Source organism: Salarias fasciatus, chromosome 3, assembly GCF_902148845.1.
Source record: "Salarias fasciatus chromosome 3, fSalaFa1.1, whole genome shotgun sequence".
Classification (NCBI taxonomy): Eukaryota; Metazoa; Chordata; class Actinopteri; order Blenniiformes; family Blenniidae; genus Salarias; species Salarias fasciatus.
The window spans coordinates 19,923,669-20,066,086 of NC_043747.1; the positions used below are offsets into that span (position 1 = coordinate 19,923,669).

At 43.2% G+C, this 142,418-nt stretch overlaps 7 protein-coding genes and 2 long non-coding RNA genes across 14 annotated transcripts; 7 read left to right on the plus strand and 2 right to left on the minus strand.

The window, feature by feature from the left end:
- Positions 1-1,833: 1,833 nt before the first annotated feature.
- Positions 1,834-9,263, plus strand: LOC115383057 (NACHT, LRR and PYD domains-containing protein 12-like). Of its 2 annotated transcripts, XM_030085085.1 has the most exons (12): positions 1,834-2,042; positions 2,432-2,489; positions 2,857-2,976; positions 3,253-3,372; positions 3,487-3,689; positions 3,767-5,582; positions 5,923-6,096; positions 6,419-6,601; positions 6,737-6,919; positions 7,379-7,561; positions 7,775-7,948; positions 8,226-9,263. In XM_030085085.1, the coding sequence occupies exons 2-12, from the start codon at positions 2,443-2,445 to the stop codon at positions 8,239-8,241; spliced, it is 3,219 nt and encodes a 1,072-aa protein (XP_029940945.1). In that variant the 5' UTR covers positions 1,834-2,042; positions 2,432-2,442; the 3' UTR covers positions 8,242-9,263. The 2 variants fall into 2 exon arrangements, with proteins under 2 accessions (XP_029940945.1, XP_029940952.1); XM_030085092.1 differs by lacking the exons at positions 6,737-6,919; positions 7,379-7,561.
- A 1,243-nt stretch (positions 9,264-10,506) lies between these two features.
- On the plus strand, positions 10,507-61,572 carry LOC115383071 (NACHT, LRR and PYD domains-containing protein 14-like). Its single transcript, XM_030085102.1, has 11 exons — positions 10,507-10,599; positions 12,668-12,725; positions 13,166-13,267; positions 13,388-13,590; positions 13,668-15,456; positions 18,365-18,538; positions 18,639-18,821; positions 20,108-20,290; positions 43,458-43,640; positions 43,853-44,019; positions 61,451-61,572. Exons 2-10 carry the CDS (start codon positions 12,718-12,720, stop codon positions 44,016-44,018), a joined length of 2,991 nt encoding a protein of 996 aa, XP_029940962.1. The 5' UTR covers positions 10,507-10,599; positions 12,668-12,717; the 3' UTR covers position 44,019; positions 61,451-61,572.
- On the plus strand, positions 20,686-39,532 carry LOC115383116 (uncharacterized). 2 transcript variants are annotated; one of them, XM_030085178.1, is made up of 2 exons: positions 20,686-22,125; positions 37,966-39,532. In XM_030085178.1, exons 1-2 carry the CDS (start codon positions 21,412-21,414, stop codon positions 38,224-38,226), a joined length of 975 nt encoding a protein of 324 aa, XP_029941038.1. In that variant the 5' UTR covers positions 20,686-21,411; the 3' UTR covers positions 38,227-39,532. The 2 variants fall into 2 exon arrangements, with proteins under 2 accessions (XP_029941038.1, XP_029941046.1); XM_030085186.1 differs by lacking the exon at positions 37,966-39,532 and adding an exon at positions 23,840-25,371.
- Positions 26,062-30,776, minus strand: LOC115383103 (uncharacterized). 2 transcript variants are annotated; one of them, XM_030085166.1, is made up of 3 exons: positions 30,110-30,776; positions 28,832-29,996; positions 26,062-27,277 (listed from the first exon to the last, which is right to left on the minus strand). In XM_030085166.1, the coding sequence occupies exons 2-3, from the start codon at positions 29,543-29,545 to the stop codon at positions 27,002-27,004; spliced, it is 990 nt and encodes a 329-aa protein (XP_029941026.1). In that variant the 5' UTR covers positions 29,546-29,996; positions 30,110-30,776; the 3' UTR covers positions 26,062-27,001. The 2 variants fall into 2 exon arrangements, with proteins under 2 accessions (XP_029941026.1, XP_029941019.1); XM_030085159.1 differs by having other exon boundaries at positions 28,832-30,776.
- On the plus strand, positions 29,387-32,550 carry LOC115383133 (uncharacterized). Its single transcript, XR_003930637.1, has 3 exons — positions 29,387-30,349; positions 30,735-30,785; positions 31,875-32,550. It is a non-coding gene; the product is annotated as an uncharacterized LOC115383133 (long non-coding RNA).
- On the plus strand, positions 44,036-48,271 carry LOC115383126 (uncharacterized). The gene is made up of 2 exons (XM_030085197.1): positions 44,036-45,476; positions 47,185-48,271. Exons 1-2 carry the CDS (start codon positions 45,036-45,038, stop codon positions 47,392-47,394), a joined length of 651 nt encoding a protein of 216 aa, XP_029941057.1. The 5' UTR covers positions 44,036-45,035; the 3' UTR covers positions 47,395-48,271.
- On the minus strand, positions 49,404-72,218 carry LOC115383092 (uncharacterized). Of its 2 annotated transcripts, none has more exons than XM_030085144.1 (3): positions 71,978-72,218; positions 52,172-52,708; positions 49,404-50,617 (listed from the first exon to the last, which is right to left on the minus strand). In XM_030085144.1, the coding sequence occupies exons 1-3, from the start codon at positions 72,152-72,154 to the stop codon at positions 50,342-50,344; spliced, it is 990 nt and encodes a 329-aa protein (XP_029941004.1). In that variant the 5' UTR covers positions 72,155-72,218; the 3' UTR covers positions 49,404-50,341. The 2 variants fall into 2 exon arrangements, with proteins under 2 accessions (XP_029941004.1, XP_029940996.1); XM_030085136.1 differs by lacking the exon at positions 71,978-72,218 and adding an exon at positions 53,491-54,159 and having other exon boundaries at positions 52,172-53,377.
- A 1,159-nt stretch (positions 72,219-73,377) lies between these two features.
- LOC115383078 (uncharacterized) lies at positions 73,378-80,707 on the plus strand. Of its 2 annotated transcripts, XM_030085122.1 has the most exons (3): positions 73,378-73,383; positions 77,441-77,958; positions 79,498-80,707. In XM_030085122.1, the coding sequence occupies exons 2-3, from the start codon at positions 77,518-77,520 to the stop codon at positions 79,771-79,773; spliced, it is 717 nt and encodes a 238-aa protein (XP_029940982.1). In that variant the 5' UTR covers positions 73,378-73,383; positions 77,441-77,517; the 3' UTR covers positions 79,774-80,707. The 2 variants fall into 2 exon arrangements, with proteins under 2 accessions (XP_029940982.1, XP_029940975.1); XM_030085115.1 differs by lacking the exon at positions 73,378-73,383 and having other exon boundaries at positions 76,409-77,958.
- A 52,615-nt stretch (positions 80,708-133,322) lies between these two features.
- Positions 133,323-134,787, plus strand: LOC115385930 (uncharacterized). Its single transcript, XR_003931213.1, has 3 exons — positions 133,323-133,446; positions 134,257-134,553; positions 134,646-134,787. It is a non-coding gene; the product is annotated as an uncharacterized LOC115385930 (long non-coding RNA).
- Positions 134,788-142,418: the final 7,631 nt, after the last annotated feature.

Consider the following 142,418-nt stretch of genomic DNA (forward strand, 5'->3'; position numbering starts at 1 on the left):
ATACATGAGATGAAGGCAGGAAACAAAACAAATGTAAATGAATTCTATTTTACAGCTGAAGCTCAGATAACATCAGCTTTCATGTGAAGTTCTCCAACCATCAGTAATATTTGTCTGATGAAGTGTATTTTTATCTCTGCTACGATGTACAAAAATTCAACTTACACACGTGTCATAAAAACACTTTCAGCTTAAACGTTTAGCCATGTCTTCATTAGCAGGTCAGATTAACCAAGATGATCATCCTCCCCAAGTTTCTTTATTTGTTTCAATGCATTCTGATTTTCATCCCTAAAAGAAACTTTTTTGACAATGGACCAAGTTACTGCTGTCTTTTGGGATGGCGAGATCCCTCAAATTCATAAATCATTTTTACAAAGACTGAAGGAATCAGGAGCGACGGCAAAGCCTCATCTTCTCTATTATTGCTCAGCTTGCAAGATACTAAAGGTTATAATGTGAAGGAAGAGTGGTGCAGCCGGAGAAGCTCCAGCAGGGGGGTACTGGAGTCTTCTAAAGTGCATCTCCGTTCACTGATCACAGTCCCTTCACTTCTTCATTCAGGCTCTTTTGAAAACCCCATAGTTGCCCAAACCATTAAGATATGGGTTCAATTTCAGAAACATTTTGGATTGCAAGGCGCTTCACTACAGACTCTTATTCTGAAAAACTACTGCTTCACTCCCTCCATGTCAGACTTGGCATTTTGTTCACAGAAGTTGTCATTCTTTTCCTGCTCAACCACGAAACCACTGATGCTCTTCTAAAACGTGATACTGAGCTCAAGGGCGCCATCTCTTGGGTTTATGGGGTAATTGATTCCAATGAGTCCACAATCTCTGATAAATTTAAAAACGATTCAGGCCTTTGTTTACAGATGATCAGTGTGCACGCCTCTTCTCCTTATGCCAGGCATAATCTAACTCCATTAAAGAGACTCCAAGCAGTAACCTAGACTGATAATCCCTCCATACATCTCTGATTTGATCAATTGTCCTTCTGAGCAGAAATAAATAAATAAAACTCTCAAGCACCGAGAATGAATCTCACACATTAATTTACAACAAACTCTGTTTAGTCTGTCTGTCTTGTTTTCTTTTCTTAGAACCAGGCATTTTGATTTCCTTGAAATCGATCAAATCTATTGACTTTTTAATGTACAGAGCAGTAATGCACTATATGTAATCCAAAGCTTGTCCTGATGTTATGATCAACTGTTTAACTTTTCACATGTGGAAATAAAGCAATTTCAACAACCGTTTAAATAAAAACAGGATGTGATCAGTATGTTGTTTTCCAGATGACACTTATGAAGACATATTTCAACTTTTCCTGTGTAAAGCTTCTTGATGGCATGACTAAAACTTCAAGCTGAAAGTGTTTTTACTGAACCATCTGCAATCTTCCTTTGTTTATTTCAGACCAGAGGTAAAAGTAAACTTTATAAGATGAATTTGTACTGATGTTTGGAGAACTTCATATAAAAACTGATGTTATCTGAGTTGTAGCTGCAAAATGTAATTAATTTCATTTTGTTACCCATATTCTTCTTTATCTTTTTCTTTTGAGTTGATTTGACATAGTTCAGAGGTCATGCTGTAGTTTAAAAAAGGTTAACAGAATAAGTTGAGTATGATATCTAAATATGGGTAAATTCATCTTCATTATTTCAAAAATACTTAAAAACTGCTAAATGTGTTGTGCAGTGAACAGAGTGTAAATTTGTTTTCATGTATTTTATTTTTGTTTTATTGTGAAGAGTAAAGGGAAGTGTGTCTGTTTACAGTCGCTCGAGTGAACCCGGAAGAGGAGGGGAGGCACGCGACAGCTGGACCGCGGAAGAGACGTGTGTTGGACTCTTGGAGTGTTTTTCTCTGGGTTCTGATGAACAACACTCGGTTTCTGCGGTTTCCGTGGCCGGTGCGCCTCTTCCCCGGAGCCTGTCCGGTAACAGGCTGTTGGGACTTTGAGGCCACTTTGCTCAGTGAGCGAGTCTGTGGACAGTTCAACCACCACCCTGTTTGTTTAGTCGGGTCTTTAATGTAAGAGTTTTAAACTGACATTTCTACTTTCTGCTTTCTTTAAAACGCCTCATTGATTGTTCCATTCTCGGGACTTTATTGATCCACTCATCACAGCAGTTACACGTTGCACAGATGTGGAAAAAAAAGAATTCCAATAAGGAAGGTATCTGATGTTTTGTTTTGTTTCAAACTTTCTTTCACCGGATTGTAATTGTAAACGATGCCTTCAGCTCTCGTTTGTCCATGTGTTCAAAAAGCCATCCTCTATGTAACACTGCTTTACACAAAATAAATGTTATATATTCCTTGAAATCTAGAGGTCTTCATCACCTCACATGAACCTTTGTGTGTGTGTGTGTGTGTGTGTGTGTGTGTGTGTGTGTGTGTGTGTGTGTGTTTTCTCTCAGCCTGACAGAAGATGCTTGACATGGATGAAGAGGAGCACGGAGCAGAGTGTGTCGGCAGGTGAGAGACTCAGATTGTGCTGCAGATCCTGAAGAATCCAGAAAAAAACACCAAATACAGCAAGAGATGCAGCATTCGGTGTTTTTGCTTGCTCAAAGTGAGCATTCACTCATGAATCCAAAGGAAAAAGCTCAGAGTCTTTCTGACCTCCTGCCTCCCCAGGCGCTGTTGATGGCTTTGTGTTTGTGTCGTCGTGCAGCCGCTGTTCTTTTAAACGCATCGTTCTTTAACTTAGGACACAAAAACTGAAAGTTCAAACGTGTGTTTTCATGTCTGGAAGCTCCTTGAACATCCCTGCAGGTTTGATGTGCACATCTGAGAGGTTTAGTGAATGTCTCTGATCTGACATTGGTGTGTGTTCGCACAGATTCCAGCAGCTCAGACACACGGCGGCGTCTTCGGTTTCCAGCGGGTTGTCGATGAAGACTGACTGGTCCAAAGAGCGTCCTCCACACTTCAGTGCTGAACCTGCTCATCCAGACACGCTGTAAGAAACTGTTTTATTCTCTCAAGCCCAGCTTTGGCCATATGCGGCTGCAGTGACAGTACCGAGAGCAGGAAAGCCCAGATAGCTGTGTCTCCTGCATGTTCACAAACAGAGGTGAGGGTGGGGATGTGGACGGACCGGTAAACAGAGAGCTTTTCTTTCCAGCCCAGAACCATGACAGTCCGGTACAGTGACTGAATTACAGCCCAGACCTGACCCCTCCACCCAGAAGATCCCGAGATTCTGAAACTCTTCCACCTCACTCTGTGTGTACAGATGTCAGCAGCTCAGACACACAGCAGAGTCTTCAGTATCCAGCGGGTTGTCGATGAAGACTGACTGGTCCAAAGAGCGTCCTCCACACTTCAGTGCTGAACCTGGAGCTTCACCCGCAAAGTGAGAAACTGTTGGTTTCCCTTTTACTTCTTGAAGTTTGTTTTAATTAAGTTGAGCTTTGTGTTTTTGCTGTCTGTTGTGTTGCTGAGAGTAAATGTAGCTTGGTGTCCACAGGAGGAGGAGGACTGATGTCTGTGAGGAGCAGCAGCTGTCCTGCTGTGCTTTGTGTCGGGACGTCCTGAAGGATCCAGTCTGGTGGAGCTGTGGACACCAGGTCTGCAGACAGTGCAGCAGCTCACACTGGGACCAGGGTTCTGCTTCAGGAGCCTCCTGCTGTCCTCAGTCTGCAGAAAGATCCAGAAGCAGAGCTGCACACAGTAAGAGTGGACATGTGTCTGCTGAGGGACTGCTTTGTCTTCACTGGAGTCTGACTGTTGTTGTTGTCTGTGAGCAGGTGTGGGTCTGCAGCAGCTTCTAGAAGAACACAAGAGGAGTGTGAGGAGGAGATGTGAACGTGTGACTGAAGGAAGTGATGAAGCAGGAGGAGGAAGCCTCCTCAACAGGATCTACACTGAGCTCCACATCACAGAGGGACTCAGTGAGGAGCTTCAGAGGGAACCTGAGCTGCAGCAGCTGGAGACAGCTTCCAGGAAGGAGAGCCTCCATCACACTGCCATCAGGGTTCAGGACATCTTCAAAGCCTCGGCCCAGCAGCTCAGACACATCCGAGTGGTTGTGACCAGCGGCGTGGCCGGCAGTGGAAAAACCTTCTCGGTGCACAAGTTCAGTCTGGACTGGGCCGAGGGCCTGGAGAACCAGGATGTCAGTGTGCTGGTGGTGCTCTCCTTCAGGGAGCTGAACCTGCTGGGAGAGCGGCCGTACAGTCTCCTCTCGCTGCTGGCTGTTTTCCATCCCACGCTCCAGAAGCTGACGGCAGAGGAGCTGGCCGTCTGCAAGCTGCTCTTCATCTTGGACGGCCTGGATGAAAGCAGACTTTCTCTGGACTTCAGCAGCAGCCGGCAGCTGCTTGACGTCTCCCAGCAGTCTTCGGTCAGCCTGCTGCTCACTAACCTCATCCGGGGGGATCTGCTGCCCTCGGCTCGGGTCTGGATCACTTCCCGACCAGCGGCAGTCCATCAGATTCCTCCAACATGTGTGGACAGACTGACAGAAGTGCGAGGCTTCACTGACGCCCAGAAGGAGGAGTACTTCAGGAGGAGGCTGAGTGACGAGGAGCTGAGCAGCAGGATCATCTCCCACATCCAGACCTCCAGGAGCCTCCACATCATGTGTGGAATCCCAGTCTTCTGCTGGATCACTGCTACAGTTCTGGAGCACATGTTGAGCAGCGAGCAGAGAGGAGAGCTGCCCCAGACCCTGACTGACATGTACTCCCACTTTGTGCTGGTTCAGACTCACAGGAAGAAGCTCAAGTACCATGAAGGACCTGAGACGGGTCCACAGGAGCTGACGGAGGCTGACAGGGAGCTTCTTCTGAAGCTGGGCGGGATGGCCTTGGAACATCTGGACAGAGGAAACATCCTGTTCTACCAAGAAGACCTGGAGCAGTGTGGTCTGGATGTGACTGAGGCCTCGCTGTTCTCTGGAATCTGTACTCAGATCTTCAAGAGAGAGTCTGTGATCTTCCAGAAAGCCGTCTACAGCTTCGTCCATCTGAGCGTTCAGGAGTTTCTGGCTGCAGCCTTCATGTTCCACTGTTTCACCAGCAGGAAGACAGACGTGCTGGAGAGCTTCTTCAGGGAGACCAGTGGTGAATATTATCAAATTTATGGTGATCAATCTGTCGGATGTCTTGAGGATTTTTTGGGGAACGTGTTACAGAAATCCCTCTCGAGTCAGAACGGCCACCTGGACCTGTTTGTCCGCTTCCTTCATGGCCTCTCTCTGAACTCCAACCAGAGACTCTTAGAAGGTCTGCTGGGTCAGACTGAGAAGAATCCAGAAAGCCTCCAGAGAGTCATCGACCGACTGAAGAAGATCAAGAGTGGAATAGTATCTCCTGACAGAAGCATCAACATCTTCCACTGTCTGATGGAGATGAAGGACCTCTCAGTCCATCAGGACATCCAAGAGTTCCTCAGGTCAGAGAAAAGGTCGTTGAGACTCTCTGAGATCCACTGCTCAGCTCTGGCCTACATGCTGCAGATGTCAGACCAGGTCCTGGAGGAGTTGGACCTGGGCAGGTACAACACATCACAGGAAGGAGAAAGGAGGCTGATCCCAGCTGTGAGGAACTGCAGGAGGTTTCGGTGAGTCCACATGGTCATGATCAATACCTCAGTGTTTGTAGGAAGTACTTCTTGTGTTTAGTTTTTTACTCAATGACCTGTCCTGAAGAAGCTTACTGTTTTCCTTGTTTGTGGATCTGTATGTGTTTTCATTACAACAACAAACAAACAGCACCTACGAGTGACGCAACATGAAGAAAACATCATTTTCAGGGTTTATGCTATTTCCTGGAGATACTTTTCTAAACGTTGCCATGTAGACGTGAAACTTCAGAAATGAAAATGTGAAAAATGACGTGTTTCCACTTGAAGTGTTGTCCTGTAAACAGGGCCTGAATGTCCTCTCTGTTTGTCGTTGCAGGATTGATGACTGTGACCTCTCTGACGCTCACTGGGAAGTGATCTCCTCAGCGCTGAAGGCTGACCCCTCCCTTCTGACTGAGCTGAACCTGAGTGGCAGCAGGCTGGAGGATTCGTCAGGGGAGATTCTCTGTGCCGGACTGGAGAGTCCAAACTGTAAACTGGAGACTCTGAGGTCAGTTCACTGTCTGAAGTCACCATCTGTTAAAGTGAAATCACTGAGGGGGGTGAACGGAAAAAAAAACAAAAAACAGTCCCATGTGTTGCCAAAAAGAAAAGCTCAAATTTAAGGTGAAATCAATTATTTTAATTTTCTGTCCTTGCAGCAAGTACATTTCAGTCAATATGAAAGAACAGATGTTGAAATGAGATTTCAAAATGTGAAGTCAGATAAAGTTTTCATTTCTTAACTCTTCCAATGGAAACCATCTTCAGCTCTCAATGATTTCAAGATGAACCTTCGTCCTCTAATCTCACCGCTGTCTCTCTTTCCTCAGGTTGTGTCGATGCAGTTTGACAGAGGTCAGCTGTTCTTCTCTGGCCTCAGCTCTGAAGTCCAACCCCTCCCTCCTGGAGCATCTGAAACATCTGGACCTGAGTGTGAACCAGCTGCAGGATTCAGGAGTCCAGCAGCTGTGTGGCTTCCTGGAGAGTCCACTCTGCCGTCTGCAGACTCTCAGGTCGGTTCACCGTCTGTTCCTGTTGTAGAAGGAGAAATGTTTTTCAGCAGCAGATGACGTGTGTGATGAAGATCCACAAGAGAACCTCTGATTGGTTCCTCATCATTTATTCTGCTGCTTTCTCTCTTTATTCAGGCTGGACAGCTGTACGCTGTCAGACATGAGCTGTTCTTCTGTGGCCTCAGCTCTGAAGTCGAGTTTCTCCCTCCTGGAACATCTGAAACATCTGGACCTGAGCTACAACGATCTGCTGGATTCAGGAGTTGAGCAGCTGTGTGGCTTCCTGGAGAGTCCACTCTGCAGTCTGCAGACTCTGAGGTCAGGCTCCATGTTTCAGTTTGTGTGCAGTGGGTGTTGTGTTGACAGTAAAGTGGCGACATCATTGATTTTCTCTGGTTCTGATCACTTTAAGCTCAGATTCAGGAAACAGAATTTGCTTCAGCATCAAAATCCTTTGAACCAGAATATTTCCGCTTGGTTGTAAACCATTAAAGCTCAGTTTGCTATGATAATATAGGTTCGATAGAGGGAGCTAAATGTCTGCGGATGATTCCTGCTGTTTCTGGGGATGAAGCTGCTGGTAGAGCTGCAGTGTTTCAGAGCTGAAGGCACTGTCAGTTCACTGAAGCTGCAGCATCAGAGCTCTTCTCCTCCTGTTGGTTTCAGCTGTTTGAGCTTCACATTTCTAAACTCTTCCAGTCTGAACCTTCTTCAGCTCTCAGTGATTTCAGGATGAAACTTTGTCCTCTGATCTCACTTCTTTCTCTCTGTCTTCAGGCTGTGTAGATGCAGTTTGTCAAAGATCAGCTGTTTCTCTGTGGCCTCGGCTCTGAAGTCCAACCCTTCAATCCTGAAACATCTGAAACATCTGGATCTGAGTGTGAACCATCTGCAGGATTCAGGAGTTGAGCAGCTGTGTGGTTTCCTGGAGAGTCCACTCTGTGGTCTGCAGACTCTCAGGTCAGTTCAGTTACAAGCCTTTCTCCTTCTACCACAGGAAGCAGCTGATCTGAGACTCTGAAGGTGAACATTAGGAAGTCTGTGAATGTTGTGCTGACATGTGGATGATGTTTGTGATGAAGATCAGGACTCAGTAATGTGGAGCTGCTCATTTCTCCATCAACACATCTGATTGGTTCCTCATTGATTCTGCTGCTCTCTCTCTTTGTTCAGGCTGGAGTACTGCAGTTTGTCAAAGATCAGCTGTTCTTCTCTGGTCTCAGCTCTGAAGTTCAACCCCTCCCACCTGAAGGAGCTCGACCTGAGTGACAACGAGCTGCAGAAAGCAGATGTGCAGCAGCTGGTTGATCTTCAGCAGAGTCCAGACTGCAGCCTGCAGACTCTGAGGTCAGTAGATGGTTGGAGTGAGTCCATGCTGCTCTCAGCAGGTTTGTACTGCACACAGTCAGTGTGAGAACAAAGATCCAGGGTTTGATGCTCAGTGAGGCTGTGAGAGGAGAACGCTGAGCAGCTTCAGGATTGGACAGCAGAGGACCCAGTCAGCCAATCAGAGGAGCCCCAGGCTTGCTGTGTTGGTCCTTCATGAGCTCTGAGCTGCTGCACCACTGCTCTGATTTGAATTCCTCACTGCTTCAGAGACTCATCGCCTGTCATCTCTCTGCAGCTGGAAGTCGAGTTAGAAGAGACGTTGTGAGAGCAGAGAGGATGCTGGAGATCCACTGAGGAGAGCAGAGCTTCGTCCAGCACCGAGTGACTCAGGAACCAACAGAGGAACTGCTGACTGAAGAGCTGTGAGAGTCCAGGCTGGCATCGAACCAGGGTTCCTCTGGATGTGACGCACAATCACTGTGTGTGTGTGGACTGTTCCTCCTCCTCCTCCTCCTCCTGACCCATTATGCTCACGCGTAGCTTTTCCTATAAATAAATTTTGTAGATTAAAGCCTCAATGTCAGACTGCTGTTGTGCACAGAGGAACTTTACTGATGTGTCAGAAGCAGTGTTGGGCAAGTTGCTTTTAAAAAGTAATTGGTTATATATGCTTCTTCAAAAAAAAGTAACTGAGTGAAGTGAGTGAAGACTTTAAAAAGAACTAATTAGGCAAAGTAACTATTGCGTTACTTTAAAAAAATGTGTTTATGTCAAACAGTTTCAACCACTTCTGAATGGAACATGTTCAACTATTTATTATAAAACTGAATACATGGTTCATAAAATAAATGCACACTTGGCAGAATATACTGTAAACAGGAAACACCACATTAATCTGAATTATTCAAATGTTGATGTGTGATAACATGAGACAAGACACTGTCAAATTTATTTTGTAACAGTAGATAGCATTTCTACATTTGTACAATAATAATAAAATACAATAGATATATGTCAGTAGATGTCTGTATTTTCATTTAAAGCTGCCTTTGAGTGAGCAGGGCTCTCTGTGGCTGTATCTCTGTCATGTCATGTGATGCACTTTGCGCCAATTTGTTCCTTCTTTCTGTGTGAAGATCTCATTTAGAACTTTCCTGACTGAAGAGTTTGCAACAATGTATCTTTTTAAATGACGTCATAATCTAATTTGACCTATATATGCAAATTGCCGGCATGTAAATTAGATGATGACATCACTTCAAAGTTTTCTGAGTGAGGAGTTTGCAACAATGTATCAGTGAAGAAGCAACATTGTTTTTTTTAACAAAGTCAAATAAAGTACATCTGATTTAATTATTAAGCATATAATGTAAATATTATCATTTTGCAATTTCACTTAAATTATTGCCATCGTAATATTTATAACACAACTCAAAATTGGCTGCCTGCTACTTCCATAGAATTGTCAGTACAGTTTTATCACATTTTTTTTAATTTTGATGTTCCCTGTTATCTTTAAATTATGCATCAAATTATTAAATTATGCCTCATATTGTCCCATTTAATTTAGATAACAGTTCTGTTGATATGTCTATTATAACAGATATGGGGGAGAAAAACTAAAATAACCGTAAGCAGCACCCTCTAGTGCAGGGGTCGGCAACCTTTTTGTCATGGAGTGCCAGTTTAAAATTTTCTCATCAGTGTGTGTGCCATTATCAACTAAAACGCAAGTTAACACAAAATACAAAAAGATTTCCAACATACCTGGAAATGTATTCCTTTCAGATAAAGCAGATACAAACATATCTTTAAAGATATTTTTCTGTTACTCCAAAAAGTGCTTTCATAAACTTTGTGTTTTGTTCTCTGCATGCTCATGTTTCGAATTAACTGGTGCCCGTGTTAACTTGTGACCAATAGATGAATGAGACTTGAAGTCGAGCGAACGTCGGTTTTCTACAGTTACAGTGAATGTATAAGTTTAAAGTCTTTTATGAGTCTTACTTGAACAGCTGCTGTTATCAGCATGTGTTTACACAGAAGTCCGCCGTCACTCGTTAACACGGGAACCAGTTAATCCATAACACCGGCGGGGCAATCGCTCGTTTTTTGCTATGGAGCTCTTTAAACAACTCGCTGTAGCGCGATTTGCTTCCATTTCTTCTCTCCAGTGTTTTTTCTCTCGGGGTTTTTATTAAAACAATGTTTTTCTGCTTGTTTTTGACAGTCCTGTTTCCCGTTTACTGCGCACGTCGTCACGTCACTACGTACGGGGGCGCGCACGCGGAACAAATAATCCCCCGCTTTTTTTCGCTCCGCTGTCAGGCAGCTTTTATATGAGACACGGAGCGGGTTATCGATCGGTCTACACCACCTCGTACAATCAGCTCCGAAATACAATCCGCTCAGAGTGAAGCAGATCCACTCGGACGTCTACATGACACATCCGCTCTGCCTTATAAGCCATTATATGGGTGGCATGTAAACGTGCCCAGTCTTGGTGCCACGCGTGCCACGGGTGGCACGCGTGCCAAGGGTTGCCGACCCCTGTGGAACCTTCTAAGCAGGACAACTTACGGTCTCAACCCCACCCGGAAGTTGCGCCTGAAGTGAGATATTTTTGGCATGTTGTCTCTTTCCTGCTGCATTTCATCTGTGATTTACAGGTCAGTAGCTGCTACGTTACTTATTTGCACTCTGCAAACGAGTACTTCAGACAGAAGATTAGTAGAAAGAGGTGTCATGTTGCTTCGTGCACATTTGTGGACTTAGTTTCAACGTGTTTAACGGTGTTTCGGATGAAGTGGTGGCCGACCACTTGTGGCGTCCCTTGTTGTTCGTTGGTTCTTGTAAGAGGAAATGTTTAAAAACTCAAGAACGCAAGAGATCGTAGCTGTCCGTGTGAACGCCGTTCAGCCGCATTCAGAGTTTCTACGTTTCGAAGTGTTGTACATTTGCCTGCTGTTTCTTGAAGTTACGAGGGACACTAGTGAAACTTGGGCCACCAGTTAACGGGGAAGTCATTTCATCCGAAACACCGGCCATCAGACTGTAGCAAATTTATTTCTTCCCTGTTTGACCTGTCAAACGTGATTTTAGCACACAAAGACAGATATAAGCACTCTGCAACTATACTCGTAAATAAAATAATTCGTGTGGTGTGGTGAGTGCATTGCATAACACAGAAATACCGTTATGTTGAATGTTCCTGTTTGATTTTTTTGTTGGCTGGGGTTAGATCAGGTTGTGGCAGTGTCATTTCTAACAATATATGATTACAGCACCCGTCATGCTGATCATCTCAAATGTGATGACCCTAAAAGTTGTGTGTCCCTTGTTGATGTTTTTAAAAGTCAATGTTTGAGACTCAGCAGAAATCAATACCTGTCCTGGCAAACACCATTGACCTGGATTCATATGAAAGTTTGGAAGTGTTGCACTTTTGTCTCCTTATTACCCGAAGTTGAACAAGTCTGGTCTCATTTTATTGATTTGTTTCTGTCTATCATTTAGGGCTGCACGATATTGGAAAAAACTGACATTGCGATTTTTTGGGGGCTTGCGATATATTGCAATATATATTGCGATATTAAAAATAGAAGAATTTTCATCAGATGACCTGAATAGCTCTATTTGGGGAGATGGCCACATGAGAGAAATACGTGGTGCTTCATACCGCTTGTCGAGCATGCGGATCATTTTTTAAAATCCCTCTTTAACGATCCACGGTGTTCAATGGCACCATGTCTTTTGCTAGGTAAAAAGTTATTGCATCCGTGATTTGTCGATGCTGTTTGGAGTTCCTATCATACGGTGTTATGCCGGCAAAGGCTTCTGTAATTGTTTTTTGAGAAGATGAAGTTTCACCTGGGGTCTTTGGTTTTGCACTGGAAATACAGGAGCTTGTGATGGCGTTTCAAATAGTCCAACAGGTTTGACGTATTACCTCGTGTTGAGGCAACCACGACGAGGCACTGACGGCAGAGGACGTTGTTTTGCTCCGTATCGTCTTTTTTTTATAGCCGAAATATATCCAAATTTCACATGTTGGCCTTCTCTTGGGGACTAAATCCTCTGTCGCTTCCTCCTGCATGTCGCCTGTGTTCAGAGTGTAGCCCGAACCCCCCCTCTCTCTCTGCTGTGGAGGAGGGAGGGAGGCGGTGAGTGCTGAGCAGGAGGGAGGGAGAGAGTGGCTGTGCGGAGCATGGAGCAGCTTGCTGCTTTTATGAAGCAAAACAAAAGTTAAAAATAATAATAATAAAAATATCGCACATCCTGCAATGTGACTATTGCACATGCGCACATTGCGATGGCAATGTTCAAACGATATATTGTGCAGGCCTACTATCATTATTAAACACCCTCCCTGGGTCACTCCAGATGTGTTCAGTTGCTGCTGGCTGGTTTTTGGAAGTACAGAGTGTCCCAAAATGTTCTAACTTCCTGACTGTCCAGAAGGGGGCGCCACAGGACCCTTCATGTCCCTTGCTCTTCATTATTTACATCAATAATATTGGGGTCCATAAGATGCACATTTTTGAGCCGATTATACAAAACCAGCAAAAGAAGAATCACAGTTTTTAAGTGGCTAAAGCAGCTAAATGAGGGCGTTGGAGTGAAACAGCATCAAGAGTAAATCACTATTTTATTGTTAAATGATGGAGTCACTTGGGACTGATCGGGGTGTGTGTGTGTGTCCCTGTCCTAATCCTTGTTTGCTGCTTTCTCTCTCAGCCTGACTGAACGTGTGTGATGTGGATGGATCGGAGCACAGAGCCGAATCTATGGACCGGTAAGAGACATCAGATTCTCCCGCAGAACCCACAAAAACACCAAACAGAAGAAAAGATGCAGCAGTTGTTGTTTGTGTTTTCCTCCTCAAACGTGTGATCGCAGCTGTTGATGGCTTCCTGTTTGGCCCCGTCTTGTTACGGTCACTGTTCTTTTAAACCAGTGTTTGTTCCTCGAGCCGCAAAGTAAAGTGACAGTTCAGATGTGTGCTGCCATGTCTGGAGCTTCTTTGAGCACCAGGTTGACGTGCATGTCTCAGAAGTTTCATTAATGTCTGTGAATGGCGAGATCCTCCGAGATCTGTCAATAATCCAACAGAACATTACAGAACAACGAAGTGAACTGTGCAAACTGTCTACGGTTTCTGAATGGTTTGCTCTTGAAGTGCATCACCTCGATGCATTAACATTAAAGCTAAGGTGTGTGTGCACATGCACTCAGACACACAGAGTCTTCAGTACCCAGCGGATTGTCGATGAAGAGTGACTGGTCCAAAGAACGTCCTCCAAACTTGAGTCCTGAACTTGGAGCTTCAGCCTCAAAGTAAGAAAACTGATGGTTTTCCTTTTATTTCTTCAAAACCAGTGTGAGAGTCGAAGCTGGATCTTTGTCTACTTTCTGTGTGTTGTGTTGCTGAGAGTAAATGTAGCTTGGTGTCCACAGGAGGAGGAGGACTGATGTCTGTGAGGAGCAGCAGCTGTCCTGCTGTGCTTTGTGTCGGGACGTCCTGAAGGATCCAGTCTGGTGGAGCTGTGGACACCAGGTCTGCAGACAGTGCAGCAGCTCACACTGGGACCAGGGTTCTGCTTCAGGAGCCTCCTGCTGTCCTCAGTCTGCAGAAAGATCCAGAAGCAGAGCTGCACACAGTAAGAGTGGACATGTGTCTGCTGAGGGACTGCTTTGTCTTCACTGGAGTCTGACTGTTGTTGTTGTCTGTGAGCAGGTGTGGGTCTGCAGCAGCTTCTAGAAGAACATAAGAAGAGTGTGAGGAGGAGATGTGAACGTGTGACTGAAGGAAGTGATGAAGCAGGAGGAGGAAGCCTCCTCAACAGGATCTACACTGAGCTCCACATCACAGAGGGACTCAGTGAGGAGCTTCAGAGGGAACCTGAGCTGCAGCAGCTGGAGACAGCTTCCAGGAAGGAGAGCCTCCATCACACTGCCATCAGGGTTCAGGACATCTTCAAAGCCTCGGCCCAGCAGCTCAGACACATCCGAGTGGTTGTGACCAGCGGCGTGGCCGGCAGCGGAAAAACCTTCTCGGTGCACAAGTTCAGTCTGGACTGGGCCGAGGGCCTGGAGAACCAGGATGTCAGTGTGCTGGTGGTGCTCTCCTTCAGGGAGCTGAACCTGCTGGGAGAGCGGCCGTACAGTCTCCTCTCGCTGCTGGCTGTTTTCCATTCCACGCTCCAGAAGCTGACGGCAGAGGAGCTGGCTGTCTGCAAGCTGCTCTTCATCTTTGACGGCCTGGATGAAAGCAGACTTTCTCTGGACTTCAGCAGCAGCCGGCGGCTGCTTGACGTCTCCCAGCAGTCTTCAGTCAGCCTGCTGCTCACTAACCTCATCCGGGGGGATCTGCTGCCCTCGGCTCGGGTCTGGATCACTTCCCGACCGGCGGCGGCCCATCAGATCCCTCCAACATGTGTGGACAGACTGACAGAAGTGCGAGGCTTCACTGACGCCCAGAAGGAGGAGTACTTCAGGAGGAGGCTGAGTGATGAGGAGCTGAGCAGCAGAATCATCTCCCACATCCAGACCTCCAGGAGCCTCCACATCATGTGTGGAATCCCAGTCTTCTGCTGGATCACTGCTACAGTTCTGGAGCACATGTTGAGCAGCGAGCAGAGAGGAGAGCTGCCCCAGACCCTGACTGACATGTACTCCCACTTTGTGCTGGTTCAGACACACAGGAAGAAGCTCAAGTACCATGAAGGACCTGAGACGGGTCCACAGGAGCTGACGGAGGCTGACAGGGAGCTTCTTCTGAAGCTGGGCAGGATGGCCTTGGAACATCTGGACAGAGGAAACATCCTGTTCTACCAAGAAGACCTGGAGCAGTGTGGTCTGGATGTGACTGAGGCCTCGCTGTTCTCTGGAATCTGTACTCAGATCTTCAAGAGAGAGTCTGTGATCTTCCAGAAAGTCGTCTACAGCTTCATCCATCTGACTGTTCAGGAGTTTCTGGCTGCAGTCTTCATGTTCCACTGTTTCACCAGCAGGAAGACAGACGTGCTGGAGAGCTTCATCGGAGAGGATCACCATTTCACATCTCTACATGATTTCCTGGAGAAAATCCTGCTGAAATCTCTCTCGAGTCAGAACGGCCACCTGGACCTGTTTGTCCGCTTCCTTCATGGCCTCTCTCTGAACTCCAACCAGAGACTCTTAGAAGGTCTGCTGGGTCAGACTGAGAAGAATCCAGAAAGCCTCCAGAGAGTCATCGACCGACTGAAGGAGATCAAAAGTGAGACCATGCTTCCTGACAGAAGCATCAACATCTTCCACTGTCTGACGGAGATGAAGGACCTCTCAGTCCATCAGGACATCCAAGAGTTCCTGAAGTCAGAGAACACGTCAAAGAAGGAACTCTCTGAGATCCACTGCTCAGCTCTGGCCTACATGCTGCAGATGTCAGACCAGGTCCTGGAGGAGTTGGACCTGGACAGGTTCAACACATCAGTGGAGGGACGACGGAGACTGATCCCAGCTGTGAGGAACTGCAGGAGGTTTCGGTGAGTCCACACACAGCTGTTCCAAACCTGTACATACACTCATAAGGAACATAATGTCATGGCTCTCTTGAGTTTCCAGTTATTTCTTTATCTCTGATTTTTCTCTGGTAGAGTGGTTAAGAAGGCAGAGTTTCCCCTACATACACTTTACTTGGGCGGGCCGCCCAAGTACATTGACACCCGCCAAAGAAGATGAATGATAAAAAACAAAAAAAAAAAAAACGCGTGGTGTGTCTCTCACACTGGGTGTCAGGCTCGCGCACCCCCGTGTACTCTGATCTCTGGACACATAGCATGGAAGCATGCTAGTTTAGCCGCTAGCGGCTACTGGCTAACAGCCTGCAGGCTGCAGATTAATGCTGGTCGACCGTCCCGGGCAGTAAAACTTATAATCAGCTCGATTGGCTGATTTTTCCTGCAGAAGCTCCTCTTGCTGTTTTATTGAGCAGGCTGTATGTTCTGGTGTTATGTCTGTTTATATCACGTTGCGTGTGCAGCTCCGAGTCCTGCTCCGTGTCTTCTTCTCTATTTTGGAGCTGCTGTGTCAGAGTGACAGCGCCATCTGAAGGCCTGGTGGGTGAACTACATCGTTTTGAGTCCTTGTTATGTTGCGTGGATGTAGATATTTCCTGAAGCGATGCTGTGTGGACAGGAAACTGAGAAGGAGATTGTAAACAAATAAGTTGGGCTCATTTGTAATTCAGGGACAGGTAGACGTCCAGTTGTGTTCCATTCTCAGCTGCTCAAAACACCACATCACACTGGAAACATCTGGAACCACGGAACATTAATAATTTTCTACAGTCTTCGAGTCATCGGATTTTCCCTAAAGCCCACAGAGAAGACATTTACATTAAAAGCAGAGTTCTGTCGGATTTGGACGTCTGTTGCTGTGAAAGTTAGGATACATAGATATGTTTTGTACCCTAATCTTGATAAATGTAATAGCATTTCAAGAAAATTGACCCCATTTAATGAGAAATAAAATAATAATAATGTTTGCACCACCTGAGCCCACAGTAAACTGTCATAAATTTAATCCAGTACAATAAAAAGATGTGATTAAATGCCCCCCCAAGTAGATAATTACCGTCCATTTATCGTTATCGAGGTGAACTGCTTAATATTATCGTGATATTGATGTGAGGCCAAATCGCCCAGCTCTAGCAAGTGATTTAAACCATAATGCATAAGAGCACAGTGTGAATAATTTCAGTTAATTTTCTTGTGCTCTTTTGCATTATGGTTATGCAAGTTTTTTTTCTCTTTTAGATCAAAACTGAACTGAGGAACAGGCTGCAAGGGGAGCATCTTGCTGCATGCATGCGCATCAGCATAAATGGACCTGACCCCCGATCCTTTCCGTACTGAAAGGCATTGGAGATCTTTTTTACTAAACCAAGAAAAATACACTGCTCTGACACAAACTGTCAGCTTTGCAACTAGCTTTGCAAGTGGCTTTAAATGGCTATTTTTCCTTCATTTTTTTTTTATTTCGCTTTTCTTTTTGGTTCTGTTTATGTTAAAGCAGGCTTAAGATGTATCTAGAATAAATAACACATGGTTCATAAACCAGTTTGACCAGGTTATTGTGAATGCACTTATCAAAGACCGCAACGTCCTCCTACACCGCCCGACCCACCACCACAAGTAAATTCTCAACCTAGGGGAAACACTGAGAAGGTATACTTCTTTGTCACAAAAAACATTCATGAAGTTAGTTTCTTTAATGACTTTATTATGAGTTAACAGAAAAAGTGACCAAATCTGCTGGATCAAAAATATACAGACAGTAATGTTCATATTTGTTTGTATATCCTTTGACCATTTTCACTTGAATTATGTGACAAACAAGCGAGACAGTCAATATAGATTAAGAGGCACTGAAGTTTTCAAACGACTGGAATCAAGAACCAAATTGAAAGAAAGATGCATCACAACAAAAGGAATCAATTTATGGAATAAACTTGACAGTGAAATTAAGAAGTCTCAGTCCATTCACATCTTCAAGAAATGTTTAAAAGCACAGGTATTGGGAGGGTACGACTCTGTTTTAAAGAATGGTCCAACTTAGAATTGATTGTTTCTTTTGCAAATATTTCATTAAGGTTTTTTTTTTTTTTGTATTTACATTTTGGGAAATGGTTGTATTTGATCTGTAATTATTTGTGAAATGGTCGTATTTGTATTTTGATTTAGTGAAATGGTTGTATTGAATTTTGCATTTTTTTTTTGTGATATGTTAACAAATCTTGACAAATTGTCATTTATTTTATGTTGATAGGGGCAGACATCATAAGTCTCACTTCTTTCTGTTCCTTTTCATTTCTTTCTTTTAAAAAAGAATGAAACAAATAAATTCAATTCAATTCAATGTGCTTTTGGTAGCCATGCACAACCTTCTGGCAAACTTCTGGTTGAATCTGTGACCAACTTGACAGAACTGATGCAGTTCAGTGAAATGTGTTGGCTCTCTGACATGGACTTGTTTCTTAAACATTGTCCACGTGTCCTCAATGGGGTTTAATTCAGGACTTTGGGACGGCCATTCTAAAACCTCAATTCTAGCCTGATTTAGCCATTCCGTTACCACTTTTGATGTTTGTTTACTTTCCATTGGCAACAAAACAGCCCCACAGCATAATACTACCTCCATCATGTTTAACAGTAGGCGTGGTGTTCTTCGGGTTAAAGGCTTCACTTTTTCTCCTCCAGACATATTTCCAGGCATTCCAAGAACTCAGAGTACTGATTCCAGATGCTCAAACGACCAGTATTTATTAAAAGTCCCTCAAGTTGGAACTGATGACTGCTTTGTGTATTCTGAACCTGCTGCTTTGATTTCATGACAGCTCAATAAGAGTGTCCTCTCTCACGGCCGCTTCCTGTCCTCCGTGTCTCGTTCCAGATTCTCTTTCTGTGACCTGACTGACTCTCACTGGGAAGTGATCTCCTCAGCGCTGAAGTCTGACCCCTCCCACCTGACCGAGCTGGTCCTGAGTAACGGTGACATGAAGGATGGATCAGTGAAGTTCCTGTGTGCCGGACTGGAGAGTCCAAACTGTAAACTGGAGACTCTGAGGTCAGTCCATGCCTGAAGAAGTCCTGGTGTGTAGCGACTGTGTTAACTCTCAGGATGAAACGTTGTCCTCTGATCTCACTTCTTCCTGTCTTTATTCCAGGTTGTTCAACTGCAGGTTGTCAGAGATCAGCTGTTCTTCTGTGGCCTCAGCTCTGAAGTCCAACCCCTCAGTCCTGGAACATCTGGAACATCTGGACCTGAGTAGAAACCATGTGCAGGATTCAGGAGTACAGCAGCTGTGTGGCTTCCTGGAGAGTCCACTCTGTGGTCTGCAGACTCTGAGGTCAGACTCCATGTTTGAGGTTGTGCAGTGAAAGTTGTGTTGACACTGAAGTGATCTGAGAGCGATCCACACTGAGGATCTCCATGAGATCACCCTTCTCAAGAAGAATTAATGAAAAACCATGATCAGCCTGATCAGTGTCATCTAATTATGATTAACTACTAATCTGATCTGTGATTCAGTGTTTACAACCAGATTTAGAATATAGGCAGGAATCAGAAGTTTAAGGATTTGGAGACTTTGAAATGAAATCTTTACTCTGATACAACTTTGAAAACTGTGCAGTTTTCATCATGTCAGTCATTCTCAAATGAAAGGCAGAAGATGCGTCTTGTCGCTGTGATGGAACCTGAAACCTGAAGTCATTGAGTGTTTCAGGTCTTTCAACATCAGACACCATCGCTCAGGCCACCTCAGCCAATACTCCAGCAGCATTCCTCCATGGATCTGTCCTCTCCATCCATTGACCTTCTTTGCAGCTTCAGTTGCAGACCCGATGGCCTTCCTCTTTGCCTCCCTGGTGAGGCCCAGCAGTGTGAGTACTTTGCGGAGTGACTGCCCTGCAAATCCTGGTCAGAGCTTCTCGAGGCGTTTTCCAGCCTTGCCTCCTGCACCCGCCTACCAGCTCCTGGTGCTCGGCTCGCTTTCTCTTGCTGTCCTCGCCCATAAACTCCTCTGGGAGCCGAGAGTTCCAGAATGATCAACCACCTGGTGGAATCTGACACAATGATCGCGTGTAGCTGAATTCAGCTGTTTGTTAAGGTCAACCTCCAGTTGATGGTGGAGCTGAGGAGGTCAGACGTTGGTCCAGATTGTGAGTTCGGCTCCTCTCTGGCTCTGTGGGAGACGCTGCTTGTGGATCTTGCTGGTGTTGATGGCAGTGGCTTTGCTGTCTGCAGCCGCCCTCAGCTCCTGGTCTCGGAGCTTTGGGACAGCAGCTAAAGGAGGAGCCTGAGGAATCAATAACCTGGACACTGAAGACAGGAGGCCGTCTCTGTCTTTAACCAGATGTGGAGGTTGGATGTCATGAACATTCTGAACTAAAAACCCAATGGGATGTGAATCTGCTTTCCAGATGTTGAGCCAGGTGACCTTCAGTTAGTGGACATTGTTCCATTTTGTCTTTGCTCCTTGATGCTCTGTTCCGACCATCCTGCTGGCTGGTTCTTCCTCAGCGACTGCCCACGCTTCCTCCTGACCAAGATGCTGTTGCTCTCAACTAATAAAACAGGTTGAATCAAAAGTTGTACAGTCAGAGTAAACGTTGCCTTTCTCTCTGTCTTCAGGTTGTTTAGATGCAAGTTGTCAGAGATCAGCTGTTCCTCTGTGGCCTCGGCTCTGAAGTCCAACGCCTCAGTCCTGAAACATCTGGAACATCTGGACCTGAGTGAGAACCAGCTGCAGGATTCAGGAGTTGAGCAGCTGTGTGGTTTCCTGGAGAGTCCACTCTGTGGTCTGCAGACTCTGAGGTCAGTTCAGCTACAAGCCTTTCTCCTTCTGCCACAGGAAGCAGCTGATCTGAGACTGAAGTGAACATGAGGAGGTGTGTGAATGTTGTGCTGACATGTGGATGATGTGTGTGTGAAGATCAGGACTCAGTAATGTGGAGCTGCTCGTGTCTCCATCAACACATCTGATTGGTTCCTCCTCATTGATTCTGCTGCTTTCTCTCTTTATTCAGGTTGATTAAATGCAGTTTGTCAAAGATCAGCTGTTCTTCTCTGGTCTCCGCTGTGAAGTCCAACCCCTCCCACCTGAAGGAGCTCGACTTGCGTTTGAACAACCTGCAGGATCCAGATGTGCAGCAGCTGGTTGATCTTCAGCAGAGTCCAGACTGCAGACTCTGAGGTCAGTGGATGGTTGGAGTGAGTCCATGCTGATTGCAGTAGGTTTGGACTAAACTCCATAAAAATAGTCACATAAATTAATAATAAATTAATATCATGCTGTACCAGTAAAAAAAAAAAGTTGACATATGGCTATCAATGCATCTATAAAACAAACCGACTCCTCCTCCTTATCTCAGCTATGGACCAATAAAAACTCTGAGATGTTTGTTACCTGTCACGAAATCTGTGAATCGTGACTCGGTTCACACACAGCTCAACAGCAAAATCTGAGTTAATAGTCTTGAAATAAGACTACTGGATAGACTTCAATAGTGCTGTTTTTCTTTTGTACTTGATGGAAAAAAACATTCTGCACCCTTTATAATAATACTAAGTAATTTGCATTTCAACAGTTGGCAAATTCTATAAAATTATAACAACGCATCCTCATGGCTAGGAATTTTATTTATCAAGATGTGTTTTCATGCAGAATGCTTCAGCCAGAGCTTCTACTGCTTTAACCCATTTTTGACAACAAAAGATTCAGTCAAAAACATTTTTTCAGCATTTAAAACCCATCATAATGCAGGAAATCGCATCGAGATTCTTAATTCTTGGAGGACCTCGAACCTCCCCATTAGCTTTCCATTCTTCTTTGACTTTTGTGGGAAAAAGAATCTTTTACTTGCTTTCTCTGTATTTCAAAGCTGTATTTCAAAGCTTCAGTCAGGGTTGGTCACACCAACCCTGACTGAACACAGATGATGGCGCTTCGTCTCCTCTCTACACTGATCCTGCTCTCTACCAGCGGCTCTGTCTGTGGACTGATGATCCTCGAGGTTTTGGGAAACGATGTTAAATTCCCTTTTAGCGCGTCATGTGGAGCAGAGAAGACTCAGCGTCTGTTCCTCCATGTGAGAGGTTCTCCCCCCCGGCTGGTAGCGTCTCGGACTGGAGCTCAGGTCTCTCCTGGACCACTTTACACTGACAGACTGAACCACAGCGACTCTCTTCTCCTCCTGAAACTCGTGAGGATGAACGACGCCGGACTCTACGAGCTGACATGTAACGACCGTGTAGAGACTCTGATGGAGCTGCAGCTCTTCTTCCCGGTGGAAACGGTCTCTGCTGAGGGGCAAACCGTGGATCTCCCGTGTCATTCCGTTACACTCGGTGGATCCGTGGAGAGTGTGAAGTGGGAGAAGAGCAGCGGACAGGTGGTGCTGGAGGTGGACGGACTCTCTGGAAGCTGGACTCCGGGGGAAGAGTTTCAAGGAAGCCGGCTGTCAGTGTCCAGGGACTGGAAGGAAACAGGGGACTTGTCGCTCCGGATGGAGGTGAAGGAGGAACACGGAGGACTTTTCTTCTGCTCGGTAACAGAAGGCAGAGTGAAGACCTTGAAGGCAGCAGTGAGGCTGACAGTCAGACCGAACATCACGGATCCAGAGAGCAGCGAGACCAGCGAGCAGCCTCAGGTAGGACCCTCCACTGCTGGACAGTTCAGCAGGTTTCTGTTCTTGTTTAAAGCTTTTTCTACACGGATACAATCTAGTTCGATGTTAGACACACGGGTTATTGCAGATAATTTCTAGAAATAGAAGCACTTATCTTATTAATATATTTTCATTTAGTATTCGAGTTTATTTGGCCTTTTTTCTGTTTCTGAATCGCGACTGCGGTCCAGCCAGACTGTCAGAGCGCCGGCTGGCTTGACTGCAGTGAATCTCGGGGGCGGATCGCACGCGCCGAGCGTCTGCTTATCTCCGTCCTCCAGTTTTTCGCAACCTGAATGTCTTTGTCGGCAGAGCTACAGCCTGATGGCCTGGCACAGGAAACTGCTCTGATTCTGAAACATGAACTCAGAAATAAACGCACAGCGCAGGAAACGATGTAAAGACGTATCAACCTTAACTTGAGAGGAGAAATGAGCAGAAGTGGGTTCACGCCTCAGCACTGCTGCGCTCATCACATGTGGATCAGAAAAGTTACAGTAAAATCCAGTCGTTGTGAGGAAGTCATTTTTGTGACTTTCCTCTAAATCAAGCTGATCTGGAGCCACAAAACACTTTTCAATATTTAGAACGCGACTCGTGAAGCTTGGGAAGTTTCTTATATCGTTTTGATGCACGAACAAAATATGTTATGATGCATTTATGAATTTTTAATGACAGTTCAGAATATAGAGCCTTTTATGACATTCAACCTATTTTTTACCTGATTTTAACAGCTCTGTTCCTCTTTTCAAGCAGTTTTTTGTTAACAAGTGTGAAATTGTAGCTCTTTTAACCATATAATCTTATTTTGCAAGATTTTTTTCAAATCACATTTAATGTAATTATTTTAGACATTCTAGAGATTTCAGGTATTTCAAGCATTTCTACCATTTTTTCTGCTCTTCTTGTGGTTTTTAGCTATTTTTCCCAATTTTACTTGTACCTTTGTTTGAGTCCCTTTTGAGCCAGGAGTGACGAATCATGTCGTATTGTACTGTGGTGTGAAACTGTAATAAAATAAGTTCCAAGTTTATTGACATTTCATGTTGTGAAAGCTTGATGGAGCCTCGACAGAGGGACTAAAGAGCCACATGTGGCTCCAGAGCCGCAGGTTGCAGACCCCTGGCCTGGAGGGGGCGCTGTGGAGCCACTGGCTGATTGAATGACTGTTGAACTCAGAGGTCATTTACACAATAGAATACAGTGGAAACGGAAACATTTTCTTTAATCCAGACCTTGGGATCATTACAACTGGGGGCCATGTGGCCCTTGAACTCTGCATGGTGGGCCCTCGAGGTGTCACAGTAAAATAGTTCAGTGTTATCCATTATCCTGTTCAGCATTAACATGTTCAGATTCAGCCTCCTGGAAGAGCTGTGTGTTGGTGGATGTCTCAGGCTGAAGCTGTGCTTCATGTCTGCTTCCATGTCGATTTGAAATAGAGGAACCTGTGCTGGGAGAAGACCACAACTTCTGTTTTTCATGATGCTGCATCATTTGTTCAACTACTTGAGGATCATTAAGATGGTTTTGGTCAAATTAGAGTAACAAAGAGGATGTTCTTTTAGTGGTGTAAAAGCAGGAGGACAGTGAAATCCATCAGTGCATGACCAAACAGGGACTGGTGACTACAGGATCTACTGAAACTGGTCCAGCTGGTTTAAATGTGTGATCTGTTGCTTGTCTCCCTCTGCAGGAGTCACACTGTGCTGAGGTTTATTGGCGCAGTTGCTTCATAGCAGCAGTTGTCTTGGGAGTGACTGCTGCTCTGTCTGCGGCTCTCGGATGTTTCCTGAAAAGAAGAAGCAGCAGAGCTTCACCACCGGCATCGTCACAGGAGAGCAACACAAATGGAATTCCTCTGAACCCAAGAGGGGCTGAAGAAGGTCTGTCCTCTTCAGGATGAGACACCAGTGAGAAAACCTGCTTGAGGACCAGAGAGAGTCTCTGATTTCTCCTCCTGATCTTTCCTCATGTGAAGAGACTCCCACAGTGCCTTGCTGGTCTGATTCAGAGCTACAGTCCAGCAGTGAGGCCTATCAGTCCACTTCTCACTCTCTGCTCTCACTCCCAGCATCCACTCCTCCTGGTTAGTGGTTAGCACTTTGACCTCACAGTCAGAATGTCCCCAGTTTGAATCCTCTCTCAGTCCAAACGCTAAACACTCAGGTCAGAGGTCAAACTGAGCACATTAAAGCAGCATTTAGCTCCAAATGTGAGTGTTTTCAAATCCACATTCAAGACTCTTCTTTTCTCATGTGGGTGTTTTAAATCAGGCATGTCAAACAGAAGGCTCGTGGCCCAAAAGTTGCCCCCTGGAGGCTTCAATTAGACCCTCCAAACCACCAAGAAAAATGTCAAAATTTCAAAGAAAACATCAACGTTTTAACTCATTTCAGAGCAGCGGACATAAAGCAACACTGAGACCTGAGCTGAGATGCTGCCATGAAAGCTAGCTGCCTCACTGCTAGCAAACTAGCATTAGCCTCAAAGCCCTGTTGTCAGGGAGAGTTAGTAAAAACACTGAGAGCAGCTTCAGGAGACGTTTTCTGGACATTTCACTGTATTTTGCACCAGAAACTATCTTTAAAATTGGCTTTATGTTGAGACTGTAGTCATTTTTAGCAGTACTTCAAATTTATTATTATTATTATTTTTTTTTTTTTTGTATTACTAGGTGGCGGTAGTGAGACAGGTTGTTTATGTAGAGTTCAGAGGTCACAGGTAGAGGGAGGACACACAGTTCTCACCAGACCAGCAAACAGAAGATTCAGACAAAGATTCAAAAACCCAGAATGTTTCTCTTTTTCTTGCATTAAATGAACCATGAAGTAAAGTTCAGTCAGACGGACTGGGAGTTCAGTTTGTGGGTCTGTTACCTGCTGTTCACCTGAGAACTGATGGCAGGAAATGGAGAAAGGAACCTTGATGGGTTAAATGCAGAGGATGAATTTTGTTGGACATTCAGTGTATAATGACAAATAAAGCACTTTTCCTTTTCCTTTCCTTTGAAGAATTGGCATCGTAAAGTTAAAAAAAGAGAATTGTTTAGTCAAAACACACACACTGTTATTTGTTGTAAGTTTAATTGAGACAAATGTTTTTTTTTGTTTGTTTTTGTTTTACTTTTTAACTTTGATGCAAAACCATCAGTTTATCAACAGTTACTGTGTTAAAATATTAAACAGACGTACAATTTCATGTCTTTTCAAATAAAAATTCTTACCTTGGTAATCTTTTTTCCTTATTCTGAAGGTTCTTTTTTAATTTTAAAATGCACTGTTGATATCTGTGAAGCACATTATCACAAGAAAAGCACAGCCAGACACAATAAAGAGAGAGGAGGACGAGACTCCTCCAGCTGCTCCTGGATCTGTCCTCCTTCACTTCATCCTCTTCTTCACTCAACTCCTCCATTCAGACTCTCTCCATCACTTCTGTCTGGAAGGATTTCCTTCATGTTTCTGTCAACTTTCCTCTGAACATGAGCAGATCTGCAGTCCTGGAGCTGCTCTGCACGGATAGTGTTGTTCTGAGGCCAGTAGGTGGCGCACTAACACTGTCAGATGAACTCATCTGTTGTTGCTGCTGTGCCTTCATTTCATTGGTCACACACTGCTCTGATTCACAGATGAGATTTTCTCCTGATATCTTCAGTCATGTTTAAAGGGCTGGGCATGTTGTACTGCTGCTGATCAACTGGCCAGGAAATGTCAATTCACAGAGAAACGCTGGAAATTAAAGGTGAAGATGGAAAGAAAGGAGCTCTGAGGCCCTGAAGGCCTCTGTGCAGCACCTGTATAATAAAGTGTGAGACAAAACCATTTCAGATCAATTTTGCTGTTTGAGCGTAATTCAAATACTTATATTCTGGGGAGAAAACTGAAAGACTTCAGATGTGTATTTTATCTTGTTTAATGTAAAATAATGTCAAAATTAAGAAAAAAGTAAACAGCTCAGTTTGTAACCTCAGTGGTGGGAAGGCCAGCGTCTGGACCGAATCAATTTCTTCTACATACTGTGAATAGTTTAGTTTGAGAAGCTTTATTTCAAACATGTAATAAAAAAGGTGAACAGCCAAAAAAGATAGAAAAAACATCAAATTGAGAAACATGAAAAGTCCACACCATACCGTGCTTTTCGCATGCCCAAAAAGGAAGAAGAAGTTCTTATTCAATCATACCGCTTCACATTATTGCCTGATCTTAATTTACAAAACAGTATAGCTTTATAATCATCATCACTTTCAGTACAAACAGAACCATGAATTAACGGCCCTCATCATATCATCACCAAACCTCCCAGAATCAGCTCTTTACATCTCTTTTTGAATTGAAACTCATTTGACAAATGTCTGGTCTCCACAAAGAATTTGTTCCATCTTTTTACACCACAATATGAGACACAAAAACCTTTCAGAGTGGTGTGGACTTCATGAGTTTTAAACTGTAACTCTCCTCTTATATCGTAACATTTTCCCAGTGACACAAGAGTTTATCAACAATACCAGGTCATAAGTTATTCTTTATGAATCATTTCAATAGTTTTGTGTATTTTGGATGTATTTCACTATTAGACAGTGTGATTCTCCATCTTATTTATCAGGAGAAATACAAACATTATTTAAAACATTTTTGTCAATTGATAAAAAAAACTTGCTACAAGTTCATAAAAATAGAAAATGTAGTTTACAGGTGTGTGAGTGTGTGTGTGTGTGTGTGTGTGTGTGTGTGTGTGTAATTGCCACCAGTCACTCTCTATTTCTCTGACAAAGTGTCTAGAAATGACTGTTGTGTTTGACACAGTATAAATGAAGCTGAATTGAAATTGAAACGAATTGAAAGATCAGGAGTAGAAATCAGAGACTCTCTCTGGTCCTCCAGCAGGTTTTCTCTTTGGTGTCTGATCCTGAAGAGGACAGACCTTCTTCAGCCTCTCTTGGGTTCAGAGGAATTCCATCTGTGTTGCTCTCGTCTTCTTTCTTTCTGTCTTGTGACGACGCCTTCAGAACAGCTCGCCTGATTCTTTTCAGAAAACATCCAGCAGCAGCCATGAACATAAGCAGAATGAGGCTCAGGACAACTGCTGCTGTGATGAAGAGTTTATGCCAATAAAGCTCAGCACAGTGTGACTCCTGCAGAGGGAGAGAAGCAACAGATCACACATTTAGTCAGAGCAGTTTCAGTAGATCCTGCAGTCATCAGTCCCTGGTTGATCATTCATCAATGGTCCATGGATTTTACTCTAAAAAAACACTTTTACACTGCTAGAAACACATCCTCTTGCATTCGGCCATGAGGGTGCCTTAATAAAATTTTCATTTGAACGATTTCCTCAAAACATCTGGGGCCACGACGGAGTGGGCGGTGGGTGCAGCGGGGCTGCACCGCGCGTATTAAAATCAGTTATTAAAATCAGTTGGATCTAACAGTAGTTTTATGAAAGAGAGACTCAAATCAATCATTTTTTGTAATTATTTATGAAAGACAGATCCACCCACAATTTTCTGACGTGGAAACTCGTTCAAAACTGGAAAAGGCTCAAAAGTGTTTTTTAAGTGGCTAATTCCCCCACAGGTGAAGAAACACATTTTAAAATTATTCACATACCAGTTGGAGAATTCTTAAAATACATTTAAGTTAATCCCTGTGCTGCATTCTGTGACGAATCAAATGAATCGTTCCAACATGTTTTTTCTCTGTCTTCTGTCAAAAACATTTAGGGTGATGCTACAGACTGGATTTCTCTCAAGACCAATGATGTTTAGAGTTTGTACCTCTCTGACATTTTATATTACAAAACGTATCCAGACACAACTTTATCCACTGTCATCAGTATAATTCTTCTGGGAAAATATAATTTACTTTGTAATAAATGGAAGAACAAAAAAAAACCCTCCATTAATTATGTCAAAAAACAGTTTAACCTTTATTTTCTGTCTCTAAAAAGGATGTCAGGCGCTGTTCCCAAAAATCATGCTGTGATATGTCCCGTTTTCCTTTGATTTGATTTGATTTCAACATTGCAGACCCAGACCAGTGACATTTAATTGGTGTTGACTTGTGTTGATTTGATTGTTTGGACCCCCGCCCCCTTTGTAATTCTTATGTTTTTGCTTATGTTCTTTTCTTGATTGATTCACTGTTTGCCTCCACGAAAGATTGTATATGTTTTTTTTCTTTTAATTAAAAAAATACACAGTTGACAGGTCCCAGGTTATTCGACCTATTGACTCCAAAGCTGCTGTTAATCCCATTACTACAGTGTCTGGTTCAGACACACCTCTTTGTTTCAGCTTTAAATATTGTCAAAATTTAAATCATTATTGGGAAGAAAAATAGCTTAATAGCTCTGAGTTCATTTGAACTATTGACTGAAAATCAGCATTATAAAAGCTTTCCTCATTTACATTGTTGTTCAGTTTTGTTTTTTGCGTCCCGCCTGAGGCTGCTCGCTCAAACGCTTTTCTCAGTTACATGATTTAAATTGGACATTAAGGAGGAGAACAATTCCACACTTGAAAATAATTCTAGTGTAATAATAACTTTTAAATACTTTTCAATTTCTGTTTTATGTTTTATGTGCACTAACTTGTGGCAAATACACTGTGTCACACAGTGATTAATGGTGATTAAAATGTCAAACCAAGCAGTTCCTAGAAAGCAGCATCAGCAGTGGAGGCTCCTACCTGAGGCTGCTCGCTGGTCTCGCTGCTCTCTGGATCCGTGATGTTCGGTCTGACTGTCAGCCTCACTGCTGCCTTCAAGGTCTTCACTCTGCCTTCTGTTACCGAGCAGAAGAAAAGTCCTCCGTGTTCCTGCTTCACCTCCATCCGGAGCGACAAGTCCCCTGTTTCCTTCCAGTCCCTGGACACTGACAGCCGGCTTCCTTGAAACTCTTCCCCCGGAGTCCAGCTTCCAGAGAGTCCGTCCACCTCCAGCACCACCTGTCCGCTGCTCTTCTCCCACTTCACACTCTCCACGGATCTACCGAGTGTAACGGAATGACACGGGAGATCCACGGTTTGCCCCTCAGCAGAGACCGTTTCCACCGGGAAGAAGAGCTGCAGCTCCATCAGAGTCTCTACACGGTCGTTACATGTCAGCTCGTAGAGTCCGGCGTCGTTCATCCTCACGTGTTTCAGGAGGAGAAGAGAGTCGCTGTGGTTCAGTCTGTCAGTGTAAAGTGGTCCAGGAGAGACCTGAGCTCCAGTCCGAGACGCTACCAGCCGGGGGGACGGATCTCTAGCAGAGATAAACAGAAGCTGAGTCTTCTCTGCTCCACATGACGCGCTCAAAGGGAATTTAACATCGTTTCCCAAAACCTCAGAGATCATCAGTCCACAGACAGAGCCGCTGGCAGAGAGCAGGATCAGTGTAGAGAGGAGACGAAGCGCCATCATCTGTGTTCAGTCAGGGTTGGTGTGACCAGAGAGGCTGAGCTCTATTTATATATGAACCGACGCTTCACAGTGACCTGCCTCCAATTGTTTAGTTTGCATGGAAACCACGCCTCCGTAGCTTCTGCAAAGCTCCGTAACTTCGCCCTGGAGCTCCGTAACTTCGGCACGAGCTCCGTAACTTCGGCACGAGCTCCGTAACTTTGCCCCGGAGCTCCGATACTTCGCTCCGGAGCTATGTAGCTTCGCCGAAGCTCCGGAGGCTCCGTCTCCCTCTCTCGCTGCAGTCATTGGCGGATATCTGGCTACAAGCCTTGCTTTGCTTTCAGGAGCTCGTGCGGTCTGAGGGCTTTAATAACAGCAGCGGTGTGGACTGGAGTCAAGGGCGGACTGGCCATCGGGAGCACCGGGATGTTTCCCGGTGGGCCGCTGCCTCAGTGGGCCGGTCGGACCACTAGAAGAAAAAAGAAAGAAGTCTGACGCGACACCGCCAACAGCGCTATGGTCCGCTCCACAAGGAGGCGGGGCTGTCAGCTGGACAGCTCCTGATGCCATAGGCTGGTTTACCTGGGATTGCTGCTAATAGCCAATCACATTTCATCCCTGCGGCGGTTAAGTCCCACCCACTCCCTCACTCCGCAGCTGCTGTCACCTGTCAATCACACACAGCCCAGACGGACATCTGACGGCAACTTTGGATGGATGCAGGAATGCGCAAAATATGGAGAAAAACAAAACAAAACAAAACGAAAAGGTGGCGCTGAGAAGCTCAGGGACAAAAAGAGAAAATCCCTTCATGACCGGCAAGTAAGTTATGTTTGGTACTTGTTGATGCTTTGATGAAAATGTCAATTTGGTTAAAGTGAGATAATTCAGCACAGCGACATTTCCTGTAGATGTGAACCTGGCTGTGCTGTTGCTAATTATGATGGGATGGGGTCTTTCACCTTTGTAGCCAGTTGTCATCTGGTTGAAATTAACCTGTTCTTTTCAATTAATTGACTCTAATACTTAATGACCATAAATTAATGAATTGTTTACTTGTCTGTACAAGTTCGCTATCAGAATAATTCCATGATACCATCCCAGAATTTATTAATTTTTTTCTTTTTTATGTAAAATACCTACCGAGGATGATGCGTGATGATGATTGGTAAACTAGCATAATTAATAATATTAATCTCTTATCTAGATTAAATGTAACCCACATGTGGACAGAGAAGTGAATCCCAGACTTGTTACGGTAAGGCTGATGACAATAATGCTTGTTTGCCCAACCATAACCCACATGCACTAATATCAAATGCTGCTGACAGTAAACCACTAAAACTGCTCTTACAATTCACATTGCCAATCATTTTTGTAGTCTGATGTCCCTGCTGCTGACACAGAAGGCCAAGGACAAGAAGTCAGGTTCCCCCCATCAGTTGATTATTTCACAAGGCCAAAGCCAGAAACTTAGACCTCTTCCTCCATTTTCATCGCAAGCAGAAGGCAGACAGCCCTGTAGTGCAGAGGCCATTTTGTTTGATGGAACAAACCGGAAATGGCGGACATATAATGAACAAGCCAAAACACTCTTCTGCTTTCTTTGCATGGCTTACGGTAATGTTGAGACAGCAGCTCCTTTATCACTGGCATGACCACCTTCACCCACATACACCTGAGAGTCGATGAGCATGAGAGAAGTGACAGTCACAGAAATTGTGCCGAGGCATATTTTCTCAGGTCCTCCTAAAAAGACCATTAAGGACCTTGTCATGGGACCTCAGATGTCACTTCACAGACAGCAAGTCCACACGAGGCGACAAGTTTTGGGGCGCATCATAGATGTGATCAAGCTCATCGGCAGAAGGGGTTTGAGTCACAGAGGAAAGCAGGCAGAAGCAGCACACACCTTAGATGATGAGACTATTGATCAAGGCTGTTTTTTAGAGATCATTCTTTTACTTGGACAATATGATGTCTGTATCAAGGAACAACTCACTCTCAGTATAGAAAAAACCAAACAAATCCATCAGTCTGACTCTGGATCAAGAGGAGGTAGAGGTTCCCTTGTCACTTTCCTATCAAACAACCATCAACTACATCATCACCACTATCCAATACTATATGAAGGTCACCACCGCCACCGACATCCGGGAATATTTCTATTCACATTGCTTTTAGCGTGTGACTTAGCTACTTACCAATCTTTAAATTAGTGAATGACTTATTGTTACAGACTCTTGAACTAACATTTACAATGTGACCTATTAGTTTTAACCCAGGTTTCAGGACGGGATGATGTGTTATTATAGCTAATGTCATGTTTTGTCTCTCACCCATATAGGCCGGCATGTGTTCCAGAGGGGACCCGGAGAGGACTGTAATCCACATTGTGGATGGTTGTGAACATTTTAACACAATTGACTGACAAAGGTTAAGGTTTATAACTAACTATAAGTTTTTATATTGTATTATTGTGTATAGTTGTTTGTATAATAGCTGCACAGTTTTTATTTTATATAAAGGATAAGTTATCACATGATTGTATATAGCTGTTTGTATAGTTGCTTGCTGTGTAGTTTATGTATCTATAATATATATAGAAATAATATTTACATCTATATTGTTCATCTATTTTTAAATAAAACAAACTTTGTGAAATGAACTTATTGCTGTAATTAAGTTGCCCTCTAGTGGTTGACTCATGGTATAGACAGGTGGTGTCACTAACAGACTGGCAAATAGGTAAGCTAAATTCTATTGTACCAACATGCTATAAAATCATAATATACCTGCAATTATTTTACAGTAAGCTACTTAAAGCTTAAGGTTAATTATTATTATACGATTGTGGTCCAAATTGGTTCTTTTTTCAGCGAGGAACTCAGGAACATGAAACTTGTGTTGCTGGCTGGTTGGTTGCCACACTACGCATGAAGTGGGCTGGTCTGTCCATGTCTCCCGGGCCACTTTTACCCCCCAGTCCGCCCCTGACCAGAACAGTGTCCCTGAAGGAGCAGGAAGAAGTAAAACCTATATGACCCTGCCCCTTACGTACTGTTATAATATTAAACAGTTTCTTAAATCAAATTAAAACCAAAAATATAAACATGCAAATGATCCCCAATTTATTTATAATCCAAATTACATATAAACACATTCCTTCATTTTCTTGAGCCACTTCAGCTCTTCAGGGTCGCAGGGTGCTGGAGCCAACAGACAGGATCCACCCTGGACTCTTCAGCAGTCTGTCACAGAGCAGCACAGACTGAACAATAACACTCTGAGAGAGAGAATCACCGCCCCTCTCTTCACCTGGGTGGAGGTTCAGAATCTCCACCTCTCCCAGCCTCTCAGAGAGAGAGGGAGGTGTGGAGAGGCAGACGGCTCGACAGGAGGAGAAAGAAGAGAGGTGGGGGGTGGAGATTACCATGTACTCTCTCCCTCTCTCTCTCGCTCTCTCTCTGAATGAGGAAGTGTTGAAGGCTGTGAGCTGGTGGTGTTTGTCACATTTCTTTTGGTTTTTGTTCTGTTTGTTTGAGTTGTTCATGTTCACTTTCATCACAGTTTATTAATCGGAGAATAAATGTATTTGTTTATTCCTCTTTGTTGGGTTTGCTGTGGGTCTTTGTGTCTCTTCAGGATTCTCTTTCCTCTGTAGTGTGGAGGAAACAGTCCTGCAATACAGAGAAACAGAAGAGCAGAACAGATTTTCTCACAGCAGACCAAATCCTCCACTGTCTTTGAAGTCCAGGTTTAATTCCTGGCTGTTGTTTTTCAACCTCATGAGCTGAAACAGACAATATGCTCCAGTTCCTCAGAGGTGAAACCACCTTCCCAGACCTGGACAGACGCGTCAATGATCGCTGGTATAAGGTGCAAAGTTCCTCAGTCTGAGGAATCTCCGCCTCTCTCCACCCCTTTCTCCCAGGAATGTGTGGAGAGAGGTAGACAGAGGGAGGACATTCTCTCTCTCTCTCTCTCTCTCTCTCTCTCTCTCTCTCTCTCTCTCTCTCCCCCCCTCTCTCTCTCAATTCAATTCAATTAAAAGAAGCTTTATTGGCATGACAAACACACATTCACATTGCCAAAGCGTCACACAAAAAAAGCACACAATAGAAACAGTTTAACACACTTCACTGAAGTGAAAACTGTGCAAGTCGGTGCAAATACCACATAACAAGAATAAGAATGAAAAGAATAAGAATATATTGTCTCTTTGTACTTTCTACATGCTGAAAGAACCAGTGTGCAATATGGCTGTAAAGTGTTCACAGTGTTATTTTTATATACAAATGCAGGACCACTTCCCTGTGCTGGGACACAGATGGTCTTGGTCCTGGTCCTGGTCCTGGTCCCGGTCTGTCCTCCTCCTCGGGTTCATGGAGGTTTCAGTTTTTCAGTCCGTTTCCTGTCGCAGCCGTGCACAAACCTGCTGCTGTGTTTGCTCACTGCTGTACTTCCCCAGCAGGTCTGGCAGTTTGAGCATGTCAGGAAATGCTCTGAAAGTCAGTGTGTGTGTGTGTGTGTGTGTGTGTTCTTGTATTTCTATCCTTGTCGGGGCCAAATGTCCCCACAAGGATAGCAAAACGTGGAACGACGTGCCTTGTGGGGACCTTTTTCCGGTCCTAAGTAGGAGAAACAGTGTTTTCTTGACCATATTGTTGTTACTGAAAAAAGTAAAAGTGCAAAAACATTTCTTTAGGGTTAGGCTTTGTTGTGGTGTGGGTCAGGGTTAGGGGCTAGACATGAATGGAAGTCAATGGACGGTCCCCACAAGGATAGAAATACAAGACTGAGCGTGTGTGTGTGTGTGTGTGTGTGTGTGTGTGTGTGTGTGTGTGTGTGTGTGTGTGAAGAGGGGGAAGCAGCTCTCCCTGAGGTCCTGGTACAGGGGGCAGGCGGTCAGGAAGTGCAGCTCGGTCTCCACCTGACCCTGCATTGGGGGCACAGTCTGTCCTCTCGGGGGGTCCAGGTCTGTCTGGTGACCAGGTTGTGCTCGCTGAGCCTGTTCCTGGTCCAGGATCACCTGAGCTGTGGGTCGGTCACAGAGCTCAGGTATTCTGCCACCGTGTATTTTCTGTTTAGGGCCGAATATGTTTCCAGTTTGCTCTGGTGTTGAATGGATTCTGTCCAGTGGTTCAGGTATTTCTCTCTCTGTTTCTTTATAATCGGTGCCTCTGCTTGTGTTTGTGGGCAGAGTCCTAGAAGCAGCTGGCTGAGGGGGCGAGTGTTTCCAGCCCGTCTGTGGGTGGGGGCTTTGTAGTGGAGAGTGCTGCTCACTCTGCTGAAGGTGCTCATAGAGTTTCAGAGCTCTCTTCTGGATTTTAATAATTAGAGGGTATTGTCCTAATTCTGCTCTGCATGCATTGTTTGGCGTTTTTCGTTGAACGCAAAGAATAGTTTTGAAAAGTTCTGCATGCAGAGTCTCAGTTTGGTGTTTGTCCCATTTTGTATAATCTTGGTTGGCGATTGGACCCCAGGTTTCACAGCCATAAAGAGAGAGTGGTTCTATCACCGAATTCAGAATTTTGAGCCAGATTGGAATTGGGATGTTTAATTGGATGTTCTTTTTGATGGCATAGAAAGCTCTTCTCGCCTTGTCCCTCAGATCGTTCACAGCTTTGTTTAAATTTCTGATGTGACTGATGTTTAGACCAAGATATGTGTAGTTTTTAGTGTGATCTGGGACCTTTTTGTCCAGGAGAAATGTGTTTGGAGGGCAGTGAGCTGGGTCCTTTTTGGAATATCATTATTTTTGTTTTGAACTGGTTTACTGTCAGGGCCCATGTCTGGGAGAACTTGTTCAGAGGATCAAGGTGTTTTTGTAACCCTTCTCTGGTTGGAGACAGCAGCACCAGGTCATCGGCAAACAGCAGGCATTTGACCTCCGTGTCTGCAGGGCGACGCCCGGTGCTGCAGACTGTTCCAGAGCTTCTGCCAGTTCATTGATGTAGATGTTGAAGAGGAATTGGGTTCACACTGCATCCCTGTCTGACCCCCCTTCTCTGAGGGAAGAAATGTGCCAATGGCACACTTGTTGTGTGTGTACATTGACTTTATAATGTCATAAGTTGTCCCTCCTATTCCACTTTGAAGTAATATGGCCAGAATCGAATGCTATGTTGATGTCTGTTTCTGAGTCGCTTGAGGGGCGCCCGAGCGATCACTAGATACTTTCATGTTTGTCGACAAGCCTTCTCATCAACAAGTCCTCCATAGTCACAAATTCCTTTAATAACCAATTCCATAATGACGCTACAAGACAGGCGGTTTGCATTTACCCTTATACAGAAGAAATGGTGAGCAGTTCTCGCTCAGATTTAATGGACCTCAGTGTGGAATGTGCATCTGGACTTATTAGAAGCATCGTCGTCCATGTTCAACTGCAAAAGAAACTGAAAGAACAATTTAATTCTACAATATGTGACCTAATCCAAACACGACGACGTATACATGTTTTATGGGGATTGCTTTAGATTGTTTTGTTTATTTGCTGTTTATTTTGTAGGATCTCCGTTTGTTTGTTTGTTTGTTTGTTTTTACCTTCCCCCCCCCCCCCCCCCCCCCACCGAATTTTTTTTGTGGTGGACTTCATGACATGTTTCCATGTGCATTTTTTTCACTTTGAGTTTGTGAGGGAGTGGCATTTGTACAAGCCTTTTGGCTTTTTCTGCTCCCTTGCACATGGTCAGATTGTTTTGACTGTATGTGCAAAAAAAAAAAAAAAAATGAAAGTCCTGTAGCGACTGCGGGGGTCGCTATGGGGGCGTTTAGACGGCCGCTGCCCTGTGGACTGTGTTGTGTTGCAAGGCACCCTGGGAAACGGGACTGAGTTTGGGGTCGTTCCGGGCCTGTTTATGTGTTCTGTGTCGGTTATTTGTGTTTCCTTTTATTGTGGTTGTGTTCAGTTTCTTGTTGTCGTGCTGTAGCCTTGTTTCCATTTACTTTTATTTTCACATCATGTCAGACCGTGGGCCAGAGGGGTTGCCGGGGGAGTGACTTGAGGCCGACGGGCTCTAAGTAGTCTGTTTCAATGAGGTGTGTGTAGTGTTCACAAGATGTGGTTGCTGTGATAGAGCAATAGAGAAACTTGGTCTTCTCCACTTGCATACATGCCTTCGCTGGATGCTTCAAAGTGAAAATTGCAGCTGGAAACTGTGAGGCAGCTGCTGTGAGATGTGTGAAGTTTCGCCTTGACCACAGACTGGGTTCAGTGACACTGTGGCAGAAACCGGCAGAAGTGCAGTTCACACCTCAAACCACACTACTTGTACAAATGGCGCAGAACAGAGATGTTTAAGTAACACCCAGTCATTTTGGGGAAGTCGTTTTTGTGACTTTCCTCCACATCAAGCTGGTCTGGAGCCACAAAACATATTTACAGATTTAAAACGAGACTAGTGAAGCTTCTGGAGTTTCATATGTACTTGTAATGCACAAACAAAATATCTTATGATGCATTAATGAAGTTTTGACTGCAGCATCGTGAGTGTTTTATTTCATTCAACATCTTTTTGTACCTACTTTAACAATTTTGCTCGTCTTCGCAAGCACTTTCTATTGACATGGTTGAAATTTTAGCTATTTTAACAATTTTACCTCTTACAATTTTTTTTTTGCAATCATGTTTAATGTAATTGTTTTAGAGATTCTAGACATTTCAGGGTTTTCAAACATTTCTACCATTTTTTCTCCTCTTCTTGTGGTTTTTAGTTATTTTTCCCAATTTTACTTCCGCCTTTGTTTGAATCCCTTTTTAATCAAGAATTATTTCGTATTGTACTGTGGTGTGAAACTGTGATAAGAATAAGTTCCATGTTTATTCACGTTTCATGCTGTGAAAGCTTGATGGAGCCTCTACAGAGGGACTAAAGAGCCACATGAGGCTCCAGAGCCGCAGGTTGCAGACCCCTGGCCTGGAGGGGGCGCTGTGGAGTCACTGGCTGATTGAATGACTGTTGAACTCAGAGGTCATTTACACAATAGAATAAAGTGGAAATGTAAAGAATTTTTTTAATCCAGACCTTGGGGTCATTATAACTGGGGCCACATGTGGCCCTTGAGCTCTGCATGGTGGCCCTCAAGGTGTCACAGTAAAATAGTTCAGTATCCATTATCAGCTTTAACATGTTGAAATTCAGCCAGCCTCCTGGAAGAGCTGTGTGTTGGTGGATGTTTCAGGCTGAAGCTGTGCTTCATGTCAGCTTATTAAAGTCGACTGATTAAAGCTGAATCTCTGCAGGGAGAAGATCACAACTTCTGTTTTTTTTTATTTCTTTAAGAGTAACAAAGAGGAAGTGTTTTTAGTGGTGTAAAAGTACGCCAACAGTGAATGAAGGATGGATGAATGATCAACCAGGGACTGATGACTACAGGATCTACTGAAACTGCTCTGACTCAGTGTGTGATCTGTTGCTTCTCTCCTTCTGCAGGAGTCACACTGTGCTGAGGTTTATTGGCGTAAACTCTTCATCACAGCAGCAGTTGTCCTGAGCCTAATTCTGCTTCTGTTCATGGCTGCTGCTGGATGTTTTCTGAAAATAATCAGGCGAGCTGTTCTGAAGGCATCATCACAAGACAGAAAGAAAGAAGACGAGAGCAACACAAATCCAAGAGGGGCTGAAGAAGGTCTGTCCTCTTCAGGATCAGACACCAGTGAGAAAACCTGCTTGAGGACCAGAGAGAGTCTCTGATTTCTCCTCCTGATCTTTCAATTTGTTTCAGTTTCAATTCAGCTTCATTTATATTGTGTCAAACACAACAGTCATTTCTGGAGACTTTGACAGAGAAATAGAAAGTTGGTGGTGGCAACTTCACACACACACACACCCACACACACACACACACACACACACACACACACACACACACACACACAGAGGGGGGGCAACAGAAAAACAGAATCCACAGATCAGAAGCGCTGTTCTGCCATGTTCAACAACGTGTGATCATTAACCACATTGCTAAAAAGCACAAAGAGCGACAAAACAAGTGATAAGTTAACCAGCTCTCACCTTTAGTAGAGCTGGAGTCTCCTCTTTTTTTTAATTTTGAACAGCACAACACTTCATATTGATTTGACCAAGCCAGTGGAGTTTACTGTTGTTTTTAAAGCACATAAACTTTTTTTCTTAATGAAATACTATATTTTGACTGAGGGGGCGAGGCAGTCTGCGCGAGGGGGCAATGCTCCCAGCAGATTGGAGTCTGAAAACCTGCTCTGAGTTCATCTGATAGTGTTAGTGCGCCACCTACTGGGGAAAATACTTTGTGTGTGAATAAAAATAATAATTTCCCCAGCAGTATTACTGCGATACATGAAGTGAAACCTTGGAGTATTTTACTTTTTACAGTAAAATCTCCCTTTTTCTCTTTTTGTATATAATTGTTTTCTGTTAGTTACACAACAAAATATCAAACACAGTCATTGTCACAGAAGGACTGAGAGATGGACATGAGGGACCTTTCAATGGTCCTCTGCTGTAATGACAACACATCTAAACAGTTTAACTTCCAGTGTTCACACAATGCCAAAGAGACAATGCATTCTGGGGACAATGATCGTTTGTATGAGAAATGTAGTTTTGAAACAAGAGCGAACAGTTTTTGGACAGATATGAGGTTTTGTAAGTGAACCATGGTGTTAAGCTGAACTGGAAGACTGTTCACAAAGATCTTAGAGTTTGGAGAATATAATTTCTGGTTCAAGAAATGAGTCAGTGAGTTTTTTCTTAATGTCTCTGCACTCCTGTTCACCTGTGTAGTGATGGCAAGAAACAGACAATGTGACACAGAAAATTTGGCCTTGCAAAATAAATAAATAAATAAATAAATAAATAAATAAAACACAATTATTTTATCACAACAAACATCTTTATTCCTTATAAGTGTATTTTAGGTATGAAAAGTTTAACTTTGATGCAAAAACATTCATAAACAGTTCCGATGTTAAAATGCTGAACAGATGTACTGTTTAATGTCTTTTTAAATAAAAATCTCTCTGGGTACTATTCTCTTATTCTGCAGCTCTTTTTTGATTGAAAATGCACTGCTGGCCCTGTGAAGTACATTGAGTTTCTTTGTGTGAAATTCACAGTAAATTGAAGCAGGCTGAAATCCAGGCTACACAACGACGCTTCATATGAAAACACATCTTTTCCACTCTGATAAGGCAGCGTCTTGAAAACTGTGTCCATTTAGAAACATTAAACTGTAGTTAGCACACTGGGCCACTATAGTTGATGATTTTGTTACACAAATGCACGGAGAGAACAATATTCTGTCACAGTGGGAGAACACGGTCATTCATGGGGACAGAAGATGAAGTTGAACTGAAAATCCAGCAACTCGACTAAAACTACCAAGTCTCAGGAGAATAAGGACTGAGAGCCATGACACTCTGGAGGTCAGCATTGTTGTTGTCTTCTACTTTCTCCCATTTTCAAAAAGTTGTGTTTTCAGTGTCTCCAAGTGCCGTTGTCTTGTAAACAGACACCAAAAACACAGAAATTGTCTTTGTGCTGGTTCAGACACACAGGAAGAAGCTCAAGTACCATGAAGGCCCTGAGACGGGTCCACAGGAGCTGACGGAGGCTGACAGGGAGCTTCTTCTGAAGCTGGGCAGGATGGCCTTGGAACATCTGGACAAAGGAAACATCCTGTTCTACCAAGAAGACCTGGAGCAGTGTGGTCTGGATGTGACTGAGGCCTCGCTGTTCTCTGGAATCTGTACTCAGATCTTCAAGAGAGAGTCTGTGATCTTCCAGAAAGCCGTCTACAGCTTCGTCCATCTGAGTGTTCAGGAGTTTCTGGCTGCAGTCTTCATGTTCCACTGCTTCACCAGCAGGAAGACAGACGTGCTGGAGAGCTTCATTGGAGAGGATCAGCATTTCACATCTCTACATGATTTCCTGGAGAAAATCCTGCTGAAATCTCTCTCGAGTCAGAACGGCCACCTGGACCTGTTTGTCCGCTTCCTTCATGGCCTCTCTCTGAACTCCAACCAGAGACTCTTAGAAGGTCTGCTGGGTCAGACTGAGAAGAATCCAGAAAGCCTCCAGAGAGTCATCGACCGACTGAAGGAGATCAAAAGTGAGACCATGCTTCCTGACAGAAGCATCAATATCTTCCACTGTCTGACGGAGATGAAGGACCTCTCAGTCCATCAGGACATCCAAGAGTTCCTGAAGTCAGAGAACACGTCAAAGAAGGAACTCTCTGAGATCCACTGCTCAGCTCTGGCCTACATGCTGCAGATGTCAGACCAGGTCCTGGAGGAGTTGGACCTGGACAGGTTCAACACATCAGTGGAGGGACGACGGAGACTGATCCCAGCTGTGAGGAACTGCAGGAGGTTTCGGTGAGTCCACACACAGCTGTGCTCCAAACCTGCACATACACTCATAAGGAACATAATGTCATGGCTCTCTTGAGTTTCCGGTTATTTCTGCAACTCTGATTTTCTCTGGTAGAGTAATTGGAAGATATACAGTACTTCTTTGTCACAAAAAACATTCATGAAGTTAGTTTCTTTAATGACTTTATTATGAGTTAACAGAAAAAGTGACCAAATCTGCTGGATCAAAAATATACAGACAGTAATGTTCATATTTGTTTGTATATCCTTTGACCATTTTCACTTGAATTATGTGCTTTTGGTAGCCATGCACAACCTTCTGGCAAACTTCTGGTTGAATCTGTGACCAACTTGACGGAACTGATGCAGTTCAGTGAAATGTGTTGGCTCTCTGACATGGACTTGTTTCTTAAACATTGTCCACGTGTCCTCAATGGGGTTTAATTCAGGACTTTGGGACGGCCATTCTAAAACCTCAATTCTAGCCTGATTTAGCCATTCCGTTACCACTTTTGATGTTTGTTTACTTTCCATTGGCAACAAAACAGCCCCACAGCATAATACTTCCTCCATCATGTTTAACAGTAGGCGTGGTGTTCTTCGGGTTAAAGGCTTCACTTTTTCTCCTCCAGACATATTTCCAGGCATTCCAAGAACTCAGAGTACTGATTCCAGATGCTCAAACGACCAGTATTTATTAAAAGTCACTAAAGTTGGAACTGACGACTGCTTTGTGTATTCTGAACCTGCTGCTTGGATTTCATGACGGCTCAATCAGAGTGTCCTCTCTCACGGCCGCTTCCTGTCCTCCGTGTCTCGTTCCAGATTCTCTTTCTGTGACCTGACTGACTCTCACTGGGAAGTGATCTCCTCAGCGCTGAAGTCTGACCCCTCCCACCTGACCGAACTGGTCCTGAGTAACGGTGACATGAAGGATGGATCAGTGAAGTTCCTGTGTGCCGGACTGGAGAGTCCAAACTGTAAACTGGAGACTCTGAGGTCAGTCCATGCCTGAAGAAGTCCTGGTGTGTAGCGACTGTGTTAACTCTCAGGATGAAACGTTGTCCTCTGATCTCACTTCTTCCTGTCTTTATTCCAGGTTGTTCAACTGCAGGTTGTCAGAGATCAGCTGTTCTTCTGTGGCCTCAACTCTGAAGTCCAACCCCTCAGTCCTGGAACATCTGGAACATCTGGACCTGAGTAGAAACCATGTGCAGGATTCAGGAGTACAGCAGCTGTGTGGCTTCCTGGAGAGTCCACTCTGTGGTCTGCAGACTCTGAGGTCAGGCTCCATGTTTGAGGTTGTGCAGTGAAAGTTGTGTTGACACTGAAGTGATCTGAGAGCGATCCACACTGAGGATCTCCATGAGATCACCCTTCTCAAGAAGAATTAATGAAAAACCATGATCAGCCTGATCAGTGTCATCTAATTATGATTAACTACTAATCTGATCTGTGATTCAGTGTTTACAACCAGATTTAGAATATAGGCAGGAATCAGAAGTTTAAGGATTTGGAGACTTTGAAATGAAATCTTTACTCTGATACAACTTTGAAAACTGTGCAGTTTTCATCATGTCAGTCATTCTCAAATGAAAGGCAGAAGATGCGTCTTGTCGCTGTGATGGAACCTGAAACCTGAAGTCATTGAGTGTTTCAGGTCTTTCAACATCAGACACCATCGCTCAGGCGACCTCAGCCAATACTCCAGCAGCATTCCTCCATGGATCTGTCCTCTCCATCCATTGACCTTCTTTGCAGCTTCAGTTGCAGACCCGATGGCCTTCCTCTTTGCCTCCCTGGTGAGGCCCAGCAGTGTGAGTACTTTGCGGAGTGACTGCCCTGCAAATCCTGGTCAGAGCTTCTCGAGGCGTTTTCCAGCCTTGCCTCCTGCACCCGCCTACCAGCTCCTGGTGCTCGGCTCGCTTTCTCTTGCTGTCCTCGCCCATAAACTCCTCTGGGAGCCGAGAGTTCCAGAATGATCAACCACCTGGTGGAATCTGACACAATGATCGCGTGTAGCTGAATTCAGCTGTTTGTTAAGGTCAACCTCCAGTTGATGGTGGAGCTGAGGAGGTCAGACGTTGGTCCAGATTGTGAGTTCGGCTCCTCTCTGGCTCTGTGGGAGACGCTGCTTGTGGATCTTGCTGGTGTTGATGGCAGTGGCTTTGCTGTCTGCAGCCGCCCTCAGCTCCTGGTCTCGGAGCTTTGGGACAGCAGCTAAAGGAGGAGCCTGAGGAATCAATAACCTGGACACTGAAGACAGGAGGCCGTCTCTGTCTTTAACCAGATGTGGAGGTTGGATGTCATGAACATTCTGAACTAAAAACCCAATGGGATGTGAATCTGCTTTCCAGATGTTGAGCCAGGTGACCTTCAGTTAGTGGACATTGTTCCATTTTGTCTTTGCTCCTTGATGCTCTGTTCCGACCATCCTGCTGGCTGGTTCTTCCTCAGCGACTGCCCACGCTTCCTCCTGACCAAGATGCTGTTGCTCTCAACTAATAAAACAGGTTGAATCAAAAGTTGTACAGTCAGAGTAAACGTTGCCTTTCTCTCTGTCTTCAGGTTGTTTAGATGCAAGTTGTCAGAGATCAGCTGTTCTTCTGTGGCCTCGGCTCTGAAGTCCAACGCCTCAGTCCTGAAACATCTGGAACATCTGGACCTGAGTGAGAACCGGCTGCAGGATTCAGGAGTTGAGCAGCTGTGTGGTTTCCTGGAGAGTCCACTCTGTGGTCTGCAGACTCTGAGGTCAGTTCAGCTACAAGCCTTTCTCCTTCTGCCACAGGAAGCAGCTGATCTGAGACTGAAGTGAACATGAGGAGGTGTGTGAATGTTGTGCTGACATGTGGATGATGTGTGTGTGAAGATCAGGACTCAGTAATGTGGAGCTGCTCGTGTCTCCATCAACACATCTGATTGGTTCCTCCTCATTGATTCTGCTGCTTTCTCTCTTTATTCAGGTTGATTAAATGCAGTTTGTCAAAGATCAGCTGTTCTTCTCTGGTCTCCGCTGTGAAGTCCAACCCCTCCCACCTGAAGGAGCTCGACTTGCGTTTGAACAACCTGCAGGATCCTGATGTGCAGCAGCTGGTTGATCTTCAGCAGAGTCCAGACTGCAGACTCTGAGGTCAGTGGATGGTTGGAGTGAGTCCATGCTGATTGCAGTAGGTTTGGACTAAACTCCATAAAAATAGTCACATAAATTAATAATAAATTAATATCATGCTGTACCAGTAAAAAAAAAAAGTTGACATATGGCTATCAATGCATCTATAAAACAAACCGACTCCTCCTCCTTATCTCAGCTATGGACCAATAAAAACTCTGAGATGTTTGTTACCTGTCACGAAATCTGTGAATCGTGACTCGGTTCACACACAGCTCAACAGCAAAATCTGAGTTAATAGTCTTGAAATAAGACTACTGGATAGACTTCAGTAGTGCTGTTTTTCTTTTGTACTTGATGGAAAAAAACATTCTGCACCCTTTATAATAATACTAAGTAATTTGCATTTCAACAGTTGGCAAATTCTATAAAATTATAACAACGCATCCTCATGGCTAGGAATTTTATTTATCAAGATGTGTTTTCATGCAGAATGCTTCAGCCAGAGCTTCTACTGCTTTAACCCATTTTTGACAACAAAAGATTCAGTCAAAAACATTTTTTCAGCATTTAAAACCCATCATAATGCAGGAAATCGCATCGAGATTCTTAATTCTTGGAGGACCTCGAACCTCCCCATTAGCTTTCCATTCTTCTTTGACTTTTGTGGGAAAAAGAATCTTTTACTTGCTTTCTCTGTATTTCAAAGCTGTATTTCAAAGCTTCAGTCAGGGTTGGTCACACCAACCCTGACTGAACACAGATGATGGCGCTTCGTCTCCTCTCTACACTGATCCTGCTCTCTACCAGCGGCTCTGTCTGTGGACTGATGATCCTCGAGGTTTTGGGAAACGATGTTAAATTCCCTTTTAGCGCGTCATGTGGAGCAGAGAAGACTCAGCGTCTGTTCCTCCATGTGAGAGGTTCTCCCCCCCCGGCTGGTAGCGTCTCGGACTGGAGCTCAGGTCTCTCCTGGACCACTTTACACTGACAGACTGAACCACAGCGACTCTCTTCTCCTCCTGAAACTCGTGAGGATGAACGACGCCGGACTCTACGAGCTGACATGTAACGACCGTGTAGAGACTCTGATGGAGCTGCAGCTCTTCTTCCCGGTGGAAACGGTCTCTGCTGAGGGGCAAACCGTGGATCTCCCGTGTCATTCCGTTACACTCGGTAGATCCGTGGAGAGTGTGAAGTGGGAGAAGAGCAGCGGACAGGTGGTGCTGGAGGTGGACGGACTCTCTGGAAGCTGGACTCCGGGGGAAGAGTTTCAAGGAAGCCGGCTGTCAGTGTCCAGGGACTGGAAGGAAACAGGGGACTTGTCGCTCCGGATGGAGGTGAAGGAGGAACACGGAGGACTTTTCTTCTGCTCGGTAACAGAAGGCAGAGTGAAGACCTTGAAGGCAGCAGTGAGGCTGACAGTCAGACCGAACATCACGGATCCAGAGAGCAGCGAGACCAGCGAGCAGCCTCAGGTAGGAGCCTCCACTGCTGGACAGTTCAGCAGGTTTCTGTTCAAAGCTTTTTCAACACGGATACAATCTAGTTCGATGTTAGACACACGGGTTATTGCAGATAATTTCTAGAAATAGAAGCACTTATCTTATTAATATATTTTCATTTAGTATTCGAGTTTATTTGGCCTTTTTTCTGTTTCTGAATCGCGACTGCGGTCCAGCCAGACTGTCAGAGCGCCGGCTGGCTTGACTGCAGTGAATCTCGGGGGCGGATCGCACGCGCCGAGCGTCTGCTTATCTCCGTCCTCCAGTTTTTCGCAACCTGAATGTCTTTGTCGGCAGAGCTACAGCCTGATGGCCTGGCACAGGAAACTGCTCTGATTCTGAAACATGAACTCAGAAATAAACGCACAGCGCAGGAAACGATGTAAAGACGTATCAACCTTAACTTGAGAGGAGAAATGAGCAGAAGTGGGTTCACGCCTCAGCACTGCTGCGCTCATCACATGTGGATCAGAAAAGTTACAGTAAAATCCAGTCGTTGTGAGGAAGTCATTTTTGTGACTTTCCTCTAAATCAAGCTGATCTGGAGCCACAAAACACTTTTCAATATTTAGAACGCGACTCGTGAAGCTTGGGAAGTTTCTTATATCGTTTTGATGCACGAACAAAATATGTTATGATGCATTTATGAATTTTTAATGACAGTTCAGAATATAGAGCCTTTTATGACATTCAACCTATTTTTTACCTGATTTTAACAGCTCTGTTCCTCTTTTCAAGCAGTTTTTTGTTAACAAGTGTGAAATTGTAGCTCTTTTAACCATATAATCTTATTTTGCAAGATTTTTTTCAAATCACATTTAATGTAATTATTTTAGACATTCTAGAGATTTCAGGTATTTCAAGCATTTCTACCATTTTTTCTGCTCTTCTTGTGGTTTTTAGCTATTTTTCCCAATTTTACTTGTACCTTTGTTTGAGTCCCTTTTGAGCCAGGAGTGACGAATCATGTCGTATTGTACTGTGGTGTGAAACTGTAATAAAATAAGTTCCAAGTTTATTGACATTTCATGTTGTGAAAGCTTGATGGAGCCTCGACAGAGGGACTAAAGAGCCACATGTGGCTCCAGAGCCGCAGGTTGCAGACCCCTGGCCTGGAGGGGGCGCTGTGGAGCCACTGGCTGATTGAATGACTGTTGAACTCAGAGGTCATTTACACAATAGAATACAGTGGAAACGGAAACATTTTCTTTAATCCAGACCTTGGGATCATTACAACTGGGGGCCATGTGGCCCTTGAACTCTGCATGGTGGGCCCTCGAGGTGTCACAGTAAAATAGTTCAGTGTTATCCATTATCCTGTTCAGCATTAACATGTTCAGATTCAGCCTCCTGGAAGAGCTGTGTGTTGGTGGATGTCTCAGGCTGAAGCTGTGCTTCATGTCTGCTTCCATGTCGATTTGAAATAGAGGAACCTGTGCTGGGAGAAGACCACAACTTCTGTTTTTCATGATGCTGCATCATTTGTTCAACTACTTGAGGATCATTAAGATGGTTTTGGTCAAATTAGAGTAACAAAGAGGATGTTCTTTTAGTGGTGTAAAAGCAGGAGGACAGTGAAATCCATCAGTGCATGACCAAACAGGGACTGGTGACTACAGGATCTACTGAAACTGGTCCAGCTGGTTTAAATGTGTGATCTGTTGCTTGTCTCCCTCTGCAGGAGTCACACTGTGCTGAGGTTTATTGGCGCAGTTGCTTCATAGCAGCAGTTGTCTTGGGAGTGACTGCTGCTCTGTCTGCGGCTCTCGGATGTTTCCTGAAAAGAAGAAGCAGCAGAGCTTCACCACCGGCATCGTCACAGGAGAGCAACACAAATGGAATTCCTCTGAACCCAAGAGGGGCTGAAGAAGGTCTGTCCTCTTCAGGATGAGACACCAGTGAGAAAACCTGCTTGAGGACCAGAGAGAGTCTCTGATTTCTCCTCCTGATCTTTCCTCATGTGAAGAGACTCCCACAGTGCCTTGCTGGTCTGATTCAGAGCTACAGTCCAGCAGTGAGGCCTATCAGTCCACTTCTCACTCTCTGCTCTCACTCCCAGCATCCACTCCTCCTGGTTAGTGGTTAGCACTTTGACCTCACAGTCAGAATGTCCCCAGTTTGAATCCTCTCTCAGTCCAAACGCTAAACACTCAGGTCAGAGGTCAAACTGAGCACATTAAAGCAGCATTTAGCTCCAAATGTGAGTGTTTTCAAATCCACATTCAAGACTCTTCTTTTCTCATGTGGGTGTTTTAAATCAGGCATGTCAAACAGAAGGCTCGTGGCCCAAAAGTTGCCCCCTGGAGGCTTCAATTAGACCCTCCAAACCACCAAGAAAAATGTCAAAATTTCAAAGAAAACATCAACGTTTTAACTCATTTCAGAGCAGCGGACATAAAGCAACACTGAGACCTGAGCTGAGATGCTGCCATGAAAGCTAGCTGCCTCACTGCTAGCAAACTAGCATTAGCCTCAAAGCCCTGTTGTCAGGGAGAGTTAGTAAAAACACTGAGAGCAGCTTCAGGAGACGTTTTCTGGACATTTCACTGTATTTTGCACCAGAAACTATCTTTAAAATTGGCTTTATGTTGAGACTGTAGTCATTTTTAGCAGTACTTCAAATTTATTATTATTATTATTTTTTTTTTTTTGTATTACTAGGTGGCGGTAGTGAGACAGGTTGTTTATGTAGAGTTCAGAGGTCACAGGTAGAGGGAGGACACACAGTTCTCACCAGACCAGCAAACAGAAGATTCAGACAAAGATTCAAAAACCCAGAATGTTTCTCTTTTCTTGCATTAAATGAACCATGAAGTAAAGTTCAGTCAGACGGACTGGGAGTTCAGTTTGTGGGTCTGTTACCTGCTGTTCACCTGAGAACTGATGGCAGGAAATGGAGAAAGGAACCTTGATGGGTTAAATGCAGAGGATGAATTTTGTTGGACATTCAGTGTATAATGACAAATAAAGCACTTTTCCTTTTCCTTTCCTTTGAAGAATTGGCATCGTAAAGTTAAAAAAAGAGAATTGTTTAGTCAAAACACACACACTGTTATTTGTTGTAAGTTTAATTGAGACAAATGTTTTTTTTGTTTGTTTTTGTTTTACTTTTTAACTTTGATGCAAAACCATCAGTTTATCAACAGTTACTGTGTTAAAATATTAAACAGACGTACAATTTCATGTCTTTTCAAATAAAAATTCTTACCTTGGTAATCTTTTTTCCTTATTCTGAAGGTTCTTTTTTAATTTTAAAATGCACTGTTGATATCTGTGAAGCACATTATCACAAGAAAAGCACAGCCAGACACAATAAAGAGAGAGGAGGACGAGACTCCTCCAGCTGCTCCTGGATCTGTCCTCCTTCACTTCATCCTCTTCTTCACTCAACTCCTCCATTCAGACTCTCTCCATCACTTCTGTCTGGAAGGATTTCCTTCATGTTTCTGTCAACTTTCCTCTGAACATGAGCAGATCTGCAGTCCTGGAGCTGCTCTGCACGGATAGTGTTGTTCTGAGGCCAGTAGGTGGCGCACTAACACTGTCAGATGAACTCATCTGTTGTTGCTGCTGTGCCTTCATTTCATTGGTCACACACTGCTCTGATTCACAGATGAGATTTTCTCCTGATATCTTCAGTCATGTTTAAAGGGCTGGGCATGTTGTACTGCTGCTGATCAACTGGCCAGGAAATGTCAATTCACAGAGAAACGCTGGAAATTAAAGGTGAAGATGGAAAGAAAGGAGCTCTGAGGCCCTGAAGGCCTCTGTGCAGCACCTGTATAATAAAGTGTGAGACAAAACCATTTCAGATCAATTTTGCTGTTTGAGCGTAATTCAAATACTTATATTCTGGGGAGAAAACTGAAAGACTTCAGATGTGTATTTTATCTTGTTTAATGTAAAATAATGTCAAAATTAAGAAAAAAGTAAACAGCTCAGTTTGTAACCTCAGTGGTGGGAAGGCCAGCGTCTGGACCGAATCAATTTCTTCTACATACTGTGAATAGTTTAGTTTGAGAAGCTTTATTTCAAACATGTAATAAAAAAGGTGAACAGCCAAAAAAGATAGAAAAAACATCAAATTGAGAAACATGAAAAGTCCACACCATACCGTGCTTTTCGCATGCCCAAAAAGGAAGAAGAAGTTCTTATTCAATCATACCGCTTCACATTATTGCCTGATCTTAATTTACAAAACAGTATAGCTTTATAATCATCATCACTTTCAGTACAAACAGAACCATGAATTAACGGCCCTCATCATATCATCACCAAACCTCCCAGAATCAGCTCTTTACATCTCTTTTTGAATTGAAACTCATTTGACAAATGTCTGGTCTCCACAAAGAATTTGTTCCATCTTTTTACACCACAATATGAGACACAAAAACCTTTCAGAGTGGTGTGGACTTCATGAGTTTTAAACTGTAACTCTCCTCTTATATCGTAACATTTTCCCAGTGACACAAGAGTTTATCAACAATACCAGGTCATAAGTTATTCTTTATGAATCATTTCAATAGTTTTGTGTATTTTGGATGTATTTCACTATTAGACAGTGTGATTCTCCATCTTATTTATCAGGAGAAATACAAACATTATTTAAAACATTTTTGTCAATTGATAAAAAAAACTTGCTACAAGTTCATAAAAATAGAAAATGTAGTTTACAGGTGTGTGAGTGTGTGTGTGTGTGTGTGTGTGTGTGTGTGTGTAATTGCCACCAGTCACTCTCTATTTCTCTGACAAAGTGTCTAGAAATGACTGTTGTGTTTGACACAGTATAAATGAAGCTGAATTGAAATTGAAACGAATTGAAAGATCAGGAGTAGAAATCAGAGACTCTCTCTGGTCCTCCAGCAGGTTTTCTCTTTGGTGTCTGATCCTGAAGAGGACAGACCTTCTTCAGCCTCTCTTGGGTTCAGAGGAATTCCATCTGTGTTGCTCTCGTCTTCTTTCTTTCTGTCTTGTGACGACGCCTTCAGAACAGCTCGCCTGATTCTTTTCAGAAAACATCCAGCAGCAGCCATGAACATAAGCAGAATGAGGCTCAGGACAACTGCTGCTGTGATGAAGAGTTTATGCCAATAAAGCTCAGCACAGTGTGACTCCTGCAGAGGGAGAGAAGCAACAGATCACACATTTAGTCAGAGCAGTTTCAGTAGATCCTGCAGTCATCAGTCCCTGGTTGATCATTCATCAATGGTCCATGGATTTTACTCTAAAAAAACACTTTTACACTGCTAGAAACACATCCTCTTGCATTCGGCCATGAGGGTGCCTTAATAAAATTTTCATTTGAACGATTTCCTCAAAACATCTGGGGCCACGACGGAGTGGGCGGTGGGTGCAGCGGGGCTGCACCGCGCGTATTAAAATCAGTTATTAAAATCAGTTGGATCTAACAGTAGTTTTATGAAAGAGAGACTCAAATCAATCATTTTTTGTAATTATTTATGAAAGACAGATCCACCCACAATTTTCTGACGTGGAAACTCGTTCAAAACTGGAAAAGGCTCAAAAGTGTTTTTTAAGTGGCTAATTCCCCCACAGGTGAAGAAACACATTTTAAAATTATTCACATACCAGTTGGAGAATTCTTAAAATACATTTAAGTTAATCCCTGTGCTGCATTCTGTGACGAATCAAATGAATCGTTCCAACATGTTTTTTCTCTGTCTTCTGTCAAAAACATTTAGGGTGATGCTACAGACTGGATTTCTCTCAAGACCAATGATGTTTAGAGTTTGTACCTCTCTGACATTTTATATTACAAAACGTATCCAGACACAACTTTATCCACTGTCATCAGTATAATTCTTCTGGGAAAATATAATTTACTTTGTAATAAATGGAAGAACAAAAAAAAACCCTCCATTAATTATGTCAAAAAACAGTTTAACCTTTATTTTCTGTCTCTAAAAAGGATGTCAGGCGCTGTTCCCAAAAATCATGCTGTGATATGTCCCGTTTTCCTTTGATTTGATTTGATTTCAACATTGCAGACCCAGACCAGTGACATTTAATTGGTGTTGACTTGTGTTGATTTGATTGTTTGGACCCCCGCCCCCTTTGTAATTCTTATGTTTTTGCTTATGTTCTTTTCTTGATTGATTCACTGTTTGCCTCCACGAAAGATTGTATATGTTTTTTTTCTTTTAATTAAAAAAATACACAGTTGACAGGTCCCAGGTTATTCGACCTATTGACTCCAAAGCTGCTGTTAATCCCATTACTACAGTGTCTGGTTCAGACACACCTCTTTGTTTCAGCTTTAAATATTGTCAAAATTTAAATCATTATTGGGAAGAAAAATAGCTTAATAGCTCTGAGTTCATTTGAACTATTGACTGAAAATCAGCATTATAAAAGCTTTCCTCATTTACATTGTTGTTCAGTTTTGTTTTTTGCGTCCCGCCTGAGGCTGCTCGCTCAAACGCTTTTCTCAGTTACATGATTTAAATTGGACATTAAGGAGGAGAACAATTCCACACTTGAAAATAATTCTAGTGTAATAATAACTTTTAAATACTTTTCAATTTCTGTTTTATGTTTTATGTGCACTAACTTGTGGCAAATACACTGTGTCACACAGTGATTAATGGTGATTAAAATGTCAAACCAAGCAGTTCCTAGAAAGCAGCATCAGCAGTGGAGGCTCCTACCTGAGGCTGCTCGCTGGTCTCGCTGCTCTCTGGATCCGTGATGTTCGGTCTGACTGTCAGCCTCACTGCTGCCTTCAAGGTCTTCACTCTGCCTTCTGTTACCGAGCAGAAGAAAAGTCCTCCGTGTTCCTGCTTCACCTCCATCCGGAGCGACAAGTCCCCTGTTTCCTTCCAGTCCCTGGACACTGACAGCCGGCTTCCTTGAAACTCTTCCCCCGGAGTCCAGCTTCCAGAGAGTCCGTCCACCTCCAGCACCACCTGTCCGCTGCTCTTCTCCCACTTCACACTCTCCACGGATCTACCGAGTGTAACGGAATGACACGGGAGATCCACGGTTTGCCCCTCAGCAGAGACCGTTTCCACCGGGAAGAAGAGCTGCAGCTCCATCAGAGTCTCTACACGGTCGTTACATGTCAGCTCGTAGAGTCCGGCGTCGTTCATCCTCACGTGTTTCAGGAGGAGAAGAGAGTCGCTGTGGTTCAGTCTGTCAGTGTAAAGTGGTCCAGGAGAGACCTGAGCTCCAGTCCGAGACGCTACCAGCCGGGGGGACGGATCTCTAGCAGAGATAAACAGAAGCTGAGTCTTCTCTGCTCCACATGACGCGCTCAAAGGGAATTTAACATCGTTTCCCAAAACCTCAGAGATCATCAGTCCACAGACAGAGCCGCTGGCAGAGAGCAGGATCAGTGTAGAGAGGAGACGAAGCGCCATCATCTGTGTTCAGTCAGGGTTGGTGTGACCAGAGAGGCTGAGCTCTATTTATATATGAACCGACGCTTCACAGTGACCTGCCTCCAATTGTTTAGTTTGCATGGAAACCACGCCTCCGTAGCTTCTGCAAAGCTCCGTAACTTCGCCCTGGAGCTCCGTAACTTCGGCACGAGCTCCGTAACTTCGCCCCGGAGCTCCGTAACTTCGGCACGAGCTCCGTAACTTCGGCACGAGCTCCGTAACTTTGCCCCGGAGCTCCGATACTTCGCTCCGGAGCTATGTAGCTTCGCCGAAGCTCCGGAGGCTCCGTCTCCCTCTCTCGCTGCAGTCATTGGCGGATATCTGGCTACAAGCCTTGCTTTGCTTTCAGGAGCTCGTGCGGTCTGAGGGCTTTAATAACAGCAGCGGTGTGGACTGGAGTCAAGGGCGGACTGGCCATCGGGAGCACCGGGATGTTTCCCGGTGGGCCGCTGCCTCAGTGGGCCGGTCGGACCACTAGAAGAAAAAAGAAAGAAGTCTGACGCGACACCGCCAACAGCGCTATGGTCCGCTCCACAAGGAGGCGGGGCTGTCAGCTGGACAGCTCCTGATGCCATAGGCTGGTTTACCTGGGATTGCTGCTAATAGCCAATCACATTTCATCCCTGCGGCGGTTAAGTCCCACCCACTCCCTCACTCCGCAGCTGCTGTCACCTGTCAATCACACACAGCCCAGACGGACATCTGACGGCAACTTTGGATGGATGCAGGAATGCGCAAAATATGGAGAAAAACAAAACAAAACAAAACGAAAAGGTGGCGCTGAGAAGCTCAGGGACAAAAAGAGAAAATCCCTTCATGACCGGCAAGTAAGTTATGTTTGGTACTTGTTGATGCTTTGATGAAAATGTCAATTTGGTTAAAGTGAGATAATTCAGCACAGCGACATTTCCTGTAGATGTGAACCTGGCTGTGCTGTTGCTAATTATGATGGGATGGGGTCTTTCACCTTTGTAGCCAGTTGTCATCTGGTTGAAATTAACCTGTTCTTTTCAATTAATTGACTCTAATACTTAATGACCATAAATTAATGAATTGTTTACTTGTCTGTACAAGTTCGCTATCAGAATAATTCCATGATACCATCCCAGAATTTATTAATTTTTTTCTTTTTTATGTAAAATACCTACCGAGGATGATGCGTGATGATGATTGGTAAACTAGCATAATTAATAATATTAATCTCTTATCTAGATTAAATGTAACCCACATGTGGACAGAGAAGTGAATCCCAGACTTGTTACGGTAAGGCTGATGACAATAATGCTTGTTTGCCCAACCATAACCCACATGCACTAATATCAAATGCTGCTGACAGTAAACCACTAAAACTGCTCTTACAATTCACATTGCCAATCATTTTTGTAGTCTGATGTCCCTGCTGCTGACACAGAAGGCCAAGGACAAGAAGTCAGGTTCCCCCCATCAGTTGATTATTTCACAAGGCCAAAGCCAGAAACTTAGACCTCTTCCTCCATTTTCATCGCAAGCAGAAGGCAGACAGCCCTGTAGTGCAGAGGCCATTTTGTTTGATGGAACAAACCGGAAATGGCGGACATATAATGAACAAGCCAAAACACTCTTCTGCTTTCTTTGCATGGCTTACGGTAATGTTGAGACAGCAGCTCCTTTATCACTGGCATGACCACCTTCACCCACATACACCTGAGAGTCGATGAGCATGAGAGAAGTGACAGTCACAGAAATTGTGCCGAGGCATATTTTCTCAGGTCCTCCTAAAAAGACCATTAAGGACCTTGTCATGGGACCTCAGATGTCACTTCACAGACAGCAAGTCCACACGAGGCGACAAGTTTTGGGGCGCATCATAGATGTGATCAAGCTCATCGGCAGAAGGGGTTTGAGTCACAGAGGAAAGCAGGCAGAAGCAGCACACACCTTAGATGATGAGACTATTGATCAAGGCTGTTTTTTAGAGATCATTCTTTTACTTGGACAATATGATGTCTGTATCAAGGAACAACTCACTCTCAGTATAGAAAAAAACAAACAAATCCATCAGTCTGACTCTGGATCAAGAGGAGGTAGAGGTTCCCTTGTCACTTTCCTATCAAACAACCATCAACTACATCATCACCACTATCCAATACTATATGAAGGTCACCATCGCCACCAAAATCCGGGAATATTTCTATTCACATTGCTTTTAGTGTGTGACTTAGCTACTTACCAATCTTTAAATTAGTGAATGACTTATTGTTACAGACTCTTGAACTAACATTTACAATGTGACCTATTAGTTTTAACCCAGGTTTCAGGACGGGATGATGTGTTATTATAGCTAATGTCATGTTTTGTCTCTCACCCATATAGGCCGGCATGTGTTCCAGAGGGGACCCGGAGAGGACTGTAATCCACATTGTGGATGGTTGTGAACATTTTAACACAATTGACTGACAAAGGTTAAGGTTTATAACTAACTATAAGTTTTTATATTGTATTATTGTGTATAGTTGTTTGTATAATAGCTGCACAGTTTTTATTTTATATAAAGGATAAGTTATCACATGATTGTATATAGCTGTTTGTATAGTTGCTTGCTGTGTAGTTTATGTATCTATAATATATATAGAAATAATATTTACATCTATATTGTTCATCTATTTTTAAATAAAACAAACTTTGTGAAATGAACTTATTGCTGTAATTAAGTTGCCCTCTAGTGGTTGACTCATGGTATAGACAGGTGGTGTCACTAACAGACTGGCAAATAGGTAAGCTAAATTCTATTGTACCAACATGCTATAAAATCATAATATACCTGCAATTATTTTACAGTAAGCTACTTAAAGCTTAAGGTTAATTATTATTATACGATTGTGGTCCAAATTGGTTCTTTTTTCAGCGAGGAACTCAGGAACATGAAACTTGTGTTGCTGGCTGGTTGGTTGCCACACTACGCATGAAGTGGGCCGGTCTGTCCATGTCTCCCGGGCCACTTTTACCCCCCAGTCCGCCCCTGACCAGAACAGTGTCCCTGAAGGAGCAGGAAGAAGTAAAACCTATATGACCCTGCCCCTTACGTACTGTTATAATATTAAACAGTTTCTTAAATCAAATTAAAACCAAAAATATAAACATGCAAATGATCCCCAATTTATTTATAATCCAAATTACATATAAACACATTCCTTCATTTTCTTGAGCCACTTCAGCTCTTCAGGGTCGCAGGGTGCTGGAGCCAACAGACAGGATCCACCCTGGACTCTTCAGCAGTCTGTCACAGAGCAGCACAGACTGAACAATAACACTCTGAGAGAGAGAATCACCGCCCCTCTCTTCACCTGGGTGGAGGTTCAGAATCTCCACCTCTCCCAGCCTCTCAGAGAGAGAGGGAGGTGTGGAGAGGCAGACGGCTCGACAGGAGGAGAAAGAAGAGAGGTGGGGGGTGGAGATTACCATGTACTCTCTCCCTCTCTCTCTCGCTCTCTCTCTGAATGAGGAAGTGTTGAAGGCTGTGAGCTGGTGGTGTTTGTCACATTTCTTTTGGTTTTTGTTCTGTTTGTTTGAGTTGTTCATGTTCACTTTCATCACAGTTTATTAATCGGAGAATAAATGTATTTGTTTATTCCTCTTTGTTGGGTTTGCTGTGGGTCTTTGTGTCTCTTCAGGATTCTCTTTCCTCTGTAGTGTGGAGGAAACAGTCCTGCAATACAGAGAAACAGAAGAGCAGAACAGATTTTCTCACAGCAGACCAAATCCTCCACTGTCTTTGAAGTCCAGGTTTAATTCCTGGCTGTTGTTTTTCAACCTCATGAGCTGAAACAGACAATATGCTCCAGTTCCTCAGAGGTGAAACCACCTTCCCAGACCTGGACAGACGCGTCAATGATCGCTGGTATAAGGTGCAAAGTTCCTCAGTCTGAGGAATCTCCGCCTCTCTCCACCCCTTTCTCCCAGGAATGTGTGGAGAGAGGTAGACAGAGGGAGGACATTCTCTCTCTCTCTCTCTCTCTCTCTCTCTCTCTCTCTCTCTCTCTCTCTCTCTCTCTCCCCCCCTCTCTCTCTCAATTCAATTCAATTAAAAGAAGCTTTATTGGCATGACAAACACACATTCACATTGCCAAAGCGTCACACAAAAAAAGCACACAATAGAAACAGTTTAACACACTTCACTGAAGTGAAAACTGTGCAAGTCGGTGCAAATACCACATAACAAGAATAAGAATGAAAAGAATAAGAATATATTGTCTCTTTGTACTTTCTACATGCTGAAAGAACCAGTGTGCAATATGGCTGTAAAGTGTTCACAGTGTTATTTTTATATACAAATGCAGGACCACTTCCCTGTGCTGGGACACAGATGGTCTTGGTCCTGGTCCTGGTCCTGGTCCCGGTCTGTCCTCCTCCTCGGGTTCATGGAGGTTTCAGTTTTTCAGTCCGTTTCCTGTCACAGCCGTGCACAAACCTGCTGCTGTGTTTGCTCACTGCTGTACTTCCCCAGCAGGTCTGGCAGTTTGAGCATGTCAGGAAATGCTCTGAAAGTCAGTGTGTGTGTGTGTGTGTGTGTGTGTGTGTGTGTGTGTGTGTGTGTGTGTGTGTGTGTGTGTGTGTGTTCTTGTATTTCTATCCTTGTCGGGGCCAAATGTCCCCACAAGGATAGCAAAACGTGGAACGACGTGCCTTGTGGGGACCTTTTTCCGGTCCTAAGTAGGAGAAACAGTGTTTTCTTGACCATATTGTTGTTACTGAAAAAAGTAAAAGTGCAAAAACATTTCTTTAGGGTTAGGCTTTGTTGTGGTGTGGGTTAGGGTTAGGGTAAGGGTCAGGGTTAGGGGCTAGACATGAATGGAAGTCAATGGACGGTCCCCACAAGGATAGAAATACAAGACTGAGCGTGTGTGTGTGTGTGTGTGTGTGTGTGTGTGTGTGTGTGTGTGTGTGTGTGTGTGTGTGTGTGTGTGTGTGTGTGTGTGTGTGTGTGTGTGTGTGTGTGAAGAGGGGGAAGCAGCTCTCCCTGAGGTCCTGGTACAGGGCAGGCGGTCAGGAAGTGCAGCTCGGTCTCCACCTGACCCTGCATTGGGGGCACAGTCTGTCCTCTCGGGGGGTCCAGGTCTGTCTGGTGACCAGGTTGTGCTGGCTGAGCCTGTTCCTGGTCCAGGATCACCTGAGCTGTGGGTCGGTCACAGAGCTCAGGTATTCTGCCACCGTGTATTTTCTGTTTAGGGCCGAATATGTTTCCAGTTCTCTCTGGTGTTGAATGGATTCTGTCCAGTGGTTCAGGTATTTCTCTCTCTGTTTCTTTATAATCTAGTGCCTCTGCTTGTGTTTGTGGGCAGAGTCCTAGAAGCAGCTGGCTGAGGGGGCGAGTGTTTCCAGCCCGTCTGTGGGTGGGGGCTTTGTAGTGGAGAGTGCTGCTCACTCTGCTGAAGGTGCTCATAGAGTTTCAGAGCTCTCTTCTGGATTTTAATAATTAGAGGGTATTGTCCTAATTCTGCTCTGCATGCATTGTTTGGCGTTTTTCGTTGAACGCAAAGAATAGTTCTGAAAAGTTCTGCATGCAGAGTCTCAGTTTGGTGTTTGTCCCATTTTGTATACTCTTGGTTGGCGATTGGACCCCAGGTTTCACAGCCATAAAGAGAGAGTGGTTCTATCACCGAATTCAGAATTTTGAGCCAGATTGGAATTGGGATGTTTAATTGGATGTTCTTTTTGATGGCATAGAAAGCTCTTCTCGCCTTGTCCCTCAGATTGTTCACAGCTTTGTTTAAATTTCTGATGTGACTGATGTTTAGACCAAGATATGTGTAGTTTTTAGTGTGATCTGGGACCTTTTTGTCCAGGAGAAATGTGTTTGGAGGGCAGTGGGCTGGGTCCTTTTTGGAATATCATTATTTTTGTTTTGAACTGGTTTACTGTCAGGGCCCATGTCTGGGAGAACTTGTTCAGAGGATCAAGGTGTTTTTGTAACCCTTCTCTGGTTGGAGACAGCAGCACCAGGTCATCGGCAAACAGCAGGCATTTGACCTCCGTGTCTGCAGGGCGACGCCCGGTGCTGCAGACTGTTCCAGAGCTTCTGCCAGTTCATTGATGTAGATGTTGAAGAGGAATTGGGTTCACACTGCATCCCTATCTGACCCCCTTCTCTGAGGGAAGAAATGTGCCAATGGCACACTTGTTGTGTGTGTACATTGACTTTATAATGTCATAAGTTGTCCCTCCTATTCCACTTTGAAGTAATATGGCCAGAATCGAATGCTATGTTGATGTCTGTTTCTGAGTCGCTTGAGGGGCGCCCGAGCGATCACTAGATACTTTCATGTTTGTCGCAAGCCTTCTCATCAACAAGTCCTCCATAGTCACAAATTCCTTTCATAACCAATTCCATAATGACGCTACAAGACAGGCTCCTGGTTTGCATTTACCCTTATACAGAAGAAATGGTGAGCAGTTTTCGCTCAGATTTAATGGACCTCAGTGTGGAATGTGCATCTGGACTTATTAGAAGCATCGTCGTCCATGTTCAACTGCAAAAGAAACTGAAAGAACAATTTAATTCTACAATATCTGACCTAATCCAAACACAACGACGTATACATGTTTTATGGGGATTGCTTTAGATTGTTTTGTTTATTTGCTGTTTATTTTGTAGGATCTCCGTTTGTTTGTTTGTTTGTTTTTACCTTCCCCCCCCCCCCCCCCCCCCCCCCCCCCACCGAATTTTTTTTGTGGTGGACTTCATGACATGTTTCCATGTGCATTTTTTTCACTTTGAGTTTGTGAGGGAGTGGCATTTGTACAAGCCTTTTGGCTTTTTCTGCTTCCTTGCACATGGTCAGATTGTTTTGACTGTATGTGCAAAATAAAAAAAAAAAATGAAAGTCCTGTAGCGACTGCGGGGGTCGCTATGGGGGCGTTTAGACGGCCGCTGCCCTGTGGACTGTGTTGTGTTGCAAGGCACCCTGGGAAACGGGACTGAGTTTGGGGTCGTTCCGGGCCTGTTTATGTGTTCTGTGTCGGTTATTTGTGTTTCCTTTTATTGTGGTTGTGTTCAGTTTCTTGTGGTCGTGCTGTAGCCTTGTTTCCATTTACTTTTATTTTCACATCATGTCGGACCGTGGGCCAGAGGGGTTGCCGGGGGAGTCACTTGAGGCCAACGGGCTCTAAATATTGTGCTTCGATGAGGTGTGTACAGTGTTCACGAGCTGTGGTTGCTGTGATAGAGCAATAGAGAAACTTGGCCTTCCTCCACTTGTTTACGTGCCTCCGCTGGATGCTTCAAAGTGAAAATCGCAGCTGGAAACCGTGAGGGAGCTACTGTGAGATGTGTGAAGTTTTGCCTTGACCACAGACTGGGTTCAGTGACACTGTGGCAGGAACCGGCAGGAGAGCAGTTCACACCTCAAACTTGCAGAAATGACGCAGAACAGGGATGTTTAAGTAACACCCAGTCATTTTGGGGAAGTCGTTTTTGTGACTTTCCTCCACATCAAGCTGGTCTGGAGCCACAAAACATATTTACAGATTTAAAACGAGACTAGTGAAGCTTCTGGAGTTTCATATGTACTTGTAATGCACAAACAAAATATCTTATGATGCATTAATGAAGTTTTGACTGCAGCATCGTGAGTGTTTTATTTCATTTAACATCTTTTTGTACCGAGTTTAACAATGTTGCTCGTCTTCGCAAGCACTTTCTATTGACATGGTTGAAATTTTAGCTATTTTAACAATTTTACCTCTTACAATTTTTTTTTTGCAATCATGTTTAATGTAATTGTTTTAGAGATTCTTGACATTTCAGGGTTTTCAAACATTTCTACCATTTTTTCTCCTCTTCTTGTGGTTTTTAGTTATTTTTCCCAATTTTACTTCCGCCTTTGTTTGAATCCCTTTTTAATCAAGAATTATTTTGTATTGTACTGTGGTGTGTAACTGTGATAAGAATAAGTTCCATGTTTATTCACGTTTCATGCTGTGAAAGCTTGATGGAGCCTCTACAGAGGGACTAAAGAGCCACATGAGGCTCCAGAGCCGCAGTTTGCAGACCCCTGGCCTGGAGGGGGCGCTGTGGAGCCACTGGCTGATTGAATGACTGTTGAACTCAGAGGTCATTTACACAATAGAATAAAGTGGAAATGTAAAGAATTTTTTTAATCCAGACCTTGGGGTCATTATAACTGGGGCCATGTGGCTCTTGAGCTCTTCATGGTGGCCCTCAAGGTGTCACAGTAAAATAGTTCAGTATCCATTATCAGCTTTGACATGTTGAAATTCAGCCAGCCTCCTGGAAGAGCTGTGTGTTGGTGGATGTTTCAGGCTGAAGCTGTGCTTCATGTCTGCTTATTAATATCGACTTATTAAAGGTGAATCTCTGCAGGGAGAAGATCACAACTTCTGTTTTTTATTTCTTTAAGAGTAACAAAGAGGAAGTGTTTTTAGTGGTGTAAAAGTACGCCAACAGTGAATGAAGGATGGATGAATGATCAACCAGGGACTGATGACTACAGGATCTACTGAAACTGCTCTGACTAAATGTGTGATCTGTTGCTTCTCTCCCTCTGCAGGAGTCACACTGTGCTGAGGTTTATTGGCGTAAACTCTTCATCACAGCAGCAGTTGTCCTGAGCCTCATTCTGCTTCTGTTCATGGCTGCTGCTGGATGTTTTCTGAAAAGAATCAGGCGAGCTGTTCTGAAGGCATCATCACAAGATAGAAAGAAAGAAGACGAGAGCAACACAAATCCAAGAGGGGCTGAAGAAGGTCTGTCCTCTTCAGGATCAGGCACCAGTGAGAAAACCTGCTTGAGGACCAGAGAGAGTCTCTGATTTCTCCTCCTGATCTTTCAATTTGTTTCAGTTTCAATTCAGCTTCATTTATACTGTGTCAAACACAACAGTCCTTTCTAGACACTTTGACAGAGAAATAGAAAGTTGGTGGTGGCAACTTCACACACACACACACACACACACACACACACACACACACACACACACACACACACACACACACACACACACACACACACACACACACACAGAGGGGGGGCAACAGAAAAACAGAATCCACAGATCAGAAGCGCTGTTCTGCCATGTTCAACAACGTGTGATCATTAACCACATTGCTAAAAAGCACAAAGAGCAACAAAACAAGTGAAAGTTATCCAGCTCTCACCTTCAGTAGAGCTGGAGTCTCCTCTTTTTTAAATTTTGAACAGCACAACACTTCATATTGATTTGACCAAGCCAGTGGAGTTTGCTGTTGTTTTTAAAGCACATAAACTCTTTTTTTTTAATGAAATAGGCTACTATATTTTGACTGAGGGGGCGAGGCAGTCTGCGCGAGGGGGCAATGCTCCCAGCAGATTGGAGTCTGAAAACCTGCTCTGAGTTCATCTGATAGTGTTAGTGCGCCACCTACTGGGGAAAATACTTTGTGTGTGAATAAAAATAATAATTTCCCCAGCAGTATTACTGCGATACATGAAGTGAAACCTTGGAGTATTTTACTTTTTACAGTAAAAACTCCCTTTTTCTCTTTTTGTATAGAATTGTTTTCTGTTAGCTACACAACAAAATATCAAACACAGTCATTGTCACAGAAGGGCTGAGAGATGGACATGAGGGACCTTTCAATGGTCCTCTGCTGTCATGACAACACATCTAAACAGTTTAACTTCCAGTGTTCACACAATGCCAAAGAGACAATGCATTCTGGGGACAATGATCATTTGTATGAGAAATGTAGTTTTGAAACAAGAGCGAACAGTTTTGGGACAGATATGAGGTTTTGTAAGTGAAACATGGTGTTAAGCTGAACTGGAAGACTGTTCACAAAGATCTTAGAGTTTGGAGAATATAATTTCTGGTTCAACAAATGAGTCAATGAGGTTTTTTTGTTTTTTTTTAATGTCTCTGCACTCCTGTTCACCTGTGTAGTGATGGCAAGAAACAGACAATGTGACACAGAAAATTTGGCCTTGCAAAATAAATAAATAAATAAATAAATAAATAAATAATACACAATTATTTTATCACAAGAAACATCTTTATTCCTTATGAGTGTATTTTAGGTATGAAAAGTTTAACTTGGATGCAAAACCATTCATGAACATTTCCGATGTTAAAATGCTGAACAGATGTACTATTTAATGTCTTTTTAAATAAAAATCTCTCTGGGTACTACTATTTCCTTATTCTGCAGCTCTTTTTTGATTGAAAATGCACTGCTGACCCTGTGAAGTACATTGAGTTTATTTGTGTGAAATTCACAGTAAATTGAAGCAGGCTGAAATCCAGGCTACACGACGACGTTTCATGTGAAAACGCATCTTTTCCACTCTGACAAGGCAGCGTCTTGAAAACTGTGTCCATTTAGAAACATTAAATGTAGTCAGCAAACTGGGCCACTATAGTTGATGATTTTGTTATAAAATCACACACAAATGCACAGAGAGAACAATATTCTGTCACAGTGGGAGAACACGGTCATTCATGTGGACAGAAGATGAAGTTGAACTGAAAATCCGGCAACTCGACTAAAACTACCAAGTCTCAGGAGAATAAGGACTGAGAGCCATGACACTCTGGAGGTCAGCATTGTTGTTGTCTTCTACTTTCTCCCATTTTCAAAAAGCTGTGTTTTCAGTGTCTCCAACTGCCGTTGTCTTATAAACAGACACCAAAAACACAAAAATTGTCTTTGTGCTGGTTCAGACACACAGGAAGAAGCTCAAGTACCCTGAAGGACCTGAGACGGGTCCACAGGAGCTGACGGAGGCTGACAGGGAGCTTCTTCTGAAGCTGGGCAGGATGGCCTTGGAACATTGGAGCATCAACATCTTCCACTGTCTGATGGAGATGAAGGACCTCTCAGTCCATCAGGACATCCAAGAGTTCCTGAAGTCAGAGAACACGTCAAAGAAGGAACTCTCTGAGATCCACTGCTCAGCTCTGGCCTACATGCTGCAGATGTCAGACCAGGTCCTGGAGGAGTTGGACCTGGACAGGTTCAACACATCAGTGGAGGGACGACGGAGACTGATCCCAGCTGTGAGGAACTGCAGGAGGTTTCGGTGAGTCCACACACAGCTGTGCTCCAAACCTGTACATACACTCATAAGGAACATAATGTCACGGCTCTCTTGAGTTTCCGGTTATTTCTTTATCTCTGATTTTTCTCTGGTAGAGTGGTTAAGAAGGTATACTTCTTTGTCACAAAAAACATTCTTCCTCAGCGACTGCCCACGCTTCCTCCTGACCAAGATGCTGTCGCTCTCAACTAATAAAACAGGTTGAATCAAAAGTTGTACAGTCAGAGTAAACGTTGCCTTTCTCTCTGTCTTCAGGTTGTTTAGATGCAGTTTGTCAGAGATCAGTTGTTCCTCTGTGGCCTCCGCTCTGAAGTCCAACCCCTCAGTCCTGAAACATCTGGAACATCTGGACCTGAGTGAGAACCGGCTGCAGGATTCAGGAGTTGAGCAGCTGTGTGGTTTCCTGGAGAGTCCACTCTGTGGTCTGCAGACTCTGAGGTCAGTTCAGCTACAAGCCTTTCTCCTTCTACCACAGGAAGCAGCTGATCTGAGACTGAAGTGAACATGAGGAGGTGTGTGAATGTTGTGCTGACATGTGGATGATATGTGTGTGAAGATCAGGACTCAGTAATGTGGAGCTGCTCGTGTCTCCATCAACACATCTGATTGGTTCCTCCTCATTGATTCTGCTGCTTTCTCTCTTTATTCAGGTTGATTAAATGCAGTTTGTCAAAGATCAGCTGTTCTTCTCTGGTCTCCGCTGTGAAGTCCAACCCCTCCCACCTGAAGGAGCTCGACTTGCGTTTGAACAACCTGCAGGATCCAGATGTGCAGCAGCTGGTTGATCTTCAGCAGAGTCCAGACTGCAGCCTGCAGACTCTGAGGTCAGTGGATGGTTGGAGTGAGTCCATGCTGCTCTCAGCAGGTTTGGACTGAACCGGGGCTTAAAGACCTCCGTCGCCACGAGGGATTTCTAAAAACTCTGAGATGTTTGTTACCTGTCAGTAAATCTGTGATTCATGACTCGGTTCACACACAGCTCAACAGCAAAATCTGAGGTAATAGTCTTGAAATAAGACTGCTGGATAGACTTCAGTCGTGCTGTTTTTCTATAAAATTGTAACAATGCATCTTTATGGCCAGTAGTTTTATTATCAAGATATGATTTTATGCAGAATTCTTCAGCCAGAGTTTCTACCACTGTAACCCATTTTTGACAACAAAAGGATCAGTCAAAAATATTTTTCATCATTTAAATTCCATCATAATGCAGGAAATCACATCTAGATTCTTAAAATTTCTTGGAGGACCTCGACCCTCCCCTTTAGCTTTCCCTCATAACTTCTTTGACTTTTGTGGGAAAAAGAATCTTTTACTTGCTTTCTCTGTAATTCAAAGCTAAAATGATAACAAAACGTGCAACAGCAGCCTCAATATATGCGTGCAATCCGTGACCCCAGAGGAACGCTGAGCAGCTTCAGGATTGGACAGCAGAGGACACGCAGTCAGCCAATCAGAGGAGCCCCAGGCTTGTTGTGTCCTTCATGAACAGGACTGAAGTCCTCACTGCTTCAGAGACTCTGCTCATCACCTCTCATCTCTCTGCAGGTGGAAGTGGATTTAAAGGAGACGGTGTGAGAGCAGAGAAGACGCTGAGTGTCCTGAAGATCTGAGGAGAGCAGAGCCTCTCCTGCTTTTCCTCCATCATTTTTACAGTTTATTTTTTCTTGTTATTAATGTAACAAGATCCCAGCTCCATTTGATTTAAATTACTTTCAGTCAGCTGGTGACTATGGACCACTGGTTAACAGGAGAATTTCAAATTGGAGCTTCATGTTAAAGAGGTTGAGGATCTCTTCTAGACAAAGACAGATCAGATTAATTTAACAGGTAAAACAAAATGACAGGAGACATTTGAAATAACAGATTCCTACAGGTTCATGGTGGAGAAAACAAAAACATGACACTGGATCAGGAGAGGAATCTGAAAGAGCCCCTTTAAATGTAAACTTGTATAAATATGGAAGATTTTTAATTATGAAACTGTATTTACAACGTGTGAATGTCTGTGAATTCTATGTATGTCCAGGTTGTATATGCAAACAAGAAAGGGAAGTTTTTACAGCAAACAGTGACAAACTATAGCCGACACACACACACACATCACCGTGACCGGTTTCTTCAACGGTCAAAGCTGTTTTTCCTCCAATACCAAGGAGCTTCTGGCCACAGCTGCTCACTCTCCACCAGACGGTGATCAGTAGAGAACTCTGCATGTCTCTTCACCATCCAGACCTTCTGATCCCAGGTCAGGTGAAATGACAACAAAGTCGGTAGTGTTTGGCTCATAAGCACGCCTCCCAGCCACCTTAAGCTGCAGGGGATCAACCCTCTGGTCCACCAGTACAAAATCCAACTCTTCCCCTGAGAAACCATCCATCATTAAAGAGTATGAGTTCAGAGCCAAAGATTTATGTTTATATGAGCCCAACTATCATCTGTACTCCTGGAGCAGCTGTTAGTAACTGATTAATGATGCTTATTGTTAAATACTTCATGGATATGAACAAAATGTTCCGTTTCAATTTATTGTATTTCATCTTCAGAGTATATTTTTATGTACTTTGTTGCTCAGTGTTTTTATATATTTTTCTACATGATTGTCTTCAACACACACTACGGATGGATGCTTCAGGGGAAAGAACTGACAGAGGTGGGTGTTTCAAACAAGCTATATTTCAAAAATACTTGTATAATTTATTAAAACTTTTTTAATCATAATTTTAGTTAAATGGATCTGAAAAACCTCCTGAGCTCTCTCAGTGGTTACAGGGTAAAACAGGGGTCCCCAAACTTGTTCCTGCGGGGGCCACATAACCTTTCCCTGATCTGATGGACGGCCGGGGTCAGTTTGCAAAAGTCCAACTTTATAATCAAATACAAAAACACATACCGTATTTTTCGCACTATAAGGTACACCAGATTATCAGGTACACGTCAATGAATGGTTTTTGTTTTTCCAAATAGGACTCACAGGCGCACAGAATAGACATCCCAGACTCATGGCAATTCGTGCTGTGAGCCAGGTAAATTAATCTATTGAGTCCTGTCCAGGAGCAGTGCTCTGCACAGTTGTTCGTGTCCCACGCCTCTATGCAGAGCGCTCTGCGTGGGAGGCGTCGCTCGAGCCCCGACTGGACTCTGTCCCAGTTGCTCGAGCTGCTGTATGGGAGCCTATCCCTTTGATCGCATGTGACAGCTATCATATCTATTCCTTGATTTCACAGGGCGCTGCCCTGACACTTTCAACAGGTTTCACTGTTGCTTTCACCTCACAAATGTGGGGTGACACACTTCTTCTCATTTCAGGTTTGACACGGAAAGTAACTAAACCATTTAGATTAACTGAACAGCAAGAACACAAATAATGGGGTCATTAATACACAGACAGTCAAACAGCATTATTGTCGGCTGCTCCAGAAACCTATGAAATAGTTGAAACCACGTGAACACTGTCATCACTCTGAAGATCCTGTGTTTTATTTTACAAGTTCTTGCAGTTGTGCCTTCATTTCATTGGTCACACACTGCTCTGATTCACAGATGAAATTTTCTCCTGATATCTTCAGTCATGTTTAAAGGGCTGGGCATGTTGTACTGCTGCTGATCAATTGGATAGGAAATGTCAATTCACAGAGAAATGCTGGCAATTAACGGTGAAGATGGAAAGAAAGGAGCTCTGAGGCCCTGAAGGCCTCTGTGCAGCACCTGTATAATAAATGCATCGTGTGAGACAAAACCTTTTCAGATCAATTTTGCTGTTTGAGCATAATTCAAATACTTATATTCTGGGGAAACAAAACCTGAAAGATTTCAAATGTGTATTTTCTCTTGCTTGCTTAATGTCAAAATTAAGAAATAAAGCAAACAGCTCAGTTAGTAACCTCAGTGGTGGGACTACCGACGTCTGGACCGAGTCAATATCTTCATGTACTGCAGGAGCCATTTATGATTTATTTCATTCACCACCAGGGGGAGCAGTGTAGGGGATAAATAAGGCACTCGAGTGACTGGGTGCAGGTGTGGATAGAGGGACAGGTAACAGTCTTTCACCGCGTCCAAGCGGCGTGTGGAGGGTGTCCTGCTGTATGGATCATGGAAGTATTGTTACATGGAAAATAAATGGGTCACAGCGAACGTGGAGAGAGTGTGGACACTTTGATTGAAGCGCCGTGCGGGCACGTCAAAACGATTCTCCCTCTACACCCTCAGGGAACTCAAAGTGTACAGGCCCTAAAGGAAAAGGGCTGTACATGTACTGTGATATAGTTTCGGTTGAGAAGCTTTATTTCAAACTTAATAAAAGAAACAAGTAAACACAACAAGTAAACAGCAAACAGTTAACAGTAATCAAGATAGAGAGAACAGAACACCTAATCATACAAGCAATATAAAAAGACAGACAGAACCAAGAATTAACAGCCTTGCATCATATCATCACCAAACCGTGGACCTCGCCAGAATCAGCTCTTTATATCGCTTTTTAAATTGAGACTTATTTGGCAAGTGTCTGGTCTCCATGAAGAATTTGTTCCATATTATTTCACCGAATTTCAGACACAAAAACTTTTCAGAGTGGTGTGGACTTCATGAGTTTTAAACTGTAACTCTCCTCTTCAATCGTAACATTTTCCCGTTACACAACAGTTCAGGTCATACATTATTCTTTCTGAGTAATTTCAATAGTTTTGTGTGTTTTGTATGCATTTCTCTATTATACAGTGTGATTTCCCATTTTATTTATCAGGAGAAATACAAACATTATTTAAAACATTTTTGTCAAATGATGAAAAAATACCTACAAGTTCAGAAAAATAGAAAATGTAGTTCATGCATGGTCTCTGAGTGTGAGTGTTTTATGAATATGAAAAGTGTACTACAAATAAAGCTTGATTGTGTGCGTGTGTGCATGTGTGCGTGTGTGTGGAGTTGCCACCACTAACTCGCTGTTTCTCTGTCAAAGTGTCCAGAAATGACTGTTGTGTTTGACACATTATAAATGAAGCTGAATTGAAATTGAAACAAATGAAAAGATCAGGAGGAGAAATCAGAGACTCCCGCTGGTCCTCAAGCAGGTTTTCTCTTTGGTGTCTGATCCTGAAGAGGACAGACCTTCTTCAGCCCCTCTTGGGTTCAGAGGAATTTCATTTGTGTTGCTCTCTTGTGATGATGTCGGTGGTGAAGTTCTGCTGCACCTTCTTTTCAGGAAACATCCGAGAGCCGCAGACAGAGCAGCAGTCACTCCCAAGACAACTGCTGCTATGAAGCAACTGCGCCAATAAACCTCAGCACAGTGTGACTCCTGCAGAGGGAGAGAAGCAACAGATCACACATTTAAACCAGTTTAGATCAGTCGCTGTTTGGTCATACATTGATCCCACATGGATTTCACTGTTCTCCTGCTTTTACACCGCTGAAAGAACATCCTCTGTTACTCGTATTTGACCAAAACCGTCATAAATTGTCTTCAAGTAGTCGAACAAGTGACGCAGCATCATGAAAAACAGAAGTTGTGGTCTTCCTGAGAAGAGGTGAGGTTCTTCTGTTTAGTCCCTCTGTAGCTCCATGAAACTTTCACAACATGAAACTTGAATAAATATGGAGCTTATTTTTATTACAGTTACACACCACAGTACAATACGAAATGATTTGTTGCTCTTGGGACAAAAGATCGTCAAAAAAGTAAAATTGGGGACAAAAGGAAAATTAGGAAAAATAGCTAAAAACCGCAAGAAGAGTAGAAAAAATGGTAGAAATACTTGAAAACCTGAAATGTCTTGAATTTCTAATAGAGGTACATTAAATATGTTTGGGAAAAAGCATAGAGAAAGAATTTATATGGTTGAAAGAGCAAAAATTTCGAACTTGTCAACAAAAAGTGCTTGAAAAGAGAAGCAAAACTGTTAAAATCAGACCAAATAGGTTGAATGTAATAAAAGGCTCACTATTCTGTAATTAAAACTTCAGAAATGCATCATAACATATTTTGTTCGTGCATCAAACTCATAAGGTTCACGAGTTTCGTTTTAAATATTTAAAGGCGTAAGATGGTATTAGGTAGAGAGCACATCCTGTAAGGGACCGCAGAGTGTCTTCGCCCCGCACACAGCCCTTGTCAGAGGAGTCATAATGTGGGGTGGGGCATGTGGAAACAGACTGACCCCGACGGGAACGCGCATTAAATGTTGTGGATTCTTGATAATTATCACAAATTTCTCGTTATGTTATGCCATAAAAGTAAATGTATTCATCTTCATAAGTCATCGACACTGAAATTACTGGAGATTTAACGGAGGCTAAAACCCTTTTTTATTCACTATATATATATATATATATATATATATATATATATATATATATATATATATATATATATATATATATATATATATATATATATATATATGTACATACACACACACACACAGCAAATTTTCCAGTGTTGAATTAACTCTGAAAGTGTTAAGAGTGGTCTCATATATACACTGTTGTAGTGTTAAATGTAAGTGTTAAAATATACACTTTAAAGTTTTGATTCTAAGAATTAACACTGTATAGAGTTAAATAGGAGCACTGGTCAACAGAGAGGAATATTAACATGACTCTACAGAGTGTCAGTATTAGAAAATTAACACTGGTCAGTGTTGAGATTTTAACACTACAAAAGTGTATATATGAGACCACTCTTTAACACTTTCAGAGTTAATTCAACACTGGGAAATTTGCTGTGCACAAAACATATTACAAAAAATATCAAATATTATTAGCATTACCTGAAGGCTAAAACTTTATTGGTTAAAACGGTGCAAATTCACATCACATTACGAATCAAGATGTTTTGCACCTCGCAGGAGTAGTAACGGCAACAACGGAAGTAATAAAAGTGAACCAACAAAAGCCATGATTGTTTATAGAAAGGCAAGTTGTATATGAGAGATTGGTAATGACTCGCTCAGCCTACTTTATGAAACATCCGCACAGCGTATGCGAGCAGTTGGAGAAATAGAGAAACTCTTCGATGCGCTCCCGTTTCCGTCGGGGGGGCAGGGCTGCAACACCGGGACGGTGGTTAACCACAGAGTCACCTCTCATTTCCGCGATTCGTTTTCATGTGCATCCTTTCTGCAGTGTGTTGAATTCCATTTGAATAAATCCCTCAAAAGACAGAAAGGGACTTTTCTCACGCTCTTATCTCGATTTCATGATTTAAAGTAAAATTCCACATTAGTATACCAATACTCTTCAATTGCAGTTTTTTAGTTTTTTTTGTGCTAATTGCAGTAATCTGTGGCAAATACACTGTGTGACACTGAACCCCGAAATACCCCCGCTGTTGTACGTCGCTTTGGACAAAAGCGTCTGCTAAGTGAAATTGTAAAATTGTAAAATTGTGACAGAGCATGGGTAATGAAAACGTCAAACCAAACAGCTCCCAGAAAGCAGCATCAGCAGTGGAGGCTCCTACCTGAGGCTGCTCGCTGGTCTCGCTGCTCTCTGGATCCGTGATGTTCGGTCTGACTGTCAGCCTCACTGCTGCCTTCAAGGTCTTCACTCTGCCTTCTGTTACCGAGCAGAAGAAAAGTCCTCCGTGTTCCTCCTTCACCTCCATCCGGAGCGACAAGTCCCCTGTTTCCTTCCAGTCCCTGGACACTGACAGCCGGCTTCCTTGAAACTCTTCCCCCGGAGTCCAGCTTCCAGAGAGTCCGTCCACCTCCAGCACCACCTGTCCGCTGCTCTTCTCCCACTTCACACTCTCCACGGATCCACCGAGTGTAACGGAATGACACGGGAGATCCACGGTTTGCCCCTCAGCAGAGACCGTTTCCACCGGGAAGAAGAGCTGCAGCTCCATCAGAGTCTCTACACGGTCGTTACATGTCAGCTCGTAGAGTCCGGCGTCGTTCATCCTCACGTGTTTCAGGAGGAGAAGAGAGTCGCTGTGGTTCAGTCTGTCAGTGTAAAGTGGTCCAGGAGAGACCTGAGCTCCAGTCCGAGACGCTACCAGCCGGGGGGGAGAACCTCTCACATGGAGGAACAGACGCTGAGTCTTCTCTGCTCCACATGACGCGCTAAAAGGGAATTTAACGTCGTTTCCCAAAACCTCGAAGATCATCAGTCCACAGACAGAGCCGCTGGTAGAGAGCAGGATCAGTGTAGAGAGGAGACGAAGCGCCATCATCTGTGTTCAGTCAACGTTGGTGTGACCAGAGAGCTCTGTTTATAAAATGAAAAGAGAAGCCTCGCAACAGTTAACTGCCATCGTGATCTTGAGAGAGAGAGAGAATGGCCCCCCGCGCCCCCCGCTCTTTTCCACTTTCTCTTTCAGAGAGGGGACGGACACACTTTTATTCACAGTTTTCAGTGATACAGTGTGTCAGACTTTTAAAAAGGATTCATCTCTTCGGATTAAAAATATGCAAAGTGAAGTCAGTTGTTTTCCATACAGCACAGAATGTTCTTAAAACACCAGACCTCTTTAAAAGCATTCAAATCATTGTTCTGTTTAAAAAACGGTATTCGAGCCAGAGTCTGGATTTGACACTGACCTGCCACCCTTGTCTGACGTCCTGTCCTTCTCTGCCCTCCACCTTGTTCCTCTTGATTGCAATCTTTGTTCCCCTGAGATAAAATTCAGGAGCTGAATTTGAACGTTAATGCAGGATAATGATAATACTGAACTATTTTACTGTGGCACCATTTTTTTTAAAACTTAAATTTTAAACATTTTGAAGACACACAAAAGAAAAGGAAAATGGGCACTCGGAGTAAAAAAGATACAAAGTACATTTTGACAGTATCCTCATTCATTGTCCAGATTGTGTAAATGAGTCCCATCTTTTCCAATATTAATCCCCTTTGTGTTGTTGAAGGCGAAGTCTGAAGGTCATGAGTTCCATTGCCTGCATGTGATTGACAGTTTGTATCAGAAGGGTCATCGAAGGAGTGTCTCGTTTAAGCCAGCACTTGGTGATAGCTTTCTTGGCGGCTGCAAACATTATCCTGAAAAAATAAATGTCCTTTTGGCTTGTTCCCTCTGCTGAGAAATAAAGTGGTGAAAGACAAGTCCGGTCGAATACCCAACACTGATTGAATTAAATTGATCACCTTCTTCCAAAAATCAACATGACCAGAATATGTGAGCTTGATCTGCTTGAGTTGATCCACACTGCCTCCAGCAGGAAAGCCGAGTAGAGAGGGCTCTCATTTTCCGTCGTGGTGTGATAAAAAAACAAACCAGATTTTTCCAAATAAGTGAGTTTGTGGTACTACTTTGAGATTGCCAACCCTCCAACCACAGTTCTGGTGTAAATGAGGTAAATTGGAATAGGCACAGTTCATGAAGCGGATCCAGCATCCAAGAGGAGTGTCGGTAAGAGCACACGGAGGGAGGCTTATTGCTCTTCAGATGTGTTTATTAGTTGATGAATCCTGATCCACAAGCAGTTCTGCAATAAACAATAATAAAGAAAAATCAACTTCAGCCTCTATATTCCACTCACATTAATATAAATTATAAACAGTCATAATCATGGATAAACGTAAATTATCTACGTCTACTATCCAATAGGCACCAGAACAAAGAATCATCTCATCGAAGGCAAATAACTAAGTGGAGCTGAAGAATAAACACCGCCCGCCCGGACACACAGGTGAAGGAGACGAGCGCTCTAACATATATGCAGGGTGGAAACAATACAGATGAATCACGCGGAATAGAAACCTAAGGAGATCACCACTGCCTGCCTGGCACGAGCAGCTGTGGAAACAAAGGCTCCCGCCCCACCGGGGCGGAAACAGCACCACTGAACGACGAGTAAACGTATTAGGAGTTTATCACCGCCCGCCTGGACTGCCCAGAGGGAGGAGAACGAGCGCTCCCGACGGCACAGAACCCGACACTCCACCGGTCTCTCGCTCAGGAAATAACGTGTATCAGAGTATTAAGCAAGTGCCCCGGCACCTTCACAGCGACAGGAACTGGAACAAACAACATCTTCCTGCGGTGCGGAGGCCGGCACGGCTTGCACAGTCGCACAGATCAGGGGGACAAACTCACACGGCGGATGAATGGCACTCACGTTCTGTCATTTACTGGGATCCGGGCATCAACAATAACTCACGCGTCTGTGAGGTAAGGCAAGTACCAGACTCAATGGCCGGTCTGGTCTCACCTGCAGGTCGGCTAGTCCACAAACTCACACCGCTGGCGAACAACAGCTGACGCCTCACGTCACTTCCGTCTGCTGAGAACCAAATTTCAAATTTCAAAACTATATCAAATTATTTTTTCACATGAAGGTAGGTTTGATTATTAGTAGAGCACAAAATTTTATAAATGTTCCCCACAATGTTTTTTGCTACTCCCTTGGTAACTCTCTACAAAGACCTGAATGAGGCATCTGCTGTTGTACATTGTACTTCATTCACATAATAATGACGAAGCTGGATATACCTGAAAAAGTCATGTTTACGAAGTCCGAGTCTGCGTGAAAGGGTTTGGAAGCTATCCATCTGACCTTTAGATATCATGCTGCTGAAAGTTGTCAGACCGAGTTGTAGCCATTATTTAAACCTAAAATCATGGACTGCAGGTTGAAAATGTGGATCACAAACTGGCCAGTCTCGAATCTTAATTTCCCTGTGGAGTTGAACTTTCCTTACATCTATCCATATTCTGATAGATGTGCACAAACAAAAATTTCCCAAGGATAAAATGGATTTGGCACATTGTGTACAGCTGAGTACTGACTGTAAAGGTGTTTCCGTCATAGAACGTTCCAAGCCCTTCCATTTCGCCTCACAGGTTTGTGGCGTGGTCTTAATTGGGCACCAAAGTAATAGTATTTAAGACAAGGTAAAGCCAAGCCTCCCCTGTCTCTCAGTAACTGAAGAGAGGTGTATTTTATTCATGGTTATTTGGAGTTCCGGACCAACCTACATATCCCATTCTCTAAATTAAGTGGAATTTCCACGGGTAATGCATTGAACAGATACAATACCGGTAATTTAGGTATAATTACCATTTTAATTGATCTAATTCTTTCACCAATGGCCAGGGGAAGCAAAGCCCACCTGTCTGGATCCTTATTGACTTTCTTTGTAATATCATCGTAGTTAATTGTAAAGAGAGAGGAGAGGTTCTTTGGGATAAACACCCAGATAATGGATACATGTTGAGTTCCAATTGAAATTGTATTCCGTAATTAATTTTTGATCAGGGGTAAAATTAAACAAAAGGGCTTGGGTTTTATTTACATTTAGAGAGTAACCAGAAAAGAGAGAGAGAGAGAGAGAGAGAGAGAGAGAGAGAGAGAGAGAGAGAGAGAGAGAGAGAGAGGGAGAGAATGGAAACCCCCGCTCTCTTTTCCTCCACTTGGAGGTGGAGAGAGGTGGAGATTCCGAAAGAGCGAGCGAGCGAGAGCGAAATTTTTGATTTTTAGAACACACTTTTATTTCCACAGTTTACAGTGATCTCTCTCTCTCTCTCTCACACACACACACACACACACACACACACACACACACACACACACACACACAGACCATGCGTAAACTACCTTTTCTATTTTTATGAACTTGTTGGCATTTTTCATAATTTAACGGTTTATTTCTCCTTATAAATAAGATGGGGAATCACACTGTATAATAGTGAAATACAAAATACATAAAACCATTGAAATGACTTGATGGCTGAGCCATTAAGGATGATACATCTTGTTCTTCCTTCTGAGGCTGAGAGGGAGAACTGTTTGGACCCTGTTCACAGTCCACAAATCCCTGTCTTCCACTCAGTCAGTCTTTTCCTCCCATATAAACCCACCGTATGAATTTGAAGCAGGCGAGCTCACTTGTTCTATTTCCTTTCACACAAACACAGAAACACGTCTGGCACAAGCAAGGGAAAGTGAACATAAACAACTCAAAAAGAAAAATGATTAAAAGAAATGTGACAAACACCACCAGCTCACAGCCTCCAGCACTTCCTCATTCAGAGAGAAAGAGAGAGAGAGAGAGAGAGAGAGAGTACATGGTAATCTCCGCTGGGAGAGGTGGAGATTCTGAACCTCCACCCAGGTGAAGAGAGGGGCGGTGATTCTCTCTCTCAGAGTGTTATTGTTCAGTCTGTGCTGCTCTGTGACAGACTGCTGAAGAGTCCAGGGTGGATCCTGTCTGTTGGCTCCAGCACCCTGCGACCCTGAAGAGCTGAAGTGGCTCAAGAAAATGAATGAATGTGTTTATATGTAATTTGGATTATAAATAAATTGTGGATCATTTGCATGTTTATATTTTTGGTTGTAAATTTGATTTAAGAAACTGTTTAATATTAGAAAAGTCAGAAAGGGGCAGGGTCATATAGGTTTTACTTCTTCCTGCTCCTTTAGGGACACTGTTCTGGTTTGTTTGAGATTCATGAGGGCAAACAACAAAGATGAATTGATATTTTGAGCGGCTTTCAGCCATGAAGCTGTCAACATCAACCACTATCAACAATATCTGCTGTTTCTGTGTTTACAGACATCATTTGAGACGTTGCTGTGTAAACTGTTCTGAATCAAAAGAGTAAAAATGGTGTGTTCTCACACAAAACGTTGTGGTGTAAACTCTGATTCAGCTGGCTTTATTTACAGAGCATTTCACACAGAAGGAAACTCAACATGCTTCACAAGATCAGCAGTGTGTTTCAAAACAAAAATAACTAAATAAAAATCAAACCAAAATCTGCACAATAAGGAAAAGTATGACTGAGCAGAAGATTTTTTATTGGAAAAGCCATTGAATAGTAAATATCTCCAGCATTTTTACACAGTATCAGTTGTTTCCTGCCATCAGTTCTCAGGTGAACAGCAGGTAACAGACCCACAAACTGAACTCCCAGTCCGTCTGACTGAACTTTACTTCATGGTTCATTTAAGTGTCAGAGCTCCAGGGCGAAGCTTCGGGGAGGCGGGGTTTACATGGGAAACTCGGTTTAACCCTTTAAAACATTTTCAAGTCGCGTCCAAACAGATCAAATCCATGACTCCACACCGCTGCTGTTATTAAAGCCCTCAGACCGCACGCGCTCCTAAAGCAAAGCAAGGCTTGTAGCCAGATATCCGCAAATGATATGCTGCAGCGAGAGAGGGAGACGGAGCCTCCGGAGCTTCGGCGAAGCTCCAGGGCGGAGCTTCGGACTGTTGAAGCGACGGAGGAGTGGTTTACTTGCGTCGCTCGTATATATTGATAGCGCTCAGCCTCTCTGCTCACACAAACCCTGACTGAACACAGATGATGGCGCTTCGTCTCCTCTCTACACTGATCCTGCTCTCTACCAGCGGCTCTGTCTGTGGACTGATGATCCTCGAGGTTTTGGGAAACGACGTTAAATTCCCTTTGAGCTCCTCGTGCGCAGCAGAGAAGACTCAGCGTCTGTTCCTCCATGTGAGAGGTTCTCCCCCCCGGCTGGTAGCGTCTCGGACTGGAGCTCAGGTCTCTCCTGGACCACTTTACACTGACAGACTGAACCACAGCGACTCTCTTCTCCTCCTGAAACACGTGAGGATGAACGACGCCGGACTCTACGAGCTGACATGTAACGACCGTGTAGAGACTCTGATGGAGCTGCAGCTCTTCTTCCCGGTGGAAACGGTCTCTGCTGAGGGGCAAACCGTGGATCTCCCGTGTCATTCCGTTACACTCGGTGGATCCGTGGAGAGTGTGAAGTGGGAGAAGAGCAGCGGACAGGTGGTGCTGGAGGTGGACGGACTCTCTGGAAGCTGGACTCCGGGGGAAGAGTTTCAAGGAAGCCGGCTGTCAGTGTCCAGGGACTGGAAGGAAACAGGGGACTTGTCGCTCCGGATGGAGGTGAAGGAGGAACACGGAGGACTTTTCTTCTGCTGGATAACAGAAGGCAGAGTGAAGACCTTGAAGGCAGCAGTGAGGCTGACAGTCAGACCGAACATCACGGATCCAGAGAGCAGCGAGACCAGCGAGCAGCCTCAGGTAGGAGCCTCCACTGCTGACTGCTGAACAGCAACTGCGGTGAAGCCAGTAACTTTGACCTATTGATTCCAAATCAGTTGTGGATCACATTAGTCTTTCATTAATTATACATAAAAAAAGGTGAGTTGTGATCTGTGGCACTTGATCTTTTTTTTTTTTTTTTCAATGCTTTCGGTTTAGCTTTTACTCGGGTGACCATATTTGGATTTCCAGAAAAGAGGACAATCGTCGGGGCCTCGAGACACAAATTCACACAGGCTTCTCTGGGGTTGATGAACATGCTTTATTATGCTTCAATGATGCAAAATTAGCATCTGTAACAAAATCAAATGAAATCTGTTAAAACTTGCAGCAAATTAACAGCTCTTAGAGCTTTTCAAATAAGTAAATTGAAAACTTTTCTCAATGTGATCTCTTCTATTTGAAAATCCAGCTTCAACAATATAACTCTTAATAACTGTAATAGAGGAGTCTCACAAAAATACTAACTTAACAAACAAAAAGGATATATACTTTTCATCTTTAGTTGTCTTCTTCATCCTGTTTTCTCTCTCGGTTTGTGGGAATTCTTTTGCAGTTCATCGGTGAAGCTTCACTTCAATCTGAGGCATTTTCCGTGCTCCGCTGTCTGAACCAACCTTTCTGCTCCTCTCTGTCTGTGTCTGTGTCTGTGTCTGTGTGTGTGTGTGTGTGTGTGTGTGTGTGTGTGTGTGTGTGTGTGTGTGTGTGTGTGTGTGTGTGTGTGTGTGTGTGTGTGTGTGTGTGTGTGTGTGTGTGTGTGTGTGTGTGTGTGTGTGTGTGTGTGGCCCAGACTCACTCACAAGGCGGCCTCTCAGCATTTACGTCGTGCAACAAAGTAGTAGAGGAAGTTCTGCTGGGAGAAGAAGACCATAACCTGTGTCTTTCATGATGCGTCATTTGTTCAACTGCTTGAAGATGAATCCTCTTTGTTACTCTTTCTGAGAGGTTAAACGTAATAAAATGCTCATTATTCTGAACTGTAGTGAAAAACTTCATAAATGCATCATAAGATATAGTTTTTGTTTGTACAAATTAAGGTTAACATGTTTTTTTACATCCTCACTGCAGTTTGGGTTCTATCACTTGAGTTCTCTTGTTCCACAGCAGAACTTTCTGATGCAGCTGCTGTTCCTCACAGTACTCTGAACAGTGACTCTGTGAAGCCATCATGCTGCAGCCCTCTACAAACACATCCAGGTAGTGAAACTGGAAATGACAAGTAAAATTGAGAAAAATAGCTAAAAACCACAAGAGGGGAAACACATGATAGAAATGCTTGAAAAACCTGAAATATCTAGTAAAGAAGTACATTGAATATGATTGGGAAAAAAATATGCCAAAAATAAGTAAAAGTCTTATTTCAGAGTAACAAAGAGGATGTTCTTTTAGTGGCGTAAAAGCACTATAGCAGTGAAATCCATGCAGGATCAATGCATGCCCAACGGGGACCGATGACTGCAGGATCTACTGAAACTGCTCTGACTAAATGTGTGATCTGTTGCTTCTCTCCCTCTGCAGGAGTCACACTGTGCTGAGGTTTATTGGCGTAAACTCTTCATCACAGCAGCAGTTGTCCTGAGCCTCATTCTGCTTCTGTTCATGGCTGCTGCTGGATGTTTTCTGAAAAGAATCAGGCGAGCTGTTCTGAAGGCGTTGTCACAAGACAGAAAGAAAGAAGACGAGAGCAACACAGATGGAATTCCTCTGAACCCAAGAGAGGCTGAAGAAGGTCTGTCCTCTTCAGGATCAGACACCAAAGAGAAAAGCTGCTTGAGGACCAGAGAGAGTCTCTGATTTCTACTCCTGATCTTTCATTTCGTTTCAATTTCAATTCAGCTTCATTTATACTATGTCAAACACAACAGTCATTTCTAGACACTTTGTCAGAGAAATAGAGAATGACTGGTGGCAATTCCACACACACACACACACACACACACACACACACACACACACACACACACACACACACATACACACACACACACACACACACACACCTGTACACTACATTTTCTATTTTTATGAACTTGTAGCAAGTTTTTTTTATCAATTGACAAAAATGTTCTAAATAATGTTTGCATTTCTCCTGATAAATAAGATGGGGAATCACACTGTCTAATAGTGAAATACATCCAAAATACACAAAACTATTGAAATGATTCATAAAGAATAACTTATGACCTGGTATTGTTGATAAACTCTTGTGTCACTGGGAAAATGTTACGATATAAGAGGAGAGTTACTGTTTAAAACTCATGAAGTCCACACCACTCTGAAAGGTTTTTGTGTCTCAAATTGTGGTGTAAAAAGATGGAACAAATTCTTTGTGGAGACCAGACATTTGTGAAATGAGTCTCAATTCAAAAAGAGATATAAAGAGCTGATTCGAGGTCCATGGTTTGGTGATGATATGATGAGGGCCGTTAATTCATGGTTCTGTTTGTACTGAAAGTGATGATTATAAAGCTATACTGTTTTGTAAATTAAGATCAGGCAATAATGTGAAGCGGTATGATTGAATAAGAACTTCTTCCCCCTTTTTGGGCATGTCAAAGACACGGTATGGTGTGGACTTTTCATGTTTCTCAATGTGATGTTTTTTCTATCTTTTTTGGCTGTTCACCTTTTTTATTACATGTTTGAAATAAAGCTTCTCAAACTAAACTATTCACAGTATGTAGAAGAAATGGATTCGGTCCAGACGCTGGCCTTCCCACCACTGAGGTTACTGACTGAGCTGATTACTTTTTTCTTAATTTTGACATTATTTTACATTAAACAAGATAAAATACACATCTGAAGTCTTTCAGTTTTCTCCCCAGAATGTAAGTATTTGAATTACGCTCAAACAGCAAAATTGATCTGAAATGGTTTTGTCTCACACTTTATTATACAGGTGCTGCACAGAGGCCTTCAGAGCCTCAGAGCTCCTTTCTTTCCATCTTCACCTTTATTTGCCAGCTTTTCTCTGTGAATTGACATTTCCTGGCCAGTTGATCAGCAGCAGTACAACATGCCCAGCCCTTTAAACATGACTGAAGATATCAGGAGAAAATCTCATCTGTGAATCAGAGCAGTGTGTGACCAATGAAATGAAGGCACAGCAGCAACAACAGATGAGTTCATTGACAGTGTTAGTGCGCCACCTACTGGCCTCAGAACAACACTATCCATGCAGAGCAGCTCCAGGACTGCAGATCTGCTCATGTTCAGAGGAAAGTTGACAGAAACATGAAGGAAATCCTTCCAGACAGAAGTGATGGAGAGAGTCTGAATGGAGGAGTTGAGTGAAGAAGAGGATGAAGTGAAGGAGGACAGATCCAGGAGCAGCTGGAGGAGTCTCGTCCTCCTCTCTCTTTATTGTGTCTGGCTGTGCTTTTCTTGTGATAATGTGCTTCACGGATATCAACAGTGAATTTTAAAACAAAAAAAGGAAAAAGTATTACCCAGGTAGAGATTTTTATTTGAAAAGACACTAAATTGTACATCTGTTCAACATTTTAACATGAAAACTGTTGATAAAGCCCATCTGGTGAGAACTGTGTGTCCTCCCTCGACCTGTGACCTCTGAACTCTCCATTAACAACCTGTCTCACTACCGCCACCTAGTGACCAAATAATACAACAACTAAACATATTGAAATAAATGAAATCACCTCCTTCGAAAACGACAGAGGGAGGAAATCTGACAGAGAAAAGGGAATTTCTGCATAAAACCCAACAAGTGCTTCTAAAAATGACTACAGTCTCATACTTACATACTTTCTGGTGCAAAATACAGTGAAATGTCCAGAAAACGTCTCCTGAAGCTGCTCTCAGTGTTTTTACTAACTCTCCCTGACAACAGGGCTTTGAGGCTAATGCTAGTTTGCTAGCAGTGAGGCAGCTAGCTTTCATGGCAGCATCTCAGCTCAGGTCTCAGTGTTGCTTTGTGTCCGCTGCTCTGAAATGAGTTAAAACGTTGATGTTTTCTTTGAAATTTCGACATTTTTCTTGGTGGTTTGGAGGGTCTAATTGAAGCCTCCAGGGGGCCACTTTTGGGCCACAAGCCTTATGTTTGACATGCCTGATTTAAAACACCCACATGAGAAAAGAAGAGTCTTGAATGTGGATTTGAAAACACTCACAGTTGGAGCTAAATGCTGCTTTCATGTGCTCAGTTTGACCTCTGACCTGAGTGTTTAGCGTTTGGACTGAGAGAGGATTCAAACTGGGGACATTCTGACTGTGAGGTCAAAGTGCTAACCACTAACCAGGAGGAGTGGATGCTGGGAGTGAGAGCAGAGAGTGAGACGTGGACTGAAAGGCCTCACTGCTGGACTGTAGCTCTGAATCAGACCAGCAAGGCACTGTGGGAGTCTCTTCACATGAGGAAAGATCAGGAGGAGAAATCAGAGACTCTCTCTGGTCCTCAAGCAGGTTTTCTCACTGGTGTCTGATCCTGAAGAGGACAGACCTTCTTCAGCCCCTCTTGGGTTCAGAGGAATTCCATTTGTGTTGCTCTCCTGTGACGATGCCGGTGGTGAAGCTCTGCTGCTTCTTCTTTTCAGGAAACATCCGAGAGCCGCAGACAGAGCAGCAATCACTCCCAAGACAACTGCTGCTATGAAGCCATTGCGCCAATCAAGGGCGGACTGGCCATCGGGAGCACCGGGATGTTTCCCGGTGGGCCGCTGCCTCAGTGGGCCGGTCGGACCACGAGAGAAAAAAAAAAGTCTGACGCGACACCGCCAACAGCGCTATGGTCCGCTCCACAAGGAGGCTGGGCTGTCAGCTGGACAGCTCCTGATGCCATAGGCTGGTTTACCTGGGATTGCTGCTGATAGCCAATCACATTTCATCCCTGCGGCGGTTAAGTCCCACCCACTCCCTCACTCTGCAGCTGCTGTCACCTGTCAATCACACATAGCTGAGACGGACATCTGATGGCAACTTTGGATGGATGCAAGAATGCGCAAAATATGGAGAAAAACAAAACAAAATAAAACGAAAAGGTGGCGCTGAGAAGCTCAGGGACAAAAAGAGAAAATCCCTTCATGACTAACAATTCACATTGCCAATCATTTTTGTAGTCTGATGTCCCTGCTGCTGACACAGAAGGCCAAGGACAAGAAGTCAGGTTCCCCCCATCAGTTGATTATTTCACAAGGCCAAAGCCAGAGACATACCTCTTCCTCCATTTTCACCACAAGCAGAAGGCAGACAGGACTGTAGTGCAGAGGCCATTTTGTTTGATGGAATAAACCAGAAATGACTGACATATGAACAAACCAAAACACTCTTCTGCTTTCTTTGCATGGCTTATGCTAACGTTGAGATAGCAGCTCCTTTATCACTGGCATGACCACCTTCACCCACATACACCTGAGAGAAGATGAGTATGACAGATAGCAAGTATGCAAGAGGCGACAAGTTTTGGAGCGCATCATAGATGTGATCAAGCTCATCGGCAAAAGGGGTTTGAGTCACAGAGGAAAGCAGGCAGAAGCAGCACACACCTTAGATGATGAGACTATTGATCATGGCTGTTTTTTAGAGATCATTCTTTTACTTGGAAAATATGATGTATGTATGAAGACGCGATGCTGATTGGTTGGTGGGCGGGCATGCCCTGCCCACGTGTCTCACTCGCTGCACGCTGACCGGTAAACACAACAAGACAGAGACAATGGCGTGGAGCTCGAGCCCAGGACATAGAAAGGTAGCGTTCTGAAACTGGAAGCCTCACTGGAGACTTTATCCACGTCTGCCACATGCTAGCATGACACTTGTTGCTGCTGCTGCTGCTGCTGCTGACCCGACCCCGAGTCCAAACGCAGCAGGAGGGAGAGGAGCCGCTCTGTTAAAACAAGCAACCAGCAGGCGACCAGAGCCGAGCTGAACACTGACTGCAGGTCCACTGGAACACAGTAGGCTGAATGTACAGTTACAGAGATTTGCAATTAATGGCCAGAAGTTTACATTTGTGTTTTCTTAACAGGCTGCAATTTAGTTCAAATAAATACTAAATGTTCTAAAATACTGTATAAAGTGTTTTTTATTCTTCAATCAGTTGATATAAACATCTTTGATGTTATAGATGTTATAAAATGTGGTAATGTGTAGAACATGAAAAATAACGTCAGTTACTTTGCTGAGTAACTAATTACTTTTTCAGTGAGGTAACTGAGTTACTAACTCAATTACTTTTTGGGAGAAGTAATTTGTAATTCTAACTAATTACTTTTTTAAAGTAACTTGCCCAACACTGGTTGTTTGTATAATAGCTGCACAGTTTTTATTTTATATAAAGGATAAGTTATCACGCTGTTTGTATAGTTGCTTGCTGTGTAGTTTATGTATCTATAATATATATATAGAAATAATATTTACATCTATATTGTTCATCTATTTTTAAATAAAACAAACTTTGTGAAATGAACTTATTGTTGTTAAGTTGACATTAAGTTGCCCTCCAGTGGTTGACTCATGGTATAGACAGGTGGTGTCACTAACAGACTGGCAAATAGGTAAGCTAAATTCTATTGTACCAACATGCTATAAAATCATGATATACCTACAGTTATTTTACAGTAAGCTACTTAAAGCTTAAGGTTAATTATTATTATACGATTGTGGTCCAAATTGGTTCTTTTTTCAGCGAGGAACTCAGGAACATGAAACTTGTGTTGCTGGCTGGTTGGTTGCCACACTACGCATGAAGTGGGCCAGTCTGTCCATGTCTCCCGGGCCACTTTTACCCCCCAGTCCGCCCCTGCCGGAGGGTGTGCTCCAACTATAGGGGGATCACACTCCTCAGCCTCCCTGGGAAAGTCTATTCCAGGGTACTGGAGAGGAGGATCCGACCGATAGTTGAACCTCGGATCCAGGAGGAACAATGCGGTTTTCGTCCTGGTCGTGGAACAGTGGACCAGCTCTATACCCCCTATAGGGTGCTCGAGGGTTCGTGGGAGTTCGCCCAACCAGTCCACATGTGTTTTGTGGATTTGGAGAAGGCATTCGACCGTGTCCCTCGTGGTGTCTTGTGGGGGGTGCTCCGGGAATACGGAGTCCGGGGCCCCTTGTTAAGGGCCGTCCGGTCTTTGTATGACCGGAGTAGGAGTCTGGTCTGCATTGCTGGCAGTAAGTCGGACCTGTTCCCGGTGCATGTTGGACTCCGGCAGGGCTGCCCATTGTCACCGGTTCTGTTCATCATTTTTATGGACAGAATTTCTAAGTGTAGCCAGGGGCCGGAGGAGGTCCGGTTCGGGAACCACAGGATTTCATCTCTGCTTTTTGCAGATGATGTTGTCCTGTTGGCTTCATCGAACCCGGACCTACAGCATGCACTGGGGCGGTTCGCAGCCGAGTGTGAAGCGGCAGGGATGAGGATCAGCACCTCCAAATCCGAGGCCATGGTCCTCGACCGGAGGAAGGTGGCTTGCCCCCTCCAGGTTGGTGGAGAGACCCTAGCCCAAGTGGAGGAGTTCAAGTATCTTGGGGTCTTGTTCATGAGTGGGGGACGGATGGAGCGTGAGATTGACAGGCGGATCGGTGCAGCGGCTGCAGTGATGCAGTCGTTGTATCGGTCCGTCGTGGTGAAGAAGGAGCTGAGCCGAAAGGCGAAGCTCTCGATTTACCGGTCAATCTACGTTCCCACCCTCACCTATGGTCATGAGCTTTGGGTCATGACCGAAAGGACAAGATCCCGGATACAAGCGGCTGAAATGAGTTTCCTTCGTAGGGTGCCTGGGCGCTCCCTTAGAGATAGGGTGAGGAGCTCAGTCACCAGGGAGGAGCTCGGAGTAGAGCCGCTACTCCTCCACATCGAGAGGAACCAGCTGAGGTGGCTCGGACATCTGTTTAGGATGCCTCCTGGACGCCTCCCTGGGGAGGTGTTCCGGGCATGTCCCATTGGGAGGAGACCCCGGGGAAGACCCAGGACACGCTGGAGAGACTATGTCTCTCGGCTGGCCTGGGAACGCCTTGGGATCCTCCCAGAGGAGCTGGAGGAAGTGTCTGGGGACAGGGAAGTCTGGGCATCCCTGCTGAGACTGCTGCCACCACGGCCCGGCCCCAGATAAGCGGTAGAAAATGGATGGATGGATGGATGGATGGAGGCAGGTCACTGCGCAGCGTGGCTCATATATAGATAGCTTCAGGAGACGTTTTCTGGACATTTCACTGTATTTTGCACCAGAAAGTATCGTTAAAATTGGCTTTATGTTGAGACTGTAGTCATTTTTAGCAATAGTTGTTGTTGTATTATTTGGTCACTAGGTGGTGGTCGTGAGACAGGTTGTTTCTGTAGAGTTCAGAGGTCACAGGCAGAGGGAGGACACACAGTTCTCACCAGACCAGCAAACAGAGGATTCAGACAAAGATTCAGAAACCCAGAATGTTTCTCTGTTTCTTGCATTAAATGAACCATGAAGTAAAGTTCAGTCAGACGGACTGGGAGTTCAGTTTGTGGGTCTGTTACCTGCTGTTCACCTGAGAACTGATGGTAGGAAATGGAGAAAGGAACCTTGATGGGTTAAATGCAGAGGATGAATTTTGTTGGACATTCAGTGTATAATGACAAATAAAGCACCTTTCCTTTTCCTTTCCTTTGAAAAAATTGGCACTGTAAAGTTAAAAAAAGAATTGTTTTGTCAAAATACACACACTTTTATTTGTTGTAAGTTTAATTGAGATAAATATGTTTTCTTTTTTTAACTTTTTAACTTTGGTACAAAACCATCAGTTTATCAACAGTTACTGTGTTAAAATATTGAACAGATGTACAATTTCATGTCTTTTCAAATAAAAATTCTTACCTCGGTAATGTTTTTTCCTTATTCTGCAGGTTCTTTTAAACTCCTCCATTCAGACTCTCTCCATCACTTCTGTCTGGAAGGATTTCCTTCATGTTTCTGTCAACATGAGCAGATCTGCAGTCCTGGACCTAGTGTGGTTCTGAGGCAAGTAGGTGGCGCACTAATACTATCAGATGAACTTACAGCAGGCGTTAAATCTCATCGAAATGTTCAGAGTTCAGAGGAGTACAGAAGATAAATGATTATTTCTTGAATTGTGATGTTTGATTTCAAAGATTCTGTAATAATACAAACTAGATTCAGACTTATTCCTTTATTCTGAAGTTCCTCATTAAAACCTTTTCATGACTAATAGTTGGAACTACTTTCCAGACATAGCCTATTAGTGTTTGACAACAAATGTAATTTAATTTTAGAATTAGTGAGAATAATCACCAGTTTGAATTGTAACGACCCTTTTATTATTATTATTATTATCATTATTATTATTATTATTATTGTTGTTGTTATTCTTATTATTTTATTATTTATTTGTATTTTTATTTATTTATTTTTTTAAGCCACGTTCTCGTGTCGTTTCGGGACATTTGGAGTAATAATAGAGCGGAAAATGACGCTTTCTCCATTCACCTCACTCCGTGAAACAGGAGACTGTTTGCTCGTTTGACAGTCCGTCTGTGTGATCCTCATTGTCTGGAGAAGATGACACGAAAAACATATATGTTATAAACATATTATAAACAGCCACTGGAGTGGTTGCAACTTTATTAGAAAAAGGTAGGGATGTGCAATACCACTTTTTTTCAGACGGATACCGAGTACGAGTACTTCATCTTCAGTACTCACCGATACCGATACTTGCATACCGATACTTTATATCCATAAAATTTAAAATAATGCAATGACAGATTATTTTTGAAAATGAATTTTATTTTTTAATAAAAAGGCAGTCCAGCCACTATGTTTAAGTCCAAAATAAAAGTCTGAAAAATAAAACAAACAACTCTGAGTTTACACTTATTTAAATGAAATTAAGTGCAAAATAAAACAATTTCTCTGAATTTTAAAGGGACTTAAGGCAAGATTTGTGAAAAACTCCACATGCATTTCCACTTTATTCAATGCTAATGGGTCGTGAAGCATTAAAAACCTAAAATAACAGGCCAATCCGCGTATCTGTCTGCTGCCTTATACAGGCTGTGTGCCAAATAATTTGTTGCTGTTCGGGTCCGAATTTGGGGTCCGCGCAATCGTGGGGATGTGATGTAAATTGACGCTGTCAGTACCTGATCCGTACCCGGAACACGATCCGTACCAGACGCTTCTGCGCATGTGCCCTCATCATCACGACATGATTTACTGCAAGACAGTTCGTTAGGGCAATTCTACTGGGACAAACTTTATTAAGGCGTATGTCCGTTTAAAGTTTAGCCAACTTGGTGACTTTCTCGCTAAATCTGGCGACTTTCCAAAGCCTCTTTTCGACTTTTTTTGTCAAAAGTAACTAGCGACAAATTTAGCGGCTTTTTCTGGTGCTCTGGAGACGTGACAGGACGTCTCCGCTGTTCTCAGCAAGCAGCGGGTGCTGCGTGAGCCCCTCCCCCGTCCCAAAGCACTCACAGGCGGCCAGTCTCAGCAGCGCTCCCTGCTGAGTTGGGGCCGATTGGGTAAACGGCCCGGAGCTGCTCCAGCAGCCGCGGCCTGCTTCACGCGCCTCCGTGGTTATGCGGCGGGTCCCCGCGCGCTCCGCGGCCGTCACAGAGCGCGTCTCCGCCCGGGAGCGGAGATCCGGAGCTGCACGGAGCTTGCTCCACGGAGGCGCGTGAAGCAGGCCGCGGCTTCCACGGGCCGATAATATGCACTGTGGTCCTGCAGTAATCCGCGACATAGTAAACAGCAGGAGCATCCCTGGTGCAGCGCTGTGAAGACGGACATTCTGTAAAATGTTTGTGCGCGCTCCCGTGCCGCCTTGGCTGGTGGCTGCAGTTTCCCGCAGCACCTATCACGGCAGCACTGAGGTACATTTTGAAAAGTTGCCTTAAGTCCCTTTAAGGTTTTTTTTTTAAATGAACTGAATTACAAGACGTAAACAAACAGCTCTAAGTTATACACTTTTTAAAATGAACTTATTTTAACGGTTTAACTTAATGAAATTAAGTGCAAGATAAAACAGTTTTCTCTGAGTTTTACACTTTACACAAACTAAGGTTTTTAAATGTACTAATTTTAATGATTTTCTTAATGAACTAAAGTCAAAGATAGAACAACCCCTGAGTTTAAAGAGTTGCTCGTGTTCTTTGTGCTGCTCTTGGATCTCTGTTCTTCAGTTTCTCGGTCTTCTGCAGAGTTTGCCGTCGAGTTGCTGCCGGAGTTTTCTTTTTTTCCAGCACAACAGCGTCAGACTCTCGTCCACAAGCTTCGCCCTGAGGTGTTTCAACAAATTACTAGTGGTAAATGAACAACATCGCGCACCTCCTTTAGCAATTTTAGCATTGCAGAGTTTGCATTCTGCAAAGCTCGGCTCGTTTTCACTTATATAAAAGAATTTCCACACCGGCGAAGTTTCGGTGAGACGAGCAGCCGTTCTGGTTTCATCCTGTTGTCTCTGCTCTGGATGTGACTCATGGAGAAGTCAGCCCGCTGCAGTGTAGCCAGTGTTGCCAGATCCTCATGGTAGTTTCCAGCCCAAGCACAGCTGAAAACCCGCCCATTTTTATAAAAACCAGCCCAATTCGGCCAAACCCATGAGATAGCGCCAAAACATTAATACACACACAACAGAAAACACTTCCTAAGCATACAAACCTTCACATAGTGACCATGACATGGATAAACAACTGTATAAGACAACGCAAGTAACACCTTTCTGTTGCCACAATACAAAAACAATGCATTTCAAAACCAGCTCCTGCTCTCTCTCATGTGTACAACACGGCTGCTCACATTCACGCACGCATGCGCACACGCGCACATCCTAATTAAATTATCTTACCTTCATGAAGAATCAATCTCCATTTCTTTTTTTTTTTTTATTACTTTGAACGTTGAACTCGCCAATTAATAGGGAAACCAGTTCTTCCAAAACACCGGCTCTGCTCCGGGTTCTGGACGCTCCTCCTCCGCTAGTTAGCTGCTGCGTTCAGGTGACTGGAGCGAGCGGCGGAAAACTGAAACTCGGTCGTTCACATGAAGGCAGCGGAGACAGCTGGACTCAGAAGACACGTGAAGGAAGCGTGGACTATTTGCACAAAGGAACGGCTTTCAGACAGCTGTGAACTGGCTCTCGTCGTTCACTTGAACGTCACAGCACTCGTGACTGTCTGTGGAGGATGACAATGGTTGCTGCAGACGACTGGTTTTTCGTATCTGCCTCCTTGCAGTCGTCTCAGTGCGGTACACAGTGGAGGGGGGCGTGTCGCATTTCTGCACCAGCCACGGAAGAGCGGACAGACGTGATTTCCGTGAAAAATTCCGCTATCGCGGAACTTGGGCTCCCGCCCAAGTCTGATTTTTCCAGCCCAAGGAGTTAAAACCAGCCCAATTTTTACATGCCCGCCCAAGGCTCTTTTTCCCAGCCCAATGACTTTTAAAGTAGCCCAATTGGGTGGGAACCCGCCCAATCTGGCAACACTGAGTGTAGCCCTGCGCCTGTCAGCGACTCCCAGAGAGGAACTTCTTCCTCTTTCATGTTTGTCGGCAGCTTGCATCCCATTCGGTTGCACTACCGCCAACTGCTGGTGAGGAGGGCTTACTACGTGTGGGGTTTTCTTGCCGTGAGTATCGGCGGCTGGCATCGGTAGCCTTCACGAGTACCTGATACTTTGAAATAAGGCCAGTATCGGCCCGATACCGATACCTGGTATCGGTACTCGCACATCCCCAGAAAAAGGTGTTGTAGTCAGTCCTGGCCTGGGGGGGCCGGGTTTACTCCTCATGCTGTCGCACCATCACTTCTTCCTCTTGACTTTTTTATTGGAAATAACTGAGGAAATCCATGTTTAATAACGATGGTTATCATCATCATCATTGTTATTGTGGCTATTTGTCTTCGATACAACAAAAATCAAAATTTAACTTAAACTTTAAACTCCCACTGATGCACCAGGGTTGTGGATTACGCAGGCAAAAGAAAACATTGTCCACCTAAATTCCAATGAGTTTTATCTGGGTTTATTTTCCTTTGCAAGCAAACAAACTGGTCTTCACTTCCTCCTGCCTCGTTTGCGCTGGTAAAAAAAAACAAAACAAAAAACAAAACAAAAAAAACAAAACAAAACAAAACAAAACAAAACAAAACAAAACAAAACAAAACAAAACTACAGGCCCACCCAGTTGCATGCTGGTCCTGAGCCTGCAAGCCTCCCTAAATCACCTCCAGGTGCCGGTGGTACTAATTAAATGTACAAAATTAAGCCTAACAGAAAAAAATGTGTCATTTACCCAAAACCAAACATGCAAAATAAACAAATAATACATCCAAACAAAATATAACACCATATGCAGTAACACAAACAAATTAGGTAAATTTCAGAAAATATTCAAAGACTAAGAAATAGCTTCAACAGCTATTATTATTATTATTAATATTATTATTATTATTATTATTATTATTATTATTATTATTATTATTATTATTATTATTAACAATAATAATAATGATAATACATTGAGCTTATGTACCTTTTCTGGAACATACAACATAAAATTGAGAAGCGATTGAGTCAAAGGCAAAACAAAAATGATGGAGGCATTATTGCCAGCTGCTCCAGAAACCAAGGAAACAGTTGAAACCACCTGAACACTGTCATCACTCTGAAGAGCCTGTGTTTTCTTTTACAAGTTCTTGCAGTTGTGCCTTCATTTCTTTGGTCACAGACTGCTCTGATTCACAGATGAGATTTTCTCCTGATATCTTCAGTCATGTTTAAAGGGCTGGGCATGTTGTACTGCTGCTGATCAATTGGCCAGGAAAAGTCAATTCACAGAGAAATGCTGGCAAATAAAGGTGAAGATGGAAAGAAAGGAGCTCTGAGGCCCTGAAGGCCTCTGTGCAGCACTTGTAATAAATGCATCTTGTGAGACAAAACCATTTCAGATCAATTTTGCTGTTTGCGTGTGATTTAAAGATTTATATTCTGGGGAAAAAACTGAAAGACTTGTGTATTTTCTCTTGCTTGTTTAATGTAAAATAATGTCAAAATCAGCAATCAGCTCAGTTAATAACCTCAGTGGTGGGAAGGCCAGCCTCTGGACCGAATCAATTTCTTCTCCATGTACTACTGTGAAATGGTTTAGGTTTTGAAGCTGTATTTCATACATGTAATCAAAGAAACAAGTGATCGAAAAAACAACATCAAATTAGGCAAAATAAAAGGCCAACACCATATGTACCTGTGTCTTTCACATGCCCAAAATGAAAGAAGAAGAACTTATTCAGTCATACCGCTTCACATTATTGCCTGGTCTTAATTTACAAACAAATATAACTTTATAATCATCATCACTTCCAATATATTTGACAGTACAAATATACTTTAATGTCAACAGTTGAAACACAGTCACTCAAACAGAACCATGAATTAACGGTCCTCATCATATCATCACCAAACCTCCCAGAATCAGCTCTTCATGTCTCTTTATGATTTGAGACTCATTTGACAAATGTCTGGTCTCCACGCAGAACTTGTTCCTTATTATTTCACCGCAATTTGAGACACAAAAACCTTTTAGAGTGGTGTGGACCTCATGAGTTTTAAACTGTAACTCTCCTCTTAAATCGTCACGATTTTCCCCGTGACACAATATTTGAACAACACCAGGTCACAAGTTATTCTTTATGAGTATTTTCAATAGTTTTGTGTATTTTGTTGTGTTTCATTGTCATACAGTGTGATTCCCCATCTTTGGAAAAACACAAACATTATTTAAAACATTTTTTTCAATTGATGAAAACATACCGACAGATTCATTAAAATAGAAAATGTGGTTCACAGATGATCTGCGTGTGTGTGTGTGTGTGTGTGTGTGTGTGTGTGTGTGTGTGTGTGTGTGTGTGTGTGTGTGTGTGTGTGTCTAGACACAGAGAGATGAGTGAAGACCATCTTCAGCCTCTCTTGGGTTCAGAGGAATTCCATTTGTGTTGCTCTCGTCTTTCTGTCTTGTGATGATGCCTTCAGAACAGCTCGCCTTGAGCGTCTGCTGCTTATTCTTTTCAGAAAATATCCAGCAGCAGCCATGAACAGAAGCAGAATGAGGCTCAGGACAACTGCTGCTGTGATTAAGAGTTTGCGCCAATAAACCTCAGCACAGTGTGACTCCTGCAGAGGGAGAGAAGCAACAGATCACACATTTAGTCAGAGCAGTTCGGGGGTCAGAGCCCTTAGCAACAGCCTAACAACCAATCTGGCGGCAGTTCAGCAGGCAAAATAGACAGATTGCACGTTGAGAAAAAAACCCCAAAAAAACTACTGATCACATCCATATACCGAGTGGAAAATATGAAGATAAAATGTACATGTATTGGTGGAAAAGCATTGTGTAAATTACAATTTAGAGACGTCTCCGTTTTCAGGGTTTTTTTTTTTTTGTGGTTCATGTATGGCTTCTGATCTGTTTCAGAAACTATTGTTAATGGTTTTGTTATGTTTTGAAAGTCTATTAGAAGTTATTATTCAAGGCAGAACATTATATTTGTGTTAAAACGTAACTACTTCTCAGAGCACGTAAAAAGAAGTGAGAATAAAACCACTCATTCGGTCCGTGATAATATTTACATGACCAATATGAGACACTTGATTTTAAAATGTAGCTCCTGTCTTGCTCGTAATTTGGATCCTGAATTAATATTTGTATATGAATTAAAGCTAGGGTTGGCGATTTGAATGAGATACATTTTGTTAAATACTGGTTAAAATGATCTTTATTACCCGATGGGAAACAATTCATAGCGTGTTCTTAAAGTAGTTTAGAAAATATCCGCTATCTACAGCAGGAGTAAAACAGGAAAAACAGCAACCAATCGTCTTGACGGGACACCTTTTTTTAAACCAATCAAATCCCTTCGGCATTCGACCTGCCCCCTGCGCGTACATGTCAATGGCGTGCACTGACCCTGGTTCAGTGTAGAAGGACGGAGCGTCGTTGCAGAATGGCGGAGAAGAATGTTTGGGGCTTTACTTACCGGTGAGTGCGCCATAACTTGGCATAGTGCAAATAAAGAAAAACGAAGAAACGAAGCGCTGAGGACAGGCTACGCCAGGAACGCACTGGACGCGGAAGTGCTGCGCGCACATCGCGCGTGCGGAATGTCTCTGCGTCTCCGCTCCCAACGGAGCTCCTCCAATGGGGTGGGAGCGAGGCGGAGCCTTGGGAGATGCTACATTCGTGCTACATGCTAGTTTTCCAAGATCGCCAACCCTAGCTTTAATGAGCTATGGGCCCTTTGAAGGATTTTCCGTGAGGTGGAAGTAATGAGGAGCATGCAGCCCACTGCCAGGGTAAAATACACACTTATTTTATCAGAAATAAACAACAGCGAAGAACCATAATGTTGTAATCACTTCCAGATGATCCAGAATCACGTCTTGGTTTCCATGGTGATCAAGACGCGCAGTGCAGCTTCGGAGAAGCTGCAGCTGTCTTCTCTGGTGGCAGATCACGTTGGACCCACTCTGAAAAAAAACCCCTTGAAAAACAGGTATGTTAGAAATACATCAGGAGGGTATTATTAGCTCCAAAACAGCCCTCGTCTGAATCGGGGTGAAAACGGCAACTGGCGAAGCCTTCCGCTGGAGCCCATGGGTCCTCTCGAATAAAAAAAATATTTATTTCCGGTCATTATATATCCTGGATTACACATGATGTTTGTGGGATTAAATGATCCGTTTTCGCGTTGAGAGTTTGAAGTTTGCTTCGCCGATCGCTTTGTAAATGGTTGAGGGAAAAGCCAAATTCCAAGTGGGATGTGTGACGTCATGCTCCGGCCGTCCTGCACCGAGCGCGAGCGAGTGGAGGGAACCAATCAGAGCAACAAACCATCAAACTCTCAACACGACAAGTTATCATTTCATTCCACGAACATCATATGTGTAATTCAGAACATATAATGACTGGGACCGGGAAATAAATGTTTCGCTCTTTTTCTGTCACCACCAGAAGCGGATACGCAGACAGCGTTTCCTAGGCAACAAGAAACACCAGTGTTTTTCAGATTTACAAAAAGAACATTTCACTCATTGAATTAGAAAGTGAAAATTCAATTTTGAAAACAAAAAGGACCAAGGGAATATGATAAAAGCTCAATTTTTTTTTTTTTTTTTTTTTTTTTATCTGCTGGTAACAGCAAGGTGGATCAATCAGACACGTCGCTCTTAAACATGAGGATTATGGGTATTGTAGTCCTTCTCCGTGATGTTACATTGACAATAAAATGTGTTTTCTTAAAATAGAGTTGATATTTCACGGGGCTTTTTGACTCAGCAGAAGCTCATACCACTGCTACACAGTCTACCTCGGATGGCTGCACTGCTTTGGATAATAATCACATCTTTCTGCAGAATATCAATCAGTCTACATTTGCACTTCCGGGATCTCTGAAATGACACCCACGTAGTGATGTTGTCGAAGCTGAGAATGCGTGTCTCCACCACGCCACGGATTCTAATTGACTTATAGTGGAGACTGTTTGCGTGGTGTCACCATGCATTTTCAGCACTTTGCGTGAAATGAGCACGCAATCTGGGACCCTCTGGTTCTAACAATGCGTGCTCATTTCACGCATTTCTGTGAGATCAGGTTGTGCGCTGAGGAGGGCGGTACAGTGTCTGTCGGGCCGAACGCGTTAATGCCTCGTTTTAATCATCCTGGCATCAAATTACTTACTTTTACTTACTTTAGGGGTTTTCTATGGATGTGGGACTTTTGTGGTGGTTTGCAGTACATTTTGCTGCAGAGGCTTTGAGACCTTGGGTTAGATCAATAGCTGTTTCGGTAATGGGCTTGTCTCCAGATGAAACAGACGATATCTTGTAAATGACGTGATATGATCATCTCGGCTGTCCAATATCGTAAATCGCGATTATATCGTAAATTGGCACATCCCTACTAACAATCAGTATTTGAATCACTCGACTGAAACCAAGTCTTCTTTAAAGATGTTTTACTTGTACGTCTCTTTATGTGGATAATCAGTCCACAGACAGAGCTGCTGGTAGAGAGCAGGATCATAGAGGAGACGAAGCGCCATCATCTGTGTTTCAGTCCAGGTTTTTGTGAGCAGAGAGCAGAGGGCTATAAAGGACAGTTCCAGGAGGACAGGTCTCACAAATCCACAGGTAGCTACCCGTACTACCCGCCCACAAAAAGTGATCACACCCGCAGAAAGAGACCACGCGCACGCAGAGAGGCATTGCGAGCGCGAGCGCACAGATTGTGCGCGATTATGGTTTTTATGTGCGCGCAATTATGGCACTAAAATGACGCCATATTGTCATTGGAGTTCTTTTGGCGCTGCTGGAGGTTTGCTGTCAGGAGCGCGTGTGTTCTGAGGGCTTTCATAACAGCAGCGGTGTGGACTGGAGTCATGAATTTCATGAGTTTGGGCACGATTTGAAAATGTTTTAAAAGACTTGCTACTTGACTTGGACTTGACCAGCAACGACTCCAGACTTTTTTTTTCTTTTTTTTTTTGCTTCAGTGTTCTTTCACCTGCCTAGAAATACAGTTTTCAGTACTCAGGTGTGAAAGCACCACCAACAACGCAGCCTGACAGGTATAAGATTGACTCAAACTCTCCCTCCGTCTGCCATAAAACAACCGATCACTCAACAAAACACTGAGGTTTAAATGTGTTTGAGCCTGTGTGTGTTAGTGTGTGTTGACAGGTAGAGATATAGAGAGAATAATTCCTCCTGCACTGCTCCTTCCAAATGACTCTTGGTTCAGTGGTTTTTCAATTGTATAAATTAAAGTGACTGAATGAAGAATGACGCTTTTCTCCTCACGGTTTCATTTATTGTGCTTCTGGATTCGTCTCTGCTTGTGGAAAATACACATTTCTTTCCTGATGTACGAGCAGAAAAACGCTTTAACACCCGGGACTCAGTCAGGGAGTTTTATTCTGCTGATTAGAGAAGACACACCTCCAGTCTTCCTTCGTTCCTGGCTTCACATATGAAGGAGGAAGTGATTGACAGGAAGAGTGTTTACCAGAGAGAGAGAGAGATTTTTTAGATTTTTAAACCACACTTTTATTTACACAGTTTACAGTGATACAGTGTGTGTCAGACACTTAAAAACCATTCATATTTTCAAATTAAAAAATGTGCAAAGTGAAGTTTGTTGTTTTCCATACAGCACAGAATGTCCTTAAAACACCAGACCTCTTTAAAAGCGTTTAAATCACTGTTTTGTTTAAAAAACGGTATTCAAGCCAGAGTCTGGATTTGACATTGACCTGCCACACTTCTTTGACGTCCTGTCCTTCTCTGGCCTCAACCTTGTTCCTCCTGCTGATGTAAATCGCCATCTTGGCTTCCCCTGAGATAAAATTGAGGAGCTGCCACTTGTTTTTTTCTTTTTGTCTGTAGCCAGCTCCCATGATAAAAGTTCTCTCAGTAAAAGCAACACTAAAAAGACTAAAAACCGCCGTTAAAAGAGTGAAGAAGCCTGTGAGCCTCTCACACTCGGTAAAAACGTGGTAAACAGTCTCTCTCTGATGGCAGAAGGGAAGTGTGTTTAAAACAGCAGGGTTGACTGATATGGAATAATGCTTTGTTTTCAAAGTTCTTAGGAACACAGTGTGAAGGCCGCTCTGTTTTGTCTGAAGTCATTTGGAAACAGCGTTTGCTCGTCTCGTGAGATCTAGCTATATGAGATGGCGTGTCATCCATGCCAGAGTTGGGTTGGATTCTCTCCAGAGCAACAGCCTTGCTCTCAATCAGCTGATTTGTGTGTGCTTCCTCTGCAATCTTCAATAAATCCTCCTTGTGCAGCGTCAACACCTTGACTCGTCATCTTTGGCTCTGATTCACCAAAAATTCCACAACATTGAGGACAGAGATAAAAGCATTGGAGGCGATGGCACCGTGTAAAATCCTCCACTGGAGGTCTACAGTCCGTTTTCTCAAGGGGGGCTTGTATAAAATCCTCCACTGTGGGCCAGGTCCAGGTCCAGCCTGTCCCAGTCTCTGTGACCACACAGTGGGGGGCCTGTTGCTCAGTCCACCCTTGTGGATGCTCTTCACACAGTTCCTGTAAAAACAATTTTTGTCTGCTTTATGCAAGGACAGTCTTTCAGGCTGTGTGGTCTTCAGGAGGGGGCCGGACAGATCCCCCAGCTCCAGGCTCAGCAGGACCTCGGGGAAGGGGTCGTCAGCATCCGGGGAGAGTTCTCCTTGGCTGTACCTCCTCAGCAGGCTCCTGTCTCTGGGCGTCAGCGCACTCCTCCACTTCTCCAGGAGCCCCTGGGACACCCGGACGGACTGCATCCCCAGCAGCGAGCCCAGAGCCTGGGCGTCGTTCAGGTCCGGTCCCACAGCATCCACAAGCTGACCCACGGTGAGGGTCCCAGACTGGATCATCCTTCCGGTCAGGCCGGGGGTCGAGGCTCCGCTGATGTCCAGTCTGGATCCGTGGATCAGGGGTTCTTTCAACAGCCAGTGAAACAGATCATCAATCGTTGGATCTACGCACACTCACACGTATACCGGCACGTAGCCATACGGCCTCCACAAAGGTGGAGACTGTGCTGATCTCACCCTTCTCTGATCATTTAAACAGCTGTTTATTAACAATCCGTGTATCATTCGTTCAATTGATATTCAATTAAGATTCAAAAAACAAAATATTGAAAAATGAGTCGTTTTTCCTTTTTTCATTTTTAAAATGAAAAATAAATGAAAATTGGTTTGTTTTTCAATATCCCATTTGTTAAGACAGATCAAATAAAGGAAAGTTGAAATACGGCCACAGAGCAGACTTCAATGTGATTTTTCAATTTCTTCGATCTCCGTGACCCGGAAGTTCTATCGTCTGTGAACTATCCGTTTTGGTTTTTGCCTGGCGGGAAAGTGGGCGGGTCACGTCAACCTGTAGTCCAGCACACACTACAGAAGGATCAGGGCGAATTTTGCCCCAATCTTCTCCTCCCTACCGAAGACAAGGTCCGGGAGTATGCTAATGAGTTCGGGTCCGATCTTCGTGTAGTGTGCAGGGAGGTTCATGGAGATTTTTTCCGGTCGGAGCCTCTCGGGAGGCGTCGGAAGGGGAGATCATAGATAATGAACATGTTGAATATTTCTGATCGCAAATCCTGTGGTGTGTGGTGCTCTGAGAGGCGCTGATCAGCTGAGAGCTGACCTGTCCACACCCTCGAAATAAAGCTTCTTGATTGGCTGGTGCTGCTACTTAAAAAAAAAAAAAAATCCCCTCTCCGCTGTCAGAGATGGAGACATATGTGAAATATATTCACTATATGACAGTGAAAGAGAAAAGTCAGAACTCCTAAACTCAGCAGTGCAGAAAGTGAGAGGTTAATCCTCAATACCTGGATCGCTCCTGGATAAACTGTATTTCCTCCATTCAGACCCAAACTCCGATCTGCTCATGCATCTGCATCGCCAGTCCTGCAATAATCCCAGTGTTTGAAGTCATCTCCACTATTAACTATCATGGAAAAGAAAAAAAAAGAAACTTTCACCGCCTTCAGAGAGACGAGCAAGGAATAATTAAACTTACCTAATCAAAGCTCAATGAGATTTTATTTTGGTGTAAACTATCCAATCTGGGGACAAAAAGAATGATTTACAATATTTGGTGATTTAAAAAAAGTAGCTTTGTCAGAGTCTGCTACTCAGGGCCGGCCCGGGCTTCAGAGGCGCCCTAGGCGAGCCCGAGACGAGCGCCCCTTGGGAGCGTGTTTTTCGAGCGGTCCCGACATTTGTTGAGCGGCGGCGGCGGCGGGGGGGGGGGGGGGGGGGGGGGGGTGCGCTGAGGATCAGTGCCGGGCAGCGCCGTGGACGAGGAGCGCAGTGCGTCGGACCGCTGCACAGCGGGGCACACGGAACACAGAGCGTCGTGGCGCCCCTTGTACGACCGCGGCGCCCCCCTCGGGACGTGGCGCCCTAGGCGGCCGCCTAGTTCGCCTATGCCTAGAGCCGGCCCTGCTGCTACTGCTCCACCAGGCAGTGCACTACAGGATCTCTTTTTCAATCTCCCCCTAGGCAGAGGCCACACACGAGAAGACCCCCCCCCCCCCCCCCCCCCCCCCCACCTGTCAGAAAATTCAAATGTTACAGTACTGAAGAAGGAACCATAGTTTGAGATCATTTTCATATAATTTACCCTCCACATTTGATAATGATTCAGCTTATTAATGTGTGCGTTTGTTTTTTTTACTTGTGGAGCAGTAGAATAAAGTTATTAGTAGCAGTCTGTGGTACTTTTTTGAATCACCAAATTTCTTAAATCATTCTTTTTGTCCCCAGATTGGATAGTTTACACCAGAATAAAATCTCGTTGAGCTTTGATTAGGTAAATTTCATTATGCGTCGCTCGTCTCTCTGAAGGCACGGAGTCAGGATATTAAAGTTGTTTTTTTTTTTTTTTCATTTATCTTTTTCCTCATTCTTCCGTGATGGTTAATGTAGGAGTACGGGCATGCGGGCGGATGCCACGATCCGAGAACGCACTCTTTTTAGAAAAACCGTGCGAGTGCTAGTGAAGAGAGGAAAAGCGATTCAGCCGCCAAATCCTTCTCACACACAGAGACGATGCAGCTGCCTGTGCTTCTCTGAGGTGAGAGGGAAACGGTGCGCTCGCTGTTCGCATGTGTGGCAGGGTGGTGGACTTTCAGTTAATGCTGCAGACAACGCCACCGGGGGAATTTCGCCCCAGGACGCAATTAGGGGAGATGTGACCAAAAACTAATTCTAGCGTCACAGGTCCATTTTCAAACTTACAAAGAGAGTGCCAGAGACGTAATTTCCAAAAGAATAATCAATAATTTTATTACAACAACAACAACAACAACAAAAAAAGAAAGGTTTACCATAGATCAAGGAAGGAACAAAGTAAAGTCTAATTTCACTAAAATCGCGGGTGAACTCAACCTACACAAAGGAACCAGGATCGAGGCTTACCAGGCAGCCAGCAAACACACACACAAGGGCGATCTACACACCAAGTGGCACCACAACCAAGGACCCTCAGAGTGCACGTCACTGCAGCCAACAGACCACCACCACCGAGGGATCTGGCTGGTCTGGGGGTTTACAGTTTGTGTTCCAAAAAGAGAAAAAAAAGGGGGGGAAACAAATAAAATATACAAAACCTCCAATAGAATGGATAAAATAGAAACAACAATGGAGGGTGTTTGAGGGGGCGAGTCTCAGAATATAGGATTTCTGGTTGAGGCGGAAGATTATGGCCAATGACTCCGGTCAGAGAGTCGGGAAACAGGACAGAGAGATCAGATTGTCTTATTCTTCTTTATTCTTTATCCTCCATGATTAACAGCAGCACTATGTGTGTTTATGCATGTGTGTATGTGTGTATGTGTGTATGTGTGTGTATATGTATGTGTGGTCTGAAAGAACAAGGAATAATCACTGTGTCACAAAATGCTCTAAACAATAGTGAGCAGTGAATCAATTAACAGCTGAACATGGATAATATAAACCAATCTCGTCACAATTATAAACAAGTTGCAATACTGATGTGCAATAACTCACAATAAGCATATGAACTTGGCTGTGGATTCAACAAATTACAAGCAGGACTAACTCTTATAGTCAAATAGGACTAATTAGCAAAGTGAAAAACAACATATGTCCATGAAACAACAAAATACTTCAATACACATCAAATATACTTCAGTGAGAAGTGGAAAATGACTTACATTTAATCATGAACGGACACAAAAGGCAGGAAAAGACACAAAAAAAACTCCACACAGCTCCATAAAGTCCTCCTGCAGAATCAGCCTGCAGCTGTAGTGTGACTGGGCATGCCCAGACTAGTTCAGGCTGCATTTATCCAGCGACCAGCAGGCGGTGCTGTTGGATCTTTAGGGCTTTCTCACAGAGGGCAAAGGAAAAAAAAGACACAACAGCAGCCACAGTTCAACAGTTGAAATGAATGAATAAATAAATAAATAAATAAATAAATAAATAAATAAATAAATAAATAAATAAATAAATAAATTCAGCTTGGCAGCCTGACGTGGACTCAGGGTCGCTCGTAGTTCCAGTCCAGCAGAACAGCTGAGCCAAGCTGAAGCACACCAGCAGGGGCGAAGAACCAGGAATAAAATACTGCTGTGCAATGTCAAGAAAAACAGCAGCTCTGCAGGGAGCAGCGGCCGGCCTTTACGAGCCGCACGTCACGGCTCTAAGCCAGAAAATAACATTTTAAAATCAGTACTCTGAAGGTGCAATATTGCTCATGGCCAAGGAGCCAATCCTCACAGGTGAGCCAAGTGAAGGAGTCACGGACGGCTGTACAGCAGTGCAGAGAGCCTGCAGACAGGAAACGGCCACAACGAGCTGCAAGAGCAAGCCCCAGCAGTTTAGTTTAGTTTAGTTTAGTTTAGTTTAATTTAATTTATTTCATTTTTTGAGCAGTTTACATTGGTCACTTTCAAGATTTACAACAAAAAAATACATGTTGGCTCAATAAAAGGAGTAGGCTGAAGCTAAAGTTTATTTACGCCTACCCCCCATACAACCAACCGGTGTCCCGAGCAACTCCCACTGCAGTCTGTGTTTGAGAGAAAAAAAAAAAAAAAAAAAAAAAAAAAATAACAAGGAAGTCCAGAGTTGAAAGCATCAAACACTATCAGTGCAATATACATACTAGTGGTGGGCGGATCGATCCAAATATCGATAGTATCGATACCAAAGTTAGTATTGGTATCGATCGATACCAGCACGTTGAGATCGATATGTTTTTTTTTTCTGCTCTGGCAGCGTCGGACTTCAGCTCACTTCAGCGCTCAGACGCGCCGCTCCCTCCTCCCTCTGCTCTTCACTGCCATGTCAGAGCAGCGAGAGAGAGAGCGAGAGCGAGAGCGAGAGCGAGAGAGAGAGAGAGAGAGAGAGAGAGAGAGAGAGAGGAAAAGCAACGGTGGACGGGTAAAGATGCGCTGTGTGGACTTATTTCACAGCTTCAGACCAAGACACTGCATCATGTGTGCATGAAGGTGATTCTCTGCTGCGGTAACACCACCAATCTGCACAAACTTTTAAAAGCAGCGTAAACGGACCAGACCCCGACACAGACAGAGGTCTCTGCCTGAGGTTTTCAGCAGAAGCCTCCAGAATATCCAGGGAGTGTTTTAGAGAAGCCAAGTTAAGATTTTGGTATTTCCAGCATAATTTGACGTTGCTTTTCAATTGGTGGTCAAAGATGTCATTTCAGCAGTGATTAATCTATTGTGGCGTTGCTCTGTTGCTCAACCAAAGCTTTCTTGTTAAAACAACCAAGCAAGACAACATGACACACCTACACTGAGACATTGCAGCGCCGTAGGCCCCAGGTCAATCCCCAAGTAACCCCTCTGCCCACGGTCCGACACATACTGAACATAAAGCAACACAAATGAAAGCACAACACAGTAACACAAAGGTGGAACATAACCATAATAAAAGCAAACCCCAGGAACGCAGTGAAACCCCGCAAATGGCCCCAAAAGTCCCGAACGGGGAGCTCCCATAATGCCCCGCGGCTCCCTGGAACACTCAGTTCTGGGGCAGTGGCTCTCTAGCGCCCCCAGCGACCCCCGCGGTCGCTAAACTATTTTCATATATTTAGTCAATTGAAATAAATCCTGATGGTGTTAATGAAACTAAAAAAATATATATCAAAGGTGGTGGTGAATGACAGCCAGCTATAGTGTGACTCTATAGTGTGACTCTGAAGATGCTGTGTTTTTAAAGTTTTGTTTATCGTGTTATTGTTGTGAATTTTCAGGTATTTTTTTCAAAATGTATTTATTTACTGTAGTATAACTGCTCACGATATCCAGGGGCAAAAAGCGACCTCAGGGTATCAGCTCATTGACAAAAGAGCAAAGAGTTAATAGTATTTTGCACCTTATTTGCACTAATTACTTTTTTTCATAAATACCTTTGGGTAATGGTACTTTTTGCTGTACTGCTTATTCTGTTGTTTTTTTTTTAATTATATTTTCAGTAATGACATTTTCTGTGTGTGAAAAAGGCAAAAGGAATTATTTTTATTGAAATGTTGACGTTGTTGTAGTAATCTTGTGTTTTTTGATAAAAACTGTTCTTTTATTTGGTTAAAATCTTGGCCCCGTGTTTTATTTTCCAGGTGAGGTGATTACAAATAGCTCCTCTTTCTCTCAGCTCACTCAGGCTCACTGTGCAGCTCTCCTCCTCCTGCTGCTGATCAGACAGACAGACTGGTTCATTAATGGCAAATTTAAGATGAGGAACAGCAGCAGGAACTGTTAGGAGCTACTTCAGAGCGTCAGACAGCGAAACTGCTACCTGTGATGTATGTAAAATAAAAATAAAAACTTAATTAAAAAAAAAAAAAACCTAGTAAAAAAAGTATTGGTATCGGTATTGGTATCGGCGATACTGGCCCAGTATTTACTTGGTATTGGATCGATACCAAAATTTGGAGTATCACACACCTCTATTACATACTTTAATCCTCCTTTTCTCCCTATACAATGTGGGGTGCTTTATAAAGTACAATCATACATGAAAAACAAAGGAAACAATAAAAAAAACAGAAAAAAACAAAAACAAAAACAAACAAGGTCCAGAGTCTCTCTCTTTTTTTCCTTTCTTCCTTTTCCCTTAACACATGAGCTTCGAATGGTCACATTCCATAGACAGACACACACCGATGTTGGTTACCTGTCTATGATCTATCTATTGGTCATAACATCACACACTAAACATTACTCATACAGAACAGCCCGTCATAATGATTTGTCCAGTTTCTGAATTGTGTTACAAGAAGATGATAAGCAATGCCACTATACCCTGCAGGTCAGCAGCAGCTGGGCAACGCAACCTGCAGTCAGTCACACATGCAAACGTGCTGCAGGCACAACACGAGTGGTCACACAGATGCATCTGTGTGAAGTGAGGGGGAAGATAAACTCACCTTTTTTCAATAGTGCAACACCCTCAAGGCAGACCAGAAGCTTTCATACAGAAACCACAGTGCAGCCTGATACTGCCCAGCAGCACCTCTGCAGCAGTGTGAAATGAGGAAACAGGGCAGGTGTGAGTGAGAAATGGGGCAGAGATCATTCTGCTAGAAATGGACGCGTGTTCAGCGCTGGAAAGTGAACAGAATCACACATGTAATTAACAAAACTTCAGTTTCCGTTCAACAAATTTAAAACAACACAAGTTTGGACACGACCACACTTCTGTCTCAGCCTGCAGGCACCAACCTCTTGGGGAGAGAGGGTCGTATCGATGCAGCTGCTCTCTGGGTGGTCCTGCAGGCGTTCGTGGTGATTTCTGAGGAGGTAAAGACGTCACTTTAACTCAGCTTTTCTGCTGCGTCCAGCAGAACTTCGGCCGATGTGGCTCTTTTGGACGTTCATGTGATGAAAGGATGAAGTCCAGTCCGCTTCGGTCCAGACGATCCTGAGGCTGCAGAGACGGAGGTGCAGGCCGCTGATGAGAGAGGAGGGAATTCACCAGTGAAGTGTTTTGGACCTCGTGTTCTTTGCGTTCCCTTTATGAACAGGCATCAACAAGGAACCTGACTCCTGTCATGTATGCTTCAGTCCTGGGGTGTCACGCTGAATCCTTAAAGGGCCGGCACCCTGCATGTTTTTGCTCTCTCCCTGCTGCAGCACACCTCAATCTCATGTTGATGTCTTCCTCAGGCTTGTAGAAAAGCTGTGTTACAACTAGGAGAGATCCAAAACATGTAGGGTCACCGGCCCCCAAGGACTGGAGTTTGACACGTCTGCTTTAATCCATCAGATTCATGGTTCATCATCCATGAGTTCCAACACAATTCTAAATTAGAAGAATATATAACATTTACAGAAAGACTAATGATAACAACTAAATGCGTGCACATACAAATAGAACTAATGTATTTCAACTAAATTAAAACAAATATGTCAATAAATGTGATGGCTCCTGTAGAAAATACCTGCTATTCTTACATTTTCCATGATGATAAACTGGGTCATGTTTTCACTCACTTTGTGATAATGTCCGACTCAAGCAGCTAAAAAGGTGAGAAGAGCTGAAACTGACAGGAAAACCACAGACCACCATCATGTGGCAACAGATATGAGCATACAGACATGAGCCACGAATGGCACTTTCTCGTTCAGTGGAATTTGGTCGAACTGAGAAATTGTATTATTTTTTTGTCATAAAGTCATGATGGGCCAGACGACGGAGTTCAGGCTGCTAGTTTAAATCCACGACCGTAAAACTTCTCAGTCAGTGTCAAGATTCATCAAATCATACTGTAAAATCAGTTGAAATCTGATAAACTGACCAAAATCACACATATTGAAACATTTCTCGTGGTCAGAATAAATATTCAGGCAGTTAAAAACTGGGAATCGGACAAATGTCAGCAAAACAATCCAGTTCAGCTCAAGATTTTGGGTTGTGCTGCTTTGACCTCCTGGAGGAGACATTACTGGACTGAAGACGGAGAGAGGCCGGACTGCATGTGCCGGATCAGCAGAGCGCAGGAGAGAGGAGAGACCACCGGGCTGCAGCTCTGTGAGCATCAGCCAGAGGAGGAAAGACTGCTGAAAGTCTGGACTGAGTACAGTTACTATACTTGAATTATGCTCAGTTAAAAGTAAAAGTACTCGTGTTAGAAGAATACTGAAGAGTACAAGTTACTCTTCTCAAAAACTACCCAGAGTACAAATTACTTTTTAACCAATGGATGTTTTCCTGCATCATCAATAGCAGACATTTGATTCAATTCACCTGATAAAATATTTACGTTCAAAATACATTTTGCAGACGAACAATGTCGAGAAGAAGTTCCAAATGTAGATGTAAACTGAAAACACACACAAGAGGCAGAGCGGCCGAATCTTGAAATGTTGCTGAATCGAAGCTAAAAATGTTTTTATTCTGATCTTCATGTTATGAAGTTAATGGAATTCATGAGCAGACGCTGCTGTCCTCCTAGATCCTGTCCACATTTGACAGAACCGTCACTTCTCTCCTTGCTGTTCCTAAAAAGTTCCCCGTCCACACGGCATCACTACAGGAGATATCTGCAGCCACACAACATGAAAAAGACTCAGAACACACCAAGGAAGCAGCCCAGATGTTCCTGCCTCTGCTGGCTGAAGTCACAGCAGTAAAGACACGACTGGACAGGAGATCAATACAGCTGATTCCAACCTCTGTCCAGAGAAACGTTACAAACAGTAAAAATCTGATGACAAACATTCAGATTGATCCGTGATGAGCAAACTGACTGATTCTCATCCAGACAATGTTTAAAAATGTGTCTGTTTTTAGCCAGTTAGGTCTCAGTATTACAACCTGCCACATTTCCAGCAGCTGAAAGACTGCAGGCAAAGTAGACATGTTTGGAAAAAGTAATCTGATTACTGCTGCAAACTGTTTAGTTTCTTCTGTTCCTGTCATTGAAAGCTGCAGGCAGAGGAGGCGGAACTTCATCTGTCATTTTCAACGTGTCTCTTTTGGCTTCCTGTGAGAGAATTGATGAAACCAGAAGCTCAGCTCAACGTTCAGAAGACGAGTCAGACGCCTCTGAGTCACATTAATGGGACTCTCCATGATAGAGACTCTCAGTTTTCACATTAAATCTTTAAGAAGTAGATATTTTCCACAGATTGGTGAAAGAGTTCAGTGGATTTCCAACATCTGCTGAGCAGAACTGAGATCAGTGAGTATGATGAGAACTTTGATTATCAGTATTGATCATGTATTAATTCTTGGTGGATTAATCAGCCTTGTGGATCTCTGACCTCTTTTTTTACTGGTGTGAATATTGGACTTAAAAAAAACATTTTAGAACTATTTTAGGAATGTCAATGACTTTACAGGTTCCGTTCTTAACATTTTCATGCCAAATGTCAAAAAGCTCTATTTTGCCCAGGATTGAAGAGTTAGTGTGATGGAACAAAAACATCTGTATCAAATATAATCTATTTCTCAAATGTTAAGATGGGAAATCTTTAAATGTTAAATTAGGAAAATCTGTTGTGTGACTTAATAAATAAAGATAATGACGAAGATACAAACCTGTCAAATTAAATAAGTTTTCACTTATTCCTTTTTGAACATGTGAAACCAGATTGGCACATATCGAAGACAGATTGTGTTTTCTCTGTTTGTTCACTCATTTGGATGTAGTTTCTTTTTTTCTACTTTATCTGATTGTTCAGCTTTGTGTCTTCGAATTGTAGTTTTCTAAAAAGAATAAAAAGTCATGAGGAGGATCCCCATCAGACAGTCAGAGATAAAACCAGAAATTCAGATCCAAGTGTGAAAAAAGACGGAATCAACTTTTTAACTTCAATTAAAATAAGATAATACAGCTTCTGATAGAAAGCACAAAAGTAAAAAAAAAATTGACGGCACGCAATGACTGTCTAAAACATTTTTCTTAAGAAAGAGGAAATCTCACACACACATTAACATGATGTCTATTTTCACCCCAGAACTGTGTTTGTTTGTTTGCAAACTCCAGCTTTATTCCGACAAATTGCATTCAACTTTTTTCAACTTACTTTCAGACAGAAACTAAATGTTTTTTTCATGAAAACGTTTGAGAGAACTTGGGAAATTAGAGTTTTAAATTTATTGTAACTTTAATAAACTTTGCCATCAGCTGTGTTCATCCTTCAACTGGAACTCTGAATCGTTCTCATTGATCAGAATGATTGATAGGGATGGCAAATGTTTATTAAAGTGAGTTTATCAAAAATGGTAATGAATTACTTTCCAGAATTTGCACAACTAATTTGGACAAACATGTAACTAAATGTCTTTAAATTAGATTATTGAATCAAACTGCATTTGGTTTTCTCCACCTTCAAATTCATTCAGTTGTTGAATATTTAAGGAGTAACTGCAGTTTAAATTGATTCAAATGTGGAAAACTGAGCTGATTTCATGTCCTTATTTGGCAGAACAGAATGTTGTTTTTTCATGAAATCAGATTCAAATCTTTTCACACCTTTTCAATGCTGCATCCAAACTGATGATGAAGAACAGAAAGAAGAACTTAAGGAGGTTAAAATGCAGCATTTCTATGAAGTGTCTCTTCTGTTTACTGACAGTTCTTCTTTTCTTCTTCACACAAAGACTTCCTGTGATAAAGGCTGCATGTCAGAATGGGAGGCAGGTTATTCTCTCATCTGTGGTTTTTCTGTGAGTATTTCACACACTTCTTCTCTTCAGTTCACACAGACCAGCAGTCGGGTTTCAGTGAGAAGAGCTGAGTTTCTTTCACTTGTTGGATTTTCTCATTATTGGATTCAAGTTAATGTTACACACCAACCAGTCAAAGTCACTGAAGCTCTACTGTCTTTTATACATATACATATATATATATATATATATATATATATATATATATATATATATATATATATATATATATGTATACATATATATATATATATATATATATATATATATATATATATTATATATATATATATATATATATATATATATATATATATATATATATATATATATATATACACAATGGGGGAAATAAGTATTGAACGCATTAACTGTTTTGTCATTACATTTATTTCCAAAGATGCAATTCATGTGACATTTCTTCCAGACACTGGTATTAACTCAAATAATCCACACATGAAAAGAAATCACAACATTCAAATCCATAAATAGTGATTATGTGGAATTAAGTGCAATAACACAGGAAAAAAGTATTGAACACACCATGGGAAAGCTGTATAGTTTGTCAAGGAAAGGCACCATACCATCTCACACCTGAAAGTAATTAGTCTTTGTACTTCCTATAAGTGCAAACCAACATCAGCTGGGTTAGTGCTAATTGATGGCCCTATAAACAGGTTGTTTTTCACCAAGTAGTCAAACAAGACACATCTCATGATGGGTAAAAGCAAGGAGCTCTCTCAAGACCTTCGCAGCCTGATTGTTGCTCAGCATCAGAATGGAACTGGTTACAGACTTATCTCAAAGAATCTGAGTATTCCAGTAAGCACCGTTGGGGCCATTATCCGCAAGTGGAAGAAGCATCACCTTATCATCAACAGGCCGCGCACAGGAGCTCCTCGCAAGATTTCTGACCAGGGAGTCAGAAAGATGGTCAGAAGAGTTCTCAAAGAGCCAAGGACCACCCGGAAAGCACTCCAGCAAGACATGGAGGCAGCAGGTACAAGTGTTACAGAGAAAACGATAGGCAATGCACTCCACCGCCATGGCCTCTATGGACGCTCAGCCCGCAAGACTCCGTTCCTCAAAAAAAGGCATGTTGAAGCTCGTCTAAAGTTTGCTAAACAGCATCTGGATAAGCCTGTGGAATACTGGGAGAATGTTGTCTGGTCAGATGAGACCAAAATTGAACTTTTTGGCTGTCATACTACACACCATGTTTGGAGGAGAAATGGCACTGCACATCACCCAAATAACACTATACCAACAGTGAAGTTTGGTGGTGGAAACATCATGGCATGGGGTTGTTTCTCATGTCGTGGTACTGGCAGACTTCATATAATTGAAGGAGCAATGAATGGAAACATCTATCGGCAAATTCTTGAGATGAACCTCCTGCCATCCACCAGGATGATGAAGATGAGACGGGGCTGGACCTTTCAACAGGACAACGATCCGAAGCACACGGCAAAGTTGACTCTCGAATGGTTTAAAAAAAAGAAAATCAATGTGTTAGAATGGCCCAGTCAATCACCTGACTTAAATCCGATCGAACATTTGTGGAAAGAACTAAAGATAAGGGTTCACCAGAGGGCACCAAAGAATATTCAGGATTTGAAGACAATCTGTGCGGAGGAATGGGCAAAAATCACACCTGAGCAGTGTGGGCGATTAGTTCATACATACAACAAGCGTCTGGAAGCAGTCATTGCAAACAAAGGCTTCTCCACAAAGTATTAAACGAGTCTCAGATAGTGTGTTCAATACTTTTTTCCTGTGTTATTGCACTTAATTCCACATAATCACTATTTATGGATTTGAATGTTGTGATTTCTTTTCATGTGTGGATTATTTGAGTTAATACCAGTGTCTGGAAGAAATGTCACATGAATTGCATCTTTGGAAATAAATGTAATGACAAAACAGTTAATGCGTTCAATACTTATTTCCCCCATTGTATATATATATATATATATATATATATATATATTTCTTCTTTATTTCAGTGTTTTGTGTCCTGCTCTGCAGAGGCTGTGCTGCAGGTAATTCATTCACACTCTCCTTTTTTTGGTATGGTTTATTTAAGTTATTGATATTTATTTCATTGTCGTTGTTCTTACATGAACAACTGGGAAAAAAAAAAAAAACAATCTTTAAAAATGTAATTGTTGTATCAGCTACTTCTACAGGAGTCAGTGTGTTTTGACTGGATGCATGTTGGCTGGTGCTCCACCTCAGAGTGAAAACTGTCCAGTCCAGGGAGCCTTTCCATGTGGAGTTTGCATGTTGTCCCTGTGCATGTGTGGGTTTTGTATGAGGACTCCAGCGCTGCCTGTGTGCTTTGTTTTCTATTTGTTTCTTGGTGCTGTGCTGAAGATTGACCCTGGCTGGTCGACTCTTTTCATGGGAGAGTTTGTTACTCTGACATGTGACGTTGAAGGAGCAGAGGCAGGCTGGGAATACTGTTTTAACAAGGATCAACAAATGCTATTTTAATTCTCAATAAGCTAATTCCTCCAAATTCATAATAACTTCCTCAAACAATAGTGGTGAATATGATTGTGTTGGTCGTCACAAGGGTTCTTCTGAAACAGAGAAAAGTAAAACTGTCTCTTTTCCTGCAGCAGGTGAGTCCTGAACATTTTATAAACATGACCAACAGCAGTAAAACAGAACTTCTTCATTTTATCATCATTCTGACACACAATATGCTTAGACGGATTATCATCACCAAGGGCCCTGGACACAAACTTGTCATGGGCCCACGGCCACCATACAAACAGAGTGTGCGTCACACACATAACACTGGGCAATACACAACCACATAAAAAGGCACTGTCCACGACACTCGGCCCAATGATCCATCTATATATATCAGCACTGATGCACGTACCAGGCCACCTAACAATAAAACACACCTCAAACAAAATAAACCAAAACTTACCTAAACTGCTGGCTTTTTCCTGGCCTTCCTCGAGGAAAAGTCCTGCTGCCACTGCTGTTACGAGTAGAACTACTATCATCTTGCCTCGGTTTTCTTGATAAAAATGTTGAAATTGTTGGTATTTGCTGCACCAAAGCAGAATTTTTCTCCTGTTTTTCTTTCCTTAGCTTTTGTTTTTCCGAACCGCTGAGCGCCCGCTTCTCCATTTTGAAAACAAACGGTTGTGACGTAGCTGGGATGTATTCCACATGGGTTTTCATATGTGTCAAAGGGGCCTGCATGTTTGGCTTACAAGAATAGAGGACAGAAAAAAAGCCCAAAAAGTGCAGTAAGAAACAATAATAATAATAATAATAATAATAATAATAATAATAATAATAATAATAATAATAATAATCACGAGTTAACAAATGTATGGGAAATGCTCATAAGTGCAAACATAAAGCCCATTACATGTGGACCATTATTGTTTACAACCACTTTTTATAGGTTCAACCCGGTAACAAGAGTAACAAGTTCACTGCTTCTCTTTTACTGAAAAAACGCTGCATCGCATCATTGAACACATCACCACGTCCTGCCGGCTTTTTCTCACAACATGCAGAGACAGCCTGCACTTCAGGGGCCCTTCTTCTTCTATGGCAGGGTTTCCCAACCCCGGTCCTCAGGGAACACCATCCTGCAGGTTTTGGATGTCAGGTGTGATGTCCAACACACCTGATCCAAATGATCAGGATTGTTATCAGGCTTCTGCAGAGCTTGATGACGAGCTGGTCATGTGAATCAGATGTGTTGGAAGAGGGAAACATCCAAAACCTGCAGGATAGTGTTCCCTGAGGACCAGGGTTGGGAAACCCTGTTCTGTGGTGTTTGTGTAAAATAAGGTTGAACATGCAAACAGCACACCTAGTGGCATGAAGTGCAAATGCAGATTCCCGACGTGTCATTGTAAACTATCCGGGGGATTTCATGTTGTGTCGCTGATATCCGCCGTCTGTCGGGGCCCCCTTCTAGCAACTAACCGCTGAACACTTGGAAAGGGCCCCATGCGGGAGATTTTCGACACTCTGTCGTTGCAGCATCCAGTGTAGCACTTTTAATTTGTCTTTGAAATTGACTGATGTCAGCCGTCCCTCGGGGCCCCCTTCAGCTCGGGGCCCTAGCCAGTAGCGGCGCCTCTGGCCGGAGAGAAGCAGCTGCTGCTCATTCCGCCTCGGATTTAAACAAACAAACAAAAATCATCGGCTGTGGATTTCACCACAAGAGGGCCTGTGGGTTTTCATAACCCACCAACCCCATGTAAATTACGCCTCTGCATTGTACATACTTTTTTTTTGTTTTGGACAAAAAAATAAAAATAAAAAATAAAAGCCTGGCCGATGGCCCCTACTGGCTCTTGGACCCTGGGCACATGCCCACTTTGCCCATGCAGTAATCCGTCTATGACAATATGAGCTATAGGTGCAGCATGCAAAATTTGTGTTGAGTATTTGCAGTCACGTGACCCGGAAGTTGGCAACCGGGGGACCGCCGCCATATTGGAAGGAAAACAAACAGCGATACCCGCTGTCGTCCATAGAGAGTAGTGCACGTTCAGTGTTCTTTAATGTTGAAAATGTCGACTGATAAGGAGTGTCGGGATGTTGTTGTGGTGTCAGATCAAGTGGACAATCTTGACGTAACACACCAAAGACCGGTACCGGGAGAAACTATGGATTTCAGGCTGCAGCAGGACCCGTATGCACGGCTGAGACTCCAGAACTCCCCGTCTGCAGGACGCGGATATTTACTGTTTTCTAACCGACAGTTCTTCTGAGTACAAGAGCCTGGATTCATACAAGTATTTTTTTCTGGTTTTGTGGGAGCGCTGGGACAGTATCAAATCGGCAACACGGACAACGTTCCTGTATAGTCTAAGGTGCGTATCTGCTAACTTAAACTCCAGGCCAAAATGGACTTGTTCATTATGTAAATACTCACAATCGGCGCTTAAATATGTTCGTTTCTAAGGAAAAGCGATCATCAACAACACTGAAATGGTCCTAAGTTGTTGGCAATACAGAACTGTAATTGTTTATTATAATGCACTTCCCACATTTCACACATTGTTTTCTTAAAAGACAGTTTATTTAACAAATTGATGACTGAAGACAGCAGCCGCAGTAACTCCTGGTATTTTATAATTCAGCTGATTGCTTCTTTTTTTAACTCTGCAGAGTGAAGCTGAGTGAAGAACAGAGCAACACCACACTCTGGTTTGAACCCAGAGCCGGTAGAGTGACAGCAGCCAGGAACTCCCAGAATCCCTCCTCACCTGGACTGAAGAGAATCTCCATCCCAGAATCGCATAAATTCAGTTCTGAGGCAAACAGGTATGAACACTGTCACATCACATCACTTCACTTGTGTCCGTTTTGAGAAATGATTTGAAATACTGACATTGAAACCACAGTGCCAAATGTCTTGCACATGCTCATGAATAATGATCGATTTTTTAATTACATTTCTTCTCTGGATATTTGGATGATACAAGATAAGTAGTACATAAAATTGGTAATAATAACATATGTTGGGGAACTTACATGGGAGCATAATACATTGGAGCTTGTTTGTCCTTTCCAGTGATATCTTTAATGTGTTTATAAAGGTTTCATTGTTTTAAACTTTCAGGTGGGGGTGTGATCATGAAAACACAGCCTGTCACAGTACAAGAATGTTGTGCAGCAGATCCACCAAGAAGCTGACGCTGCAGTGGTTGAAGATGCCGGCCTGCACATCCTGCCAGAACATCCACACTGAGGGGCCTGTCCAGATGTCATGATTAAATGTCTTTGTTGTGGACAAGGGATACTTGGAATCAAGTGTCCAGACTACAGAGAAGATGACAGAATTAAACAATTTGCAACTGAGAGGCCATTCTGCTGACAAACCATATTCTCAAGTCTCCATGTCTTTCATAATCAGATTAATAAATGTTCTGATGTTCAGAACTAAAAAAGCATGTGAGGAGAGAGAAAGACAGATCTTGTGTGGCTTATTAACAATGACATTTATTGCAGTGTTTGTCATTCTTTACATTCTTTAGAGTTAAATGTCAAACAATAAAAATACATCTGTACTTCCAAGTCTCCCCATCATTTCTCACTTGTTCTAAAAAAATGTTCCTTATGTCTGGATTCCACAAGTAAGCATTTATCCATATAAACAGTGACTAGAAAAGCACAGTTTTTCCCATCAGCTTTCATTTCCGGGTCCACCACTGTCTCTGCTGCTGTGTCTTCAGGCTGGGGACATCCTGAAAAGCTGCATGCAGGGTTAACAACACTCTGCAGCTTCAGTGTGTCTTTGAATCGCCCTTTTTTTTTTTGCATCCTCTCTGTGCATGTAGCTTGAAGAGCTCACTGTCTTCGTGGTTTTTTGGGGGATGGCAGGTGTTGGAAGATCGATGGTATGTGTGCAGGAGAGACAGGATCGTTGGGTAACGCTTCCTTTTACAGTACGGTAATTACCATGTATTAACGTGGTAATTGCAAGGTAAGTACCATGTAATAAGGAGAAGTTACTGTAAAATTACCATGTAATTACAGGGTAACTATGTTGCTAATTACCTAGTACTTTTAGAGTAATTACCAAGCCAATTCCAGGCAAATACCAAGTAACTACCTGGTATTAAGTATTAATTACTGGGCAATTATAATGTATATAGCAACTATGTCGGTAATTGCCAAGTACTTACTAGGTAATTGCTAAGTAATTACCATGTAATCATTGGGAAATGTAGACTTTTTACTAGGTATTACTAGGTACTGCTAGGTGTGTACGCTATGTATTTCCCTATTAGTCAAGTGTTTTTTACTACTTACCTGGTAACTTCTTAGTATTTCCCAGTAACTACAACATTTACCTGGTAATTACGGTTGAACTGTAGACTACTGCAAAAGGAAGTGAGGCCTGTTTCCACACTATTACCTGGTAACTACTTATGAGTTACCCAGGAACTGCAAAAATACCTACCTGGAAATTACATAGTTATTAAAGTGGATTTGTACTGTGAAAGGAAGTGAGGTCTGTTTCCATGTTATTACATGGTAATTACTCATTTATTACCCAGTAAATAGAAAAATATTTACCTGGAAATTACATAGTTATTAAAGTGGATTTGTACTGTAAAAGGAAGTGAGGTCTGTTTCCATGTTATTACCTGGTAATTACTCAGTATTTAGCCTGTTACTTGGAAACTTTCACATACCCCACAAACTTGCACCAAAAATGCAGCAAACACAATCAGTGTCTGTGATCCAGTCTCTGAACAGCACACTGTATCTGTCAGGAGATCAGAGTTTCCATCAAAACCACCATCACCAGCCATCACATTACATGAAGATGAACGCATTATTATTACACTACCCCACTCCAAACACCTCACTGTGACAGACATGCAAAAACAAGAGAGCTGCCAAAGATAAACATTTTAATCAAATGGAGTTCAACTTCTTATAAAACAATTTACAAAACACTGCACATTTTTAGCAGTCAGGCACCTTTTTTTTAAGAAACAGAACAGATTTCTTTTGCAAAAAACAAAATACAAAAAACATTGATATCAGTAGCAGTCAGCAGTCAGTGAGGTGTGTATATTTCCTTTTTCTTGGTGTTTCATTGATCATTCCAGTGGTGGTAGTATGGAGCTCTGCAGCTGGTGCTGGGTGGCTGTGGTTCAGGCTTGGTGGATATTTCGGTTGTAATGTCGGTTTCATGTGTATATTTGACGTTTAAAGATATTTGTGTTTTGTGCAATGTGTATATTTGTTTATTGTGTAAGTTTCTGTTTATTAATATGTATATTTGTATGTTTTCAGCTCTCACGTTTGGGGTTTGGGTGTTAAAGTGAATAAACTCTGAGCATTAAGAAGGAACAGTTGTGCTGTCCTCGTTTCCATCACGCCGAGGAAGGTACAAGTCTGGACGTGGACGACGTGACAACACCTGGCGACGGCGGTCCTGGGTATTCGAGATGATGGAGATCAAGGGTTCCTGTAGACCAGACGGGTCTGCAGAAAACACATGATGATGTGAATTCACAAGACTGGAGCAGTTTGCTTATTAATGTTGATTTATAGTGATTGTTTATCAATGTTTTTTGTATTTTGTTTTTTGCAAAAGAAATCTGTTCTGTTTCTTAAAAAAAAGGTGCCTGACTGCTAAAAATGTGCACTGTTTTGTAAATTGTTTTATAAGAAGTTGAACTCCATTTGATTAAAATGTTTATCTTTGGCAGCTCTCTTGTTTTTGCATGTCTGTCACAGTGAGGTGTTTGGAGTGAGGTAGTGTAATAATAATGCGTTCATCTTCAAGTAATGTGATGGCTGGTGATGGTGGTTTTGATGGAAACTCTGATCTCCTGACAGATACAGTGTGCTGTTCAGACACTGTATCACAGACACTGATGGGGTTTGCTGCATTTTTGGTGCAAGTTTGTGGGGTATGTGAAAGTTTCCGAGTAACAGGCTAAATACTGAGTAATTACCAGGTAATAACATGGAAACAGACCTCACTTCCTTTTACAGTACAAATCCACTTTAATAACTATGTAATTTCCAGGTAAATATTTTTCTATTTACTGGGTAATAAATGAGTAATTACCAGGTAATAACATGGAAACAGACCTCACTTCCTTTTACAGTACAAATCCACTTTAATAACTATGTAATTTCCAGGTAAATATTTTTCTATTTACTGGGTAATAAATGAGTAATTACCATGTAATAACATGGAAACAGACCTCACTTCCTTTTACAGTACAAATCCACTTTAATAACTATGTAATTTCGAGGTAGGTATTTTTGCAGTTCCTGGGTAACGAATAAGTAGTTACCAGGTAATAGTGTGGAAACAGGCCTCACTCCCTTTTGCAGTAGTCTACAGTTCAACCGTAATTACCAGGTAAATGTTGTAGTTACTGGGAAATACTAAGAAATTACCAGGTAAGTAGTAAAAAACACTTGACTAATAGGGAAATACATAGCGTACACACCTAGCAGTACCTAGTAATACCTAGTAAAAAGTCTACATTTCCCAATGATTACATGGTAATTACTTAGCAATTACCTAGTAAGTACTTGTCAATTACCGACATAGTTGCTATATACATTATAATTACCCAGTAATTAATACTTAATACCAGGTAGTTACTTGGTATTTGCCTGGAATTGGCTTGGTAATTATTCTAAAAGTACTAGGTAATTAGCAACATAGTTATCCTGTAATTACATGGTAATTTTACAGTAACTTCTCCTTATTACATGGTACTTACCTTGCAATTACCACGTTAATACATGGTAATTACCGTACTGTAAAAGGAAGCGTTACCGATCGTTGCTGACAGGTCCTGAAATAATGTAGAAACGGGGAAAAAAGAAAATCAACATTAAACAGTGCATATGCCACTCAGATAACGTTATGATCACTGCTAAGGCTGATGGACTGAGTCCATATTACTAAATTAATTAATATGGATCACGATTGGTTCGTGATCCAAATTAATTAATTTGGATCAAGTCAGCAGCGGATTTAACAAATTTGGGGCCCAAGGCAAAGGCAGGAATGGGGCCCTCTCAAATGAGAAGACAACACACACGCCATTTTGATACTCACTAGTTGCTCATCTCCACACGTCGACAACTGACCTTCCCAAACAGGTGTTGACGTTGCCGTTACACTTGCTGGTTGTTGTGGATATTGTATTTTATTTTGATTCATACTAAGTTTGAACATGATAAATACCATGAACAGTAAAGCCTCAGTTGCAACATCTGTCTCATTAAAACCATCTGCACACAGGCGTCAGTTTAGGGGGATACGGGGGACTCACACAAATCCTTCACATGTAGCCATTGTAACCCCGGTTATTATCAGTAGTAATTAACATTCCGACGCTCCTGAAAGCACCATCCGCTGATTGCAGAGACGCATACAGACGTTCACGAGAATTAAAAAAATAAAAACAACGTGCGGCTGCTCTAAATGTGCTCTGTTCCATTGAACAGTTACATGGGACCGAGTTGGTCGGGGCCGAGTTGGTCGGGGGCTGGGGTGGAGTTGGTCGGGGCGACTTGGCTTGGGGCCAGCGAGGTCAGAGACAACTTGCTTGGGGCCGTGGTGGGTTGCTGCTGCTGGCCGCTGCCGCAGTGAAGTATGTCATCACTTTGAGGCATTTTGAGAGCAGCTTTCTGCTTTCCTCCTTTTTCCTTCTTTTTTCTGCACCGCTGTGGTAGCTTTTTTTCATCGTCTTTTTCTTTTCTGTTCTTTTCTCTTCTCTTGTCTTCACGCCGTTTGTTGTCGTATGTTTTGCTGCTGTCTTCCTGGATCCTCTCTGCACATGCGCAGTAAGATGGACTGATCCAATGTCGTGGAGACTGAAGGGGGCCCCCGAGACACACATAATACAATAAGCATTCTGATGGCATTTTAGCGACAGGATTTCAATCAAAACATAATTAATGTGTACAAATAAGCAGTAACTGTATTAACCATAAGTGTATGAGGAGTTTTATGGGGCCCCCAGGAACTTGGGGCCCTAGGCAACTGCCTAGTTTCACCTAATGGTAAGTCCGCCCCTGGATCAAGTAAAAGCTGGGCGGCTTGCAGCTTTGCAACTAACATGAGGACATTAAACGTGCAGTCCACTTTAGTCTGCGTGCAGAGACAACCCGAGGGGAGGGGGAGAGAAGCGAGCAAGACCCTCGATGAAGAGAGGGAAATGACAGGTTAAGGCTCCGATCAGCATGGACTAACACAGGACGGACAATTCGGAATGCGTTAAACATATTTTTTAAAGAGACAAAGTAGTGCTCAAGCCTGCATATTGTTTGCGGATCTATTTTTGGTCTCAGTGCGGCCGTGGCTGGTTCTGCTGTCTGTGCGAGGTTTACAGAACAGTACTAGAGGAAGAGACGCCTGATCGTATCAATCATCGGTTTAACAGAGGAAGAGGGCAAATATATAAAAGCACACACACCTCCAACAGAACGTTCCACTAGTTCTTGCTGGTCGCCACTGCTTCGTTGTGCGCTCCTCACCAGCACGCTGAAGTGCAGCGATGCACTTTTCTCTCCATTCTACATCGGCCGGAAACCTGTGAAACGACGATGCTGCCTTTTCTCTCTGTAGTCGCTACACCCAGCTGCTACATGGCTAAGAACCATTTTTTCGCTACTTTGATGCAGACTTCTCTGTCAAACACACCAGAAACACTGTGGCGCTCCGGGTTTGTTTTCCTTCCAACATGGCGGCGACATCCCAGCATGCATTGCAAGGCCGGGTGTGTAATGTCAGCTGCAAATACTCTATTGATGACAATTTCAGTTAAGGTATTGAATTATTGTTTTGTGGCATCTAAACTGTTTGTACATGCTTGATTTAATGATATTTGCATTCTCATAATATACACAGCCACAGTATTTGGTTAATTTGAGCTAATGAGCTCATAACAATTAGGGACGAAATAGGAGCCTGTCCCTTTAAGAAACTGCGGCAATCTGTGTGATGCTAGGTGCTGTGGCAGAGACGGCCTGAGAGTCAGAGGAGCTCACAGTTTTTCTGACTGTGTTACCGTGGTGGACCTGTTATATATTAGGAACGTTTTAGGAACTAGTTAAGATCTTTCAAGGTTTGTGCAATTTTGTAGCTGTGTTATATATGTATGTATGTATGTACGAGGGTGTACCAAAAAAAAAACGGAATTTGATTATAACTTTTTATTTATGACATTTCAAAATAAAACACCACCGTCGCCTTCAAAATAATCCCCATCTGCATTCATGCAGCGCTCCAGCCGTGTCTCCCACTTCACCAATGCGTCGTCAGACCCGCGCGTAAAAGTGCCATTTTTTGCCGGCTGCAATGTTTCTGTCACCTCCTCCACATCTGCAAACCGCTGTCCCTTCAGCTCTTTCTTTAACTTGGGGAACAAGAAAAAGTCACTCGAGGCTACATCTGGCGAATCAGGCGGATGGGAGAGGAGATTCATCCCATTCTTTGCCAGAAACTGCGTGACGCTCAGCGCCGTGTCCGCTGGCGCTCTGTGGTGGTGGATCAACCGGGCTCCACTCCGCCACTCCGCGGGCCGCTTCCTCCTCACATCCTCACGGAGCCGTCTGAGGACTTCCATGTAGTAGTCCTGATTTACAGTCTGACCTGGAGGGACAAACTTGCTGTGGACGACACCCTGGACAGCGGAGAAGCAGCTCAGCATTGTTTCCACGGCTGAGCGGACCTGACGCGCGGACATCTGGCCCTTTTTAAACCACCCGAACCACTCATGGACCTGATTCTTCGCCAGAGCATCATCCTTGTAGGCTTGCTGCAACAAGGTGAGTGTTTCTGCTGCTGTTTTTTCCCAGCAAAAAGCAGAATTTAATGTTTACGCGCTGCTCTGGCTTCCCAGTCAATGTCGCCATTTTGGAAAAAATCGCAGACCGCCTCTGCACTCTGTTACTATAAATAGCTCCTGACAGGCGTCAGTGTAACTCTCGGAGCTCAAATTTCTCACAGATGTTCATGAGGCTTACCTGCAGCACATCTGATGGCCAGAAGTCGGAACTCATTATTATTATTGTTTTCTGACCAAATTCCATTTTTTTTCGGTACCCCCTCGTATGTATGCAAGTCACTGATATCAAGACAAGAAAGCTCCTTACAATGCACGGAGGGTTCCACCCTAAGTCCAGCATACTGAGGCTATACACCAAGAGAAAGGAGGGAGGCGGAGGACCAGTGAGTGTCAGAGCCACTATCCAGGAGGAAACCAAGAGCCTCCATGAGTATACCAAGAAGATGGCTCCCAGTGATGATCTGCTAAGTGAATGCCTCAGACAAGCCCAGTAAGGAGGAGCTATCATGGACAGACAAAGCCCTGCATGGCATGTACCACCGACAAATTGAAGAAGTGGCTGACATTGGAAAAACATACCAGTGGCCGGAAAAGGCTGGACTGAAGGACAGCACAGAGGCACTAATCATGGCGGCACAAGAACAGGCCCTTAACACAAGATCAATAGAGGTCGGGATCTACCACACCACACAAGGTGCAGACTGTGCAAAGAAGCCCCAGAGACAGTACAGCACATCACAGCAGGGTGTAAGATGCTGGCAGGCAAGGCATACATGGAACGACACAACCAGGTAGCCGGCATCATGTACAGGAACATATGTACCGAGTATAGACTGGAGGTCCCAGGGTCAGGATGGGAGACACCTCCAAGGGTGGTCGAGAACAATCGAGCCAAGATCCTGTGGGACTTCCAGATCCAGACTGACAAGCAGGTGATGGTCAATCAACCTGACATAGTGGTGGTGGATAAACAGCAGAAGACAGCTGTGGTGATAGATGTAGCAATCCCAAGTGATGGCAACATCAGGAAAAAGGAGCACGAGAAGCTGGAGAAATACCAAGGGCTGAGGGAAGAGATAGAAAGAGCGTGCGGCGTGAAGGCAACAGTGATACCAGTCGTGATCGGGACACTGGGAGCAGTAACCCCCAAGCTGGTAGGATGGCTCCAGCAGATACCAGGAACAACATCTGAAATCTCTGTTCAAAAGAGCGCAATCCTAGGAACAGCTAAGATCCTGCGCAGAACCCTCAAGCTCCCAGGCCTCTGGTTGAGGATCCGAGCTTGAAGGAGACAGACAATACCGCCGGGGTGGCGAGAACACAATTTTATATACTATATATATGTGTGTATATATCAATAAATGTCAAATGAAGAACTTTTGTGGAGGAAAAACTTTTTTCTTGGAAACACACATCAGCCATAAGCTCCTGTGGATGGTTTTATTGGAAAACCTACTACAATAGTCAGAAAAACCTTTCTTCCTCACCGTGAAGAAGGACTTTGGAACGCACAAAATTGGTGGAAATGACAGACTGCTTCGATGGAGGAGCAGCTCGTTTGAAGAGAAGGAAAGAAATAAGAAAACGACATGGTAAGCTGCAATAACTGCTGAGCTTATGCTGGATGGTAGGGGTGTGAATCTTTGACCCACAAAATGGTTCGATTCAATCTCGATTCACAGGCTACGATTCGATTCAAGGGCGATTCATAAAAAATATTTAGCGATCCGATCCGATCCGATCTGATTCGATTCAATACAAATTGACAGTTTAATGTAACTGTCAGGCACTCTGTAACTAAGAGAGAAAAACAGAAATTAAGCTTCAAAACAGCTTTTGTTTATTATTTTTTTGTATTCAGAGTAAACCAAAACAGACTTCAACAACTACAGTAATTTCAACAACTTCAAACTCTGCCTGTACTTAAAATACAATCTGAATGAAAAAAACTAAGGTATAAAAAATAAATAAAAAAAATAAATTATTACAAAATAAAATAAATACATATAATTTATATAAATAAATAAAAATTATATATAAATATAAATAAATTAAATAATGATAAATATAAATTAAAAAGTGGCCCGCGAACAATCATATCTGGCTGACCAGATGATTTTAAGAATGTGAGGCAGCTGCTTCACAGAGGCAGTAACGCCATCGATTAACCTGTCAGTATCCAGCTCCTCCTAAACCGCCTTCATTACCTGTGAAACACCTGAAATCCTCTGATTCAGTGAACAACCTGCGGTGCTGTGCAGCACTGTGCTGCGTTCAGGGACACTTCGTAAAAGCGTCCTGCTGCGAAACGTTGCAGTCAGAGGTTAGCTTAGCTGTTAGCCACCGACGAACTAGCTGGATTTGAACGATTCCTTCATGCTTCAACATCAGTCGACGGGATGCATCTCAGCTTCTGAGATGGTGGAAAGAAGATTTAAACTTGAGACAGAACGGGAAAGGTGTTGTTGACGGATAGTTCAGTTCTGAGAGGAAGTATGTGAGCGGCGTAGCGGCGGCTTGGAGAGAACGAGGGAAACATTGTTCTGGTAGGTTTAATTTTTGGGTTTAGCGTGGCTGTTTACTGTTCTGCTTGCTGTTTTATCTGCATCTTGTTGTTCAGTGGTCATCGTGTTGCTCTTGGATGCAGCAGGTGACGGTCGCTCAGCTGTGAGGCGTTCAGGTTCCAAAGTCACAATCAGGCTCTTTTCAGATCAGAGATAAAGCAGTAACATGGCGGCAACGTGAGACGCCGTTTTGCGCCGGAGGCAGCATTTATGTATACATACTGGGCACAACATGTACTAGAATTTAAAAAACCAATGCGCGGGCATAAATCCGGGCCATCGGACCGTTCTTAATGCATCTGAACCGATCTCGGCTCCGTGGTCCGATGCACTCGGATCTTTTATATTACAAAAAGATAACCGATCCAAAATCGGTTATCGTTACACCCCTACTGGATGGCATTATGGATAAAGACTGTGAAGGATTAGCATCTGGAAAAAGGCTGTCATAAATGACAGAGAAAGCTATGGATGAAAAAGTGCATCGTTTGACTCAGTCCAGGAAAGCTATGCTGGGTTGTCTAAGTAGCCTGGCTAACAAGATTGAACAGCTAATGGAAGACGATGCTAACATGAACACAGTTAAGCAGAAGTTGCATTCGGACTATCAGTGTTCGCTGGCTGAATTCAGCAAGACAAATGATGCTTTAACACAGTTGCTGTGTGACAAGGAGAGAGAAAAAGAAGTTAATGCACATGAGTGGATTTATGCAGCACGTGGAAATATGGATGAAGGCAGCAGAAGATCGTGCCAAACAAGCTAAAGAATGTGATGCAGGCACACAGCCAGCAGGCAGTGTGTCACTAGCTTCAGCTGCGAAAAGCAACAGGGGCAGGCAGCGTAGTTCAGCTGTTGGAAGCAAAGTGTCCAGTGCTTCTTCTGCACATGTTAAAGCTGAAGTAGAGAAAGCAGTGTTGTTCGCAAAAGCTGCAGCTCTTAAACAAAGGCAGGATCTGGAACGTCAAGAAGCTGAGTTGAAAGCTAAAAGAGAAGCTTTGGATCTTCAAACTGCTATTGTGGCCTCCAACGCTAAGCTCAAAATTTTAGAAAACTATGAAAGTGAACAACGTTCACAAGTGAGTCCACTAGGTGGAAGGAAGATTGAGTCTGGTTATATACCATTACCTGTGAGTCAAAATTAGGTTAACAACATGGAAAATGAAAACGGTGATTTTAGACCACTGCGACCACAGTTCACCACGCCACCACAGTTCAGTGGTGACCTTGTGCCCGATGAACATACTGTGGAGACTCTCTGCAATGTTATGGCACGACAGAATAACATAACAGAGCTAATGATAGAACAACAAAGAATGATGACATTTCCACCGTTGGACATTCCTACTTTCAGTGGCGATCCTCCGGATTACAACTCATTTGTTAGAGCCTTCGAGCATGGTGTAGAATCCCGTACCGACAGCTCTAAAGATCGCCTCTACTATTTAGGGCAGTTTACTGAAGGACAGCCAAAGGAGCTCGTAAAAAGCTGCATGCATATGAAGCCAGACGTAGGCTACCAAAGGGCCAAACAGGTATTAAAAGAACATTTTGGAAACAATTACAAAATCGCTGTAGCCTACACAAACAAAGTGCTGGGCTGCACCTATCAAGCCAGAGGATGCAGAGTCACTTAATGCCTTCTCACTCTTCCTCACAGCCTGCTGCAACACCATGTCAGAGGTGAGCTACATGGAAGAGCTGGATAACGTGACAAACCTGAAGGCTATAGTAGCAAAGCTTCCTTTCAAGCTACGAGAAAAATGGAGGAGTGTTGTGTATGGCATACAAGAAGAATGTGACAGGAGAGTAAAATTTAAGGATCTAGCTGAGTTTGTCCACAAACAGGCCAAGGTTGCTCTTCACCCTGTCTTTGGAGACATAAAGGACAATCCTACAGCTAGAACACCCACATCTAAACACATCAGTCACAAAGAGCAGAAAAAGACATAATCAGGAGGTCATTCACCACGAGTGCTGTGAAAATGGAAAAGGATGATGCAGATCAGGTGCAACACTCAGCTCCTGCTTCAGCAACACTGGGATGTCTCTTCTGCAAAGGTGAACATGCCATAGAGACTTGTAATAAGCTCAAAGGCAAGCCACATAAAGAAAAATTGGAATTCTTGAGAAGCAAGGGACTTTGTTTTAGTTGTCTCAAACGTGGACACATGAGTAAATCGTGCAAAGCAAAGGTGAGCTGTGAAGTTTGTTCTTCAACACATCCTACACTTCTGCACATTAAGAAGAAGGAGACAGTGGCTGATGGAGAACACAGAAAAGATGACACTGATGGTCAGACAGTCATGAGTGCCTATGTCTGCACTCAGTCTGAGGCTCATGAGCAGACTGGGGCCAGAGAAGATGACTGTGCTCTTGCAATAGTTCTGGTCCAAATTAAAGGTGTAATACAACATTTTGAGCATGTGGCTTCAGCAGTTTCGCTTGGATTTCCCAGAAGGAGGGAAACATGATGAAGTGGAAATGTCCAGAGAGGACCACCAGTTCATGGATGTGGTGACAGAATCTGCGAAATTAGTTGAAGGCCATTATGTTATGTGCTTGCCAGTGAAGAACAGAATGGATAACATGCCAAAGAATCGTACAATGGCTGAGCAGAGAGCACAGAACTTAAAGGGGAGATTTCTGCGAGACACCAGCTTTCACAAGGAGTGCACAGACTTCATGGACGACATCTGCAAAAGGGTTACGCAGTGCAACTGTCTGAGAAAGAAGTGGAGTACAAGGAAGGGAAAGTGTGGTACATACCACATACTGCTGTGTATCACCCTGTAAAGCAGAAACTGAGAGTGGTATTTGACTGTGCGGCTTCATATCAGGGAACATCCCTGAATGACCGATTTTTGCAAGGCCCTGATTTCACTGGCAGTCTGATTGGTGTCGTCATTAGATTCAGACAAGAACCAGTTGCAATCATATGCTCTCTGAGTTTCGTCAAAGGTTTTGGATCACAAGTGCCAACGCAGCTATCAGGAGAATTTGCGGAAAGTGTGTGATATGTTGCCGTCTGCATGGGAAAGCTGGAAAACAGCTCATGGCTGATCTCCCTCAAGAACGAGTGTTACCAGACGATCCCCACTTTACCAGAGTGGGCGTGGACTATTTTGGACCGTTCGAAGTCAAATGTGGCAGAAGCCTCATAAAGAGATATGGTGTCATATTCACATGTCTGGCCATGCGCGCAGTGCATATTGAGCTGGCCTCATCGCTAGACACAGATTCGTGCATTAACGCACTCCGTCGGTTCATGGCACGACGAGGACAGGTGAAAGAAATTCGCTCCGATAATGGGACAAATTTTGTTGGAGCCAACCGAGAGTTGAAGGCAGACATTGCTGACTGGAATTCCTCAGAGTTCCAGCATCTGTTCCATCAGCGTAGCATTAAGTGGACATTCAACCCTCCTGCAGCCTCACATCATGGCGGAGCATGGGAGCGACTGATAAGATCAATAAGGAAAGTCCTCAACTCTACGGTGAGAGAACAAACATTGGATGAAGAGAGCCTTCACACTGTCCTGTGTGAGGCAGAGTCGATCTTAAACAGCCGACCTATCACAAAGGCGTCGAGTGATCCAAACGACTTAGAGGCTCTCACACCGAATCATCTTCTGTTTTTGAAAACCAAACCTAACCTTCCTCCAGGACTGTTTGACAAGGATGACCTTTACGCTAGGCGTAGATGGAGGCAAATTCAATATATGTCAAACTTATTCTGGAAGAGGTGGGTAAAAGAATACCTGCCACAGCTGCAGGAGCGCCAGCAATGGGCCACAGCTTCAAGAAGCTTTGCAGAAGGAGATGTGGTTCTTCTTGTGGATGATTGTGCACCACGGAATTCGTGGATCATGGGAAGGATAACAGAGACATTCCCAGACAGGATGGGTCATGTTCGCAGAGTTCGCATAAAGATGAAGACGAACACCTTGGACAGACCCATCATGAAGATTTGTCTGCTTGTGTGATTTGAACGGGCCAGTGAAGCCTGAGCCCCTACGATGAGCTAAGTGCCAGTAACCAGAGGTGGGACATTGGAGCGTGATCAAGTCATCTCCATGCCATGTTTTTGCCCTCACCATGTACCACAGACAAGCTGAAGAGCAGGGTTGATTCGATTCACCTGGTGTGATACATGGTCAGAGCAAAAACATGGCATGGAGATGACTTGATCAGGCTCCAATCTCCCACCTCTGCCAGTAACCTCTGGCTCTGTTTCTCAATACGACTGATGAAGAAATGGTGGACTTTAGACGAAATCTGTATTCTTGTGTGCTTGTCCTCCGAGAGGAGTTCACAGTTTTTCTGACCGTGTTACCGTGGTGGACCTGTTATATATTAGGAACATTTTAGGAACTAGTTAAGATCTTTCAAGGTTTGTGCAATTTTATAGCTATTGTGACGAACAGAGGTTCATCACAACAGCTATAAAGCTTTCACCACTAGTGAAATGCACGGCACTTTGCACACAGACACTTTTTTCTCTCATTCACATTGCACTAATGCACACAGCACTTTAAAGAAGGCTAATTTGCACATTAAGAATCATTTGCACAGCGATTGTCATTTTAAATTATTTATCTATTTATTGAAATCTGTTTGTCTGTGGGTCTGGTCGGGCGTGGCGGCAGACCTGCAAGACAAACAAATGACAAATCAATATTGGTTAACGTGCAATATATGTGCCTGTTTTTAATTGGCTTTCTTTTAGGTGTTGGCATGCATGCAGTGAGTGTGGAGAAGGTGTTGGGTGTGTGAATGTGGTGCAGTGTGTCTGTGATTTTAACTCACCTTTCTGCTCTTGTGTCCAGGAGTGGTGTCCGGCCAATAGATTCCCCGGGGGATGGACACCACTAAAGAAAGTTCTGGGCTGGACCAAGAGTGGAAATGGGTGGGGGGTGGTTTCACAGATTTTAGATATGGTTTAAGATTTCATGTATTTATTTGGGTTGTTAGTTTGGTTTATTCTTAAGTATGGGTTTTGTTTTCATTAGGTTAATATTATGAGTTTATAGAGGAGGATTTTAACATATTTTTAGAGATCTAATATTATGTTTTATACCTCCTGGAGTTTTATGGTTTTACCCTATTAAGCTGGGTGTACTTAAGGGCCCGAAGACACTCAGTAGGGAGAGACCTGTGATTGTGTTGGTGGCAGCTGTGAGCTGTGTGCTGCTGCTGCTGGGGAAGCCTGACTCCGGAAATCCTCCAATGCACCTTTTTACACTTTTGGCACTTCTGCACTTTATCGCTGATTTTTGCACAAGAAAATAAAAAAAGAAGTGGACCACTCAACTTCGACTCATCCCTTGGTGCTCACTGTTCCTCCGCCCAGGGCCGGCCCGGGCTTCAGAGGCGCCCTAGGCGAGCCCGAGATGAGCGCCCTTTGGGAGCGTGTTTTTCGAGCGGTCCCGACATTTGTTGAGCGGGGGGGGGGGGCCGAACAATACCGATCAGTGCCGAGCAGCTGTTAAAACTCTTTTACAAATGTTTCCATGTCTTTATTTGTGGATCTTGAATATAAACATCAGAAAAAAATATTGTGTGTTGTGTGTCTGTGTGTGTGTGTGTGTGTGTGTGTGTGTGCGAGCGCGCGCGCGCGCGTGCGTGTGTTTGTGTGTCACGTGATGATGGAGGTGGCTCTACTTCTGCAGCGCTACTGGTTTCATCAATACATTTGTTTTCTTCATCATCACAGAAATCCTGATGAAACTAATGTGTGTGTTTGTCTTTGTTTCCTCATATCTGGTGGAAACAGTCACCAACAAGCCTGTCATAACACGACAACCCAGCTGGTCTCAGATATTCCAGGGTGAGAAGATCACTCTGACATGTGAGGTCCAGGGAGGAGAGAAGACTGACTGGAGGTATTACTGGAGGAGAAATTTAAAATTACTTTCAGAAGAGGATGAAAAGCTGTTACAGTTCACTGCTTCTGAGTCCCTCAGTGGAGAGTATGAATGTAAGACCACACGCAGAGATGACTTTTATTCTTCAACCACATGGGGTGAAGCCTTCACAGTGTCAGTGTTACGTAAGTGATGTTTGTTGGTTTTTCCCTGTTAGATTGATATTCAGACTAGGGCTGTCACGATATCAAATTTTCTCTTGACGATTATCATGGGCAAAAAATATCACGATAACGATATTATCACGATATCAGCAAAAATTTAACTAATAATGGTACAAACATTTAGATTCATCTTTAATTTTGTTTTTGTTTGTTTTCTCTCTTTTCCCAGATGAATTACATTCAGAATACCTGTCAAATGAGGTGTTGAAACAATATGAGAATAGTAACTGTACAACTGCACACAAAAAGTGTAGTTACGCTCAACTAATTAAAATCTGATGAACTGATTAACAGAGGATCCACAGCAGAGGTATAATTTACGTCGGGTTGGTGGGTTATGAAAACCCTCGGACCCCTTTGGGGTGAAATCCTGTACCACCACCACACTGCCGAGAACTTTTGTTTGTTTGTTTGTTTAAATCCGAGGCGGAATGAGCAGCAGCTGCTTCTCTCCAGCCAGAGGCGCCGCTACTGGCTAGGGCCCCGAGCTGAAGGGGGCCCCGAGGAACGGCTGACATCAGTCAATTTCAATGACAGATTTAAGGCGCTAAACTAGACGCTGCAACGACAACGTGTCGAAAATCCCCCGCATGGGGCCCTTTTCCGAGTACTCACCGGTTAGTTGCTAGAAGGGGGCCGTCGAAGAAGACGGCGGATATCAGCGACACAACTTGAAACCCCCCGGACACATTACAATTACACGTCTGGAACCTACCTAATGCGGCCCCACTACTGCCCGGCTTGCATCAACGTGCAGTCAGTGTTGCTAAACACACTTTTTTCGGGTTCGGATAGAGCGTCTCGCTGTCGTTGTCGGCCACCACCGACATGTTTAGTTCACTCGGGACGCTCGCTAACTGGGAGCCCCGCTAGCTAGGAGCCGTGCCGCTACCGTTGCTCTGCTGTGTTTACATGTGAGGGGAGGGGGAGCGGGGGGCTGCAGGAGGGAGACGAAGCAGGGCGGAAGAACAGGAGCTGATTTTGAAAATACACGTTTCAAGTGGCACTAGATCCTCTTTACGATATTATCATGTGCGCATTTTGAGCACGATATTGAAATTTCATTTTTTATTACCACGATTATCGTCAATACCGGTTTACCGCGACAGCCCTAATTCAGACAATGAGATAATAAAATCCAACATAATGTAACTAATATTATGACACATAACTGTCAATTCAGTTCTTAAACCGTACATGAGTAGTATGTTTTGGGGGAGCAGAACTAACTGAAGACTAACTGTCTTTAAAGTGATAATACTTTTTAAAATGTTCCTGTTTCGTACAGTTTACACATGAATGTGAGGTTTGACATGTTCGGAGTCAAGTTAATCTAAATAACATTACAGAATATGAATTGACAGCTTTTGAAACTTGTCAAAATTCGATCCAAACAGATTTTTTTATTCATGTGTTTTCAACAGACTGTAATTCATCTTTTAGTTCAGGACATGTTTACTGACACTATTATCAGCACTACAGTCTGTCTGAAACACTGGCTCAGTCACATCTCCACCATACTTTATACTGTTGACATGTTTATTCTGTGACAGCTCAACCAAAAGCTCAACTGGGAACCAACCTGTGTGTGTGTGTGTGTGTGTGTGTGTGTGTGTGTGTGTGTGTGTGTGTGTCTCCTGAATGTACTTCAACTCTGTGATACATCAAGCAGCATGGAGGATCAATGGATGAGATGAAAATCAGAATTTTTTTGTTTCATACTTAATTAGAAAATTTATTGAGGCTTTTTTTTTTCTTTCAACACATTCCAGGTATAAATGAATCATGTAATCCAGACCAAGTCCTTTTTCATTTTTATTTCAGAAAACAATCTTTCTGACTACACTGAAGCTCGTCCTCTCTGTGTTTCCATCATGGTTGAATCCTGGAGCTTCAGTCACTGAGTTCAAATAAAAACTTCTCCTTCATGTTCCACCTCCTTCTTCACTTTACTTTTTCTTACTGCTGTTTGAACTGCTTCATGGTTAAACTCTGTCTGAGCTCTCCATCAGTCTGTTCCACAGTTTCTCTCCACATATTGAAATTCTAAATGTTTTTAATGTTGTTTTTACACATGGATTGTTTAATCTTAGTTCCCCCCATAAGTTCTAAACACCCCCAGCCCTTTATAAATAAACAGGTGTTGGATCTTCACTGGCAGGGAGTTATCTGATAATTTATAATGTTTGGAAATGAACCAGATCAGTGAATCTTAATGTTCTTGATGATAAGAATCTCTGTAACTGGTGCTGTGAATGATTCCTCTGGACCTTTTTCAGTATGTACAGTGAAAATCGCAAGTGCCTCTGCAGACAAGTGCGCGGTGGACTGTGTACCATTGACATTATCTGCACGGCTTCCCAAATGTGGACAGAAAGTCGATCACAATGTGGTCATCATCCAATTCCGGATGAAGGGTCTGTAATCCATTACTGACCCCTGTGGAACGCCCCGAGCAATGGCCGATCATGAACTGAAGTTTCTCAGCTTCACAAACTGCCAAGTTAAAATAAACACAAATCACAAAGTGGTTTGGTCTCTGTTGAATAAATTCAGCATCATCGGTCATCATAAAAATGAAGAAACACAAAGTTTTCAAAGAGTTATTTAAAGGTGTGTGTTGTTTTTCCATCCACAGAGAAACCCAGGGCTACACTGAGATCAGGCACCAAAACCATCTCAGTCGGAGGCTCAGTGAGTCTTTCCTGCTCTGTGAGAGACTCTGATGGATGGAAATATGAGTTTTACAGAAGATCATCAACCAGCTGGGAGAAACTAGTTGAAACAAATGTTGGGAACAATGGAGTCATCCAGGTATCTAAAGGAGGAGAATACCGGTGCAGAGGAGTGAGAGAAACATCAGGTTATCTCTCTGACATGAGTGATGAAGCCACCATTTGGATAACTTGTGAGTTCAGTTTTTTTGTTACAAATAAATTTGTTTTATCAGCACAGAAATCCTGATTAAACCAATGTGTGTGTTTGTCTTTGTTTCCTCATATCTGGTGGAAACAGTCACCAACAAGCCTGTCATAACACGACAACCCAGCTGGTCTCAGATATTCCAGGGTGAGAAGATCACTCTGACATGTGAGGTTGAGGGAGGAGAGAAGACTGACTGGAGGTATTACTGGAGGAGAAACTCAGAATATCTTCCGAAGGACAATGAAAAGCTGTTACAATTCACTGCTTCTGAGTACCTCAATGGAGAGTATGAATGTATGGCCAGACGCAGAGATGACTTTTATTCTTCAACCACATGGAGTGAAGCCTTCACAGTGTCAGTGTTACGTAAGTGATGTTTGTTGGTTTTTCCTGTTTGTTAGATTGATATTCAGATCATGAACTGATAAAATATAACATAATGTAACTGACAATAAGACATTGTTGGGCTGCCAGTCCACCCATTGAAGTGATATGAACATTTGAATGATTCAGTCGTACAGTTATTTAACTGATTTAACTTCATAGATGATCTTGTTTGGGTTTTGCTGTTTTACAAAAGTCGTATCAAAACTTCTTCACCACTCAAGAAATGAAAGCAAAGGAAACAAATAGATGCTGCTCAGATTCTGAGGTTCAGTTTGATTTTAATTCACTTCCTTTTGTGTGAGATGTGTTTGGAGCATGCTGAGCTTTGCTTCATTATGAGTTCTAATCTTGATATTAAAGTGTAACTTTACTATAAATTTAGTCATCTTTAAAGTGATTAAACGTTTACTTTTTTTTCCTGTTTCATCATATTTATACCTGAATATGAAGTTTAACATGTTTGGAATCAAATTAATGTATTGCAAAATGCATTTGTGTGTGTGTGTGTGTGTGTGTGTGTGTGTGTGTGTGTGTGTGTGTGTGTGTGTGTGTGTGTGTGTGTGTGTGTGTGTGTGTGTGTGTGTGTGTGTGTGAACTGAATTGACTCCAACTCCGTGATAGATCAAGCAGTATGAATGGATGAGAAAACAATCAGAAATCTGAAGTTTGTACTTAGTTTAAAAGAGTACTGATGTTTACCTTTCAACATATTCAAGGTATGAATGAATCCTATAATCCAGGCCAACATATATTATATTTTGATTTGAGAAAATATTCTCTCTCCTACAGGACTGAAGCTCGTCCTCTCTGTGTCTCCATCATGGTTGATTCCTGGAGCTTCAGTCACTCTGATCTGTCACACTGAGCCTCCGTCAGCAGGGTGGAGCTTCTACTGGTTCAAAGCTGTTCCAAACTCTCAGGATTCCTACACCTATGAGCCTCTACCTGGTACCAGCAGTGGGACAGCAAACAATTCCTTCACAGTTCATGGACAGACACACACAGCAGGATATGCATGTTCAGCTGGACGAGGGGATCCGCTGATTTACACACAACACAGTCGTCCCACATTTGTCTGGTCTTCAGGTCAGTTTGTCTTTCTGGAACACTTGAACTGTTGTCTTCCAGCAGCAAAAATAGAAATGCCATCCTTCACTGAGCCTTGATGTTTTGTCCAGGTGTTCATCCATCAGCGTCTCTCACAGTGAATCCTGACAGAGTCCAACACTTCACCTCTGAATCTCTCTCACTGACATGTGAAGGAAGCTCTTCCCAGTGGAGGCTGATCCAGTTTCTGACTGACGACTCGCTGTTGAGCTTTCTTCCTCCAGCGACAATCAATGGATCAACATATATTAAGAATGAGGCTCCAAGAAAAGCTGTGTACTGGTGTGAGTCTGGAACAGAGTTCAGCAACGCCGTCAATATCTCCACACACTGTGAGTTGTCTTTTTCTCTATTAAACTTTTTTCAGAGATTATTATGAAAATCTATATAAATCCCAAAGTCCCACTGCTGAAGAGGATATTCTACAGTTCCTGCAATGCCTCCCACTTCCGAAGATAGATGGTGATGCGCAAAACAAACTTAATGCTGAAATTACACTACAGGAGGTTGTCACGGCCATAAAGGAATCCCCAAGTGGAAAGTCTCCTGGCCCTGATGGCTTTAGCATCGAATTCTATAAAGCGTTTATTGATGATGTGGCCCCCCTACTACTAAGAATGATTCGAGAAGCAGTTCGATGAAAAACATTACCTGACTCATTATACACAGCAAATATATCTTTAATATTGAAGAAAGATAAAGATTGGAAAAAATCTTAGCAAATAGATTAAACAAGCATGTTGCAACAATTGTACACCCAGATCAGGTTGGGTTTATCCCCAGAAGATTTTCTTTTTTTTAATGTCCGTAGATTGTTAAATATTGTATACAGTAAACAAAGTAAGTCAAAATCTGCAGTACTTACACTCGATGCACACAAGGCCTTTGATCAGGTGGACTGGAAATACATGTTGACAATCAGAGAACTTGGCCTGGGTGAAAGCTTTAGTTCATGGGTAGAAATGCTTTATGCACACCCAACTGCATCTATCCTCACTAACTCAGACAGATCTCACCCTCTCAGTCTGTATCGTGGTGTTCGGCAGGGTTGCCCGCTGAGCCCCCTGCTGTTTGCTTTGTGTTTTGAACCTCTTGCAGTAAGTATTAGATGTAATCCCCAAATTATCTGGGCAAAATAGATCATTATATAGCTTTATATGCAGACGACATAATTTTATTCTTATCCCAGCCTGAAATATCTATTCCACCTTTATTAGATCAAATTAGAAATTTTGGGAAATTATCTGGTTACACTATAAACAGGCAAAAATGTGAATTCATGCCTCTATGTGAAGATTTAGACCAGGGGTCGGCAATTAGCGGCCCAAATGTGGCCTGCCGAACCGTCCAATCCGGCCCGCGAGAGGATTCCAACACGCGCGCACACAAACGCATGCATTACCCCGGGCCCTCCAGCGGACGCACGCACCCCTGTTGGAGTGCAATATCTGTCATTGTGTTGCAATCTTCGAAGGATGTGTTGTTTAGTTGTGGTTTCCGGTTTGTCACTGAAAAATAAAGAGGAGTGGCGCCTCGTCTGGTGAACATACAGCGCGAGTGAGTGTGCTGCACCGCCGCCGCCCGCCGCTCCATTGCTCGTCGCTCGAGTTGAAATAATTGAACCTTTCAAGCGAATTGGCGCCAGGACAGCCTATCAGCGTGGAGGTCTTCACGGACGTGCTGACGGAGGGCAGCAGGGCTCTGACCACGCAGAACAGTTGGCGTGATGCCAAGGCGAGCGGCGTGCGCGATCTCACTTGTTCACCGCTTCCGGTGGAAACCGAGCGTCAGCCTGAAGCAGCGCTGGAACCGGCCGTCCGGGCGCAGCTCCTGCAGAAGACGGTGGAACTCACCGAGCTCAGACCGCCTCCGGAGCGCAGCATGCAGCCAGAAGCGATGCCGGCGCCTCGCCGCAGCCGGAGCTGACTTCCTCATGCCAAATATAGAGCAGCGACGGTGGCAGGCGGAGCATCTCAAACTCAATCTTTATTTGTAAAAGTACTACTCATATTCATAAAAGTGCTGAACAGTAAAAACAGTCATAAAAACAAAAAAGAACAAAACCCAAACCATCGATCAGTATGCACGCGTGTGCGCGCACACACAGAAAGCCAGGTGCACACAGGGCTGTGGGACAAACATCAGAAAAATCCTGCCCACTGCTGCTGCAGGAGACGTGATGAGGAGCTGTGATGTTTCTGCAGGATGTTCTGTGTTGCATATTTGTACAAGCGTGACGCGTCCCGCGAATGAATTCACACACCAGTGATAAAAGTCATGCATCTAGCGCAACACGGTGTCATTTGTCGCGCGAATGCAGGTGCATGTCTGCGCGCGCACCCTGAACTACGGAAGCCACGGCAGACCAAGCAACACGCTTGTGCCCTTTCAGCAGGACACCGAATTCAAAGCTTTAAAACAGTAGCCAAACACTTTTGTGATTGTCCACAGCTCGGTCACTCACAGCAGAATATAAACAGCGGAACTTCTTCTTCTACACTTGCAATTTAGAAAAGTAGTCGCTGAAAGCGCGCAAGCGTGTTGCTTGGTCTGCTGCAGCTTCCGTAGTTCAGGCTACGCGCGCAGACATGCACCTGAGCTGTACGAGAGCGCACTGTTTGGGCTCTTAAAATGTACTAAATGACCTCGTTAAGAATTAATTATGGACGTTACACGCTCAGGACACTTGGATTACAGCGGACGAGCAGTATGAAGGAAAATGGGCACGTTTTGTGACTTTATGGACCGTTTTTTCTGTCGGGCTCTGTCGGTCCCTGTTTGTTGACAACGAAAATCCCCAAACATCTCCAACTGCATTTGAAACGTCAAAAAAGTGCTCCAGAGTGTTTCTCAGCATGAGGGTGAGTAGAAAATGAGGCCAAATCATTTTTTGGGGGGAGTATTCCTTTAATGCAAGACACCAGCGAATTCAATACCAGGTAATACATAGACTACATTATTCTCACTTTAAACTGCATTGATTCTCTCCATCTACTTCACCATTATGTGTGAAATGTAAACACTCTGACGGTACACTGGCACATATGTTTTGGTTTTGCATTAAATTTAGAAGATTTTGGAATTAAGTTTTTCGTTTTTATTCTGAGGTTTATGGAGACGATCTCACCCCAGACCCAGAGACAGCCATTCTTGGCTGGTCTCACCAACTCGAGGCTCGGAGCCACTGGAAGGTTATGTCAATACAGCACGGGATGGTTACGGCTAAGAAAATTATTTTACAAAACTGGAACAAAGACACATCCCCAAGTTTTGATGTCTGGCTAGTAGAGCACTCAAATACTTTACACATGGAGAGAATTAGATTTGAGCTATCAGGGAAACCAGACAGATTCCATCAGATATGGCATCCATTTCTTGATCATATCACAGATCGACAGACTTCCTCATGACGCCTCAGTGTTTTGAATATGTTTATATATTCACTTGTTTATACTTTTTTTTTAATTATAATCTGATTGTACTCGGATGACCGCAGAAATTGTTTATACAGCTTTTTATTATTATTAATTAATTAATTAATTAATTCTATTATCATTTGCTTTCTTTTGTTAACCTGCTCTGGGGGAGGGGGTGGGTCAGAGGGAGTAACTCAAGGGACTGTTTCTTATGTGTTGTGATGTTATGAAAATGAAAATAAAGTATTTATAAACTTTTTTGCATGATGACACAGTAGTTAAAAAAACACTGCCCTCATCCTCCAGTTAGACCCTGTGTAGTGTTAGCATGTTAGCATTAGCTGCTTGTCCTGCTGAAGCCACTTGGAAGCTGGCAGGTCTGAAGAGTTTCTTACTTCCCACCATGCTGTGAGTCCAGTTTGGACTTGCTTGCAGCAGCGCTCAGACTCCATGACACCTTACATATTGGCGATGAGCTGAATCGCCCCCTTAAGCTTCTCGGCCAATCACAGTACAATGAATGATCAACTTCTGTTACAGCAATTCTTTCGTGCCAATGTCCAACAATAAGTTAATAAGAGTCCATACTTTCCCACGATACTCGCTCACACTCACCTATATTCTTCTCTTACGTACATACATACTTCTCTTACATCTATATTTCCTTGGTATATATGCATATATGCTTATTTATTCAGGAGAATGTAAGAGGAAAAAGTAAATGTGTGCATGAAAATGAAAATATATGTATATGAATGGAGACTGAATGTGTGTGCAAGGAGAATTTGTGCAAAAGAGTGAAAATATATGTATGTGAACAGAAAATATATGTTGTTACTCTGACACACATATATGGCATATATGTAAAAGGAGAATATATGTGTAAGTGTGACAATATATTTATGTGAAAGGAGAATGTGTGTTTGGAAAAAGACTTTGCATGTATGTGAGAGGTGAATATGTGTGTGAGAGGGCCAGAATGAATTATGTCTTGTACGGCGGCCCCTCATATATTAGTGTGTATTTTCCATCCTCATCATCTCACCTTCTAATGAATGAACTGAACTCTGTTTTCCAGCTGATGGCGTTATCCTGGTGAGCCCTGTGTATCCTCTACCTGTGGGAGAGTCTGTAACTCTCCTCTGTGTCATGAAGACTGGAAATATTCCCTCTGATGTGTTTTTCTACAAAAATAAACTCATTGAAAATGTGACAAGAGGAGAGATGAAGATCTCTGCAGTGTCAGAATCAGATGAAGGTTTCTACAAGTGTCAGTACAATGGAAGAGAATCAGCACAAAGCTGGATGGCTGTTCAGTGTAAGTCATCTGCTCATTTACAATTGAAAGAATCATTGCGATAATATCACTGGTACTTGTAATAATGTATCTGTTCTATCAAAACCAACTGATCCCTGCAGTTGCATCCAGAGAAAGAAACTCATTGTTTCCCATGTGGACTATTGGGTTGATTTGTGGACTTTTGCTGCTTATTTTTCTGCTGCTGCTGTTGTGGTACCACAAAAAGACAAAAGGCAAGAGCTTTATTTCCCGTGTTCACTGATTTTTTTTTTTTCAAATCGAACACTAAAGATATATTCTGACTTAGGATTTTGCTTTAAAGTAGAGATTAAGCATTTTTGATTGAAAAAAAATAATATTCTCAAATGTCTTTTTCACAGATTCATGCTTCAGCAGGTTGGTATGATGCTTCTTTCTCCCTTCACAAAAAACTAAAATTGCTGTTTCTTGTTGAACCTGCTGTACTAAAATATTTTGAGGGTTAACAGGTCTCAAAGTTCACAGCAGAGCCAAACTACAGACCACAGCAGCAACCAGCTGGAAGATCAATGCAACACATATGCTTCTCTGATCCCAGGTCAGCTTTAATACAAACTATTTTCCAACAATGTTGATGTCCACTCAGTGACTTTCAACACTACGAAGCAAACATGGTGTCTCATACATAATCAGTTTTTCTTTTTTTTTTTTTAATTTCCACAATATGTTTATTAATTTTCCATTTTAAGAAACAAACAGACAAAAAACAAGTAAGGCACAACACTAAAAACACAAGAATAATCTAAAACAAACAAGACAAAACAGAAAACAAAACGAAAACACAAGACAAAAAGCACAAAAGGCAAAAAGAAAGAAAAGAAGAAAAAAAAAACCCACCCTAAATAAGATCTGCGGTAAATAAAATATTGATTAAATCAGTATATGCATAGAGTATTCAACATACATACAGTGCATCCGGAAAGTATTCACAGCGCGTTACCTTTTCCACATTTTGTTATATTACAGTCTTATACCAAATTGGATTCAATTCATTTTTTCCCTAAAAATTCTACACACAACACCCCATAATGACAACATGAAAAAAGTTTTATTGAGATTCTTGAAAATTTATTAAAAATAAAAAACTGAGAGACCACATGTACATAAGTATTCACAGCCTTTGCCATGAAGCTCTAAGTTGTGCTCATGTGCATCCTGTTTCCACTGATCATCCTTGAGACGCTTCTACTGCTTAATTGGAGTCCACCTGTGGCAAATTCAGTTGATTGGACCTGATTTGGAAAGGCACACACCTGTCTATATAAGGTTCCACAGTTGGCAGTGCATGTCAGAGCGTAAACCAAGCATGAAGTCAAAGGAATTGTCTGTAGACCTCCGAAACAGGATTGTGATGAGGCACAAGTCTGGGGAAGGGTACAGAAAAATTTCTGCTGCTTTGAAGGTCCCAATGAGCACAGTGGCCTCCATCATCCGTAAATGGAAGACATTTGGAACCACCAGGACTCTTCCTAGAGCCGGCCGGCCATCTAAACTGAGCAATCGGGGGAGAAGGGCCTTAGTCAGAGAGGTGACTAAGAACCCCATGGTCACTTTGTCACAGCTCCAGCGTTCCTCTGTGGAGAGAGGAGAACCTTCCAGAAGGACAACCATCTCTGCAGCAATCCACAAATCAGGCCTGTTTGGTAGAGTGGCCAGACGGAAGCCACTTCTTAGTAAAAGGCACATGGCAGCCCACCTGGAGTTTGCCAAAAGGCACCTGAAGGACTCTCAGACCATCAGCAAAAAAATTCTCTGGTCTGATGAGACAAAGATTGTACTCTTTGGTGTGAATGCTCGGCGTTTTGTTTGGAGGAAACCAGGCACTGCTCATCACCAGGCCAATACCATCCCTACAGTGAAGCATGGTGGCGGTAGCATCACACTGTGGGGATGTTTTTCAGCAGCAGGAACTGGGAAACTAGTCAAGATAGAGGGGAACATGAATGCAGCAATGTACAGAGACATCCTGGATGAAAACCTGCTCCAGAGCGCTCTTGACCTCAAACTGGGGCGGCGGTTCATCTTTCAGCAGGACAACGACCCAAAGCACACAGCCAAGATAGCAAAGAAGTGGCTTCAGGACAACTCTGTGAATCTCCTTGAGTGGCCCAGCCAGAGCCCGGACTTGAATCCAATTGAGCATCTCTGGAGAGATCTGAAAATGGCTGTGCACCGGCGCTCCCCATCCAACTTGATGGAGCTTGAGAGGTGTTGCAAAGAGGAATGGGCAAAACTGCCCAAAGATAGGTGTGCCAAGCTTGTGGCATCATTTTTAAAAAGACTTGAGGCTGTAATTGCTGCCAAAGGTGCATCAACAAAGTATTAAGCAAAGGCTGTGAATACTTATGTACATGTGGTCTCTCAGTTTTTTATTTTTAATAAATTTTCAAGAATCTCAAAAAAACTTTTTTCATGTTGTCATTATGGGGTGTTGTGTGTAGAATTTTTAGGGAAAAAATGAATTGAATCCAATTTGGTATAAGACTAATATAACAAAATGTGGAAAAGGTAACGCGCTGTGAATACTTTCCGGATGCACTGTATATTTCAATAAACAATGTATACAAATGTGTCGATCATTGCATTCTAGTTCGGTCACCATCTTCATCTTTGGTTCTGGTTCATCAGTAGTCCAACTCCGAAACTAAAAAATGGATGAATATTATGGCGCTATAAAAGCTATTACCACAGTCCTTGTCCAGTTCTGTGTATTTACACATTATGCCCCTTCATGAAGTCTTGGAAAGAAGACCACAACTTGTCAAAATCTTCCACCTTTCCTCTGGCTATATAGGTCAATTTTTCCATTGCCAAATTAGATGACATCTCTGCAAACCATTGGTCAGATGTAGGTCTCTGGACCTCCTTCCATTTCAAAGCAATTGCACGTTTAGCTTGTAACAAACAAAAATTGATTAATTTACGTTCCTTTACAGTTGCTGGAAAATCTTCAGGGTATATGTGCATAAGACATAATCAGTTAAATGTCAGAGTTTGGAACAGTCAGTAATCTCAACATATAAAACTGTGTTTCAGGTGAATCTGATAATGCGGCATATTCTTCATTAGAGGTCAAGAATGGTGAATAT

Bases quoted from the DNA above. Each gene is read 5' to 3' on its own strand.
- LOC115383057 (XM_030085085.1), top strand. From the start codon at position 2,443: ATGCTTGACATGGATGAAGAGGAGCACGGAGCAGAGTGTGTCGGCAG. The intron at 2,490-2,856 runs GTGAGAGACTCA...GTGTTCGCACAG, and splicing joins GGAGCAGAGTGTGTCGGCAG to ATTCCAGCAGCTCAGACACA. The intron at 6,602-6,736 runs GTCGGTTCACCG...CTCTTTATTCAG, and splicing joins TGCCGTCTGCAGACTCTCAG to GCTGGACAGCTGTACGCTGT.
- LOC115383071 (XM_030085102.1), top strand. The intron at 13,591-13,667 runs GTAAGAGTGGAC...GTCTGTGAGCAG, and splicing joins CAGAAGCAGAGCTGCACACA to GTGTGGGTCTGCAGCAGCTT. The intron at 15,457-18,364 runs GTGAGTCCACAC...GTCTCGTTCCAG, and splicing joins AGGAACTGCAGGAGGTTTCG to ATTCTCTTTCTGTGACCTGA.
- LOC115383116 (XM_030085178.1), top strand. From the start codon at position 21,412: ATGATGGCGCTTCGTCTCCTCTCTACACTGATCCTGCTCTCTACCAGC. The intron at 22,126-37,965 runs GTAGGACCCTCC...CTCCTTCTGCAG, and splicing joins AGACCAGCGAGCAGCCTCAG to GAGTCACACTGTGCTGAGGT.
- LOC115383103 (XM_030085166.1), bottom strand. From the start codon at position 29,545: ATGATGGCGCTTCGTCTCCTCTCTACACTGATCCTGCTCTCTGCCAGC. The intron at 27,278-28,831 runs GTAGGAGCCTCC...CTCCCTCTGCAG, and splicing joins AGACCAGCGAGCAGCCTCAG to GAGTCACACTGTGCTGAGCT.
- LOC115383126 (XM_030085197.1), top strand. From the start codon at position 45,036: ATGAACGACGCCGGACTCTACGAGCTGACATGTAACGACCGTGTAGAG. The intron at 45,477-47,184 runs GTAGGAGCCTCC...CTCCCTCTGCAG, and splicing joins AGACCAGCGAGCAGCCTCAG to GAGTCACACTGTGCTGAGGT.
- LOC115383092 (XM_030085144.1), bottom strand. From the start codon at position 72,154: ATGATGGCGCTTCGTCTCCTCTCTACACTGATCCTGCTCTCTACCAGC. The intron at 52,709-71,977 runs GTAGCGTCTCGG...TCCCCCCGGCTG, and splicing joins GAGGTTCTCCCCCCCGGCTG to GTAGCGTCTCGGACTGGAGC. The intron at 50,618-52,171 runs GTAGGAGCCTCC...CTCCCTCTGCAG, and splicing joins AGACCAGCGAGCAGCCTCAG to GAGTCACACTGTGCTGAGCT.
- LOC115383078 (XM_030085115.1), top strand. From the start codon at position 77,245: ATGATGGCGCTTCGTCTCCTCTCTACACTGATCCTGCTCTCTACCAGC. The intron at 77,959-79,497 runs GTAGGAGCCTCC...CTCCCTCTGCAG, and splicing joins AGACCAGCGAGCAGCCTCAG to GAGTCACACTGTGCTGAGGT.